Raw genomic sequence first — 144,179 nt, forward strand, 5'->3', positions numbered from 1 at the left:
AGCTGTCAAAAGCTAATGAGGAGGAATAAGAGGAATGGAGACAGGAAAGTACAAACAGGGGTAATACAAGATAGATGGAAATACAGAGTTAGTAATTATAATTGTGAAGTGAATGGGATGAACTTTCACATAAACCAGAAGCAAATAGTAGACTGGATTTAAAGAGTGGATTAAATCTGACTCCTACAATATGTTGTTGACAAGAAACACATTTAAAGTATATATATATATATACATATATATATATATATACATATATATATATATGCACATATAAGATAAATGTAAAAAGATGAAGCAGCATATATTATGCCACAGCTGAAGTAAAAAAAAAAACATTAACAACAAGGATGGCAATTTTAATCTTAGAAAAAGCAAAAGCAAAAATCGACCAAATTAAAAGGAATTATGAAAGAAACTACATCTTCCTAAAAAGTACCATAGGAGATGAAGTAAAGGCAATATTAAACATATATACACCTAACTGTATGGCATACAAATTCTTAAAGGAGAAACAAAAGGAGTTAGAGAAAGAAAAAGATGACAAAAGTACATTAGTGGGACACCTTGATCTCCCTCTCTCAGAATTGTATAAATCTAGCCATAAAATAAACAGAAAGGAAGTTAAGGAGATAAATGAAATTTTAGAAAAATTAGATTTAATAGACCTCTGGAGAAAATTGAATGCGGATTAAAGAAATATACCTTCTTCTCTGTATTAGGACATCAGAAACCTCACAATCAACTCCAGAAAGGCAAAAATATTAGATGCATAATTTTCAGATAATGATGCAATAAAAATTACACATAATAAAGGGGCATTGAAAAGATAAGCTAAAAATTAATTGCAACCCAAATAACCTAATATTAAAGATTAAGTAGATAAAGTAACAAATCAACAATTTCATCTAAGACAATGACAATGATGAGACATGATACCTTAACTTGTGGGATTCAATGAAAGCAATCAGGAAGAAAAATTTTATGTCTTTAAATGCTTACATGAATAAATTAGAGAAAGAGGAGATCAAAAAATTGGGCATAGTACTAAAAATGCAAGAAAAAGAACAATTGAAAAATCCTCAATTAAATGCCAAATTAGAAATTCTGAAAATCTAAGGATCAATTAATAAGACTGAAAGCAAGAAAACTGTTGAACTGGTAATAAAGATAAGAGTTGGTTCTATGAAGAACCGAAAAAAATAAGTAAAGTTTTGGTTAATCTGATCTAAAAAAGAAAACCACATAACCATTATCAAAAATGAAAAGGGTGACATCTCTACCAATAAGAAGTTAATTAAAATAATAAGTCAGGGCTATCATTTCCAACTATATGTCAATAAACTTGACAATTTAAGTGAAATAGATAAATATTTGCAAAAATATGTTATCCAGATTTCCAGAAGAAGAAATAAAATACCTAAGTAATCCAATTTCAGAAAAAAGGAATTGAAGAAGACATCAAAGAACTACCTAAGAAAAATTTTCAGGGCCAGATGGATTTACAAATGAATTCTATCAAACATTTAAAGAAGAATTATTGTATATAAACTATTTGAAAAAAATAAGGAAGGTGAAGACTCCTGCCAAATTCCTTTTATGACACTAACATGGTGCTGATACCTAAACCAGGAAAAAACAAAATAGCAAAAGAAAATCATAGATCAATCTCTCTAATTAATATGGATGCAAATTTTAAATATTTTTATTAGTTTTTACAACAGGAGAAGTATATTGGTAGTTTTTACCAATCATTTTTTTCAGGTCTTTCTTTTTGACATTTTTCTTGCTCCTTCTCTTCCCTCTCCCTTCCCCCTGACAGAAAGCAATATGATATAGGTTCTATATTTATAACCATGCTAAACAATTATCACAATAATGATACACTATAAGGTAGGATTTATACTAGATATGCAAAATGGTTCAATTATAGAAAAATCATTAACATTATTGACCATATATCATTAAGAAAATTGACAGAAGGGGCGGCTAGGTGGCGCAGTGGATAGAGCACCAGTCCTGGAGTCAGGAGTACCTGAGTTCAAATCCGGTCTCAGACACTTAATAATTACCTAGCTGCGTGGACTTGGGCAGGCCACTTAGCCCCATTTGCCTTGCAAAAACCTAAAAAAAATTGACAGAAATTATATGATTATTTCAATAAATGCTGAAAAGTCTTTGACAAAATACAGCACCCATTCATATTAAAACACTAGAGAATATGAATAAATGTAGTTTTCATTAAAAAGATGAATAGTATCTAAAACCATCAACAAACATTGTATGTAGTGTGGATAAACTAGAGACATTCTCATTAAGATCAGGGGTCAAACTAGAATGCCCATTGTCAATATTGTCATTAAATATTGTATCAGAAATTTTAGCTTTAGCAGTAAGAAAATAAAAAGAAACTGAAGGAATTAGAATAGGCAACAAGAAAACAAAATTCTCACTCAGGGAAATATTTTAAAACAATTGTCAGAAAATTTAGAGGTCACAAAGGAAACCAATATCATGGAAATGAAGATATGCTTTTCCTGATCTAAGCTTTCCTGAAATCTGTTCATAAATTTCTTGAGGACTTATTGACTCTAGGTTAAGAGTCTAGGTTGTACTTTGGGGTTGAGGGACCTCCATTTTTCTATCAATGATTATTTGAATATTTATAACATCATTCACAGGCAAAACAAAATTATCAATTTAAAAATTATGCTACTATATTTGGTCAAATATTTAATTAATTCACCACTAAAAACTTCCTACAGTTATTGACTTTTAAGTCCTGCCTGTAGTTCCCATGGTAGTGCCAGATTAAATGATTTCAGGTGCCTTATGTAGCCTGTGGGCTGGACGTTCCCCACTGGACGTTCCCCACCCCTGATCTACTTGAATAGTATTTTTCGGTTATTTTAAACTGATCCCATGGTGAGCAGCTAGAGAAAATAATAGAGAGATTAAAATCTTATATATAGTCTATGAACTAAAGTTGATGAATAATTGAAAATTGCCTCTAGTGTTACATTTTATATGGTTTCAGTATAAGAAAAATTTTAATAATGACAATAATTCAATAAATAGGCAGAATCAAGATTGTAAAAAATAAACTGGGAACCAAATTTCTCAATATTCCCCTTCTAGAAACTTTAAAATAACATCTCAAATCAAATTAAGAATGACTGGGCCAAGAAAAATCAGGGAGAAACATTTTTCCAGTCAAAGATAATTTAGGAATTATACAGGGGAGGTGTATAAGACTGAGGTGGATACAGACCTAAAGTATGGCAAAAGCATCAGTGATGGGGCATGGAGAAAACCATGATAGTAGTAGCAGTAGCAGAATCAGGAGTTCTCAATCCAGAGGTGATAAGGGGATCAAACAACTAATAAAAAAAAAAAAGATTACCTGAGGCCCTTTGCTGGCACTGGATACAGCCAATATTGGCAACTTAATTGTTCCCAGGCATTTCTGGATCACAGTTCTGGGAAAGAGAGGAGCTCCTATGATCAGTTAGAAGGGAGCTGGGTCTCTGGGTATAGCTCCATGGCTAAGAATATCCTTAATACTTGTGGCTATAGGAAATCAATGACCCTTCCTAAGAAAAGATCAGAATACCATACAGAAGAGAATATCTTTTCTAGGAAAGTATCAGCTCTCAGAACTAGCTCTGAAAACAATAGTACAAAAAAGCTGAAACTTACCAAAGTGATTCCCTCCCATAAGTAAGTACAGCTCAACTTTAACATAAAGTACAAAGTTAGAAATAGGCTACAAAAAATGAGCAAACAATAAATAAAGAACTTGACCATAAAAAAGTTACTGTGGTGGCAGGGAAGACCAATATATAAACTTAGAAAATGTAAAATGCGAAAACAAATAAAATGAAAGCATCAGATAAAAATGTTAATTGGACCCAAGGCTAGGAAGAATTCCTGGAAGAGTTAAAGAAAGAATTAATAATGATAAAAGAAAATTGGGAAAATGAAGAAGGAAAATTATGCAAGAAAATTATGAAAAGAGAGTCAATAGTTTGGTAAAAGAGGCACAAAATATTAAAGAAAATAATACCATAAAAACAGAATTGACCCAATGCCAACAGAAACACAAAAATCCACTAAAGAAAAGAATTCCATTAAAAGAAAAATAGGCTATATGAAAAAGGAAAGACACACAAATTCACTTAATAGCCTTAAAAAAACAGAATTGACCAAATGGAAAAAAGAGGAACAAATTTTCATTGAAATAATAATTCTTTAAGAATGAAAATTGGATGTGGCAAGCAATCATTCTAAGAGAGTTCAAGAAACAATAAAATAAAGTCAAAAGAATGAAAAAAGATAAAAATGTGGAATATCAACTGATCTGAAAAAATAAATTGAGAGATAATTTAAGAATTATTGGACTACTTAAAAGCCATGTAGAAAGAAATCTAGATATTATATTCCAAGAAATTATCAAGGAAATTTATCTTAATATCTTAGATTTAGAAGGTAAAACAGAAATTGAAAAAATGTACTGATCACCTCCTGAAAGAGTTACAAAATAAAAACTCTCAAGAATATTACAGCTAAGTACCAGAGCTCCCAGATTGAGAAAATATTGCGAGAAGTGAGAGAAAAACATTAAAAGATCATGGAGAACCAGTCAGGATCATACACACAAATAAACAACTTCCATTTTAAAAGAGAAGAAGGCTTTAGTCTTCTGGAAGGCAAATGAGGTAGGATTGCAGACAAGAAGATTGCAAACCTACTCAGCAAATGTGAATCAAATAATTTATAATGGGATATGGATATTTAATGAAATAGAGAACTTCCAAGCATTCTTCATAAAATGTGAATAGAAATTTTGACATTCAAACAGAAGACTCAAGAGATAAAAAATTACCATAAAAAAAGTAGTCATAAGAAACTCAATGGAGTTAAACTTTTACAATTCTATATGGGAAGATGATACATGTACCTCCAAGAATTTTATCATTATTAAGGCAATTAGAAAATGTCTACATAGAAAAATTGGATATGGAGGTGAATTTTATTGGGATAAACTCCAAAAATATAGCAATGAAAAATAGGAATGAACTGGAAAAAGGGGAAAGGGAGAGATATGATGGATCAAGTTATCTCCCATAGAAACAGTATTCAAAGGAAGAGTCTTAATAATAAAGAATGAAATAAGGAAATGGCAGGCAATGCTTAAACCCTACTCTCATTGGAATTGTTTCAAAGAGAGAAGAAATAGATATATAGCTTTATAGATATATGCACACATATATGTAGGTATGTATATGCATATGCATATATATATATATATATATATACTCATTTGGATATAAAAATCAATCATACTCAATAGGGAAATAAAGGGGAAGGGGATAAAAGAATTTAGGGAAATGATAAGGGAGAGGAAAGATTGGGGGAGTAGTGATAATAAGCAAGAAAGGTTTTTGAGGAGTGATAAGATAAAAAGACAAACACACACATACACAGGAAGAAGAAACAAAAGGAAAGGGGTGGAGCGAAATGCACAGTTGGTGATCATAACTGTGAATGTAGATGAGTTGAACTAATCCAGAGAATGGAAGTAGATAGCAGAATGGATAGAAATCAGAATTCAACAATAACTGTTTACTAGAGACAAACTTGGGACAGAAGATACATACAGATTTTAAATGAAAGGCTGGACAGAGTGTATTAAGTTTAAGCTGAAGTAAAGAGGACAAGGGTGAACATCATGATCTAACACAAAGAAAAACAGATCAAAAGATACCATCAATAATGAAGTAATACAAAAGGAAAAAATGTGACAACGTTCTGTGCTAAATGCCTCATTTCTCAAATATATAGGGAACTGAGTTGAATTTATAAAAAAAATAAGGGTAATTCTCAATAAATAATCTAATATTTGAACAGAAAGTTTTTAGAGGAAGAAAACGAAGCTATTTTTGATGATTGAAAAAAATGCTGTAAATCACTATTGATTAGAGAAAAGCAAATGAAAACAACTCTGAAGTACCACCTCACACCTAACAGAACTAACAAATACTGGATGGGAAGAAGAAAATTAGATCTATCTGTGAAACCTTGGAGAAGTTGTGAACCGGTCCAACCATCCTGGAGAACAATCAGAAACTATGCCTGAAATGCTATAAAATTCTTTACATCCTTTTATCCAACAATATCATCATTAAATATGTAAACCAAACAGATCAAAGAAAAAAGCAAAAGAAAAAGACCTATCTATATGAACACAATACTTATAGCAGCTTTTTTTTTTTACTGGAAAATAATTAGAAATTGATGGAATGCTCATCAGTTAGGGAATGACCAACAAATTGTGTTATATGATTGTGATATACTATTATACCATGAGATATGACAATGGGTAAAGTTTCAGAAGAAAAAAAAAATGATTAGTCCTATATGAACTGATCCACAGTGAAGTGAGAAGACCAAGAAGATAATTGGGCACAGTAAAAGCAATGTCATAATGATGATCAACTAAGAAAGAGTTGACAGCTCTGATCCAATACAATAATCCAAGATAATTACAAAGGATTAATGATGAAAAAAAATTAGGACAACTAATTAAACTGAGAACAATTTACATTATTTTGAAAATGTTTTACTTGCATGATTTTCCATGTATAAGTCATATCATTTTTGCTTACCTTCTCAGTGGATGGAGGAGGAGTGTGAGGCAGATAGTCTGGAACTCAACATCTAAAAAGAAAAGAATGTTAGAAATAAATATTATTTATTTGAGTAAAATTATTGACAATAATTAATATTTATATAACTCCCTAAGTTGCAAAACATTTTCCAATAAATTTTCTCATTTTTGCCTTCAAGAACCATATAACTTAAGTGCTACAGATATTATTATTCCCATTTACAAATAAGAAAACTAAGGCTGAAAAAGTTTATGTCACTTACCCAAGCACACATACACAGAAACACAAACTTTTTGGTGTGGAATTCAACCCTAAGACTTTCTTTCTTTCATCCATATACACTTTCAGAAATTGAGAATTTGCCCTTATTAATTCTCCTAAATTTCCTTCTTCAAACCATACTCATAAAGAGGCAAATCATAATTAACATTAGCTCAGACACAGAAAATTTAATTTTTTTATTCATGAAAGACACAACTTCTCAATAGGGCATCAGAAATCAAATCAGGAATTAGAGAAATGAAAATATTCCTATTGTTATTGCCTCAGCACCTAATAAGAACCAGGTCTCATATTTATGGCACCTCTTTTTTTCCCAGAGAGTTGGCAGCAGTGTTGTTAGTCTAAAGACAGAGCTGAGATTAGTTGACTGAGTCTTCAAAGTTAAGTGCAAAAACAGATTCCTAGATATAGTACAGAAGAACCATGAAATTTATAATGGTAAATTATGTCACCATTTCTGTTTTCCAGTGTTCTCATTTGAAAGATATTATTGGTGAATTGTAAAATATGATCCCTGTCTTTTCCTGTTTCATGGGAATATATTGAAGGGAATTTATGATATGATTCTAAAGGTATCCAAGTTCATTTTTATTCTATCAAGTGGCAAAGTGGACTGGCACTTTGTCAATAACTATCACCATGTAGAGTATAACTCCCTTATATGACTTCATGAATCACTCTTCTTTCTCTTAGCTTCAGTTACTCTCAGGGCTCTTTCCCCTTTGCCCACAAATAAGCTACCATATCTTCAAGCTCCAAAACAATAACAAGAACAATACCAATAGCATCAAACCTTCCCTTCACCCTGATATCTCCAAATGGATATTGATTTCTGTTTCTCCAGAAAAAGAAGTTCTTTTTCCAGTCCAACTCCTACAGTTATCATCCAGGGAGATGAGTCTCATGGAAAAGAGCCAATAATACCTTCTAACTACAATTTACAAGACAGGAAAATTGGCCAAGCTGAAACAGCAGGGTATTTTGAGGGTATGTGGGAGATGGTTCTTATAAATTGAACTACCAAAACCCTTAAACTCATTTCCCTTTGGGTCTTGACATACAAGGCCCACGAACATAAGAACTTGGAGAATAACAGTGCCCTCCAATCCATCATATTTGCTACCAATGCATCCCTTATAGTCATCATTGAGTAGAGAAACTATTGCAGAGAACAGGTCCAACTTCCTCATAAGTGTTGAGCAATTGTCACCAATAGGTAAGCATTAGATCCCATAGAGTGGAAATGCCTACCAGAACATTGTAAATCTTCCAATCTAGTCTTCATAGACATTATAGAGGGATGAGAGAAGGTGAGTAGGTGAGACAGCTTAGGGGAAGGAAAAGGGCAATCTTAGACAAGAATTAGCTTGTGCAGGGCAAGAAAAATTTCTAAAACTACCATGAGCATCATCTTCTCTCAGACCCTAATAAAAATAGCACACAACCCTAAACTAAGATCTTTTTAAATGGCTTGCTTTAAACTCAGTGTCATTAACCACAATCCTGGGAAGAAGCTCTAATGAAGATATAACTTGCTTATTATGCTACAATTACATATATTGATTACTTAGAAAAGAAAGTTCTTGTCATCAATAGTTTTCAAATTGATAAATGGTTTCACAAGTAGAAATTACATTCAAGAAGAAATCTTAATCTACAACTGAATCCAAAGAACAATGAGACCTTTCAGTTTGGCTTGTAACTGAGAACTTACATATGTATTATCTCCCCATTAGAATGTGAACTTCTTGAGAGAGGGACTGCCTTATATATGTATCCCCAGTGCTTAGCACAAGGCTTTGCACCTAAGATGCAATTAATAAGTGCATTATTTATTCATTCACTCACTGCTGACCTTCTCAAAATATTAATCTACACTTGCTACTTGATCTTCATTACTATCTATTCTCTTCAATCCCTCCCATTATGCTCCTTGCCTGTATCATAATATTGAAAACATTTATTAAAAGTTAATATGACATTTCAATTCCAAGTTCACTATCCAATTATTCAGACTCTTCATGGTTAATATTTTTGCTTAATTTGCCACAGTTGAGACTATTCTCTCCTTTCTTAAAATTCATGACACTTCTGGTTTCACTTTCCTACTTTGTCAAAAAAGCCTTTTTCAACAACTGATCCATTTCCTTCTCCCAGTTCAAAAGTGTAAGCATACACCAAAGTACCATCCTTGGTCCTCTACTTAATTCCCACTATTTTCATGTTTAAAAGCTAGGATATTATACAAAAAAAAGGTCAATTGACTCGGAATAAGCTAATCTGGGAATTAACTTTGGTTCTAATAATTACTAGTTTTATGATCATGACTTACAATCTCTGAATCCCAGCTACCTCATAAGCAAAAATATTTAGATTGTATGTTGAAATACTTAATTATAGAAAGTACTTATAAAACCTAAAAACAAAAGTATGGCAAATTTGAATTATTTTTATTATTTATTATTTCTATATAGATGTATCCCACATCTATATCTCAACCAGCAGCAGTTTCCTCTATTCTCTATTCCTAATTTCTAATTGCCTGTTAGAAATCTCCACTTGGATATGTTTTTAACAATTAAAAAATTCAAAATGTGCAAAAGTAAACTTCGCACCTAAATCCACACTCATAATTATTGTACAGTACAATTTACTTGAAGGTGATTCAGTACTATCAACTGAAAAGTGCTAACCTCAGTAAGAGTTCTTAGCCTACTATTGTCTCTGGAAACAAATATACTTCCAGTCAATAAGACTTGAAACAAAAGTCATTTTCATCTCTTTCTTGCTCCTCACAACACCTCCTAAACAATCAGCTCTCAAGTCCTGTTAATTCTTCCACTGCAATATATATGAGATATGCCCCTTCAATTATATCCAAGCACTCATCCACATTGGTCTGGATTATTAGTCTGCTTTCTGGCCTTCTTGCCTCCATTTTCATATCACAGTCAAGTAATCTTCTTAACATTTGGGACTGACCACATCATTCACTTGTTCAAAGACAAATTAGTTATTATTCATTTTAAATTATATAAAACAAGGGTGTAGGGTATGTTTAAGTAAGATGAGTAACTCTTGTGTTAAGGTTACTGAGCCTTTTCAGGGCTACCTGATGTAGCCTACCTGATGTCACCTTCCTGATATCTACCTGAGCCACCTAACTCTTACCTGTGGCTCCAAGGAGCTGAGGCATGCACAGTGGCTTCACCCCAATAAACTATCTCAGCAGGTGTGCTAAATCAGATTGAAGGTAACCAAGGGAGTCTAAAACTCATCAAACTCAAGATGAGTTGGTGGGGGGGTTCATATCCCAAGCATGGGAAGACTTCCATTGGTGGAATGGGTGAATGAGAACACTATTCCAATGGCCATGAAGGCAACTGAAGCAGATGTTGTGGAGCCCTTAGAGTTTGGTTAGTTAGACATTGTAGATGCCAAGATTATCCACTGCATCTAGAGTTATTAACAGTTGTCTTGACTGTCTTGCCACTGGATCATGATGACATTGGAAGAGAGTTTTATTATATATTTAATAAATGCAAATATTAAAATAATTAATTTAATAAAATTAAATTCAATTTATGCAAAAATCAAAAGACATGATATCTTAAATAATGAAGGACAAGAACCAACCAATATAAAACACAAAAATCATGTACCACCATAATTTTTCACCAAGCTACTTTTCCATATTTATGTCAACCTTTCAAACAATTTCTACTCCAGTCAAATTGGATTACTTTTTGTTCAGTGAGGGAGTTCTGCCTCTATGCTTTTTTTCTATGTCGTTTTTATACAGGAATTCAATGCCTCCCAACATCTTTGCTCAAATTCTTTTCATTCAATTTTCAGTCTAGGTGCTCTTATAAAAGAAAAAGAAATCATATCTTCCTCTTTGAAGTCCTCAGACCACTATGAATTCTTTAATTGTCTAATGTACTTGTTGAAGTTAGTAAAAATTTCATCACTGCAGGGCAGCTAGGTGGCTCAGTGGACAGAGCACCGGCCCTGGAGTCAGGAGTTTCTGAGTTCAAATCCGACCTCAGACATTTAATAATTACCTAGCTGTGTGGCCTTGGGCAAGCCACTTAACCCATTATATTGCAAAAAAAACCCTAAAAAAAGTTTTACTTCTGACTAGCAATCAAATGGTGGCATAATTGAGGATAATTAGTCATTGTATTGAGAGCTGAAAGTAGCATTACTGCTTACCTCCTCTAATCATCTCAGTTTACTCAAATTCATGTCATTTTTTTCCAGTCACACAGTGATAATATTTATTCAGGCCCTCATTATCTCTTGCCTGTTCTATTTAATAATAAACTAATAATAAGCTAATAATTGGTCATATAGTATTCACCAAAATGATAGCAATAAAGGGTAGATCTGACTCTAATCATGAAGCTCCTGTGACTTCATGTGGATTAGAATAAAACAAAAACAATTCTTTATCTTTTCTAATCTGCCTTTAAACTATTTTTAAAGACCAATCAAATAGAATCTTAGTTCTTCTCCAAACTCATTGCTAGGATTTACTTCTTTAGTCAGTTGTGCTCCTGAAGGAAGATGGTGAAGGCTGGAGTCAATGAATTTAATCTCATTGGATGCCTAATTAAGGACTGCATTCAACTCAGACAGAGTAGACATTGTGACCATCATTGATCTCAACTACATGATTTACGTGCTTCAATATGATACCATCCATGACAAGTTCAAGGACACAGTCAAGGGTGAGAATGAAAAGCTGGTGATCAATGGAAAAGTCATTACCATCTTCCAGGAGTGGTTTCCCACCAATATCAAAAAAGAAGATGCTAGAGCTAAGTATGTTGTAGAATTCACTGGTATCTTTATCACCATGCACAAGGCTGGTGCTCACTTGAAGGGTGGATTCAAGTAGGTCATTATCACTGTCCATTTTGCTGATGCCCCAATGCTCATATTGAGAATGAATCATGAGAAACGTGATAATTCTCTTAAGATTTTTAGTAATACTTCTTGAACTACTGACTACTTGGCCCTCTTGGTCAAGGTCATTCAAGACAACTCTGGCATTGTGGAAGGACTAGTGGGTGCAAACTATTATTGCTGCCCAGAAGGAAGTAAATGGTCACTCTGAAAAGCTGTAACATGATGGGCATGATGCAAAACACCATCCCTGCTTTCCCTGGAGTTACTAAGGCTATAGGCAAGATTATATCTAAGCTAAATTGAAAACTCATAGGCAAGGCTTTTCACGTTCCTACTCCCTATGTAATCTGTTGCGGATTTGACCTGCTGTCTAGAGAAACCTGCCAAATATGATGATATCAAGAAAGTGATAGAATGAGTATCAGAAGGACCCCTGAAGGACATCTTGGGCTACACAGAGGACCAGTTTGTATCCTGTGACTTTAACAGTGACACCCACTCTTCTACCTTGGATGCTGACCCTGGACTTGCCCTTGCACTTTGCCAAGTTCATTTCCTGGTATGACAACAAGTATGATTATAGCATTTGTAGAGTCAACCTCATAGTCTACATGGCCTCCAAGGAATAAAGTGGGAAGCCATGGGTGAATCATCATCCCCATCCATAAAAGGAGTTCCATCATCAGGGATCTCCTATCTCTAATGTGTTTCTCTTCTGAGGATCATTCCCTAGTAGACTTGGCTTCATTCACAATCTTGTCCCTAAGCACCTCTGCGTAGGAGGGGGAAGTCTAGAGTCCTTTCTAGTGTACTATCAATAAAGTTATTATATTCAGTGAAAAAAAAAAGACTAATCAAGTATTACTCCTCTCAAGTAATCATTCTAGCCCAACTAGCCTGTTAGTTCTTTTTTGTATAGGCATTTCTTCTCAACTCTGTGCCTTTGCAGAATCTGTTATGTATGCCTGGAATTTTTGTCTTCCTCCCTCCTGTCCTTTAGAACTTCTACTTACTTTCAAGACTCAGCTTAATGCCACCTACTAAAGGAAGAATTTCCAGATTCCTAACCATTAATTTTCTCTTTCCATCCCAAGAATCTGCTGTCTATTTATTTTCTTTCTTTCTTTCTTTCTTTCTTTCTTTCTTTCTTTCTTTCTTTCTTTCTTTCTTTCTTTCTTTCTTCTTTCTGTCTCTCTCTCTCTTTCTCTCCCTCTTTTATCTATCTATCTATCTTCTAAAATGTTTAAATGAGTACATATCGCCTCATCCTTTCTTTTTTTTTAGGTTTTTTTTTTGCAAGACAAAAGGGGTTAAGTGTCTTGCCCAAGGCCACACAGCTAGGTAATTATTATTTTTTTAGGGGTTTTTTTTGCAAGGCAAACGGGGTTAAGTGGCTTGCCCGAGGCCACACAGCTAGGTAATTATTAAGTGTCTAAGACCTGATTTGAACCCAGGTACTCCTGACTCCAAGGCGGGTGCTTTATCCACTACTCCACCTAGCTGCCCCACAGCTAGGTAATTATTAAGTATCTGAGGCCAAATTTGAACTCAGATGGTCCTGACTCCAGGGCCAGTGCTCTATCCACTGCACAACCTAGCCACCCCATGACATCCTTTCTCGGTAACACTTTAACTACTTTTTGATAAGTATTTTTATACCTTATGATTTTATCTCATTGAACATTGTTAGTGTTTAAGAGATATTTATTGGAAGGCTGGGAAATAATCTTTATAGCAAAAAAAAAATCTCTAATAAAGGCCTCATTTCTCAAATATATATAGAGAGAACTTTGGAGTCAAATTTATAAAAATTCAAGTCATTCCTTAACTGATAAATGGTCAAAGGATATGAACTGACAGTTTTCAGATGAAGAAATTAAAACTAGCTATAAACATATGAAAAACTGCTACAAATCACTTTTGTTTAGAGAAAAACAAATTAAAATATCTCTGAGATACCACCTCACATCGATCTGATTGACTATGACAAAAAAAAGGAAAATAATGAATGTTGGAAAGAATGTGGGAAACTGGAATAATAATGCATAGTTGATGGAGTTGTGAACTGATCCAAACACTGGAGAAAAATTTGGAACTATGCCCAAAGGACAAGCAAATTGTGTATATCCTTTGATCCACCAATATCACTGCTATTTGTATTCCAAAGAGATCATAAAAAAGGAAAAAGAACCTTCATGTGCATTGTGTATTTATTGCAGCCCTTTCAAGATATTAGATATTAGAAATTTAGGGGATACTCATCAATTAGGGAATGACAGAACAATTAATGGAATCCTTTTGTGCAATATGAAATGAACAGGCAGATTTCAAAAAAATCTGGAAAGACTTGTATTAATTGATGCAAAGTGAAATGAGCAAAATCAGGAAAATAATGTATACAGTATCAGCAACACTGTGTAATGATTAACTATGAATGACCTAGCTCTTTTTAGCAATACAATGATCCAGGAACTATAAAAAAACTCATGAAGAAAAATTCTATCCATATCCAGATAAAGAACTGATGGACTTTGAATGCAGAGTCCAGAATGCATATTTTCTTCAAATTCTTTATTCTTTCATGGGGCATTTTTCCCCACTTTTATCTGTTTCTTCTTCCACAACTTAGACCAATATGGAAATATGTGTGACATGATACTACATCTATAAATGATACCAAATGACCAATGATTTTCAGAAAGAGGAGAAGGGAGGTAGTGGGGGAGAAAAGTGTGGAATTCAAAAATCTTATAAAAATTAATGCCAAAATGTTCATGATGTGTAACTGAGGAAAAACAAAGTTCTATTAAAATATAGCAGTTTGCCAGATATAATTTTTAAATAGAAGAGATTTTAAGTATTATCTAGTCAAATGCCTTAATTTTATAGATACAGTATTTGAAATCCAGAGAGAATAAGTAGCTGGGAATAAAGTAATGAGTGGGAGAACTATGACTTACAGCCTACCCTCTTAGTTACCAAACCAGGGCCCTTTCTGCTACATATTATGTCCAAATCAAAATTTATTTAATAACCTATCTCTTCTAGAGTTGTGCTATTAAGGGCAATTTTTTAACACTGCTTACATTTCATCATCCACATAAGTATAGACATTTGACTGATAAACTTAAGTAAATTTCAATTCTAAAATAATGATCTTTCCCCACTCTTCCACAAAGACTTTTAGCTCTTATTTTTATACTATCTTTTCCTCTAGTTCAACATTTCAAAGATCATGAAGAACATGATGGTGTATAAGGAAGAACCATAAAATTGAAAGATAGAATATATAGGTTCAGGTCTTTTTTGTCTGATACTAATTAATTACATAACCAGTTATCTCAACAGTAAAATGGAGAAAATAATATTTGTACTATTCATCTCGCAATAAAAACATTGTGAAACCTAAATTTCATATAAATAGGTGATTAAGGAAAATAATTATTTACTGAATTAGATTCACTTATTTTTCTCATAGGACTTTTTTGTGAAACAAAATTTCAGACCCTTAAGTTGCTATGCTTTTATCAGATAAAAAGATAATTCATATCATATGGATCATATGGAAGTGGTTCCCATAAGTAAAAAGTTGTCCAGACTCTGGGCCCATAAAGCACCTTAATAGAATCTACTGGTGTGATTTTTTTTAGTTCAAATATCACCAAAAAGGAATATACTCTTATTTCATAGCACTTCTCTCCTATTTTCTGGTGGGAACATATTGACTATTCTGGAACTTGCCTGAATTTGCCAAAATTGTTCTTCCTTGAATGGTACTCTTTATTTTATGACTCTAGATAACATTGCTATCATAACCTGTATATGATATAAAACAAGGATAGAGGTGACTGTATATTTATTAATTTGCTATATCTGAAACATGCCCCTCGGTAATCTCAGAAAGAGATTTAATTCTTGTTTGAGATTTACAACTGCCTACGGATATCTTTGTTTCTTCATTAAGGTCTAGTGATTTGAAACGTATCTTTCTTTTCCCTCGATCTGACTTAAGTAAAAGAATCTTATTTCACAACACTATGAACTTATAAGACCAAATATACTGACTGGATCTTTGACCAAATGAAACAAAGCACTATTTTATTAAATGTTCACATGTAATCATCTCACTGAGATAGAATATTGAATAATTACAAAGAAATAACATAGAATGTAGGTATTAAGAAATGCATTATGTCCATGAATGGGATCAGAGTCCCATTCTAGAGTGATTATTTAATAAGCTAATAGAGCTAATAGGACTCCATCATTTCTCCCTTTTTTATTAATAGATATTTATTGACAAGATCAATTAGGGAAATTTACAGGTATTGCCCCAAAGTACAAGCAATATATAAAGTATCTAAGAAGTATTTATTCTATAATAAATGTCATATCATATTTTTGATGATTTGATAACTATGCATGTTTATAATTAACTGTTTTACCAGACCACTGTTGAATAAAGGTTAAATTGAATCAAAACTTTTTCCTTTTTTTCTTTTCTTAAGCTAATAAATGAAAAACTGAAGTAACTGAATGTTTAGTTAGGATTATGGATTGAATAATTTGTTAAAAGTATCTGGGTTGTAATCTTATCTTTTATAATTTTTTGGATATCATTAGGCAATTTACCATGTACCTTAGTTTCCTCAGTTGAAAAATATTCAGCTTGAACCAGTTGACTTACTTAGGAACTCTACATAAAATAATGTTCTATGATTATAAGATGTGACAGCTAAATGACCCAGTGGATAGAATTCTGAACATGGAATCAAGAAAGACCTAATTATTTTAAAATTTTAATTCTGCCTCAGAAACTTACCAGCTGAGTGACCCTAGGCAAGTCATTGAACATTTCTTATCTCATTTTCATCTGCAAAGTCTCTTCCACACAGTATGGTTGTTAAAGTTAAATGAGATTATTATAAATTTAGCCCTTTTCAAACCTTTCAAAATAGTTATGATATTATCAATTAGATGACAGAGTAGTGATTTAGTCTCATTCCCACAACTCCTCAAACCTCTTTAAAAACAAAATTATGTGCCAAATATAGAAACTCTTCAGTTGTTTCCTAAGTCTAGAATATCTGGAATCCAAATGAAAGTCAAAAATGTGAAATGAAACCTACCCTGAATTAATGCATATTCCTCTCCCACTTCTCACATTACTAACAACAAAATTGCACTTCCCACACCAAGAACTCTCAAAACAAGAGCTTGAAATAAAATCAACTCCCCTCCCCCCTTTACTCTTTACATTGCCTTGGTGATTTGACTCCACTCTGTTGAAATTTTTTCAGGTCACAATAGACAACCAATGGTGTAGTTGCACTTTTGAAGAATAAACTTCTTGAAATTATGACAGTCACAGTAGTAATATAGAAAAAGAAATTATTGGGAACATGACAGTGAGCATCATAGAATGTAATAGTGTGTGCTGCAAAAAATTACTACAGGAGAGGAGAAGGACAGTAGGCAGGGGCAGGACATATTTTAATTTGAAATAGAACTTAATACTATAGCATACCCCTCATTTCAGACCCTCAGCAACCCAAACTATATTCATTAAATGCTGTAACACTAGTGTAGCAATGCTCTCAAATGCCAGTGTGAGGCCAAATAATTTAAGAATAGAGAGCAGGAAAGGATAATGGAACAAACAGTCCATGTGTAAAGAGAGCTATGTGGCACTCTGCTAAGATAATGGAAAGGATTCGACATTCTTAGGGTCAGTTCTGTTCATCCAAAATTCATGAGGAACAGAGACCTAGACTTGTGAATCATAAACTGCACAGTTTCTAAGAAGACTGAGATAGTTTGAGATCCAGTCCCTAAGGAAAACAACACCAGAAGGGAGGGTGTCAGTAAGGAACAGTAAACAAAGAGAGAAAAAGGATTGAAATTATAAAAGATCTACAAAGAAGAAAACTTAGACACTGACCACAAGCAGATATTTATGTCAATAAGGAAGATATTAGTGACAGAAGGAAATCTGGTCTCCAGATTTTGTAAAGGAGTTCAGACATCTGAAACAAAGGAAAACAAAGAAAAAAGATCCAGTAGTTGATGATACAGAGGATACTGTGGAATGTGAAAATGTGGAACCACAGCATATATTACTAAGAGGTTCAAAGGAGAAATGAGAATTAGAAGAGCAGAGTTTATGACCCATAAAACAAAAATAATGGCAGAATAGAAAACTTGCAATCTGTAGTGGTATGTCTAACAAAAGTAAAAAGGGGAAATATATTAGGACTGCAATACACCAAAATAAGAAGAAAAAAAAGGAAAATCTGAGGAAGAGAAGCCAAAAAAAACCCCTCAAACTCTATATCTCTAAAAGAAAATATGATCACTATTCAAGCTAAATGATAATAATGATAATAATAATCTTGAAGAGAAGTTGAATAGAAAATATATAAAGGTCATAGACCTCCCAGAAGAATATGACAAGACAAAAATGTGTATTATGAAGAAATATAAGAGAACTTCCTAGAATATCTCAATACAGAAAATGATATGCCAGTTGAAATAGACTGACTCTAGAAAAATAGTAAGACCATCTACACCAAGACAGAAAGTGATTGAATTTAAGAATTCAATTCAAACTCAAAGATAATGAAATGCATATAACAGAGGAATATGCTTCACCCATAAATAAAGACATCAGGGAATAAAATCATGTGTTTTGAAAGGAGTTCAGAATGCAGCTCAGGATGACCTACCCTGCAAATCTGAGCTTAACTATAAATGAAGAATGATGGATATTCAATAATAAAGAGGCATTTGAAACATTCTTGGAAGGAAAATCAGAACTGGAGAGATTCTTTGGTTCTTGAACACCACAGACAACAAGAGCCCAGGATAAATGCGGTAGCCAAGGACAGCAACAGCCATAGAGACAGGAGAGAGAAAGTAAGAGATTTATTTCTAAAATTTCTTTCTAAATAGTAATAGATTTCTACACTGGGAGGCAGGAAAAGAGGGAAGGAGGAAAAGTGGATGTCTGGTAAAATTAATAGTGTAGAGATCTGCCCAGAACATTAAGGAAAGAACATGGTGACATCTGCCTGCAGCTGAAAAAAATATTTTTAATTATTTGTTTTTGCAGCACTACATTACAAAGTGAGAGGGTATATGAAAGAGAAGATGGGAATAGGAGGGTAGGGTGAATGAGGGTGCTAAATGTTAATGGATGATGGCAGAAACTGTTATTCTCACCAGGTCTATTAATGTTTAAAGGGTGACTGTTGACCATGCAATGGTTTTATTTAAAGTGATGCAGTGATTGCTGACAATTTTATGCACTGCAACAGACAGAGAAACAAAAGACTTTTTAATAGGGAAACTCTTCCATTATAGTTCTCAAATTCTATCATGTAGGCAGGCACTTCCTTTAATTAGGGCACTGTACAAAACCTCAGAAGGGGAAGCTTTTCCCTGTCATCCTACTGTTGTGGATGAGTTAGGGGTCACCAAATAAAGGATGAGAGACCTTAAACAGTGAATGAATTCATGCACATCCCTGGGATTTAAAACTGTTCAAGGTTTATTATAGAAGGTTATAAAGTGCACAGATTAAAATCTTTTCTCCTCCTAGAAAAACAGCAAGCACTTTGAGGACAGAAGTGAATAACAAAAGACTAGGCAAGGTTTCTTTTGGGAGACAGAGAGAGAAAGAGAAAAAGAGAGAGCTAGGGAGAGCTGACTGGGCCAGGGGGAGTGACAGCCATGTTTTTATAGTCATCCCTTTTTTCTGGGTACCAAAGGTATGGAAACTGAGGGCAAAAGGGAAATCCCTCCCCCCTTACATGACTGAAACCAGATAAAAGGTTGGAAGCTGAGGGTTGGGAATGAGGAGATGGTACAAATTTTACATTTAACAATGGAACAATAGAAGTCAATTTACATCCCAGGATGAAATATTTTTTATAAAAATTATTTTACAAAATTTTACAAAATTAAACAGTATAAAGGATTACAAAATTTGTTTCTAATTATAAATTTCCTATATTCACAATTCCCTGCACCACAACAAAGTAAATATATTCTTCAGTTTAAAATAAAATACTAGGGCAGTTTGAGGTAAACAATAGAGATAAATCTTCCTTAAGAATAATTTTTTGTTTAAATCTAATTTAATTTTATTATTAGGTTTGAGTTATAACTCTTTCATCTCCCCTCTACCACTGAGAAAGCAAAAAACCCATACTTGTTGCAAATATACTTACATACACTTATATATAAGAATATACATATATACATATGCATACATGGTCAAGGAAACCAATTTCCTGAATTGCCCATGTGTGTATTTTATACGTGTGTAAATATTATATATATATATATATGTATATGTATATACATATATATATATACAGATATTATATAATAAACATATACAGGCAAGTGTTTGCTATGAGGGTGAATCCAAGAACTTTTATTGTGCTTGGGTAAATGCAAGACAGTGTCTGTGATGAGAGGATGGTGAGATGTGCAAGTCTTCAATAGAAAGTGACCATTGCTTTTGCTGCGTGCAACTCCATTCTTCCCAAGGATTCCTTGCCCTGTCTGGTAATCTGAGCCTATTCTGTCATTAAAGTCACTCAGAATTATGAACTTGTCCCCATTTGATACATTAATAATAAAGTCTCCAGGTTTTCATAAAATTTCATCAGTCATAGTAGGAGTATAGTTATTGGTGACAATGGCATGGCATTTTTCTGGAAGTGACAATCTCACTGTCATGAGCCTGTTGTTCACTCCTTTTGGTAGACATTCAAGAATGTTGACTAGATTAGTTTTGTTGCAAAACCTGCCCCAGCTTCACGGAGCACCCCTTCCCTGCGGCCACTCCAGAGAAAAGTATTTCCAGCTCTGACTTCAGTCAGCTGGTCTTTCCAGGGACAAAGAGGGTGACACATGCATTGCCAGAGCTAGCTTAGTACTTGGAGGCTCCAAAATAAAAGAGAGATTAGACTAGCTACCAAATTGAAGGTCTATAGAGCCATTGCACTGACCTCATTACTATATACCTGTGAAACCTGGACAGTCTACCAGCACCATGTCAGAAAACTGAATTGCTTCCATTTAAATTGTTTTAGGAAAGTTATGAAGATCACCTAGCAGGAGAAGATACCAGACACTGAGGTCCTTTCTCGAGGTAAACTGCCTAGTATTCCAACATTACTACAGAGAGTGCAACTACGATGGGCTGAACATATTGTTCAAATGCCAGAAATGCTTGCCCAAAAGACTATTTTATGGAGAACTCATCTAGGGAAAGTGTTCATATTGGAGTCAGAAGAAGCGATATCAGAAACCCTGAAGGTCTCTCTCTCTCTCTTTTTTTTTTAGATTTTTCAAGGCAATGGGGTTAAGTGGCTTGCCCAAGGCCACACAGCTAGGTAATTATTAAGTGTCTGAGGTCAGATTTGAACCCGGGTACTCCTGACTCCAAGGCTGGTGCTCTATCCACTGCACCACCTAGCCACCCCTTGAAGGTCTCTCTTAAGAACTTTGGAATTGATTGTGCAATGTGGAATACACTTTCACAGGACCATCCAGCATGGCATGCCCTCACCAGAGAGGATGCTGCACTCTATGAGAAAGGTAGAATTGAATTAGCTCAAAGGAAGTTTAACATACATAAGTTTAGAATACCCACCCCCAGTGTTCACATGCATTATATGTGCCCTACCTGTGATAGAGTATTCCAAGCTCATATTGGGCTGATCAGCCACAGCTGGATATGCTATAATTTGTCACAAACATGCTGATGTCATTTTGATCTTCAATAACGAAGGACATGAATTGATTGACATGGCATGTGTATGTGTATCTATATAAATACATATGCTCTCTTTCAATTTGCCATTTGAGTGCATTACTTCCCTATCTACAGGTGGATTTCATGTTGTAACAGGAGCCTAGTATGTATTACTCACACCTTTTTTTTGCGGGTCATATGCAGGAGGTAGGTAACATGAAGGCAGGACAATAAGGTCTATTTTAACAGAAGCATCATTTGCTCGTCTCTCAAGTCATATGCCTTTCATCATTACCAGTAGTATTTTCTGAGCAACAAAGTCTAGTAGAATTGGAATTGGAATCAGCAAAAATATAAATTAAAATTCCAGTCCCAGAATTTATTAGCTGGATTATCTATAAGTAAGTCATTTAAGTAATCTTTGTGAGTCCCCTTTTTCCTATCACTAAAACTGAAATTGAAGCTTCTTTCACTATCTCACAGAGTGATTGTGATGAATGTTTTGTAAAACAGTATTGTAGAAAGAAGAGCAAATATTTCTTCATAAAAATTCTATGATGAAGATGATGACAATATTAATGTACCTATTTCACATACTCAGAGATGTTAAAGGACTTGTTTATAGTAAAAACAATTAGCAACGATCCAAATTTTAACTATAAATCTGTTTCTTTTCATTGAATTCAATCAACCCATAAATATTTTTCAGCTGTCTCCCACATGCTATTTGATCCTGATGCTTCACCGTAGTATGAAATGATTACAGTAACTGGGTACTCAAAAACTGTTATAGCAAAAAAAATGATCAATTTCTGCCCAGCTAAGGAGACATCAAGGGTTGACCTGCTCTAACATTGAATTGTTTGAAGTTTGAACATATCTCAGAAGTTCATCCTTGGCACATTGGCCTATTGATGATTTTTTTTTCTGTCACAAAAACTGAAAGAGAACAGTTTCCTAAGCAAATAATTTGTATTATTTGTATTGCTCCATGAAATTGCAGATCCTTGTGGTGGTTAAACCATATCATTTAAGCAATTAATAATCATTTAATAAGTACCCAACTGGTTCCAGGATATGTACTATCACTGGGGAAACAAAGAAAAAAAGTCTTCATACTATACACTGTACTAAATTTTACATACTTTCTTTCTCTTTACTTACTATAACCAACCTCCTTCCAGCATTCAGGTCTCCAATCCCAACCTAAATCAGATGATCATAAATTTAGAACTGAAAGGGCATTTAGAAGCTAATTCAATTTCTTCATGTTATAAGTAAGGAAATTGAAGACTAGATGGGTTAAAGGACTTTCTCAGAACTATAACTTCACTGGTCTAATTGCAATTCTCTTTTCTTTTCATTACTTCCAAATAGTTTTCCCAATAGCATTTTTTTTTAATTTCTTACTTTGGTGATTCCTACATGCTATACAAGTCTTTCCAGGAACTTCCAATTAATCAAACTACTAAACACAAACTCTATTTTCATTTTCACAACTATATTGTCCTTGTCCTAATTTTTCTTCACTTATTTCATAATATTAAGAAGCACTTTACAATTAATAAATAGGTTTTTCCCCTACAATAATGCAGTGAAGCAGCTAGAGTGATGTTATATCATTGTGGGTTTCTTTCAGTTGATGAAACTATCACTCAAAAAGAGAGAGGTTAAATGATTTGTCCAAATTCAGATGCTCAGTTAATGATAACTCTGGAAGCTCAATTTTGGTTTTTGATTCTTTTCATTATGCCATACTTCCTCTCCACAGAGCACTTGACTCACAATCTTGGGAAGAAGGAAAGGCAAATTTGATATCTCCATTTTATGGATGAAGAAACTCACAGCTATGATGTGACTTTTCCCAAAGTTGTATATTACAACTGAGCTCAGAACTCAAATCTCCTATTTTTAAAATCAGAATTCTATTCTTTTGAGTATTTAGGTGATGCAGTGGTTAGAGTCCTGGACCTGAAGTCTGGGAGACTTATCTGAGTTTAAATGTGGCCTCAGACACTTATTATCTGTATGACCCTGAGCAAATTACCCAGCCCTGTTTGCCTCAGTTCCTGATCTGTAAGATGAGCTGGAGAAAGAAATCACAAGCCATTCTAGTATCTTTGCCAAGAAAATCCCAAATGGACTTTCTTTCCAGCACGAGGAGTTAGACACAAATGAATAACAACAATGAGAGATTCTTTTATATGATGCCAAGAAAATTATACATCCTATGAAATATTGGGGGAAATGGGAAAATGAAATGTACTTAGTGAAAACTTCTTTGTTACAAAATGGTCAGGGGAAGAAGGAAAATAGCAGGATCCCATGGAGAAGAAATTTTACAGAGGCATTCTAGACCAGATGGAACATTTATTACCACTTAGGATTAACTGGCTAGCAATCTTGGAGCAGTCAGCACTAATTAGAAGGGCTGTATGAAATTGCCACTGTTGATGGGAGATGCTGCATTTTGCTACTTGACTTTACAAAAAGCTTAAAATCCTTCAAAGCAGTGGCGACTGAATGCCATATATCCAGACTGCCGCCAGTTCTTTCCTTCTTCCTCTCTGCTATCATTCCAGATACTTATCAATTCCTTCTCACATTAATTTTAATATTTCATTGATCTCTTGAAAGAGAGTAGTGGTTTTTTTTGTTTGTGCACATTGTTTTGAATTGATTTGCCATGACAATTTTCATTTACTTAGGATTTTGTTGAGAAGACAGTTACTTCTTGTAAAGATAGATTTTGGGGGAATATCTGAGATGTAACCCTCTCCCTTGAACTAACTCTCAGCAATGTGTGCCTGGCAGTTCTTCTGAAATTGAAAAATTCTCTAATGGAGATAGTTTTCATGGTCCAGTGTAAAGTGGAACCATTCTTACTATTTAAAGAGTCACATAAGCAGGTACAACTGCAAATAATTTCTCTTTCCTCTAGGAAAAAAGAATTTGGTTATACATATAATATACATATAATTAAATTAAATATTTATTAAGTACTTATTATAGATGGAAGGTTATGAGAGTTGTCTTCAAAACTTTCAAGTTTAGATAAGTTATAATGTCTTCTTCCTTAGTACTTATAGTTTATCAAGATCATAAGAAAAAACAGATCTCTATGATATAGAATATTATATATAAGAGCATGGGGAAACTCCAATATAAAAACACTATGGGAGATTCCTGGTTTACTTAAAAGGCTTGTTTGCAAGGAATCCACAAGGGAGACTACCTATTGCCATTATTTCATTCCCAATAATATTGTGATTTCTTTATGGAGGGCAGAAACTGAATTCAACTCACTTCACTCTACTTTTACAGCCCTAGCTCCTTTCAATATTATGGGGCAAGATGCTTCTAGGCTAAGCTCACCACTTCTCAATTTACTATGAAACTTCTAACTCAAGGTTTAATAGATTCCATCTCCCTCAGCTTCCTCTCCCCTCTGACTGAAGGACTGGGAGACAGAGTTCCAAACACTTCCTTTTTAGAGGGCAAAAATTGGACTCTGTTCAGTTTACTTTGCCTGGTTCAGTTAACTCTGCCTGGTTTGAAATCCATAGAACCAGATGCTCAAGTTGAGTAACTCCTGGTGTCCTGTTCTACACACCACCCCCATCTTGCCTCCTTTAGTATGCTATCTCTCTCTTTTGATTTTAAGCTCCCTGAAGACAGGGATGATCTTTCATTTATTAATTATAACACCAGCACTTAGCATAGTCCCTAGAATAAATGCTATTGCATTGGATTCAATTGGAAGAAAAATCTGCTAGGGAATCAGATGTGGCATACACTTGGGGATTTGGTTTTCAGTTTTGAAAAGTGTTTTTTGCAGGTCTCATTACTTATCATAGACACTTTAAATTGGAGTCTTCACAAACAACATGCAAAAGTCTATGTGTTTTAATGATTAGAAAATATCAAGAAATCTTACCCCAGTCAGATTATCAGACCTTTCCCATTCTTAAATACCATTTACTGTGTGTCATCGTGATAAGATATAGTAATATCCAGCAGTTTGAAAATAGTGACAATAACAGTTCTGAAGGAATACTGATACTGAAAGCCTAGTCTCTTGATTAATGAGAATACCCATATACTAGACAGACATAGTGCTATTAGTGAAATGAAGAAAGACAAAATAAATACAATACAAATACAATGCAAAAACAATGGTCCTCAAGGATGATACATTCTAATAGAGGTTACAAATTCAGATATTCACAGAACAGATAGAAAATAATCTAAGAGATCAGTCTCTCTCAGCTTGATGAACTGGAAAAGGAACCCGACAGAAAATAGGACTTGAGTTAAATCTTGAAAAAAAGCCATGAAAACCAAGAATCAGGGAGTTAGAAGTAGAAATGGAACATTCTAGACATGGGGGACAGCAAATATAAATGATTGGAAATGGAAGAGAGGTTATGGGATTTGATGAACTACAAGTTAGTATCATTGTATCATAGTGTGTATAGTAAAGTGTAAAAAGATTATAAAGGTAGAAAGGAGACAATTTATCAAAAGTTTTAAGTGTCAGAGAGTTTGTATTTGATTCTAAAGATAATATGAGTTCACTGAAACTCAAATGATAAAAAGAGATGCAATACAATTGTGATACTTGAAGTTTAGAAAAATCACTTTGGTAACTGAATAGAAGATGAACTGGAGTAGGGAGGAATTGGAAGTAAAGAACAATTAGAAGATCAATTGAACATTATAATTGTAGGTTTTAATCAGGAAATTATTTTGAATCATTTTATTAAAACTCTTTCTAAAGTGTTTTAGTTCATTTTCCTGACTAGTCCACTGATTTGCAGGCAGCATTTTCATAATTACATCTAACCTAGAAACATGAAATCTTAGTAAATTCCTTTGAAATAGTTCATTTTAACTACCTATATGGGATCAAAGTGAATTAAAAACCTCCTATTACCCATATTATATAGTAAGACAATTTAGTTATTCTGTAAGGGTATGTCTCGTGCAGATAGATGCCTGCTGGACAAAACCCTGAGAAATAGGAAATTATGTTAGGCTTTCAATTATACTAAAATATTTAGTGCTGTAATTGTCATCCTTTTAAACAAATATTCCCTAATGATATTTTGTGGCTTTGAATCTCAGAATTAAAATTGCAGGGTACATTAAAAAAAAGACTGCAGTGTATGACCAACAATAGCTTGTGTTAGAGAAAACTAAATATTTCTTAAGTGCCTATTGCAGTAATTATAGTGCATTAGAAGGTGGAGATACAGAGACTAAAAAAAGAAAAAGAATTCCCTGTCCTCAAGAAGTTTATATTTTCTTAGAGAGGAAAGAAACAGGACAATCTGTGGATTAATTAAGGGAAAAGACCCTAATGAGAAGAAATGATTGTAACAGTGGACCAAGAAAGGTTCCAAGAGGAGCTGATCTTTGAATTGAAACTTATAGAGAAGTGTAGATTCTAATATATTGCACCTGAGACAGTGCCTCCAAAGCATAATGGGAAGGTCCATGGTAGGCAGCATACTGTAATAGAAAAAAGGCACATTCTGGATAGAGTAAAGGCAATATCTTAGTCCCTCTTATCATGTAAGGCTATTTTTCTTTAAAGGTGTTGAGGTCAATACTTTTAGGGATTAAATATTCAGGATGTTGACATCACTTCCTTCTTGGCTATATATAACATTACTAAGAGCTCCAATTGTTCTCTGATGCTTGGTTGGTAGAGCATGTTGAACAACTCAGGTGGGGGCACTTCTTTCAATTAAATTAACAAGTGATGTCTTCAATCTCTATCCTTGCTAAATATTCGTTTTCTGCTGTAACTAAATAAATGTTTCTGCTAATTGTTAAGTGATCAATAGCCTTATTTTATTCCAATATTGAACTTAGACTACTAGGGGACTAATTGGAGACAAGCAAGCATAGAACACAAGTATTCGAGTCCCAGATCAATCATTCACTAGTCATTTAACTGAGTAATGGGAGATGGAACACAAAGATCTGGAAGCAGCTAACAGGTCGATTTGGCTGGAGTATAATTCTTTTAAAGGGAGCAATGTCAAATAAATCTAAAATGGTAAACTGGAGACAGATTGTGAAGGCCTATAAATGCCAAGCTGAGGTATTTGCATTTTATTCTGTAGGCAATAGAAAATAATTTATGATATTTGAAAGGGGAAGAGGAAGCTTTTGGAAGATTAATTTGGCAGAAGTGGAGGATGCATGGAGACAGGAGAGACTGGAACCAAGGCAACCCATTAGAAGGCTATTGCAAAAGTCCAGAAGGGAGGTTATGAGAAATAGCAAATGGGTATATAAGGGAGAGAGGGGATGAATATGAAAATTATTTTGGGGAGTGAATTGAAAAGACTTGGCAAGTGATTTTTTTATGTGGAAGGAGAAAAAGGAAAGGAAGTTATTATGGGTGAGAGTGTAGAGAGAAGAGATATTCTGGGAAAGAGTCTTAGGTAGCAGAACAGGATATCAATGGTTATCTGTGAAAGGTAGAATTTTGTTTGGAAATGGAAGAAGAAAGGTAGGATCATAGCTTGAGGGTCTTACAGAGTTTAAAAAGATGAGAAAAGACCAAGGTATATTTATAGACAATAAGGAAAGAAACTAGATAAAGAGAATATAGAGATGAAAATGAGAGAGGAGTGATGAATTAAGGAAGTTCATGGAAGCAAGTCAGTAGTGGAAAGGGGCAAGAGTACAAGTAAAGATATTATCTTTGGCTTGATGAAAGACTGTGTCCTCCTCAGACACTGGATTTTGAGATTTAGAACAGAGATATAAAGGGAGTCCATGGATAAAACACCAGCCCTTGAGGCAGGAGGACCTGAGTTCAAATCTGATCTCAGACACTTGACTTTGACTAGCTATGTTACTCTGGGCAAACCATTTAACCCTAATCACCTCATATCCATCTCCAGTCAGTCCTGATACAATCTGGCCACTGGACACAGATAGTTGCAAAGGAGAAAGGGAGACTGGCAACTTAGCACAGCACTGCCTTACTCAAACCTAATCCACTTGTTTTTCATGGCATCAGCTCCCTGATATCATGTTCTTCTTTAAGAATGAAAGACCACAACAACTTTGAGCAGCTTTCATCTCATTAAAATTGGAGTTGAATTCATTCCTCTGTTGATTAAGAAGAGAAGATGTGATTCTGGGAGTATGACAGACAATCTGGAAAGACTAAAAGAATTAACTTGCAAAAGGGTGGGCTTGGTTGAGATTAGGTAACAAATTTGTAATAGATAAAGGAGATCTGTGAGTATCTTCCTCCAAATGGTTTTTATGTTGTACAGATTTGTAGCAGGACCACCCAAGGTGGTCAGGTTCAAAGGTACAATGAATCAAAGGAAGATATGATAGAAACTAGTGTGTGGCTGAACCTGTTAAACTGACAAACTGAACTTTTCTAAAACTGAGAAGGGAAGAAAATAATAAAACAAATATTATAAAGTCCATAGGAGATGGACTAGTGGGACAGGGAAGGTTGATGGACTAAATATTACAGAGATTCAATAATAGGTTAAGGTAGAATAAAACAGCCAAAGTTGGAATGACAGAAAGACTGTCACCAAGAAGAGAAATTTCATAATTCAGTATCACAAAGACACTTTAGATTTGGATGATACTATTGTCCAAGGTATTCCAGTGGGGGTGGGGGGTGGGGGTGGGGGGCTAAAATTGGCAATATTTATAGGTTATGAATGCTGAAAAAGCTGAAAGACCCAAGAAACTGAAAGACTTAAAGACCAGGGTATTTTTTCTGGCAAATAAACATTTAGATTAAATACCCAAGTATAAAAACAAAATTTTGGATGAAGAGAAATGAATTAATACATGAATGGAAGGAAGAATGAAAAAAAAGATATGTATTAAGCACTTACTATGTACAAGTTTCTGTGCTAACTTTAAAGATCAAAATACAAAAATAGCCCCTGATCTCAAAAAGTACCCATTCTAAAAAAAGTCATAACAATCTAAATAGAGGAGTAGTCAAAAAAAGGGTGATTAATCTAAAAACTAATAGTGAGTATGCTCTTAGAGACATTGATTTATAGTTATTTCCAGTTACTAGCAATATTTTTTTGATTATTATTCTTAGAGTTGGAAGAAAAAAGACAAGGGGAGGAAGGAGGACTTGGACCATGATGAAAAGATATAGCTGGAGAGAAGAAAGTTAGATATGGAATTATCTACATATGGTGAATTCTCAGCAATCAGAGGCTCATGGCATGGGGTTGGAAGGGAAGTGAGGATGTTAAGCAGGAGTGCTAAGTCCCAGACAGCGCCAGATTGTAAATCATGGTAAGATGTCCAGAAAGCATCCTCCTGGAGAATCTGTACCAGAATACTGACTTTCAGCCTGGTATTAAACTCCTTGAGAAACTGGAAAGATTGATCTAAAGATCAGTAAATGGTGATAATGTTATGAATGGGGTGATGCAGATAGATTAAATAAAATTAAATAAATAAGATTTAATAAATTAAATCTTTTGAAGGGAATCAGGTTTCCATAAGGTCAGGATGGAAATTGTATGAAAGAAAAAGAATGAGGATTCCAGGGAGTACAATGGAAAGAGAGAGCAGAAGATACAGGGACCAGAGATGGTAAGTATGGTGAATAGAGTTTGAGAGAAATAGATGAATTTAACAGAGTACTTTTAGAAAGCTTGTTAGATATTATATTGTACCAGTAAGTAGCAGTTGTTTGGGAGATTCTATCCTGGAATGAGTCAAATATTGAGAAGATTATAACTATCATTAAATGTTCTTTGACAATGGAGAATTTTGTATACTTTGGGATCTTTCCAGATTATACTTGAATATTGGTAAGCACCAGAGCTGAAATAAACTGGAATGAATATACATTTGTACTTAGAAATGGGGAGAAAGAAAAGGTTAAGTAGAAAAGAGAACTGGATTCCAAATGTCTGCTTTATGCTCAAAATTAACTCAGTTAATTAACTCACCAAAACAAAACAAAGTATTTTCCTAGGGATGAAATCATTCTAGAACAGATAATAATTATTATAGTCACAGTGATAACAACAAGTGATATTTTTAGTGTCTACTATGTGCTAAGAAAGCACTTTACAAATATTGTCTTATTTTATCCTCACAGCAATTATGTGAGTTTGGTACTATTACTAACCTGATTTTATGGGTGAGGAAACTGAGGTAAGAAGAATTTAAATGACTTGCTCAGATAACTAATAGATGTTTGAGACTAGCCCAACATTATCAAATGCTTCGCCAGGACCCCAAACTTGAAAACCAACTTTGATGCACATTAGGCACAAGACAAAAAATACAGGAACCTCCATGAGGAAACTCCACGACTTTTTCCCATTCTTCAACAGTTATTACTTAGCTTTTTGATTACTCTGTCTTCATTACTTCCACTTACTCACTTCAGTTATCTTATGCTGTTTCCTAGGATACACTGACAAAAGAGAGTTGTACCCTCTGGCAATAATTTTAAAACTAAAGGCCTAACACACTTCACTGTATGGTATTTCCCAGAACTCTTGTTATTTTAATAATTCAGTTTCACTAGAGAATACTATCTGTTGCTGGAAGCATTTTAAGTGTTTTTTTTCTTCCCAAGAGATTAAGTTACTTATTTCTTCTTGTTTGCAATCTCACAATAAGAGAGTTCTCACTGGGCTGGGATAACAAAATAATGTTGCTGACATAATGATCAATTTCCCAGACTCTGCCAAGCAGTTTTGTCTCTTAGAGGAGAGATAGTGTGACTAGGGCACTTGTTGCTTGCATTATGCAAAAGTAATAGAAATATATTGGTGCCAAGTGATGAATATTTTTATTCAATATCCATCGATGAACTGATAATCTTTCTAACTTCCTATCAAAACACCATGCCACTTGAACTGAAGATACACACAGAAATGCACACACACAAATTTATATATTGTTGTTTAGTCATTTTCACTCATGGCAGACTCTTTGACAGCTTTTGAGGGTTTTCCTAGCATGGATACAGGAGTGGTTTGCCATCTCCTTTTTCAGTTCATTTCATGGATAAAACAAACTGAGACAAATAGGATTAATTGAATTGACAAGAGTCACACAGCTAGTAATTTCTGAGTTCACTTTCAGGTCTTTCTGATTCTAGAACTGGCACTGCACCACCTGTACTTAACATACATACATATTTTCATATATAACATCTTATATATGTGTATACATAAACACACACACATACAAACATATGTATTTTGGCATTAGTTCCATATCATGTCACAAGAAAATACCATATTTATCTTTTCTGATATAATACTTCTTACTACTCAACAATCATCCTCTGCTGAGACCAGAATGAGGAATAAGTATCACTGATGTAGGACAAATAATTTGGAAATCAGCAAGCCCATTATCTCTTGAAAACCCTACCTTGATCACCTGACTACATTAAATCAAGTAAGACAGAAGAGTAGGCAACTTAGACCAATAAGGAACCTTAAAGAATATCTAGTTCAAACTTATGCTATACATGAGGAAATAGGTCCAAATTAAAAGACTTGTCCAGGAGTGTACAAGTAATAAGTAGCAATGTCAGAATTAAAATTCAGTTCTCTCTATTATGCTGTGTTTCTATCTGCTTTATTCTATGTTCATTTCCAATAAAAATATTTTAGAAATATTTATTCAAAAAGAAAAATTAATTAATAAAAATTATGCTGATTGACTAATCCAAAGACTGATTTAAGAAACCAAGGCAAAAAGTTTGTACTAAATTAGTAGTTTTCTTTCTTTTTAAAAATTATATTTATATTTGTACAAATGATGTTTTTTCTTTCTTTTTTAAGTTATATTTTTGTACAAATTATGTTTTTTATACATTATTAAAATATTCTTGTTTAAGAGTAAACATAATACCACCCCCCCAAAAAATATAGGCCCTCATGAACAATAAAGTAAAGAGAAAAATAAAAATAAAGAAAATTTTAAATGTGCTTCAGTCTGTGTTCCAACACCACCAGCTGTATCATGGGTGGATCACATTCTTTACAAGTCCATAACAAAAGTTACTTCCATATTTTTACACCATTGTCATTGCTGAGTGCAACTCCCTCCATTCATACTTCCCTGCTACCATATACTATATTTTCTCTCTCCTTTCACTCTGTCCTTCTTCTTACATGTAGAGTGGCACAGCAGACTGATCACCAGACCTGGGGCCAAGAGGCCCTGAGCCCACATACCACCCCTAAGGCCCAGCAACCACGCAGCCCTATGATCCCAAACAGGCCATCCAATCCTAGCCCCTTGCAAGAAGTTAAAAAAAAATGTGTTATATCTTACCACTCTCCCCCATGATCCACCCTCTCCTCCATATTCACATCCTCCCCCTTCTCCCTGTCCCCCTTCTCTCCTTCTTACTCTAAATGTCTATACCCATTGAGTATATATGCTGTTTCCTCTCCGAGCCACCTCTGATGAGAGCAAAGGTTCCTTCATTCTCCCTCGCCTTCACCCTTTCCATATCATTGAAATAGCTCATTGCAATAAAATGTCTTATTATATGAAACATCTTAGCCTATTCCACTTCTCCTTTCTCTTACTCCCATTACATTTCAATTTTAGCCATTGACACTATTTTTACAATATATTATATCTTCAAATTCAGTTCTCTTCTGTGCTTTATCTATAAAAGCTCCTTCTACCTGCTCTATTAAATGAGAAGTTTTATATGAGTATTATCAGTATCATTTTTCTATTCAGGAATACATTCAGTTCATTATCATCAAGCCCCTCATATTTTCCTCTTCTCCTCCAATCTCTATGCTTCACCCGAGTCCTGTATTGGAAAATCAAACTTTCTGTTCAGCTCTGGTTGTTTCAACAGGAACAATTGAAATTCCCCTGGTTCATTGAAAGTCTGTTTTTTCCCCTGGAAGATGATGTAAGTTTTGCTGGGTAGTTGATTCTTGGTTGCATTCCAAGCTCTTTTGCCTTCTGGAATATTAGATTCCAAGTCCTATGAGCCCTTAATGAAGTAGCTGCTAAGTCTTGTGTGATCCTGACTGCAACTCTACGATATTTGAATTGTGTCCTTCTGGTTGCTTGCAATATTTTCTCTTTGATGTGGGAGTTCTGGAACTTGGCTATAATATTCCTGGGTTGGTTTTCTTTGGATCTCTTTCCAAAGATCTCCATCTTGGAGATCAGTGGATTCTCTCAATTTCTATTTTGCCCTCAGCTTCTAGGATATCTGGGCAGTTTTCCTGTAGGAATACTTTAAAATTGAGGTCAAGGCTCTTTTCCTGATCATGATTTTCAGGTATCCCAATAATTTTTAAATTATCTTTCCAGAATCTGTTTTCCAGATCAGTTGTTTTTTTCAATGAGATGTTTCACATTTTCTTCTAATTTTTCATTCTTTTGGTGTTGAAGTATTGTGTCTTGACTTCTCATAAAGTCAACAGCCTCCTTTAGCTCCATTCTACATCTGTTGTTTTTTGGTGGTTGTTGTTGTTGTTTTTGGTTTTTGCAAGGGAATGGGGTTAAGTGGATTGCCCAAGTCCACACAGCTAGGTTATTATTAAGTGTCTGAGTCTGGATTTGAACTCAGGTACTCCTGTCTCCAGGGCTGGTGCTCTGTCCACTGTGCCACCTAGTTGCCCCCTCCATTCTACATCTGAAGGATTTGTTTTCCTCAGAGAACTTTCTTATCTCTTTTTCCATCTGGCCAATTCTGTTTTTTAAAACATTCTTCTCCTCAATAATTTTTTGAACTGTTTTATCTATTTGACCTATGCTGGTTTTTAACATGTTATTTTCTTCAGCATTTTTTGGATCCCTTGACCAAACTGCTGACTTCTTTTCCATGTTTTTTTCCTGCATCTCTATCATTTCTTTTCCCAATTTTTCTTCTATCTCCCTTACTTGATTTTCAAAATATTTTTTGAGCTCTGTCACAGCCTGAGCCCAATTTCCATTTTTCTTGTAATCTTTAGATGTGGAAGCTTGTGCTTCCTTATCTTCAGATTGAGTATTTTGATCCTTCTTGGGATCATAGACAATGTATTTCTCAATGGTGTTCCTCTTTTTTTCCTCTGTTTGCTCATTTCCCCAGCTGTGCCTGGTTTTGGCGTGCTTCCTGAGCTTTTGAGTATTATTGGGACATGCCCCTCCCCACAAGGCTCTCTTTTGTGTGAAGTTTTGTCTTCCCTGCTGCTCTGTGAATGAACACAAGCACACCCCTCTGCCATTGGGCTGAGATGGGGGGGGCCCCCTGCTGTTCTATGGAGGGGTCTAGGTCTAGACTGTGATCAGGATCTTAATGTGGTTAGAGCCCCAGAGTCCTGTTCCAGGTACAGAGGACAGACCTCAGAAGTCTCTCTCCACTCCGCTACCTTTGGTAGGCTAAGCACTCATGGCTCAGTTGCCTGGGGGCTTCTGCTGCTTACTGACTCTGCCTGCTTCCCTTTCCTGGATCTGGACTGCTTCAGCCACCACTGCTCCTTGAGTGCCCTGAGGGATGGATTCATGGCTTGCTCTGGCAGAGTATCCCCACATACACACCACTGATCTTCAAAGTTGTGCCCGATGCTCCCCGGGGTGTAGATCAGGAAACTGTCCCCCACTGCCAGGAGCCATGGCTCTCAAGCACCCTGGGGCTGCCACCAGGAGGCTGAAGTTCCTTCTCTCTGGAGGGCAGATCCTCTAACCCCATGGAGCAGAGCCTTTCCACTATTTTCCAGGTTACCTTGGGCTGAAGAATTGCCTCACTGAATTTTTCTGTGGGTTCTGTGTCTCAAAACTTTAGTTAGAGACGTTATTTTATGAGTTTTGAAATATTTTAGAGAGAGCACCTAAGTGAAGCTCTTCTCCTGTAGCCATCTTGGCTCTGCCCCCCTAAATTAGTAGTTTTCAAAGTGTGATACAGGGAAACCTGGGGATTTCTCAGACTGGGGGGGATCTGCAATGTCAAAAACTACTCCCATAATAACACTATGTGTTGATATTACTTCCAGTAACCAAAATGGCAGAGTAAGCAGGCAGTCATTACAACCCTCCTATATTCACCTCCATACAGCCATAGCTAGGGAACTGGCAGGCTCCAGCTACAAGAATCAAACATGCATTGGCACAACCCTGGGGAAATAAGCATCCTCCAGCTACCAGAGCATGATATTCCTTGCTGTAGCTGCAGGGAGACACAGAATCCCCCCACTGGGCCTCAAAATATGTCAGACACCACCATTATTTCCCTAGCTCAAAAATGGATAAGTTTTCAGATTCTCAAGGCTTCCAGAAGCCCTTTTCCACTACCCAACCCATCTCCTCAGTGCTTCATCAGACACCAGGATCCCCAGTGAGCCCTAGGGACACAGCAGCACAGCACCAGGTTATCAGTCAGGACCTAAAGAAGGACTGAAACTAGAAGCCTAAGACAGTGCTCCCTCTATCTGGGGGAATAGAGCTTTTATTTAAAAGAACAAAAGGCAAAAATGAAGAAAATATGATAAGAAAGAAGAACAAGACAAACTCAGAAGAGGATAATAATGTCAGAATACTGAAGGGCAAAACCTCAAAGAAAAATGGAAAGTGATGTCATTCATGGAAAAGCTCAAAAAGGAGTTTAAAAAAATTTATGAGGGACTTCTGGTCAAGATGGAGAGAAGGCCAAGATGGCAGCATGAACCTAACATGCTCTCAGAGCTTTCCCTCATCAAATATAAATGAAGCCTCTATTTTACCAGAAAGCTATAGATCCCACCAAGAAAAAAAGAAGATTCAAAGAAGTTTTCAATGACAAAATCATGGAAGATCTTCAATGAAGGTCTTTCTCTTTGGAGGAAAAGGGGAAGTAAAGCCAAGTGAGGCAGGAGAGCAGGAAAGTCAGTATGAGGCTTTAAGCCACAGTGCAGTCCAGATCCTGAAGCTTGACAACAGCATAGATCCAGGCATCTAGATAGCAAACTATTTGGGAGGGTCTGAACTCCAAACAAAGTCTGAACCCTGGGAATACTGAAGTAAAAAACAGGACTAGGTTGGGAACAAACTACTGTATAGGGAGAACCTGGACATAAAGGAGGAAATAAACCTCTGCAAAGAGATTGCATAGGCAACATCTTGACCAACAACAAGTCAGGGATCAGACCCCAGCCCCAGCATAAAAATTTTGAATCTATACTCCCTATCCTCCAGGAGTGGAGTAGAGTTAAAACAACAAAGATGAGCAAATAAGCTAAAAGTACACCTACTATAGAAAACTACTTTGCAGCTAAAGGTGATAATAATGCCATGTCGAAAGAAGAAATCAGTGAAAAATTACTCACAGGGGAATTCTCAAAAGAGTCTATGAAGTAGACTCACATACAAAAGCTCATAGAAGAGCTTAAAAAAGAATGTAAAAACCAAAGAAGAGAGGAAGAAGAAAAATGGAAAAAAGAAATGAGAGTCATGCAAGAAAATTATGAAAAATTGACCAAAGAAATAAACTCCATTAAAAGTAAAAATAATCACTTGGAAAAGGAAATAAAACCTATAAATTTTAATTGAACAAATAGAAACCAATGAATCTATGAGACTACAGGATTCCATCAAACAAAATAAAAAAGGCTTAAAAATTGAAGAAAATGTAAAGTACCTTTTAAGAAAAACAAATGACCCTAGAAAATAGAACCAGAAGAGATAATTTACAAAAAAACTGGACTACTGGAAAGCCTAGATCAAAAGAAAAAGAACTTGGAAAACATCATACAGGAAAAAATAGTAAGTAAGTTGATATGGAGGAACTAAAGGTCAAGAATATGAAGGAAATTAATGAAAAAGAAATGCAAAGGAAGGCGACCTAGCCATACCAGATCTAAAGTTTATTATAAAGCATCAGTCATCAAAACTTTCTGGTACTGGCTAAGAAACAGAGTGGTGGATCACTGGAATAGTTTATATACAAATGAGGTAGTAGGAAATGACTAGCGTAAACAACTGTTTGATAAACCCAAAGATTCCAGTTTCTGGGATAAGAACTCCTTCTTCAATAAAAACTGCAGGGAAAACTGGAAGGTAGTATGATAGAAATTAGGACTAGACCAAAATCTCATAGACAATACCAACATAAGGTCAAAACAGGTACAGGATTTAAACGAAAAAATAACATCATAAGCCAATTAGAAGAACAAGAAATACTTTACTTGTCATATCTATGGACAAGGGAGCAATTTATGATCAAATAATGGATAGAGAACATTAAAAAAACAAACTGGATAATTTTGATTGCATTAATTTTTGCACAAACAAAACCACTACAACCAAAATTAAAAGGAATGTGGTAACATAGAAATTTTTTAAAAAATATTTAATTATTCATTTTTTTTCCAACTAATGCAAAAGTAGTTTTCAACAATCCTTTTTGGTAAAGTTTTGAGTTTTACATTTTTTTCTCTCTCCCTTCCTTCCTTCTTCCCCCTCCCTCTGACAGAAAACAATCGAATATAGGCTTTACATGGATATCTGTGCTAAACAAAGATCCATATTAATTGTTGTGAAAGAAAAATCAGATCCAAATGGAAGGGGGGAAAAACAATGAAAAGAAAAAAAACAACACAATTTCTTTAAAAATTGAAATGAGCAAGTTTTGATCTGCACAGTTTCTTTTCTGCATATGGATTACAATTCTTCTAGAATTGTCTTTGTTTATTGTACTACTGAAATAAACAGGTCCATCATAGTTGATCATCACTCAAAGTTGCTGTTGGTGTGAATAATGTTCTTCTGCTTCTGCTCATTTCACTCAGCATCAGTTCATGCAAGTCTTTCCAATCTTTTCTGAAATCCTATCCCTAATGATTTCTTATAGAATAGTATATTTGTACAGGCATTCCCCAATTCATGGCTATCCCCTCATTTTCTAATTCTTTGCCACTATGTAAAGAGTTGCTGTGAAGATGGCAAAGTAGAAATTGAAAAATCCATTGATCACCTTAGGAAAGAGATCCCAAAATAAAAATTCCAAGGAACATTATATCCAAATTTCAAGACCATCAGATCAAGGGAAAAATACCACAAATGACCAGAGAGTAACAATTCAAATTTTGGGAAGCCACAATCAGTTTCACACAGGACTTGGTGGCTGCATTATTAAAGGACTGTTGGTCAAAAACTTGATATTCTAGAAGGCAAAAAAGCCTAGTACAATAACCAAGAATCTCTTACCCCCAAAAAATTAAGCATAATAAGTAAAGGGGGGAAGTTTAAAGAAATTGAAAGATGTCAAGTGTTCATAAAGAGAAGAAGATTTCTAAACCAAAAACTAAGACCCAAGAGAAGCATAGACATGTTAAAACAGAAAAGAAAACAGAAGGGATTCAATAGAGTTAAACTCTTTATACTCTTACTTGGGAAAATGATACTTGTAATTATAAAAAAAAATTATCATTAATGATATAACCAGAAAGAATATACATAGATAGGGCACAGGTATAAGGTGAATTTGAAGGAATGGTATAAAAATTTAAGGAAAAAGAAAGAGGCATTCAATATACAATACATACTATATACATACATACATATATACACACATATATGTAAGGAATAAGAGGTGTGAAGAGATAAGGAAGAGATGGAATGGGATAAATTATTTCACATGGAGATGTGAAAAAGAAGAAATTAAAATAAGCATCAGGAAATATTTTTCCCCAAATTTATATACCAATAAATCTGACAATCTGAGCAAAATCAATGAATATTTATGATTAAATAAATTACCAAGACTCACATCTCAGGAAATAGAATAATTAAATAACCTCATCTTAGAAAAAGAAACTGAACAAGCATAAATTCCTTAGGAAAAATCCCTAGGATCAAATGGGTTCACGAGTGGATTCTAGCAAACATTTAAAGAACAATTAATTTTAATTCATCATAAACTATTTGGAAAAAATAAGCAAAGAAGAAATTCTTGCAAACTCATTTTATGACAAAAATATGGGTGCTGATACCAAAACCAGGAAGAGCTAATACAAAGAAAGAAAATTTTAGACCAATTTCCCTAAAGCATATGAATGCAAAAATTTTGAACAAAATACTAATACAGCAATTAGAGCAATATAAAACAAGGATTGTTCATTATGATGAGTAAAATTTATACCAAGAATGCAGGGTTGGTTCAATATTATAAAAACTAGAAACATAATTGCCCATATAGCAAAATCAATAGAAACCATATGATTATTTCAATAAATTTTGTAAAAGTTTTTAACAAAAATCAGCACCCTTTCATTATAAAAACACTAAAAAGCATAAGAATAAAGGAAGCATTCCTTTAAATGATAAGCAAACATTGTCTGTAATAGGAATAAGCTAAAAACCTTCTCAATAAGACTGGGGGGAAGCAAGGATGTCCATCATTACCATTATTATTCAGTACAATATTAGGAATGTTACCTATAGCTATAAAGTGAAAAAAATTGAAGAAATTGGAATAGGCAATGAGGAAATAAAACCATCAATCTTTGCATGTAATATGATATACTTAATATATACTTAGTAAACTTAGAGAACATTGTTCTCAAATAAATATTTACTTGAAATAATAACTTTAGCAAAATTTCAAGATAAAAGATAAACCCATAAAAATCATCAACATTGTTTCATATGATAAATATAGTACCAGTAGGAAGAGATAGAAAGAAAAATTACATTTAAAATACCTGCAAACAATATAAAATACTTGGGAATTTGCCTGCCGAAATAAAACTAGGGACTATATGAAGACAATTTCACTTTCCATACAAATAAAGTCAGATCTAAACACTTGGAAAAATATCAGTTCTTCATGGGTAGGCTAATCAAGTATAATAAAAATGACAATTCTACCTAGCTTAATTTACTTATTGAGTGCCATGCCAATAAAACTACCAAAAGTTATTTTATAAAGTTAGAAAAAATAACAAAATTCATCTGGAAAACTGAAAGATCAAGAATATCAAGGGAAATAATGAAAAAAAAAAATACAAAGGAAAGTAGCCTAGCAAAGGTAGATATCAAATTCCATTATACTGCAATTATCACTGAAACTATCTGGTACTGGCTAAGAAGTAGTGGATAGAGAACAGTGAACAGTCAAGTCACATTAGTAAATGACCATACTAACTGAAATGTTTGACAAACCCAAAGACACCAGCTTTTGAGATAAGAATTCACCAAAATTGCTGAGGAAAAACTGGTCAAAATGGGTACATGATATAAACATAGAGAGTGACTCCAGAAGCAAATTAGAAAAATAGGAATAGTCTATATGTCAGATCTATGAGGAAGGGAAGATTTCATGATCAAACAAGATAGTATTATCAAATATAAAATAGATAATTTTTACTATATTAAATTAAAAAACTTTTATGCAAAAAAAACCCAATGAGACCGAGATTAGAAGCAAATCAAAAAAGCTGGTAAACAATTTTACCACAATTATGTCTGATAAAGGCCACATTTCTCAAATATATAGGGAACAGATCAAATTTATAAGAATGTAAATCATTCCTAAATTGATAAATCATTAAAAGATATGAACTATCAGTTTTCAGATGAAGAATCAAAGTTATCTATAAGCATATGAAGAAATGTTCTGAATCACTTTTGTCTAGAAAAATACAAATGAAAACAACTCCGAGAGACTTCCTCGCACCTATCAAATTGGATAATATGACAATAAAGAAAAATGATAGGGAGGATGTAGCAAAACTGTGATCCTAATGCATTGTTGGTAGAGCTGTGCACTGATCCAACCATTCTAGAGAGTAATTTGGAACTGTGCCCCAAAGTCAACTAAACTGCATACCCTTTTATCCAGCAATATCACTACTAGGTTTGTATACCAAAGAGATCATAGAAAAGGGGAAAGGGCCTACATGTGCAAAAAATATTTATTGCAATCCTTTTCATAGTGGCAAAGTATTAGAAATTAAGGAGATGCCCATCAAATGGGCAATGACTGAACAAGCTGCGGTATGTAAATGTATTGGAATATTATTGTGCATTAAGAAATGATTAATAGGTAGATTTCAGAAAATCTGGAAAGACTTGTACAAACTGATACAATGTTAAATGAGCAGAAATAGGAAAACAATGTACATAAGTCTCAACAACATTGTATGATGATCAACTGTTAATGACTCAACTTTTCTCAGCAACATAATGAACCAAAACAAGTACAAGGAAAATTCTATCCAAAACCAGAGGGCTTTTGAATGTGCATGGAAGTATATATTTTTTTCAATTATTTTATCCTTTATTATGGCTATTTTTTTCCTTTTGATCTATTTCTTCTTCCACAACTATCCCTAATATGGAAACATGTATTATATGCTAGTACATATATAAACTATATCAAACCATTTCAAGAGAAGGTAGAGGAGGGAAGGAGAATAATTTGGAATTCAAACTCTTGTAAAAATGAGTTTTAAAAATTTCCAATATATTATTGGGGGAAAATAAAAAAAATCTATCAAATTAAAAAAATAATATTATGATGCTATTTGCCTTTTTTCAGTCTCATTCTCTTACAATTGTACTTTGCTTTCCAGAGGCTATTTGACTTGTGAATTAAAGATTGAACTTCAATGATAAAGACTGAATTAATATCCCTATCTGTAGAATTGTACTTTTGCCACATAAATGAACACATCTACAAACATATCTGGACTTGCTATATTACTTAAAATCATCTACCATCAGTATTAACCAATCATCAATAATATTATTTTGTCATGCAAGTACTCAGCAAGGAGCACAAGTAGTATTGCAATTTCTAAGTGTTAAATAACTTCTTTTAATCTCATAGTTTATCCATAGTTAACATTTCACTGATAGTGCAAAAGCAATAAATAGTAAGTAAAGGCTCTGTTCAGAGTCAGTGTATTCTTTATTGTCACACATTGGTAGGAAACATAATCAACAAATATTTTTAAGTGTCTTCTATGTGCCAGGCAATGTTCCAAGGTCAGTTTCATTAATGAAGAATAAACCAAACAACATTAAATCATAATTTGAATACATATTTTTAAAATTTTGGTTAATAAATTTGTATAAAGTACTTCTTATCTATATTGAAGTTCATTAGTCTTGAGGAAAGCACTTCTGACATTGTTTCAGGCATGCCCAAGGTAACCTAGCATCTTTTTCAATAGTAAACCATTTATACTTGAAAGGATAACTAAGAAAGTATTGTTTTGGAAAGGTGGAAATTTGGCAGACAGATTTTCAGAAAGAAATTCAGTGACCCTGACACTTCAAGAAAGTGTTGCCAATGACAAAATCTGATCTTAAAATAAAACTTTGAATTTTGAAAAATATATATGCCACCATGAACTTAACAGCTTCCCAAATGCTTAAATATTTTTTCTGAAAAAAAGATCAGTAGTAACATTAAAGTGATTTTTATATATTATATAATGAAATGTGTAACTATTTGATAGGACTCTATACTTCATTGTTTGATGTTACAAAGTCACAGAAAGATAAAAGATTCACTTAAATTGCAAGATAGACTAATGGTATTAATGACCTGGTTCACAAAAAAGAAACTTAGGCACGTGGTGGACCAACAGAGGTTGATGTTCAAACTTTACATTCAAATGTGTTACCAAGGCATCTTGTCTCCCCTGCCAAAATGATCTTTTAGCAAGACCCATTCTCTTCTAAGAAAGAGAAACTCTGAATAAGGGTATTGAGTATAGTGCTCAGTTCTTAATAGTCCACAAAACAGTAATGCTCTTATATTTCAAAAGTGTTTTTCTCATAATGACATGGTTTTAAAAGAATAATATGAATATATTGCATTTTGATGTGCATAGTGATTCTTCCTGAGTCTTAAAAAAAATAAACAAACTTAAAAAAACCCAAAGAAACAAAATTTCAAGCTCCAAGACTTCCACATTACAGTTTTGGGAAGAAAAAGCTTAGTAAAAGACAGAGTTCTGTAAATCCTTTTCAATTTGAAAGACTGGTTTCATCAGAGAAATGATTCAGTTAAGAGTTTTTAGGAAAAAAATATTTGGCTTTAAGCAGAAAGATTGCCTAGTAACTGTTCATTGATATGGTTCATATTTTATTTTCAATGAAATAAACAAGAGTTTAAAGAATTTTGGTGATATTTGAAAAAAAAAGATTTTTTTCACAATTATCTGAAAAGGCTATTAAAATGCTCCTTTTCATCAATTTATTTTAGGCTGGATTTTCTTCATATACTCCAACCAAAAAATGTATCATAATAGATTACATGAAGAAGAGGTTATGATGATCCAGATACTGAAAAGTTTTAGAAATATGTAAACAATGCATTCTTCTCACCATTTTATTTTATTTTGAAAAGTGGAGTTTTTTATTAAAATGTTATTTATGCTAATATATAATGGATTTATTGATATTTATCATTTTAATTTCCAATATAACAAATACCAATAATGATAACACATACAAACAAATCATCTTTGTGATGCCATTAATTTTGAAGAGTGTAAAGATGCAACCCTCAAGGAGTTTGCATTGCACTGTGAGTATTGGTGGACAGAATTTGTACATAGTTAAATACAGGCAAAATGAAGTATATTGTGTAAAGGAGTATTCATAACAATGGGTAGAGGGAGAGTCAGAAATAATTTTATATAGAAACAAGTGATACCTAAATTGAGCTATGCTTTGAAGGAACAAATATCAAACAAGCAATCAACAAGCTTATATAATTTCAATATCAGGCATTTTTCTATGGTCTAAGAAATAATTGTAAAGACCAAAACAATTATTTCTCTCAAAGATCGTTCTTAAAAAATCAATTTGTTTTTGTAAAATTTTATTTATGGCAATGGGGTTGACTTGCCCAAGGTCACACAGCTAGGCAATTATTAAGTGTCTGATGTCAGATTTGAACTCAGATCCTCCTAACTCCAGGACCATGCTCTATCCACTGTGCCATCAAAGATCATTCTTAAGACACCTGTGACAATAACGAGAACACTTAAATCTAATTATCCCCTGGATAAACTGTGATCATCATCCTTGGTCATTTCTTTGTTAATGTTGATGATCATCATAACACCTTATTCTCTCATTTTGTCAAGTTATTCAACTTTTATGATCTCTATTTTTAGTCAGTCAGTCAGTCACTCTGTGATGATCTCACGTTTATCTCACTTTGACCCTCAACAACCCAGAATTGATTCATCTTCAAAGCTTTCAACTCAGAAATGCTTTTCTCTGATAGCAATTTTTCATCTTTCTAAATGCTTCTACTTCTGAACTTATTCTTAGTCCTTGTCATTTTCATACAGTCTGATTTGACTTCATAAACTTCCTTCATAGCCTTAATCTTTTTTTTAATCTCTTCATGCATTCATTTAAAAGGCATTTTTAAGTTCCTTCTATATGCTAGGTACTACGCTTGACACAGGGAATAACAAAGATACAAAGATAAAGATGAAACATAAGATATAACCAAGAATAAACAACCCAGAAAAATTGAATATACTCTTTCAGGGGAAAAGATGGACATTCAATGAAATTGAGAACTTTCAAACCTTCCAGACCAGAATTAAAAAAGAAAATTTTTTTCTTCAAATATGAGACCCAAGTGAAGCACAAAAGGGTAAAAAGAAAAGGCAAATTATAAGGGACTTGATGATGTTGAACTGTTTATATCCCTGCAAGGGGAGATGATGGTGATAACTCATATGAACCTTCTCATTTTTTAGGGAAGTTAGAAGGAGCATATATACATACATATCTATATCTATATCTATATCTATATCTATATCTATATCTATATCTATATCTATATCTATATCTATATCTATATCTATATCTATATCTATATCTATATCTATATCTATATCCATATCTATATCTATATCTATATCTATATCTATATCTATATCTAATCTATCTATATATATATATACACAAAACACAAGTGGGAGTTGAATGTGAAGGGATGATATATTAAAGATATGGAGGTAAGGGGTGAGAGAGGAATTACTGGAAAAAAGGGGGAAAGGGAGATAGAATGAGGTTATTTAACATAAAAAAAGACAAGAAAGTGTGTGGAGGGGAAGTTTGAGGGGAGTGAGTGAACCATACTCTCATCAAAATTGGCTCAAAGAGGGAACACACTCAATTGGGTACAGAAATCTATCTTATCCTAGAGGAAAGTAGGAGGGGAAGGGTATGAAAGACAGGTGGGGAGGAGGGGTAGGTGATAGAAGGGGGTGCATATTGTGGGAGGGAGAAGTCAGATGCCAAACACTTTTGAGGAGGGACAGGATGAAAGATGAAAGAGAAGCATATTTTTTATTTTATTTTTCATGAGGTTTTTTTTTTTGGTGGGGGCTATATTTACTTTTTACAACATGACTATTATGGAAATGTTTTGCATGACTACACATTTTTAACCCATATCAAATAGCTGACTTTCTCAGTGAGGGTAAACATGGTGGGAAGAAGGGAGAGGATTCAGAGCTCAAAGTTTTAAAAATGATGCTAAAACTTATTTTTACATGTAACCTGGGGAAAATAAAATAAAATTTTTGAAAAATCTTCCTAGATTTCTTTGAGTTTATCCTTTTCATCATTTCTTTTGGAACAACAATATTCAATTGCATTCATAATTTCATCAACTAATCTCCAATTGATGAAAACCAGTGCAGTTTCCAATCCTTGGGCACTAAAAAATAATTTATATGAATATTTTGTATATTGGGTCTCCCTCATTTTTGGATGTCTATGATATATAGATTTATTTTATTAACATTACAACAAAACTTGTAGACATTTAAGTAATATTAGGGGCAGAATTTCTAATTGCGTTTAAGAATGAATGGACCAATTCAGAGTTCTTCAAATATCACTTCAAGAAAATTTGTCATACATGCTTTTTTTTGTTAACTTTTCCATTTTGATGAATGTGAGAAAGTACTTCAGAATTGCTTTAATTAACATTTATCAATTTTTTTGTGACTTGGAACTTTTTTTAATGTGACTATAAACCTAGATTTCTCCATTTGGCAACTGCCTATTCTATCCATTGACTATCAATTTGGGAAATGTCTTGGTCCTAAAATTTGAATCGGTTCTTTAAGTTTAAATTTTCAATCAAATTTTTATAAATAAGATCTTTATCAAAAAAACTTATTACAAAGATTTTTTTCCAGTTTCCTCTTTCCTTTCTAAATTTATCTTCATGGATTTTCATTGTAAAATCATTTTGTAAAATTTTTATTTATTTGAAACTCTTCACTTTATCTTTGGTGGTCCATTACATTTCTAACTTGATCAATACTCTTCCTCTATACATGGACCTGAAAGTTAATTTTCTTTCTTTCTTCTCTATTTTATTTATAACATAATCTCAAACATCTTAATCAAATATCCATTTAAAGTTTATTATGAAGTATGGTATGAAGTTTTATTCTAAACTTAATTTCTTTGGAACTATTTTCTGATTTCCCCATTAGTTTTTGTCAAATATTGAGTCCTGACCCAAATGCTGAGGTTTTTTTTTTAAACTTTATCCAGCTACAGACTAATAGATTTGTTTTGGCATGCTATATAACTTGTCAACTTCCATTTTTTTATTTTTTACTTCTTCCCCCAGCTACATGTAAAAAACAAATTTCATCATTTAATTCCAAAACATTGAGTTCTATAGTCTCTCCCTTCCTCCCAACCCACTCCCCTCATTGAGAAAGCAATTTATTTTGTTTAGGTTAAAAATGTGCAGCCATGAAAAACGTTACTATAGCAATCATGTTGTAAAAGTAAACATATACCCACCTCCAAAAAAAAGAGAAATGTTAAGAAAAATAAAGTGAAAAAGTAAGCTTCAGTCTCCATTTAAACAAAGTTTCTGGGCTAGATAGCATTGTTATTTTTTTAAGATTTTTCAAGGCAATGGGGTTAAGTGACTTGCCCAAGGCTACACCACTAGGTAATTATTAAGTGTCTGAGGTCGGATTTGAACCCAGATACTCCTGACTCCAAGGCCGGTGCTCTATCCACTGTGCCACCTAGCCGCCCCTGTAAATGGCATTCTTTATCAAAAGTCCTTCAGAGTTCTCTTGGGTCACAGCATTGCTGGGAAAAGGTTGCTCATTCACAAAAGATCATCCTGCAACATTGCTGTTACTTTGTATAAGGTATGTTTCTCATTGCACCAACTTGTGTAAAATTTCCTATAACAGAACAGGACTTAATCTCAATCACATATCACCATTTGTTTAGCCATTCACAACCCCTTGGCTTCTCCTCAATCTCAAACTCCCTGCCAGCAGAAGAAAGCAGCTATAAATATCTCTATACATATATATTCTTTTCCCCATATTTCATCTCTTCTTGAATATATACCTAACAGTGTTGCTGCTAGCCCTTTTGGCATAGTTCCGAATTGCTCTATGGAATTGTTAAATCATTTCACTGCTCATCCAACAAGCACATTAATGTCTCAATTTCCCTACATACCTTCCAACATTAGCCATTTTCTCCTCTGTCCTATTAGCCAATCCAAAAGGTATAAGGTAGTACCTCAGAACTGTTTCAATTCACATTTCCCCAATCAATAGTGAGGCAGGACATTTTTAAAAAAATATTTTAATAGATTTCCTTGATAAGCCCATCTGAAAATTGTTAATCTCTCTTGATCATCCATCAATTGGTAGTGATTTTTAATTTTTTATAAATATGACTCACTTTTCTCCATTTGAGAAATGCAGTCCTTATCAGAAAAACTTGTTCCAGTCATCATAGCTAGCTTTATTTCCTTCCAATCTATTCCCCAACCCCCATTTATTCTATTCTCTTTCTTTTTACCCTATTCCTCCTCAAGAGTGTGCTGCATCTGACTATTCTCTCCTATGATCATCCCTCCCTTCTATCACCTACATCACTCCTCCCTTCCCTTTTCTCCCATTCTTTTCCTCTCCTATTTTCCTCTAGGTTAAAAAAGATGTCTATACCCAATTGAGTATGTATGCTATTTCCTCTTTGAGCCAATTGATAAGAGTAAGGCTCCCTCACACCTCCTCACCTTCCCCCTCTTCCACTCCACTGCAAAAGCTTTTTCTTGTCTCTTTTATGTAAAATAACTTTTCCCATTCTACCTCTCCTTTCCCTTTCTCCCAGTACATGCCTTTCTCCCCCATTAACTCCATTTTTAAAAATATATTATACAGTAAAATTCAACTTCTCTGTGCCTGGTTTATATATGCTTCTTCTAACTGTCCTAATAAATGAGAAGGGTCATATCAGATAACAGTATCCTCTTCTCATGCAGGCATAAAAGCAGTTCAACATTATTGAGTACCTCATGGTTTGCCCTTCCCATCTACCCTCTCTGTCTTTATCTGAGCCCTATCCTTGAAGATCAAACTTTCTGTTCAGTTCTGGTCATTACATCAGGAAAGTTTGAAAGTCTCCTATTTCATTGAATGTTTAGTTAGAAATGTATTTAGTTTTTCTGGGTAATTCATTCTTGGCTGTAATCTAAGGTTTTTTGCCTTCTGGAATATCATATTCCAAGCCCTACAATCCCTAATGTAGAAGTTGCTAAGTCTTTTGTTATTCTGACTGTATTTCCACAATATTTGAATAGTTTCTTTCTGATTGCTTTCAATACTTTCTCCTTGACTTGAAAGCTCTAAAACTTAGCGAAAATATTCCTGGCAGTTTTCATTTTGGGATGTCTTTCAGTAGGTGATTGGTAGATTCCTTTAATTTCTATTTTACCCTCTGCTTTTAGAATATCAGGGCAGTTATATTGGAGAATTTCTTGAAAGATAATGTCTAGTTTTGGGTTTTCATATCTTTCAGATAATTCAATAATTTTTAATTATTTCCTCTGGTTCTATTTTCCATGTCAGTTGTTTTTCTAATGAGATATTTCATATTGTCTTCTAGTTTTTTCATTCTTTTGTTTGTGTTTTATTATTTCTTGATTTCTCACAAAGTCAACAGCTTCCCTTAGCTTCATTCTACATTTTAAGAAATTATTTTCTTCAGTGAGTTTTTGTATCTCCTTTTCTATTTGGCCAAATCTGCTTTTTAAGGCATTCTTTTCCTCATTGACCTTTTGGACTGCCTTTTCCATTTGATCCAAACTGGTTTTTAAGATGTTATTTCCTTCAGCATTTTTTGTCTTCTTCCCTAAGCTACTGATTTGAATTTCATGATTTTCCCTCATAATTCTCATTTCTTTCCTCAATTTTTCCTCTACCTCCCTTATTTGATTTTCAAATTTTTTTTGAGCTCTTCCATACCCTGAGTCCAATTCATATTTTTCTTAGAGACTTTGGATGTAGAAGCTTTGACTTTGTTCCCTTCTGATTGTTTAATTTGATCCTTCAGAGGATCTTGTTCCATTCTGATTGTTTAATTTGATCCTCCAGAGGATCAAAGTAATTATCTATGGTAATATTTTTTTCTTCTGTTGCTTGTTCATTTTCCTAGTGTATGACTTGAATTTCACCCTTTGTTAACATAGGGCTCTGCTTCCAGGATGGGGACCCACCCCCACAAGATTCTGAGAGTTTTGCAGCTATTTTCAGAGATATTCCTCCAAGGACCTGTAAGTTCTCAATGCCTCCAACGTCTTCTGAGAAGCTATGACAGCTCTCCACACCTGTGCTCTGGACTGTGGATGACCACAAGCACTTTTCTCTGCCCTGGAATCATGAGGAGATTCCCTACTCTTTTTTTCTGAACTCATAACACTTTATTTTTCTTGATATTCTATTTTTCCAAACACATTACAAAAGTTTTTCAGCATTCATATGCAAATTTTTATTTTTAAGTTACAAAATTTCCTTACACCCTTCCTTCCCACACCCATCCCCTCAATGGTGAACAATTAGGTTAATACATACACATTTGTGTTAAAATGTTCACAGATTATTCATTTTTGGTATGAGGAATTAGGATTAAGGGAAAGAAACACATGGGATATTTTTTAAAAAGTGAATATGTTCATCAGACTCCACAGGGTTTTTTTTGTTTTGTTTTGCTTTTCTTCATCTGGATGGGGATAGCATTGTCCAAAGGCAATCTAATAGGGTTGTTCTAGCTCTCTGAATTTCTAAGAGGAGCTGTATCCATCAAGTTGATCATCTCACAATGTTATTGTTATTGTGCAGAATGTTCTCTTGGTTCTGCTCCCTTCATTCAGCTTCAGATTCTCTAATTCATTCCATGCTTCTCTAGAGTCAGACCATTAATAGTTTCTTATAGAACAATGGTAGTCCATAATATTCATATACCATAAATTGTTCAACCATTCCCTAATTAATGGGCATCCCCTCAATTTCCAATTCTTTGCCACTACAAAAAAGAACTGCTATGAATATTTTGGAACATGTGGAGTTTTTCCCAATTTTTATGATTTCTTATGGATATAGTCCTAGAATTGGAATTGCTGGGTGAGAAGGAATGAATAGTTTTAATGCTCTTTGAGCATAGTTTCATATTGCTCACCAGAATGATTGGATCAGTTCAAAACTCCACCAGCAATACTTTATTGTCCCAATCCTCCCATAATCTCTCCAACATTGATCATTTTTCCTTTCTGTCATCTTAGCCAATCTGATAGGTGTGAGGTGATATCTCAGAGTTGTTTTAATTTGCAGTTCTCTAATCTATAATGATTTGGTGCATTTTTCATATAACTTTAATTTCTTCATTTTAAAACTGTCTATTCATATCCTTTGGCCATTTATCAATTGGGTAATAACTTAAAACCTTATTAATTTGATGCTGTTCTCCATATATCTTTATCAGAACTCCTAGTTGTGAAGATTGTTTCTCAGCTTTCTGCTTTCCCATTAATTTTGGTAGCATTGATTCCATTATTACAAAAAAAATTAACTTAATATAGCCCAAATCATTCATTTTCCAATTTATAATGTACTTTATTTCTTGTTTGATCATACATTTATCCTCTTTCCATAGATCTAATAGAGTATTTCTTGGTCTATTAATTTATCTACAGTGTTGCACTTTATGTCTAAATCTTATATATCCATTTGGACCTTATTTTGGTACAGGTCGTGAGATGTGAATCTATGCCTAGGTTTTGCCATACTATTTTCCAGTTTTCCCAACAATTTTCGTCAAATAGTGACTTCTTATCCCAGAAGCTAATGCCTTTGGGTTTGTCAAACAGTTGACTATTGTAGTCATTCACGACTGTTTCTTTTGAACCTATCCTAATCTACTGATCCATTGCTCTATTTCTTAACCAGTACTAGGCAGTTTTGATGACTGCTACTTTATAATAAAGATTTAGATCTGGTAGAGATAGGCCACCTTCTTTTACATTTTTTTTATCAGTTCCCTTGCTATTCTTGATATTTTGTTACTCCAGATGTATTTTGTTACTATTTTGTCCCAGCCCAGTAAAATAATTATTTGGTAATTTGATTGGTATGACACTGAATAAGTAATTTAATTTGCGTACAATTGTTATTTTTATTATATTGGCTTGATCTAACCATGAGCAACTGACATTTTACCAATTATTTAGATAGGACTTTATTTGGGTGAGAAGTGTTTGTAATTTTGCACATATACTTTCTGGGTTTGTCTTGGGAGGTAGATTCCCAAGTATTTAATGTTGTCTACATTACTTTAAAAGGAATTTCTCTTTCTATCTCTTGCTCTTGGGGTTTGCTATTCATATAGACAAATTCCGTTGTGTTTCTGCTCCTTTTCCTGAAACTGGGACCCCAGACTTTGACCTGGATCTGAATATGAGTGAAGCAACAGAATCTTAATCCTGTGGGATAGCAAAGAGACATGGGCAATCTCCCTGTTCCCTTAATGTCTGTGGACTGAGCAAACTGGAAGTAGCTGACCTGTGGCTCTGGGGTGAGGTCTGTACTGTAGTCTGCTTTGGACTTGGTTTTACTCTCACAGTGCTTTCCTTCTGACCTTGCAAGTTGTCCTTGGTAATCCCTGGTCTAAGAGGTCTGGAAATTGCCAGGGTTGCTGGACCCAGGCACTCAGAAGTCTGTTCCTGGATGACTAGAGTAGGTTTGCTCTAGCATAGCCAAGTCTGCAATGACAGACCTTTCAAACCCCATTGCAACAGACTTGGATTTGAAAATTGTTTCACTTGATCTTTCCACTCTAGAATTTGACTAGAATCATTATTCAAATGTATTTGGAGTGTTTGGGGAAGAGCTTACCAGAGCACCTGCTTTAACTCCACCATCTTGGCTCCACCTCTTTCCAACCTCAATTTCTTAAATAGTTAACAAATCATTTTTGAGAACTACCATTTGAAGTATAGTTTGAGATTTTTTATTGCTAGACCCTCCTTTCCCACTTTTTCCATTATTTACCTTAAGATGCTTTATAAACTGTTCCTCCTGATGAATTTTGTTATTATTACTTTTATAGCTTTCTAAAATACTCTTTTGGAGTTTGATTGCTCTAGCACTGAGTAAGCAGATGTAGGCAGTATTGAAATTTGCATTATATTATCTAGGCCTTATCATGTGCAATTAATATTCTTCCAGTTCATTAGGTCTGTCTTTATTTGTAAAGAATATTTCTTGTTGTATTCATACAAATTTTGCATATGATTCTGTAGGTAAGCTCTCAAATGTCTTTACAGATTCTATGGTTATTTTATGGAATTTCTCTTCTTGTGTCTTCCTGCTAGGCTTTTTAAAAAATATACAAAAATGATACTGAATTGTGTGATTTCATTTTATATTTTGCAATTTTTCTGAAGTAAATAATTGTTTTAATTAGTTTCAGTTGACTCTCTAGGACCTTACAAATAGACCATCATATTATCTACAAACAGGGAAAATTTGCTTATGTTCCTTTATTCTACTCCTTTTTTCTCATTTTTCTACTATAGTTATAATTTCTAGCACTATATATATATATATTGTAACAATGGACACCATTGCTTTAACTCTGATTTTGAGATAATTGTCTCTATTCTATCCCCAATGAATCCTTACCTGTAATTCTGGCTTATGTTAGAGAGAGCTATTGCTTACATATTTTTAATTTACATATTTATTCCAGTTTTGTGAATGTATAAGTATAATCAAAATAGAAGCTGTATAAGATCAAAAGTTTTTCTCATCTACTGACATAATTATAATTTTTATTAATATGTTTATTATATTTGTAATTTTCCTAAAGCTGAGTCCCTGAATTCCTGACATAAATATAACTTATGTGATTGATCTTTTAAGTTCTAAAACTCCTTTGCTAATATTATATTTAAATCTTTGCATCAATGCTCAAAAGGGATATTGATCTCTAGTTTTCTTTATTCTGCTTACGCTCTTCTTTCTTTGTTTTTGACTTAGGCTGAATTAATACAAGTGTTGTGTTCAGATCAAAAGAAAGTATGGTCCTACTTTGTTCCTCCCTGGTGAGATGACAGCAAAATATCTAGAATATTATATTCAGTTCTATGTATTCACATTACCAGCAAGCACAAGATCATACAAAGAAAGGTCACCAAGATGATGAAGGCATTCAAAATGGCACATGAAGGTATTCATTCTGATATTTCAGTCCAGCCCTTGACCCTTTCCCATAATTCTTCCATAGCCATATACCAGTTGGGGTATCTCCAAAAGCCCAGTCCTAGGTCCCCTACTCCTTTTTCTCCATGTTCTCACAATTTCAAATCTCATTCAAATAAGCATTTATTAAACATCTACTTTGTGTGCTAAGTGCTTTATAAATGTTATTTCATTTGAATCTTAAGATCATATTACCTCTTGATAAATTAATTCTAGATCTGTTTATCAAATCCAGATCTCTCTCCCGTGTTCCTAGCCTACATTAGTAATTCCCTATTGGGCATTTCAAAATGGAAATATCATCTTAAATTCAACATTTCAAACTCTCTAAAGCAGAACTTCCCCCCAAAATTCACTCCGCTTTTACATTTTCCTATTCTTATCCTGGATACCAGGTAGGTAAATAATTTCACAATCTTAGTGTCATACTTAATTACTTTCTCTCTGTTAATTTTGTCTGTATATGTCTTTATTTATTTGTTTGTTTGTTTGTGTTTGGCAAGGTAGTGTGCCCACAGTAACACAGCTAGGTAATTTTTAAGTGTCTGAGGTCAAATTTGAACTCAGGTCACCCTGACTTCAGGACTGGTGCTCTATCCATTGCTACACTCACTGTCCCTCTATTTTTAATCTCTGTTTCTATCTCTGTCACTATCAGTTTCTCTCTCTCTCTCTCCAAATAAGTTATCAAATCTTGAAATTTGGCATCTCTCTTATGTACTCTCATTTCTCTACCTACACAGTCACCACCCTAATTCCAGTCCTTATTTTTTCTCACATGTATTATTCAATTAGTCTCCTACTTCAATTCTGTCTCAAGTCTCTTCTCACAATCAATACTTCATATCCTCACCAAGGTAATTTTCCTGAAATATAGATATGACCATGTTCCACTTTACTCAATTAATTGAGAGTTCTGATATGCTTTGAGAACCTAACATGTGAGTGTAAGTTGGAGAGTTACATGAATATTATTCAAAATATTATATATTTATTTTCCTCTCATATAATAACTTTGGTAAATGGCTTGCTAAACAAAATATTCTTCAGGTTTTTTAAATTTTTAAATAAATATTTAAATTTATTGATTATATACAATAGTAGTTTCTACCAATCATTTTTTTGGGTTTTTTTTTTTGTTTTTTTAGTTTTTGCTAGGCAATGGGGTTAAGTGGCTTGCCCAAGGCCACAAGGCTAGGTAATTACTAAGTGTCTGAGGCCGGATTTGAACTCAGTTCCTCCTGACTCCAGGGCCGGTGCTCTGTCCACTGCGCCACCTAGCTGCCCCTACCAATCATTTTTTGCAAGGTTATGAATTGTGAATTTTTCTCCCCTCTCTCCCTTTCCTCCCTCCCCCCAAGGGGGGCAGTCTGATAGTCTTTACATTGTTTCCATGATATGCATAGATTAATAATGAATGTGTTGAAAGAAAAATATATATCCTTAAAGGAGAAAGAAAATATTAGGGAAAGCAAAATTTTGCTATACTTAATACAATTTTTTAAAAATTGAAGATAATAATCTTTGGTCTTCGTTCAAAGTCCACAGTACTTTCTCCGGATACTGATGGCATTCTCCATCACAGATCCCCCAAAATTGTCCTTCATTATTGCACTGATGAAGTGAGCAAATCCATCAAGGTTGATCATCATTGCATGTTGTTCTTCTGATTCTTCTCATGTCACTCAGCATCAATTCATGCAAGTCTTTCCAAGCTTCTCTGAAACCCCATCCCTCATGATTTCTAATAGAACAATTTGTTTAGCCATTTCCCAATCGATAGATCTCCCCTTGATTTCCAATTCTTTGCCACTACAAACAGAACTGCTATGAATATTTTTTACATTTGAGATTTTTTTACCATTAGATATGATCTCTTCAGGATATAGACCCAGTAGTGATATTGTTGGATCAAAGGGTATGCACATTTTTTATTGAATTTTGGGTATAACTCCAAATTTCTCTCCAAAAATGTGGGATCAGTTCACCAATTATGTATTAGTATCTCAGATTTCCCACATCCCTTCCAACACTGATCATTATCCTTATTGGTAATATTGGTCAATTTGAGAGGTCTGAGGTGGTACCTCAGATAGATTCTTTAATTTGCATTTCACTAATCAGTAATGATTTAGAGCAATTTTAAAGGACTAAAAATAGCTTTGATTTCCTTGTCTGAAAATTGCCTTTACATTTCCTTTGACCGTTTCTCAGTTGGGGAATGGTTTCGTTTTTTTAATAAATCTGACTCACTTCTCTATATATTTTAGAAAAGAGTCCTTTGTCAGAAAGACTAGTTGTAAAAATTGTTCCTACATTTTTCTACATTTCTTTTACTCTTGGTTATGTTAGTTTTATTTGTGCAAAAACTTTTTAATTTAATGTAAGCAAATTTTAAATGTAATTTATTTTTTATAATGTTCTCTATTTCTTCCTTGATTATAAACTGCTCCCCATTCCATAGATTTGACAGGTTCTCATACTTTGCTTATAATATTGTCTTTTATGTCTAAATCCTGCACCCATTTTGATCTTGTCCTGGTGTTAGGTGTGAGATGTTAGTCTAATCCTAGTATCTGTCATACTATCTTTCAGGTTTCCCAGTTTTTATTGAAGAATGAATTCTTATCCCAGAAGCTGGACTCTGGGTTTATGAAACAGCAGATTGCTATAATCATTTCCTGCTGTCTTTTTTGTACCTAATCTGTTCCACTGATCCACCACTCTATTTCTTAGCTGGTACCAGAGAGTTCTGATGACTGATGCTTTATAATATAATTTGAGATCTGGTAAGGTTAAGCTATCTTATTTTGCAATTCTTTTCATTAAATTCCTAGATATTCTTGACTTTTTTGTTTCTCCATATGAATTTAGTCACAATTTTTTTTCTAGTAGACTAAAGTAATTTTTTGGAACCTTGATTGTGTGACAATAAATAAGTAGTTTAATTTAGGTGGAATTGTCATTTTTATTTTATTAGTTTGGCCTATCCATGAGCAGTTGAGATTTTCCCAGTTTTTTAGATCTGATTTTATTTGTGTGAAAAGTGTTTTTATAGTTGTTTTCATAGAGTTTCTGAGTCTGCCTTAGCAGGTAGACTCTCAAGTATTTTATGGTGTCTGAAATTATTTTAAATGGGACTTCTCTTTCTAACTGTTGCTGCTGTGTCAACTTTGCTAAAGTTGATAATTGTTTCTAGTAGTGTTTAGATGATTTATTAGAGTTCTCTAGATATAACATCATATCATCTGCAATTCTAATTCCTTCAATTTCTTTTTCTTCTCTTATTGCATAAGCTAATATTTATACTGAATAGCAATGATGATGAAAGGTGTCCTTATTTTCACCCCTGAACTTATTGGGAGTACTTCCAGCTTATCCCCATTGTATATAATGCTTGTTCATAGTTTCAGATAGATACTGCTTATCATCCTAAGGAACAATACATTTATTCCTACATTCTCTAGTGTTTTTAGTAGGAATAGGTGATGTATTTTGTCAAAGGCTCTTTCAGCATCTATTGAGATAATCATATGATTTCTGTTAGGTTTGTTATTGATATGCCTATTATGCTAACAGTTTTCCTAATATTGAATCAACCCTGCATTCCTGGAAGAAATCCTGCTTGGTTATAGTCTATTATCCTAGTGATATTGCTGCAATCACTTTGCTAATATTTTATTTTTTTTCAAGTATAACAATTTATTTAACCATTTCCCAACCAATGAGTATCTATGTTACTTCCACTTTTTTATTTAATATTTATTCTCATTTTGTACAAATAATTTTTTCATACATTAATAAAATATTCTTGTTTAGGAGTAAACAAAATACCCCCTCCCCCAAAAAATATAGACTCGCTTGAGCAATAAAGTAAAGTGGAGAGAAAAAAATTAAAATTAAAAAAATAATAGTAATAATTGTAGGTATGTCCAGGTGGCACAATGGACAGAGCATCAGCCCTGGAGCCATGACCACCTGAGCCCACATCCAGCCCCGTACACCCACCAATCACCCAGCCATGTGACATGCAAGCCACCTGAACCATACTGCCCTTCAAAAAACAAAAAAAGAAAAAAAAAAAGACCAAAAATAAAATAAAATAGTAATAATAGTAGGGGTGGCTGGGTGGCGGACAGAGCACTGGCCCTTGAGCCAGGAGCACCTGGGTCCAAATCTGGCCTCAGACACCCAACGATCACCCTGCTATGCGGCCCCAGGCAGGCCACCCCACCCCATTTGCCCTGCCCCCCCCAAAAATAACAATAATAATAATAATAATAGTAATAATAATAATAAATGTGCTTGAGTCTTTGTTCCAACACCAACAACTCTGTCACTGGTGGATCACATTCTTTATGATAAGTCCATCACAAAAGTTACTTCCATATTTTTCCACTGTTGCCATTGCTGATTACAACTCCCTCCTTTCGTATTTCTCCACTACCATGTACTATATTTTCTCTCTCCTTTCACTCTGACTCTGCTGTAGGGTAGCTGAGTGTCGCAGAAGACAGATCCTCAGCTCTGGGGCCAAGAGGCCCCGAGCCCCCATACCACCCCTTAGGCCCAGCATCCACCTGACCCTATGATCCAGACAGGCCTTCCAATCCCAGCCCCTTGCAAGAAGTAAAAAAGAAAGTGTGTTATATCTGACCACTCTCCCCCATGGTCCATCCTCTCCTTCATCACTCACATCACCACCCCCCTTTCCCTGTCCCCCCCCTCCTTCTTACTCCAGATGCCTATACCCCATTGAGTATATATGCTGTTTCCTCTCCTAGCCACCTCTGATGAGAGTGAAGAGTCCCTCATTCCCCCTTGCCTTCCCCCTTCCATATCATTGTAATAGTTCATTGTAATAAAGAAAATTCTTATTATATGAAATATCTTGGCCTATTCCCCCTCTCCTTTTACTTTCTCCCATTACATTTCCCTTTTTCTATTGACTCCATTTTTACACCATATTTTATCTTCAAATTCAGCTTTCTCCTGTTCTTCAACTATAAAAGCTTCCTCTACCTGCTCTATTAACTGAGAAGGTTCATATGAGTATTATCAGTATCATTTTTCTATGCAGGAATATATGCAGTTCATCATCAAGTCCCTCATATTTTCCCCTTCTCCTTCAATCTCCATGCTTCACCTGAGTCCTGTATCTGAAGATCAAACCTTCTGTTCAGTTCTGGCCATTCCAACAGGAACATTTGAAATTCCCCTGGTTCATTGAAAGTCCATCTTTTTCCCTGGAAGAGGACATCCAGCCTTGCTAGGTAGTTGATTCTTGGCTGCATTCTAAGCTCTTTTGCTTTCTGGTATATTATATTCCAAGCCCTATGAGCTTCCAATGTAGTTGCTGCTATTTCCTGTGTGATCCTGACTGCAGCTCCATGATATTTGAACTGTGTCCTTCTGGCTGCTTGTAATATTTTCTCTTTGACTTGGGAGTTTTGGAACTTGGATAAAATATTCCTAGGGGTTGGTTTTTTGGGATCTCTTTCTCAGGGGGATCAGTGGATTTTCTCCATTTCTATTTTGCCCTCTGCTTCTAGAATATCAGGGCGATTTTCCTGTAGTAATTTTTTGAAAATGATGTCAAGGCTCTTTTCCTGATCATGACTTTCAGGTATTCCAATAATTTTTAAATTATCTTTTCTAAGTCTGTTTTCCATATCAGTTCTTTTTTCAATGAGATGTTTCACATTTTCTTCTAATTTTTCATTTTTTTTTGGTTTTGAAGTATTGAGTCCTGATTTCTAATAAATTCATCAATCTCCCTGAGTTCTATTCTTTGTCTGAAGGATTTGCTCTCCTCAAAGTTTTCTTATCTCTTTTTCCATCTGGCCAATTTTGCTTTGTAAAGAATTCTTCTCAGTAACTTTTTGAACTGTTTTATCCATTTGACCTAAGCTAGCTTTTAGCATGCTATTTTCTTCAGCATTTTTCTGGATTTCCTTGACTAGGCTTCTGACTTCATTGTCATGTTTTTCCTGCATCTCTTTCATTTCTTTTCCCAGTTTTTCTTCTAACTCCCTCATTTGATTTTCAAAGTCTTTTTGGAGCTCTGTCATAGCCTGAGCCCAATTTCTGTTTTTCTTGGAGTCTTTAGATGCAGGAGCTTGTGCTTCCTCATCTTCAGACTGAGTATATTGATCCTTCTTGGGATCATAGATAATATATTTCTCAATGGTGTTCCTCTTTTTTCTCTGCTTACTCATTTTCCCAGCCTAAACCTGTTTTTGGTGTGCTTCCTGAGCTTTTGGGACACTCCCACAAGTGTCTCAGTGTGTGAGGCTCTGTCCTCCCTCCTGGTCTGTGAATGACCATATGCACCCCCCTCTGCTATGGGGCTGAGGTGGAGGAGGCCCCTGCTGTTCTATGGGGGGGCCTAGACTGCGATCAGCATCTGAATGTGTTCAGAGCCCCAGAGTCCTGTTCCAGGGACAGAGGACAGAGTTCTGCATTCTCTCTTCACTCCCCTCCATAGGTTCAATGGGCTCATGCCCTGGGGGCTCCTGTTTACTGGCTCTGCTTGCTTCTGTTTCCTGGAACTAGGGTTGGCTGGGCTGGCCAAGCTGTTAGCTATGTGCCCTGAGGGCTGGGCTCCACGTGCTCGCTGTGGCAGAGGTCTCCATGCTGTTCCCCCAAGTTGTGTCAGGTGCTCCTGGGGCGTAGTTCAAGAAACTGCCCCGCTGCTGTGGGCTGCGGCTCCCAGCACCCTGGGACTGCCTCCTGGAGGCTGAAGTTCTTTGCTCTGGCAGACCACCCCTCTGGTGGCCCGCCCCTCTAACCCTGGGGAGCAGAGCCTTTCTGCTATTTTGCAGGTTACCTTGAGTAGGAGAACTGCCTCATTGGGTCCCTCTGTGAGTTCTGTCTCTCGAAAATTTAGTTAGAGTCCTTAGCTTATAAGTTTTATGTGAGAGTTCCTAAGACATGATCAATTCTTGTTGCCATCTTGCCTCTGCACCCTCTTTGCTAATATTTTATTTAAGATTTTTGCATCCATATTCATTATGGAAATTGGTCTATAATTTTCTTTCTCTGTTCTGACTCTTCCTGTTTTAGGTATCACACCATATTGGTCCTATAGATGGAATTACACAGAGTTCTGTCTTCATTTCTCTTTCTAAAAAGTTTATATAGAATTGGAACCAATTATTCCCTGAATGTTTAATAGAATTCACTTGTGAATCCATATGGCCCTGGAGATTTTTTCCTTAGGGAGTTCATTAATGGTTTGTTGTTCTTTTTCTGAGATAGAGTTATTTAGGCATTTTGTTTCCTCTTCAATTTACCTGGGCAATTTATATTTTTTTAAATATTAATTCATTTCACTTGAATTATCAAATTTCTTGGCATATAGTTGGGCAAAATAGTTTTGAATTATGACTTTAATTTTTCCTCATTGGTGGTGAGTTCACTCTTTTTTCATTTTTGATATTAGTAATTTGGCTTTCTTCTTTCTTTCTAAATAAAATTAACCAAAGGTTAATCCATTTTATTGTTTTTTAAAAAACCCAACTTGACTTTATTAGCTCATTAATTTTCTTACTTTTGATTATATTAATTTTTTCTTTAATTTTTAGAATTTCTAATTTGGTATTTGATTGGGGATTTTTAATTTGTTCTTTCTCTAACATTTTTGGTTGCGTGCTTAGTTCATTGATTTCCTCTTTCTCTATTTTATTCATGTAAGCATTTAGAGATATAAAATATCTCCTAACAATTACTTTGACTGTGTCCCATAAGTTTTTGGTATGTTGTCTTATTATTATTATTATTATTGTCTTGGATGAAATCATTAATTCTTTCTAAGATTTGTTGATTGATTCACTCATTTATAAAAGAAGGTGATTTAGGTCTATCTCTCCATGGTCCATTATTGCATATGATTTTCATGGCATTATGGTCTGAAAAGGAAGTATTCAACATTTCTGCCTTTCTATATTTGACTATGACGTTTTTATGCCCTAGGATATGTTCATTTTTTGTGCAGGTATCATGTACTGCAGAAAAAAAAAGGATACATTTCTTTCTGTCCATTTTCAGTTTTTTCCCAAAGGTCTATCATGTCTAAGTTTTCAAAATTCTATTTACCTCTTTAACTTCCCTTTTGTTTATTTTATAATTAGATTTATCTAATTCTTACAGAGGGAGACTGAGGTCTCCTCCCAGTATAGTTTTGCTCTCTATGTCTTCCTGTAACTCATTCAGCTTCTTCTCTAAGAATCTGCATGCTATAACACCTGTTGCATACATATTTAGTCTTGACATTGCTTCATTGTCTATGGTATCTTTTAGAAGGGTGTAGTTTCCTTCCTTATCTCTTTTAATGAAATCTATTTTTGTAGTACTTTTTCTGAGATAAGGATAGCTACCCCTGCCTTTTTCACTACAGTTGAACCATAATATATATTCTGCTTCAGCCTTTTACCTTTTCTCTGCATGTATTTCTCTGCTTCAAATTCATTTCTTGTAAACAGCATATTGTAGGATTCTGGTTTTTAATCCACTCTGCTATCTGCTTACATTTTATGGGAAAATTCATCTCATTTATATTCAAAATTATAATCACTCTTTATTGTCCTCCATGCTATCTTCCCTTCAAGTATATTCTTTTTCACCTTATCCCTATTCCCCAGGATTTTGCTTCTGAATACCACCTCCATCAGTGTATTTCCCCCCTTCTATCCAACCCCCTAACCTTTTTTCCCCCTTTCTCTTTGCCCTTTATTCCTTCTCTTCATTCTGCCAGTTTCTCTTTTTCTCCCCATCTACCTTTCTCATCTTAATACTGGAAAGGCAAAATATATTTCTAAGCTCAACTGAGTGTGTGTGTGTGTGTGTGTGTGTGTGTGTGTGTGTGTGTGTGTGTGTTAATCCCTCTTTGAGCCAAATCTGATGAGAGTAAGATTCAGCCAATTCTCACCACCTCCCTTATTCCCTGCTACTGCAATAGGTCTTTTGCACCTCTTTATGTGATATAATTTATCCCATTCAATCTCCTCCTTCCACCCATCTCTTTATTGTCCCCTCTTTATAAGGAGATATTTTTGAATCATTTCATCAATAAAGGACAAATCATGAATGTCCATTACTTCTGATTAAGTAGATTCCCTCTTATAGAGGTACTACTCTCAACAGTTGTGAAAATCCTTATGGTGAGGTATATAGTATATGATATATGGTGAGGTTCAGTATTATTGGATAACAGTTTTTTTTTCTTTTCCCCTTTTCCCCTTTTTACCTCTTCATGCATGTCTTGAGTCTCCTGTTTGAAGAAGAAATTTTCTGTTTAGCTCTGGTTCTTTCATCAAGAAAAATTGAAAGTCTCCCATTTTGTTAAACATCCATCTTTTTCTCTGGAACAGAAGGCTCAGTTTTGCTGGATAGTGAATTCTTGACTGCATTCCAAGCTCCCTTACTCTCTGGAATATCATATTCTAGACCCTTTAATCCATTAATTCTTCTTCAGTAAGGGATTGTGCAATCCTTACTGTGGCTCCCTGGTATTTGAATTTCTTTTCGGCTGCTTGCAGGATTTTCTTGTTGATCTGATACTTGTGAAGTTTGGCCACAATGTTCCTTGGTGCCCTCATTTTGAGATCCCTTTCAGGAGGGGATTGATCTATTCTTTCAATCACTATTTTGCCCTCTGGTTCCAGGATATCAGGTAATTCTCTTTCACTTTATCCTGAAATATGGAGTTCAGGCTTTTTTCTCTTCAAGGTTTTCAGGAAATGCTATGATTCTTAAATTGTCTCCTCTTGATCTATTTCCCAGGTCAGTTGTTTTACCAATGAGTTATTTAATATTTTCTTCTATTTTCAATTTTTTTTGGTTATGTTTAACAGAGTCTTGGTGTTTCATAAAGTCATTAGTTCCCACAGATTCCAATCTGTTTTTAGAGAAGAGTTTTTCTTCATTTACTTTTGCAACTCTTTTTTCCAATGGGTCAATTTTATTTTAGAAGGAATGTTGCCTTTTTCCATTTTCCCAGTTGTGTTTTTGTTAAAATTATTATCTTTTTGCACTTGTCCAACTGTATTTTCAAAGGATTTGTTTTCTTGTTACAAGATATTAATTTTCTCTTGCACAGTGTTAATTTTCTCTTACATTCATTTTCCAAGTTTTTCCATTTGATTTTTAAACTCTTTCCTGATTTCTTCTAAGAAATCTTTCTGGGCCAGAGATCAATTCATGTTCTCCTCTGAGCTGTTATTATTATTTTCGGAGTAGAATTCAATGGATTCCACTTTTCCCTGGCCTTTCTTCATTTTGGGCCCTTTCCTAGGATCTTGCATTGGGGAAAGGACTGGTTTATGGACTTTCAGGGTTGAGATTCCAAGGGGACTTGCTCCCTAGGCTTATGAACTCCAACTGGGTGGGCCAGTAGGGGATGCCAGAAACTTTTTATGGATTGTCTGTGAAATTGATTAGTGGCCCACTCTCTATGCCTGGGGGATTGAGGAGGGGGACTTGTGTCTTCTGGGTCTGGGGCTACACAACTAATTAACTTAATCAGCAATTAACTGGGGGAGATCTGTGGCCCACACCCAGGTCTTATGGCTAACTGCAAACACTTGGGGGCTGTTCTTGTGTTTGTTCTGGAGAGAGTCACACAATGGGGGAGTGGGAGAGGAAGGACTCAGCTGGAAACATGGAGACTCACTCAAAAACTGAAAACACTGGGGCTCATGGCCTGGGTCTTCCAGATCAGCTGAGCCCACTGTTTGGATAACTGGGCCACTGTGATAGATCTCTTTCATCTGCCTACCATACACACAGCAAATACTTTCCTGGTTTTCTTAGCTCAATCCCCAACCTCATCTCGCTGCCCTGCACTGGGTCTCTGCTCTCTGCTCCCAGTTTTCCCATGCTCCCCTGTAACAGACCTTGTTGTCCTTAGTTTTTCCCTGGGTTCTATGGATCCAAAATCTGTTAACAGGCTTGGTTCACGTTAGTTCTGAGGGAACACTAGGAGAGCTTAAAATAGTGCCTGGCTTTTCTCTGCCATCTTGACAGGAGTATTTCTTTATTCTTTAATTTTTAATGAACTGGCATTTGATTACTTAATTCAACAGTAGATGAAAGAGGCAGCAGATGACAATAAAGACAGCAACATCTCTGAATTCAAAAGATGCTGGTTTAAATCCTTTCTCTGATGTTTGATCCCACTGTGACCTAGGCAAGTCAATTAACCTCCTTGATCTCTGTTTCCTCACCTTCAACATGAGAGGGATGAACTAGAGGTCCTTTGAGGTCTCTTCTAACACTAGAACCATGATCAGCAAGAAGTGTTTCTAGAAGTATAGCTTTAAAATACCACCATTATCCACTAAGAAATATAACTCTAGAGAAAGAGCAATGACTTTGGAAGTTGGACTATAGTCAGTGAGTCAGAAATCTGGTTGTTTCAACTAGTTGGAAATATAAAGTCACATCAATTTTTCCAACAGCTTTTCCAAGGGGAAAAAACAAAATGAAAAAGTTTAACAAATCAATTGTTTCTTTCCAATTTATAGAAGACTATACTCACACATTGCAAATTTGGAGGAAAACCCTTCCAAGAAAGAAGGTTGGATGTTTTAAACCTCTACTTTTGGTTTTACTTCCAAGGCAACTGCCAACTTATAAACTTTATAAGGGACTCCAAAAAGATGCTTTAATTAAAAACTGATCCGTCTCTTTTTTTATTTATATAGTTCTGAATCACACAAGATTTCATTCAAACAAGAAATCATATGAAGTGTTTATAAATCCAAACAAAAGAAGGGGCCAAGCCCTTCTCCTCACTCTATAAACAAATGCCCATTTAGTCTATGGGGACAATTTGAATAGTCACTTGAGACTTTCTACAATTTTCCCCATTTACCTCCTGGTTCCCTTCCCATTGGTCAAGCCAAACTTTTATCTTTTTTTCCTGCTTATATATTGCTTTAGTTTCTTGTAACTGACCCTGAAATATGAACAAGATTTTTTAAAAAACCAATAAGCAACTTCTACCCAAGGAAGGAGAGTGGCTCAGGGAACACATCAATACTGCTTTATATTTAGAAAGAGTCATTCACAAATTACTAGTATCAATTGAAACTCCAAACCTGTTAATAAATTCCTACAATGAGCATTGCTAAGATCCAAAAGAGAAACAAAACATATTAACTTAGGTACTTCTCAAGCCTATTTTCCTAACCAGATTTATGAGATACATTTTCATTATAAACTACTTATAATATTCTGTTATTTGAGATACAGATTTATTATTATCTTCCCTTTTCCTCTTCCTAGCCATAGCCAAGTAGTACCCTTAAATCAGCATATTAGATGATCTATTCCCATGAATTTAGATAGTGGGACTGGATTTACTAATGTTTACTCAGTTTTTATCCAGCTAAGGTTATGTTTGGGGAGAAGCCAACTGGGGATAAAATTTTCTGATGATGAGTTGGAAATTCCAAGTAACTAAAGTTCAAGAAGTTCAGACTCTCAGATTATAAAAGGATGATAGAAGGCATTTCCATTCTGGTTGTCAATTCAATAAGTTGAAGCATCTTTTCTCACAATATTTGAAATACTCTCCAACACTCTAGATCTGCAGAGAAAGCCCACCATGTATTCCTATACCTTTACATATCTACATTGCTAATAATAATGACTTATATTTACATCTTTGAACTTTTGGAAGAGCTTTCATATATGTTATTTCATTTAATTCACATGTTAACCCTGTAAGGCAGAGGGTATTATTATTCCCAGGAGACAGAGAATTGCAGAAAGGTCAAGGGTGACTAATGTCAAATGACAAGCATGAAACAAAGTTGGAACTTGAACCTTGGTCTCCTGACTTCCAGTTCACCTGAGACAGTACCACTGAGTTCCTGCCTCACTTAGAATCACTGAATTTTAGAGATAGAAGAGACCTTGTGGAATTTCTGTCATGGCAAATTAAATGTAGTATGCAGATACAGAGAAAAAAGACTTGGAAATATAAAATAACAAGGGAAGACATGGCAAAATATGATATTAAAGGATATGATGTGATGTAACATGATGTGACATAATATATTTCTATATAAAAAGCAATGAACTTTAAAACTAAGACTGCAGGAAGTCACATATAAATATTTTCACAACACAAAAAGAAGGTTCAATTCAAATTAATAAGAACCTATTGAATGCAGAATGACATAGAGGAATGTATGAGCCTTTGATTCAAGTACCACTTTTTGTATCAAATCATTAGGAGCAACTATGTTTAGTGGGATTGATCCAGACTAACATTCATCAAGGAAGAGTAAGGAGTGGTCAGACAAAAAAAAAATAACCAAATTGCAATAAACTCCTGAGCAGAGTATTTAGGAGGAGCAAGTGGCCAATATCATCAAGACAAACAAGACTGAACAAGAAGCCTTTAGATTTATCTATTGACCATTAAGAGATGGATAGTACAGTATTAGTTGAATGATGAGTTAGGAAGTCAGACTGCAAAGGGTTCAGAAGGAGAAATGAGGAAGTACAGGTACAAATTATAGATGACTTGTTAAAGAAGTTAATCACAAAATTTGCAGAGAGAAAAGAGGACAAGATGAGCCTGGAGAATTGAGAATAATCTAGTTAGTTTGACTGTAACTTAGAATATGTAAAAGGGAGAATTATGAGCAACCTGAGTAGGCTCTTGGTTTACTGTGAAGGTCTCAGTTTATTCCCATTTTTCTTCTTTTTTTTTCTTTACTAAAGAATTACCCTTCCCTCAAAAAAATCATAATTAGTGTGGGAGAGAGGATGCATAAGAAAATATGGATTCAGTCTCTATTTCCATGTTTGGGGTTTCCATTCCTAAGTGCTTGTAGTTCTGCCCAATACTGGGAACTTCTCAGACTTCCATATCATTTAACTCCAAACAGTCAGATTATCTCTGAGGTTTCTATTTTTTGTTTAGGTTTTTGAAAGTCAAATAAGGTTAAGTGGCTTGCCCAAGGCCACACAGCTAGGTAATTATTAAGTGTCTGAGGCCAAATTTGAACTCAGGTCATCCTGACTCCAGGGCTGGTGTTCTATCCACTGTGCTACCTAGGTGCCCCATTTTCTATATATTTTTAAAGTCTGTTGTTGTGTTAAACATGAACTTCTGCCATTTTTAAGTTCCAAGGTTTTAGTCAGGTACGAAGGGTATGCTTCATGTCCAGGTTTATGAGAAGTCCACACAAATGCTTCTTTCATTTAGAAAAAAGGACATGTCTGACCAGAGGGGAAGTTGCCATGGATTTAGAACCTTCCTCCATAATTGGGATTTTAAAAATCCCTTAATATTTATTTCTTAAATGTATTCAAGTTTTTAAAATATATATTCTCTTTGTCTCATTAGTATTGGTAAAGGAAAAGTGTAATGTTCCCCTTGTCTTAAAAACTATCTAGAATATTAAATGTTATAACATCTATTAAAAGCAGTTGTTTGCTTATTTTTGGAATTTGCTCCTGAAGTTGCTACCAGGCAAATACTTTAACTGATTTTTAGTAAATTTAAAGAATTATTTAAATGTTAGAAGGGAGGGAATTGAGAGTGAGAACGAGGGAGGGGAAACAGCAGATATATGGCAAGAAAACATTGGACAGAATCTTCTGGACTAATAAATATGTAGAATGAGGAGCAGTAAAGAGTAAGCCAGGAAACCAGAGGATGAGGAATTGAGCTGAGAGAATATGGGAATGATACCAATATGGAGTGACCTGAGTCAGATTGCTGGTGTTTTGTTAAGAGATATATGTTGTAGTCAAGAAACTTTTCATTTGCAGGAACCATGCAGACCCATCAGAGGGTGAAGTTGCCAGACAACTACACTGATACAATCGAGAGATATGTGATTATACTCTTCATTTAAGAACTTGTACTATTCTTAGAAATGAACCAAATCAATAGAGAAGGAAAGAAAATTCACCAGGAGTAACTTTCCCAATTGTTTTGCTAAGGTCTTAGACATGAGTCTAATCTTGGTTCATTATTCCTTAAATTTAGCTATTGTTTGGCTATTATCTTTGTTAACTTAAGTGCTTGCAAGAGAGTGTTGGACCCTTTAAGAAACATAGGAAAGATAATCTATGTAAGAACAAGTCATAAAAATTATTATTATTGAAAAGATTGAATCTGGTCCAGTGTAGCAGATTTTAATATATAGGTTATAGAATGCCCTTGATATACTCCAATGATACTACTTATCTCAAGGAGATAAAAGCAATAAGGAAACATCTCATATCAAAAATTTTAATAGTAGCGATTTTTGTAGCTGTCATTGGGACATCAATTTATATTGGGAATAGATGAATACATTGTGACATTGGGTCTAGTGTTATATTTTTTTGCATAATAAATGACAAATATAAATACTTTAGAGAAACTTAGGTTTATGAATTAATATATATATACATACATACACATATTTATAAACATAAGCAAAAAAATAATTAAATTACCACAATGTAAAAGGAAACAAAACAGATTCACAGCAGAATTATGAGTTACTTTACCTCTCTTGAAATAAGAAGATAACTTAAAACTAAGATGGCTGGAATAAATGATTCTTGAAGTCTCTTTATTTTATAAAAATGATTATGAGTTTATTGAAATGATCAATTATTATTTCAATACCTAAGGATAAAGTATGACCCATAAAACGGTACTTGGGTTTTCAGACTTAAATAATGTTTTGAATTTTTTTTTCTTTTTTAGCTGGTCTCCTTTAATATAAGAAAGGTACTTTGGGGAATGTGGGATTGACTGAGAAATTATTGTAATGCATTTAAAAGGAGCAATAAAATATTTAGTGCTTCAGAAAAGAAAAGGGAAAATATAAAGAATTTTCTATCAGACATATTCTGCTGATGATGAGAGCAATGGAGAAATGTACTGGAATAAAAAAAGTCAAGAAACTGAGAATTCGCCAAGTGTGGAGGCTAATGTTTGTGGCCCCTGCTACTGGGGAGACTAAGATTGGTATATCTCTTGAGTTCAGAAGTACTTTTTTTTTTTAGGGTTTCTTTTTTCAAGGCAAATGGGTTTAAGTAGTTTGCCCAAGGCCACACAGCGAGGTAATTATTAAGTGTCTGAGGCTGGATTTGAACTCAAGTACTTCTGACTCCAGGGCCAGTGCTCTATCCACTGCACCACCTAGCCACCCCAAGTTCAGAAGTTCTGAAGCACAGTAGGGCTAAAGATATGGGTGTTTGCATTAAGACTCCATCCTGGGAAGAGAGAGCCTCCAGGCTTACTGAGGAATGAACTGACCCAGGTAAAAACAAAACAGTTAAGCTTATGAGCTGATAAGCAAGGGAAGCTGGCCCATGAATAATCACTATATTTATCATCTGCCCGAGATAAGGAAACCCAGTATAAATTATCAGTCCTTCTTTGCCACATTATCTATTTTTAATGTTTTCATTTTTAATGTGATATGTTTAATATCACCATTATTTCTGAATGTGCCCCATCCCTCTTTTCTATTCATCAACTCACCCCTATATCAAAACGTTTTTAAAAATAAGGAAAAGATAAGTAAACTAAGTCAACAGTTAAGTAATCTAATAGTATATACACAAAAGGGAAAGTGCTATAGTCCCATATCTGTACTTTGCTACCAACCATGGTCATTATAATTTCAAAATTAAAGGTGCATTTTTAAAAAAAATATTTGGCTTTTATAAAGCAGTTTTAGCAAGAAAAAAATTACTTTTGTGTGAAAACAAGGATTTATATAATCTCATATCATAGTTTCTTTTTAATCTACCAAAATGGCTAAAAATGGTTAATTGGGAAATATTTTTTTCCTCAGAAGAGTTATTCCTAGGATTCTAAGAAAGTTTGAATTTAACCATGTAATAATGTTCTAAGGGAACATATCATTACAAAATATCAAGTTGTAATGAACAAGTGAATGCAGAGTACTGGGTGAGAGCTGTGTGACCCGAATGCAATATTAGTGACTATTTTATACTACCAAATGATGAGAACAATTCCTTTACAAAAGCATTCAGTGGAATTTTGTAATTGTTGCTTTGTTGTCTTTTTTTTTCAAATTGTTTCTCTGACAATGGATCTCCATTTTGCATCATTTCCTATACATATCCATACTCCTCTGTGTTCTTTGTATTCCCTACTGTATTCTTTGTATTCCTATAAATCAGAACCATTCCATTATATTCAGGTACTTCCAATTTGTTTAACCATTTCCCAATCAATGCAACCTTCCTATCTTGAAAACTATGCTCAAATAGAGATAATACCTTTGAACCAATAAAAATATTTCTTCTCTGTCTTCAGGTTTTTTTTAGGATGTACAATTTTTAAAATTATCATTATACTGTCAACTTGTTTAGACTAATAAGATCTCTGAGAATCTGAGGAAAGTATAGTTTGATATCAGAGGTCAGATCCCTCATAACAAGAAAGCAGGGCTTAAGAGGAAAAAAAAGTCAAAAGATTCCCTTCAAAAGGTCCAGACTTCCTAAGTTTATGCTTTGGGAATTGAGTCTATTATGGGAAATAACTGTTCCCAGTGCCTTGCAGGAAGACACTAATAATTAACTCAACCACAAGCAAATTCCTATAAGAATTTCCTCTTATGACTATGGAGTATCATAGTCCAAATAAATACAGCAAAATAAAAATCACAGAGGTATTTCACTGCCCATGAATCAATCCTTGTTCCTTGTCTATTTTTCCATTCAAATTAGTTAAAGCCTGTCTAGTATTCCTGGAAAAATAGTGACAATATCTGCAATTATGTATTATCAATATGATAATTAGGAAAATTTTCAGATATCTTGAAGTTGGAGAGAATAATAGGATGATTGAGAAAAAAAGAAAGTGCTTTAGGAATGTTATAAGTGAGAGTATAGGTTTCCCTATAACCTAATGTAGAAAGCATACTAGACATGAAGTCAGGAGATCTGAGTTGAAATCTGAGTTTTACATTAAGTAGATATGCAAACCAAACAAATCTCTTTGAGTCTCAATTTCTTTATCAGTAAAATGGAGTTGATACTAATTTGTAGAATTTTCTGTCTCACAGATTATTATGAAGAAAGTGTTTTGTAAAGTATGATAGATATGCATGTGAATTACTATTCCCATTATTATGCAATATTAGTCAAGTACATTCAATCTCTTCTTGATTCTTGATTTAATTCTTCTGAGGAAAAAGTGGATACAGGGACCAGAAGACTGATATATTTTTCGTTTTAAAAATGAGATTTTTGAAATAACTTTTCTTTTGAGAGTTTGCAAAGTTTAATCATGGTATGCAAACAATTCAATTAAGAACATTCTTATAATTTTACCATCTTTCTTGTCATCTTTATGATTGGGACTTGTGACAAAGAGGAAATATATGCCTTGTCAGTTTCTTATACCGGAAGAAATGGGTTCATTACCCCAATGTAAGTGATATTTTTTCTCTTAATTCATCATCATAACTCCAATTATTTCCTAAAGTCACCCTTCTCTACAATTATATAGTTTCTTGTCATTTTCCCTTGCCTTTGACAGTTTTAACCCAGTCTCTTGGTAAAAGACTAGAGGACATTAGGATTAGTTGCTGTCCTCTCCTCCTACACAATGTTATAACAGAAGGCACAGCAATCACTTTGTTCAAGTCAAAACCCTTCAAGTCCTGATTCTCCCTCTCTCTCTCTGAGCTTGCATTCCTTTACTTATCAAATAGAGATAATCAAGATCATAATTTTCTAAATATATAAAATATATATATTTACTCAGCCAAAAATGTTCTTATATATTATATACACATCGATATCTATAAACATTCATGTATAACACACAAACATATATATAGAGATAGATATACACACTATGCACATGACATACACATATATACATATACACTTATAGTTTATAGGTCATTTTATTTGCAACAGTATTGTGCAATGCATGGAGTAAGTTGCTACTTAAATGACAGTAAAATGGCTTACCTCCAATTACACAATTAGCACTATGCAGAGTCAGACCATACACTCAGATCTTCTGACTCTATGACTGGGGTTCCTTTTGCTCCACCTTTTGCCTCATACCTTTTCTGAGAAGATGCATATGAATATGTTTAGTAAACTGTTAAGCACAATCTTTGATGTCATACTGCAGTTCCCTTCTATTAGGGAAAATATTAGCAAGAAACTATTAGGAAGTTAGCTGGGATATGAGGCAAATATGACATGTAACATAGCTTTCAGTTGATTCACCTCTTCTTCCAAATTCTGAAAAGGACCAGAATGAGAAGGTGAAAAAAACTAACTAAAGCTTGAAAGATATTGGAAGTTCTGGAGTGGTACAAGAATCTTTTCCAATCTGCAGGACATCATGAAAGACAAATTTAAAATGGCAGAGTCAAGGTGACCAAACAGAGCTTCCTAGGGCTAGAGTATTGAGACAAACTGAAAAGTTTGCAAAAACTCTTGCAAAAAGACAACATTTTGCCAAGAGTATGAAAGCAACCAGGGACTGATGTCAAGGTTTTGAGGAGGTGAGTTTCCAAAGGAAGAAAAACATTATTATAAACAGTTTTAATTAAAAATTATTTTAATCTCATTTTTAAAAAATTATTTTCCTTTAAATTTTATATTTAATGTCAATATTATACTTAGAGGAATAAAAGTTTTCATTCTAGACCTCTAGAAATTTCAAAATGAGCTCCTTCATCTGTTAATAAATGAAAAACAAAAAGAATTCCACTGAAGAGGGCCTACTCTCTTCTCCTGTCCCCTTAAAATTTTAGGATTTATCCAACAACATTCAGACCTAATACTGTTTGTGAAACTTTTTCATTCCTTGAAAACAAGGCAGCAATACCGATGCTACTGACAGTGGACATGAGCATAGCATCAGAAATTGTAATCTAAAAGAAATATGCTAACAGGCCACTGAGTCCATACCCTATCCTCTCATTGTAGAGTTGTGGAAACTGAGGTTCAGAGGGTGTAAATGAGGAGCTCTGCATCACAAAACCAATAAATGTCCAAGGCAGAACCCAAGTCATCCTGCCTCCAAGTACAGCAATCTATCTGTGGCACCACATTCCTTCTCTAGTACTCTGTCTTCTCTGAATTTGTTACTATAACACTATTTCTTCTACCTTATAAAGCTTCACTGCTCTCATGTCATGGTGATATTATTCAAAATATGTTATAGGATAGAATAAAGTAAGGCTGCTCTCTGGTCACAATTTCTAGCAAATTGCAAAGCCAACAATCACTTTATTTTATAGATAATGATATTAATGTCCAGAGAGAATGAATGAAAGCAAGGTCACGTAGATAGGAGATGAGAGAGCTGGAATTTGAATTGAGATCTTTAAGATTTCAATTCAGTGCTTATTCCACTGTGTTCACAGAGAACAAGACTAAACTAGTCCCTGTGATTAGCTTACAGCTTCTTTGATCTTCATACTGGTAATATCAATGTGTCCTAGAGTCAAGAGGTAAACCATATACTGAGCTGGCAATTCTCCATTTTGACAGACAAGTCTAATTCTCATTCCTGAACTCCTTTAATATTTGGGAATTGCCTCCTCTTTAAGCTTTCAAAAGACAAAGTCGTGATTGCTGAAAGGACTGGGAAGCTCTACTGAATGAGTTTTTGATTTCTTATTCCGAGGTCTATCTTGGAGGAGCTGCTGTCTGAATTCCTTGGACATTCTCCAATTTCCAGGGAAATCAGACAGCGCCATCCCTAGAGACACAATTGTGGAATTTACTGAGCTTTGTCTATCACCTACTCTTTCCCCAACAAGAATAAATTGGCAGTTTGATGCGGGGGAAGGAAACAGTGAGGACGATGTCAGCAATAATGTTTGAGAAAACACACTGAGCTAAGCAAGCATGTAGCCCAACTTAATTATTTGTGGACTTGCAGTCTTCCATTTAACCTGACTGTGTTTCTGTATTTCTCATTGGTAGAATAGTGTAATCTGAGAGGGGAGAAGGAAAAGTAGTCTCCTAGTTTAACCTATGGGAGTAGGTGGGATGAAAGCTACCCCAAGTAGTTTTTGCATCACATGCTTTCTTCCCCTGTAATTAGATTCTGTCCCTGCTACTTCTCCTTCAATAAATCAGAATCAGTTAAAAACATCCCCTCTGACTAATTTCACCTCACTAACCTTTTCAGGATTTTCCTTTAGTCTAAGGTTATTTTTGGAAAACATTTGATATTAAATGTATATTGAGTGAGGACTTGTCCACATCATAGGAGAATACCACTGAAGGCTAGACAACCACTTATCTGGACTTTTGTGAAGAAAATGCCATCTAAATTAATCAAAATGATGATACTGCTAGATATTTTAAAATGGATGTCCATGAACATCATAAATTCAGCATATCCAAAATACAACTCATGTCTACCCCACCTCCAAAACCATCTCTCTCTTACACACTTTCCAATTTCTGATAAGGGAATAACAATTCCTCTAGGTAACCAGGTTCACTACTACCACTTGTGTTGCCCTAAATAATTTTCTATGTTAGTAATTGAAGGAAAAAATAAGAAGGAAAGAATACCAAAACTGAGTGGAACTGTACTTATATATATTTGAAACCTGATTAGCAGCAAGATGTTCTAATTTGAATAATTCCTTACTCTCATTGACCCCATAAATACAATCAGTTGCCAATTCTTTTTCATCTCTACCTGCATGATATCATTAATAATTATGAAGGAATGGTTACTGATCTAGAGTCAGACATTCTGGAGAATGAAATCAATTTGACCTTAGGAAGTATTGCTAGCAATCAGACCAGTATAGGTAGGTGATGGAATTACAGCTGAGTTCCTTAAAATTCTAAAAGATGAACTTTTAAAGTGCTGTACTCAATATGACAGCAAATTTGGAAAACGCAATATTGACCATTAGATTGGAAAAGATCACTTAATGTCCCAATCCTAAAGAAGGGCAATGCCAAGGAATTTTCAAATTACTGAACAATTGTACTCCTTTAACATGCTAGCAGTGTTGGCAGTTATGCTTTAAATTCTTCAAGTAGTAGCAATTTTGTACAATGAACAATTGTGAATTACTTAGCTATTTTTTTAGGTTTTTGCAAGGCAATGGGGTTAAGTGGCTTGCCCAAGGCCACACCGCTAGGTAATTATTAAGTGTCTGAGGTTGGAGTTGAACTCAGGTTGTCCTGACTCCAGGGCCGGTGTTCTATTCACTGTACCACCAAGGCTCCCCATTACTTAGCTGTTCTTTTTTTTTTCCTTTTGCAATGCAAATGGGGTTAAGTGGCTTGCCCAAGCCCACACAGCTAGGTAATTATTAAGTGTCTGAGACTGGATTTGAACCCAGGTACTCCTGACTCCACTGCCAGTGCTTTATCCACTACACCACCTAGCCACCCCTATTTAGCTATTCTTAGGAATACAATGATCCAAGACAATCCCAAAGGACTCATAATGAAAAATAACAACTGCTTCCAGAGAAAGACTGATAGGGACTAAATGTAGACTGAATTATGCTATTTTTTACTTTCTTCCTTATTTTTATATTTGGTTAGTGTATTCTATAAAATCACAAATATAAAAATAAGTTTTACATAATTGTACATGTAGAATCTATATTAGATGGTCTACTGGTTCAGGGAGGGCTAAGGAGAGGAACAAAGGGAAAGAAATTGAAACATTTTTTTAAAATGTTTAAATTGTCTACATATAATTTGTAGAAAATAAAACATTTTTCCCTTTATGTTTAATACATTTGCATATTAGTCATTTTGTGACAGAGGAATTAGAACTAAAAGGAAAGAAAAAACATGAGAAAGGAAGGATAAACACAAGAGAAGTTTTTAAAAAGTGTAATATAAAAAGCATTTTGACTGGGTTTTTTCCACTTCTGGATGTAGATGATATTTTCCATAACAGGTTTCTTAGTATTGTCCTTGATCTCCAAACTGCTGATAGGAATTCCATCCATCACAGCTGATCATCTACAATGTTGCTGTTAATGTATACATTAATGTGTTAATGTGTTCTCTTGATTCTAGTCTCTTCCCTCAATATAAGTTCATGTAATTTTTCCATGTTTCTCTAAAGTCATGATTTCTTATAGAAGAATAGTATTCTACACATTCATAACTTGTTCAGCCATTCCCCAATTTATGGACATTACCTCAATTTCCAATTGTGTGCCACCACAAAAAAGAGCTGCTATAAATATTTTTGAAAATATGATGTTTTCCCTTTTTTATAATTTCTTTTGGATTCAGACCTAGCATTGGTATTGCTGGATCAAAAAGTATGATCAATTTTATTGCTTTCTGGGCATAGTTCCAGATGGCTCTCCAGGATGACTGGATCAATTTACAACTCCAGCAATAATGCATTATTAGGGGGCGGCTAGGTGGCATAATGGATAAAGCACCAGCCTTGGAGTCAGGAGTACCTGGGTTCAAATCCGGTCTCAGACACTTAATAATTACCTAGCTGTTGTGGCCTTGGGCAAGCCACTTAACCCCATTTGCCTTGCAAAAACCTAAAAAAAACCACAATGCATTTTTAGTCCAATTTTCCCACAACCTCTCCAACTTTGATCATTTTCCTTTTTCATCATCTTGGCCAATCTGATAGGTAAAAGGTGGTATCTTACAGTTGTTTTAATTTGCTTTTCTCTAATCATTAACATTTTGGAGCATTATTTCATATTTCATATTACTATATAAAGCTTTAATTCATTCATCTAAAAAACTGCCTGTTCATATCCTTTGGTCATTTATTAAGTGAGGAATGACTTAGAATTTTATAAATCTGATTCAGTTCTCTGAGTCCTTATCAAAATCACTAGCTGTGAAAATTGTTCCCCACTTTGTATTTTCCTTCTAATCTTAGCTGCATTGGTTTTAATAGAATAAAAATATTTTTATTTGACATACTCACAAAAAAGTTCATCAGTATTGTACATCAATGTCATGATGTCATTCAGGTTCTGGAGAGTGGACGATGCTCTCAAGATATTCCAGTCACCAATGAAGTAAAACAAGGCTGTGTCCTTGCTCCCATACTTTTTAGCATGATGTTTTCAGCCATGTTATCAAATGTCTTCAATGAGGATGAACATGGCCTCAAGGTCAGTTACTGCACTGATGGAAAATTATAACTTGAACAGGCCATATGCCAAGATCAAAAACAGAGGGAGTGCTGGAGCATAATCTGCTTACAAGTGACTGTGAACTTAATGCAGCTTCTGAAACTGAGATGCAAAAAAATATGGATTGATTCTCTGCTGCTTGTGCTAATTTTGGTCTAACAATTAACAATTGTTAATTGATAGAGCACACAGGTGCTCTATCAGCCAGTACCACACCATCCATATGTAGAACCATCGATTACAGCAATTGGAGAAGTTTTGAGTACTGTGGACAAATTCACTTACCTTGGCATGTCTTTTCCAAGGAAGTATACTTTATTACTTTGGAGGTTTCGAAAGAAACTATGGGAGAGAATTGATATTAGACTGACTATCAAACTGAAGGTCTATAGAGCTGTTGTGCTGACCTCATTGCTTATATGCCTTGTGAAACCTGAACAGTCTATCAGTAACATGTCAAGAAACTGAATCGCTTCCATTTAAATTGTCTTAGGAAGATTCTGAATATCACCTGGCAGGAGAAGATCACCTAGGAGTCACTGAGATCCTTTCTCGAACTAAACTGCCTAGTATTCCAACATTACTACATAGAGTGTAACTATGATGGGCTGGACACGTTGTTAGAATGCCAGATGTACACTTGCCAAAAAAAAAAAAAAAACTATTTTATGGAGAGCTCATAGAGGGCAAGCACATACAAGGGGGGGGGGCAGAAGAAATGATACTGAGATACCCTGAAGGTCTCATTGAAGAACTTAAGAATTGATTGTACAGCATGAGAGACTCTGGCACAGGACCACCCAGCCTGGCATACCCTCGTCAGTGAGGGTGCTGCCCTCTAGGAGGAAGACAGAATTGAAGAAGCTCAAAGGAAATATGACATATATAAGTTTAGAGTACCAATCCCAGGTGATGGACTATTTGTGGGAAAATTGTGATAGAGCATTCTGAGCTCATATTGGTCTGCTCAGTCATAGTCAGACACATTGCAATTTGTCTCAAACATAGTGATGTCATTTTGGTATTCTTCAATAAAGGACAAGAACCAACCAACCAACTAATGATTTAGAATGATTTTTCATATGACTATAGATAGCTTTGATATCTTTGTCCAAGAATTGCCTTTTCATATCCTTTGACCATTTGTCAATTGGGGAATGACATTTATTTTTTAAATTTGGTTCAGTTCTCTATAAATTTTAGAAATGAGTCCTTTGTCAGAAACACTAGTTGTAAAAATTGTTTCTCAATTTATCACATTCCTTCTGATCTTGGTTACAGGGGGTTTGTTTATGCAAAAATTGTTTAATTTAATGTCATCAACCAGCCTGTTTTTTCATAATGTTCATCATCACTTCTTTGGTAATAAACTGCTCCCCTTTCCATAGATCTGACAGGTATACTATTCCTTGTTGTCCTAATTTGCTTAATTGTCTAAATCCTAAACTCATTTTGACCTTATCATGGATTGTGATTGTGAGGTGTTGATCTAATACTACTTTCTACTATACTATTTTTTGGTTTTTCCCAACAGTTTTTATTGGAAAGTTCTTATCCCAGATACTGGACTCCTTGGGTTAACCAAACAGTAGACTGTTATAGTCATTTCCTGCTGTCTCTTTTGTATCTAATCTATTCTACAGATCATCACTCCATTTCTTAGCCAGTTTTGATGAATGAAGCTTTATAATATAATCTTAGATCTGATATGGCTTGGTCAACATCTTATGCATATTTTTTCATTAATTCTCTTGATATTCTTGACATTTTGTTATTCCATATGAATTTAGTTACTATTTTTTCTAATTCACTGAAGTAATTTTTTTGGAAGTTTGATTGGTATGGCACAAAACAAGTAGTTTAATTTAGTTAGAATTGTCATTTCTATTATATTAGCTCAGTCTACCTATGAGCAATTGATATTAACCCAGTTATTTACATCTGATTTTTTTTTGTATGAAAATTATTTTATTGTTGTTTTCATAAAATTTCCGAGCCAGTCTTGGCACGTAGACTCCCAGGAATTTTATATTGCCTGAAGTTATTTCAAATGGATTTCTTGTTTTTATCTCTTGCTGCTATCTTGTTAGTAATATATAGAAGTGCTGAGGATTATGTGGTTTTATTTTATTTTTTTAATTTTAATTTTAATTTTTTTCAATATTTAACATTTATTTATTTATTTATTCTCATTTTGTACAAATAATGTTTTTTATACATTAATAAAATATTCTTCTTTAAGAGTAAACAAAATACCCCTCCCCACAAAAAATATAGACTTACTTGAGCAAGTAAAGGGGAGAGAAAAAAATTAAAATTAAAAAAAATTATAGTAACAATTGTAGGTATGGATAGGTGGCTCAATGGATGGAGCACCAGCCCTGGAGCCAGAAGCACCTGAGCCTATATCTGGCCCCATACACCCAAAATCACCCAGCCGTGTAACATGCAAGCCACCCCAACCCCACTGCTCTGCAAAAACCAAAAAGGGGGGGGAAGACCCAAAATAAAAAAAAATTGTAATAATAGTAGGGGTGTCTGGGTGGCAGACAGCATTGGCCCTTGAGCCAGGAGCACCCGGGTCCAAATGCGGCCTCAGACATCCAACAATCACCCTGCTATGCGTGCCCAGGCAGGCCACCCCGCCCCATTTGCCCTGCACCCCCCAAAATAATAATAATAATAATAATAATAATAATAATAATAATAATAATAATAAATGTACTTCTGTCTTTGTTCCAACATCAACAACTCTGTCATGGGTGGATCACATTCTTTATGATAAGTGCATCATAAAAGTTACTTCCATATTTTTCCACCATTGCCATTGCTGATCGCAACTCCCTCCTTTCATATTTCTCCGCTATCATGTACTATATTTTCTCTCTCCTTTCACTCTGACTCTGCTGTAGGGTAGCTGAGTGGCCCAGAAGACAGATCCCTGGTCCTGGGGCCAATATGCCCCGAGCCCCCCTACTACCCCTTAGGCCCAGCATACACCTGGCCCTATGGCCTGGACAGGCCATCCAATCCCAGCCCCTTGCAAAAAGTAAAAAAGAAAATATGTTATATCTGACCACTCTCCTCCATGGTCCATCCTCTCCTTCATCACTCAAATCACCACCACCCCTCTCCCTGCCCCCCCCTCTCCTTCTTACTCCAGATGCCTATATCCCATTGAGTATATAGGCTGTTTCCTCTCCTAGCCACCTCTGATGAGAGCGAAGATTCCCTCATTCCCCTTTGTCTTACACCCTTCCATATCATTGCAATAGCTCATTGAAAGTAAAGAAAAATCTTATTATTATTATATAATTATTATATTATTATATAAAATATCTTGGCCTATTCCCCCCTCTGCTTTTTCTTTCTTCCATTACATTTCCCTTTTTTCTATTAACTCCATTTTACACCATATTTTATCTTCAAATTCAGCTTTCTCCTGTGCTTCAACTATAAAAGCTCCTGTCATAGCCTGAGCCTAATTTCTGTTTTTCTTTGAGTCTTTAGATGCAGGAGCTTGTGCTTCCTCATCTTCAGACTGAGTATATTAATCCTTCTTGGGATCATAGATAATGTATTTCTCAATGGTGTTCCTCTTTTTTCTCTACTTGCTCATTTTCCCAGCCTAAGCCTGTTTTTGGTATGCTTCCTGAGCTTTTGGGACACTCCCACAAGGGTCTCAGTGTGTGAGGCTCTGTCCTCCCTCTTGGTCTGTGAATGACCATATGAGCCCCACTCTGCTATGGGGCTGAGGTGGAGGGGGCCCCTGCTGTTCTGTGGGGGGGCCTAGACTGTGATCAGGATCTGAATGTGTTCAGAGCCCCAGACTCCTGTTCCAGGGACAGAGCTCTGCAGTCTCTATCCTCTCCCCTCCCTAGGTTCAATGGGCTCATGCCCTGAGGGCTCCTGCCTACTGACTCTACCTGTTTCTGTTCCTGGATCTGTGCTGTGGTGGCCACTGGCCAGGTTGCTCCCTGTGTGCTGTGGGGACTGGGCTTCACGTGCTTGCTCTGGCAGAGGTCCCCCACTGTTCCCCCAACTTGTGCCAGGTGCTCCCCAGGGTGTAGCTCAGGAAACTCCCCCACTGCTGTGAGCCAGGGCTCCCAGCTCCCTGGGGCTGCCTCCTGGAGGCCGACATTCTCTCGCTCTGGTGGGCCGCCCCTCCAACTGCAGGGAGCAGAGCCTTTCTGCTCTTTTCCAGGTTACCTTGAGTAGGAGAACTGCCTCATTGGGTCCCTCTGTGGGTTCTGTCTCTTGAAAATTTAGTTAAAGTCCTTAGTTTCGAAGATTTATGAGGGAGCGCCTAAGACATGATCTGCTCTTGTCACCATATTGGCTCTGCCCCCAGTGGTTTTATTTTAAATCCTGCTACATTGCTTAGTTACTAATTATTTCCAGTGGTTTTTTAGACGATTTTTTACAGTTCTCCAGGTATACCATCTTATCATCTGCAAAGAGTGAGAGTTTTGTTTCTTCATTACCAATTCTAATTCCTTCAATTTCTGTTCCTTCTCTATTGTTGCTAAAGGTAACATTTCTAATGCAAAATTGAATAATAATGGTGATAATGGACATCCTTGTTTCCCTCCTGATCTTATTGGGAATGCTTCTAGCTTATCTCCATTTCATATAATGCATGTTGATGTTTCAGATGGATGCCACTTATCATTTGAAGGAATAATCCATTTATTCCTATGCTTTCTAGTGCTTTTAGTAGGAATGGCTGCTGTATTTTGTCAAAAGATTTTCAGCATTTATTGAGAAAATTTTATGATTTCTGTTAGATATGCTATTGATATAGTCAATTATCACTTCCTGCCAAGATGGCGGAGAGAAGACAGGCATAGTTCTAAAGTCTCCTGATCTCTTCCCCATCTATCACATGAAACAAACCTCTTAAAAGAAATCTGAACCAGGAAACCCAGAAAGAAAAGCCAGGAGAGGAAAATTTACCTCAGGATTTGTCTCCTGCAGCAGCCTTGGCTGAGTACCGACAGATGAGTCTGAGATCCCAGGGAAGATCAGCCAGACCAACAGCTGAATCGGAACCGGGAGTCTGAGGGCCTGAGAGCCCGACCTGCTGGATCAGCGGTGGGGCTGGATGAAGGGGGCTTGGGTCCGCGGGGTAGCAGAGGCACTGGTGTTGGTGCTGTCCCCCTGGAGCTTGGGGAAGGGGCTGCGGGGAGAGGTCTGGTGCAGGACAGCTGCTGACACCATCCCTGGGCTCCTCAGGTCTGAGAAACTCTGAGCCCATGGCTCCATTGTACTGAGGCCTCATCCCAAACAAATGCAAATTATTTCTGCCTCAGGCCCAGGTGTGTGAGCAAAAGAACCAGCTCAGCTGAGGAATCACCTCAGGCCAGGGTAAAGCCCACCATTGATTGAAGGCAAAAGAATTAAATAGCTCCAATTCCCTCCCTCAAGCAAAGGGAAAAGGCCTCCCAACCAAGGTCACAGACACCCCAGAGAGGGCAACCAGCACCTCCTACTGGCCAGCCAGAGAAACTGCACTCAGTAAAGCCTTTAGAGATCCCAAGCCCAGGTGAACCAGCCCCACCCAACTCAAGGTCTTAGCATAATGAAGGAGGGTCAGCAGAAAGGTAGATGCATAGAAAAATTCCTGAAAGGGAAAGACCCCAACCCAGAGAGACCTGGAACATCTGAGGAGAATACAATCTGGTCTCCAGCACAGAAAGACTTCCTTGAAGAAATAAGGAAGGAGTTTAAAAATCAACTGGAAAATTTGGGGGAGACAATTAATACCTTGCAACAAGAAAACAAAAACTTAGAAAGTAGAATTGGACAAACACAAAAGGACAATAAATCTCTCAGATCATCAATTGGACAATTACAAAATGAGAATAATTCTCTCAGATCCTCAAATGAGCAAATGCAAAAAGAAATTAATTATCTCAAAACCTCAATTGGTCAAATGGAAAGCTCTTTCAAAAGTAGAATTGACCAATTGGAAAAGATTAATGAAGAAAACTCCTCCCCCCAAAAAATAATGTTGTCTACAGAAACTAATGACTCCATGAGACAGCAAGAGTCAGTTAAACAAAATCAAAAAATAGAAAAAATAGAAGCAAATGTGAAATACCTCATCAACAAAACCACTGACCTCGAAAATAGATCGAGGAGGGGAAACCTGAAAATTATAGAACTTCCTGAAAACATTGAAGAGAAAAAAAAGCCTGGACTTATATTACAGGATCTAGTGATGGAAAACTGCCCTGACATCATGGAATCAGAGGGCAAAGTAGTGATTGAAAGAGTACATCGATCCCCACCAGAAAAAGATCCTAAAAGGAAAACACCAAGGAATGTTGTAGACAAACTCCAGAACTATCAGATAAAAGAGAAAATCCTGCAAGCAGCCAGAAAGAAACAATTTAAATATCAAGGAGCCACAGTAAGGATCACGCAGGACCTGGCTGCATCAACTTTAAGGGACTGAAGGGCCTGGAACGAGATATTTCGAAGAGCATGGGAGCTTGGAATTCAGCCAAGAATCTACTTTCCTGCAAAGCTGAGCCTTCTCTTCCAGGGAAAAAGATGGACATTTAACTAAATGGAAGAATTCCAAAAATTTCTGATGAAAAGACCAGAGCTAAACAGAAAATTTGGATATCAAACAGGAGGTTCAAGAGACACATGAAAAGGTAAAAAGGTGGGGGCAGTAAAAGGAAAAAAATGCAATCCAACAAGTTGAAACTGGCTATATCCCAGCATGGGGGGGGGGGCAGAGACTCTCATAAATACTGAGCAATGTAACTCTAATAGAGAGAATACACCTAGCCAGAAATGATGGACATCCATGACCTATCCATGAGACTGATATCTAATGGGATGTAACTGGCTTTAACTCCACTAGGGAGAAAGACTCTAATAACTCTCAGGAATTTGTACTCTATTCAACAGAATATACTGAACTAGAAGGGACAGACAGAATTTTCTATGACTTAGATATAATGATGTAAAAAAAAAATACACGACCTCCCTAAAAAGGGGGACAGGAAAGAGACAGGAGGAGGGAGGGGATTGAATGGGACAAATGTCATTACACTAAGAAGTACAAAAAACCTATGGTAATAGAGGGAAAGAAGGGAGTAGAGGAGAAACACCTGAATCTGCTTCTCATCAGACTTGGCTTAAAGTCAACCTAAACATACTCAGTTAACTTATAAAACATCTAACCTTTCAAGAAGTAAAAGGGGAAAAGGGGAAAAGGGGAGCGGGGACAGAGAAAGGGAAGGGGAGTGGAGGAAATAAGGGTAAATAACAAAAGGAAGGGAAGGGAACAGGGAAAGGGGAAAGAAAGGGGAGGGTGTGATATAGGAGGGCAAACACACTGAAGGGGGTGGTATTCAAAAACAAAATACTGGGGAATATGGATAAAAGGGGGGGAAGGGGGAAAATACAAACAGAGGGAAGATAGCACAGAGGGCAATAAAGAATTAGTAATCATAACCATGAATGTGAATGGGATGAACTCTCCCTTAAAATGTAAGCAAATAGCAGAGTGGATTAAAAACCAGAATCCTACAATATGCTGCTTAAAAGAAACTCATTTGAAGCAGAGAGATACATATAGAGTAAAGGTAAAAGGTTGGAGCAAAATATATTTTGCTTCAGCTGAAGTAAAAAAAGCAGGGGTAGCAATCCTTATGTCAGACAAAGCAGCAGAAAAAATAGATAGTGTTAAAAGAGATAAGGAAGGAAACTTTATCCTCCTAAAAGGTACCATAGACAATAAAGTCATTTCAATATTGAATATATATGCACCCAGTGGGACAGCACCCAAATTCTTAGAGGAGAAGCTGAAAGAATTACAGGAATACATAGACAGCAAAACTCTACTAGTAGGCGACCTCAAACTCCCACTATCAGATCTAGATAAATCAAATCATAAAACAAACAAGAAAGAAATTAGGGAGGTAAATAGATTGTTAGAAAAATTAGATGTGGTAGACTTATGGAGGAAACTGAATGGGGATAGGAAGGAATATACCTTTTTCTCTGCAGTACATGGAACTTATACAAAAATTGACCATGTACTAGGACATAAAAACCTAATGATCAATTGCAGAAAGGCAGAAATAGTGAATACATCTTTCTCAGATCACAATGCAATAAAAGTCATATGCAATACTGGGCCAAGGAGATATAGACCCAGAGCAAATTGGAAACTGAATAACCTTATCTTAAAAAATGAGTGGACCAAAAAACAAATTATAGAAAGAATTAACCATTTTATCCTAGATAATGATAATAATGAAACAACATACCAAAACCTATGGTATTCATTCAAAGCAACTCTCAGGGGATATATTATAGCTCTAAATGCTTATATGAATAAATTGGAGAAAGAAGAAATCAATGAACTAAACATGCAACTAAAAAAATTAGAGAAAGAACAAATCAAAAATCCCCAATCAAATACCAAATTAGAAATTTTAAAAATCAAAGGAGTAATTAATAAAATTGAAAGCAAAAAAAAACTATTGAATTAATAAATAAAACCAAAAGTTGGTATTATGAAAAAGCCAATAAAATTGATAAACCTGTGGTCAATTTGATTAAAAAAAAAGAAGAAAACCAAATTGCTAGTATTATAAATGAAAAAGGTGAACTCACCGCCAATGAGGAGGAAATTAAAATAATATTTTGAAATTATTTTGCCCAACTTTATGCCAATAAATTTGATAATCTAAGTGAAATGGATGAATATTTACAAAAATATAAGTTGCCCAGGTTAAATGAGGAAGAGATTAAATACCTGAACAACCCTATCTCAGAAAAAGAAATTCAAGAAGCCATTAGTGAACTCCCTAAAAAAAATATCCAGGGCCTGATGGATTCACAAGTGAATTTTACCAAACATTTAAGGAACAATTGGTTCCAATCCTATATAAACTCTTTGGAAAAATAGGGAAAGATGGAACTCTGCCTAACTCTTTCTACAAAACCAATATGGTACTGTTACCTAAACCAGGAAGAGTTAAAACAGAGAAAGAAAATTATAGACCTATTTCCCTGATGAATATAGATGCAATAATCCTAAATAAAATCTTAGCAAAACGACTACAACAAGTCATCACTAGGATAATACATTATTATCAAGTAGGATTTATTCCAGGAATGCAGGGTTGGTCCAATATTCGGAAAACTGTTAGTATACTGAATTATATCAATAACAAACCTTTCAGAAACCATATGATCATATCAATAGATGCTGAAAAAGCTTTTGACAAAATACAGCATCCATTCCTATTAAAAACACTAGAGAGTGTAGGAATAAATGGACTGTTCCTTAAAATAATTAGCAGTATCTATCTGAAACCATCAACAAGCATTATACTCAATGGGGAGAGGCTAGAGGCATTCCCAATAAGATCAGGGGTTAAACAAGGGTGCCCATTATCACCACTACTATTCAATATTGTATTAGAAATGTTAGCATCAGCAATTAGAGAAGAAAAAGAAATTAAAGGAATTAGAATTGGGAAAGAAGAGACAAAACTCTCACTATTCGCAGATGACATGATGGTCTACCTAGAGAATCCCAAGAAATCATCTAAAAATCTACTGGAAACAATTAGCAATTTTAGCAAAGTTGCAGGCTATAAATTAAACCCCCATAAATCCTCAACTTTCCTATATATGACTAGCAAGAAACAGCAGGAAGAGCTAGAAAGGGAAATCCCATTCAAAGTAACCTCAGACAGTATAAAATACTTGGGAGTCTATTTGCCAAGACAGACTCAGAATCTTTTTGAAAACAATTATAAAACACTTCTCACACAAATTAAATCACATTTAAATAACTGGGCAAATATCAACTACACATGGATACATAGAGCTAATATAATAAAAATGACAATTCTACCAAAACTAAACTATCTGTTTTAATGCCCTACCAATCAAAATTCCAAAAAATTACTTTAGTGAGCTAGAAAAAATTGTAAGTAAATTCATATGGAGAAATAAAAAGTCAAGAATTGCCAGGAACTTAATGAAAAAAAATGCAAACAAAGGTGGCTTAGCACTACCCAATCTAAAATTATATTACAAAGCATCAGTCATCAAAATTGTTTAGTATTGGCTAAGAAATAGAGTGGTGGACCAGTGGAATAGACTAGGTGTAAAAGCAGGAGAGGATTATAGTAATCTGCTGTTTGATAAACCCAAAGAGTCAGGCCACCAGGATAAAAACAACCTCTTTGATAAAAACTGCTGGGATAATTGGAAGTTAGTATGGAAGAAACTTAGATTAGACCAACACCTCACACCCTTTACCAAGATAAGATCCAAAAGGTTACAGGACATAGACATAAAAAACAATACTATAAGCAAATTAGAAGATCAAGGACTAGTCTACCTGTCAGATCTATGAAAGGGGAACAGTTTATGACTAAGGAAGAGTTGGAGAACATCACTAAAAACCAATTAGATTATTTCGATTACATTAAATTAAAAAGTTTTTGCACAGATAAAACCAATGTAATCAAGATCAAAAGAAAAGTAGTAAATTGGGAAGCAATCTTTACAACTAATGATTCTGACAAAGGACTCATTTCTACAATATACAGAGAAACAAACAAAAAGTTTAACAAAAAGCCATTCCCCAATTGACAAATGGTCAAAGCATTTGCAAAGGCAATTTACAGATGAGGAGATCAAAGCAATCCATAGCCATATGAAAAAATGCTCTAAATCATTGATTATTAGAGAAATGCAAATTAAAGCTTCACTGAGGTAACACCTCACACCTCTCAGATTGGCCAGTATGACCAGGAAGGATAATGATCATTGTTGGAAGGGATGTGGGAAATCTGGGACACTATTACATTGTTGGTGGAGCTGTGAACTCATCCAACCCTTCTGGAGAGCTATTTGGAACTATGCCCAAGGGCAACAAAAATGTGCATACCCTTTGACCCAGCAATACCACTACTGGGTCTATACCCTGAAGAGATGAGGAAAAAGGGTAAAAACATTACTTGTACAAAAATATTTATAGCATCCCTGTTTGTGGTGGCAAAGAATTGGAAATCCAGTAAATGTCCTTCAACTGGGGAATGGTTTAGCAAACTGTGGCATATGTATGTCATGTAACACTATTGTTCTATTAGAAACCTGGAGGGATTTGCATGAACTGATGCTGAGTGAGATGAGCAGAAACAGAAAAACACTGTAAACCCTAACAGAAAAATAGGAGTGAAGTTCAACCTTGAAGGACTTGCTCATTTCCTCAGGGCAACTATCAGGAACAATTTTTGGCTGTCTGCAAAGGAGAGTACCATCTGTATCCATATAAGAAGCTGTGGAGTTTGTACAAAGTGCAAGGACTATTCCCTTAAATTTGGAAAAAAAAAAACCAGATGTCTTATGGTTTGATCTGGTTACCTCTGAGAATTCTGTTCTCTTTAAGGATATGATTTCTCTCTCATCACACCCAATTTGGATCGAGGTACAACATGGAAACAATGTAAAGACTGATAGAGTGCTATCTGTGGGGTGGGGGGGAGGGGGAGGGAAGCAAGATTGGGGGAAAACTGTAAAACTCAAATAATATCTTTAATAAAAAATCAAATCTGGAAAAAAAATAAAAAGTAAAGATATAGTCAATTATGCTGACTGTTTTCCTAATATTGAACTAACTAACCCTGCATTCTTGCTATCAATCCTGCTTGGTCATACTGTATTATCTTAGTGATAACTTGCTGTAGTCATTTTGCTTATATTTTATTTAAGATTTTTGTATCTGTATCCATTATGGAAATTGGTCTACAATTTTTTCTCTCCGTTTTGACTCTTACTGATTTAGGTATCAGCACCATATTGGTGTCAAAGAAGGAATTAGGCAGAGTTTCATCTTCACCTATTTTTTTTCAAATAGTTTATATAGATTTGGAATTAAGTGTTCCTTGAATGTTTGATAGAATTCACTTGTGAATCCATCTGACCTTGGAGATTTTGTTCTTAGGGAGGTCATTGATAGCTTGTTGAATTTCTTTTTCTGAGATAGGGTGAGTTAAGTATTTAATTTCCTCTTCTTTTAACCTGGGCAATTTATATTTTTGCACTTAGATTATCAAATTTATTGGCATATGTCTGTGAAAAATGTTCTGAATTAGTACTTTAATTTCCTCTTCATTGGTGGTGAATCAACCTTTTTCATTTTTGATAGTAGAAATTTGTTTTCTTTTTTAAAATTCAAATTAACTAAAGGTTTAACCATTCTTTTAGTTTTTTTTTATAAAACCACCTCTTGATTTTATTTACTAGTTCCAAAGTTTTCTTACTTTCAGTTTTATTAATTTTACCATTAATCTGCATAATTTCTAATTTATATTTAATTGGAGATTTTTAATTTGTTCTTTCTCTAACGTTTTTTAGTTCCATGCTCAGCTCATTGGTCTTCTCTTTCTCTGTTTTATTTATGTAAGTATTTAGAGATATACTATATCCCTTAATAACTGTTTTGGTGTGTCCCATAAGTTTTAGTGTGTTGTCTCATTGTCATTGACTTCAGTGAAATCATTAATTCTTTATATGATTTGTTGTTTTATCCACTCATTCTTTAAAATGTAGTTATTTTCTTTCCAATTGGTTTTAGGTCTATTTCTCCATGGTCCTTTATTGCATGTGATTTTTATTGCATCATTGTCTGAAAAGGAATTATTCAAAATTTCTGCCTTTCTGCATTTTGAGTTTTTTATACCCTAATATATTCTTTTTATTCCCTTTCAATTTTCTCCAGAAGTCTATTATATCTAACATTTTTCTAACATTCTATTCGCCTCCTTAACTTCCTTCTAGCTTATTTTATGGTTACATTTATCTAATTCTGAGAGAGTTAAGTAGAAGTTTTCCACCAGTAGAGTTTTGTTGTCTAACACTTCTTTCTTCTTCTCTAAGAATTTGCATGCCATAACACCTAGTGCATACATATTTAGTATTGAAATAACTTAATTGTCTATGATATCTTTTAGGAGGCTATAGTGTCCTTCTTTATCTCTTTTAATGAAATCTATTTTTGCAGCTGCTTTGTCTGAGATAAGGATTGCCTCTCCCCTTGCTTTTTGCACTTCAGTTGAAGCATAATATATTCTGCTCCAGTCTTTTACCTTTACTCTTTATGTATCTCTCTGCTTCAAATTGCTTCTTGTGAGCAGCATATTGTGAGATTTTGGTTTTTAATCCATTCTGCTATCCACTTCCATTTTATGGGAGAGTTCAACCCATTCACAATCAAATTTATAATTAGTAACTCTTTATTGACCTCCATGCTATCTCCCATCTGCCTATATTATTCCCCTTTTTTCACCTTATTCCTACTTCCCAGTATTTTCCTTTTGAATACCACCCCCTTCAGTGTGTTTACTCCCTTCTATCCAACCCCTTCCCCTTTTCTTTCCCATTTCCATTTTCCTCTTCTTCCTTCTCTTCATTCTATCAGTGCACTTCACTCACCCCCTTCTCCTCTTAATACTTAAAAAGCTATATTAGTTTCTAAATTCAACTGAGTGTATGTGTGTCTGTTGCAATAGGTCCTTTACTCCTCTTCATATGATGTACTTTATCCCATTCAATCTCCCCCTTCTTCCTGTCTCTTTACTGTCCCACCTTTATAATGAGACTTTTAAAAAACTCATTCCAACAATGTAAAGAATAACAGGCTGCTTTCAGGGGAGGGGGGCAAGATTAGAGGGAAAATTATAAAATTCAAAATAAATAAATCTTTCTTTTATTTAAAAAAAATCATTCCATCAAAATCATGGCCATATCATGAATGTCTATTTTCTACCTAAGTATATTCCCTCTAATAGAGTAACAATTCTCAAGAGTTCTGAGAATCTTCCTCCCAGGTGGGGAAGTAACCTGGTTAATCATATTGGACAACATTTTTTTCTTTAACCCTGTTTATCTTTTCATGTATCTCTTGAGCCTCCTTTTGGTAGATTAAATTTTCTGTTTAACTCTGGTCTTTTCATCAGGAAAGATTGAAAGTCTCCTATTTCATTAAATGTCCATATTTTTCCCTAAAAGAGAAGCTTTGATTTTGCTGGATGGTGAATTTTTGGTTATAATCCAAGTCCCTTGCTCCCTGAAATGTCATATTCCAGGTCCTTCGATTTCTTAATGTTGATACAGACAGTTCCTCAGTAATACTGACTGTGGTTACTTGGTATTTGAATTGTTACTTTCTGACTGCTTGTAGGATTTTCTCCTTGATCTGATAGTTCTGGAGTTTTGCCATAATAGTCCTTGGTGTTTTCATTTTGGGGTCCTTTTCAGGAGGATAATAATGTATTCTTTCAAAGATTATTTCACCCTCTGGTTCCAGCATATCAGGGCAGTTCTCCTTCGCTATATCTTGAAGATTGAAGTCCATGCTATTTTTTTTCCTTCAAGGTTTTCAAGTAGTCCTATGATTCTTAGATTATCTCTCCAGGATATATTTAGAGTAGAATTTTCTTCACTTACCTTTTGCATCTCCTTTTCTAATTGGTAAAATTATATTTTTGAAGGAGTTATCTTTTTCTATTTGCCCAATTGTGTTTTTGAGAGAATTATTTTCATTTTGTACTTGCCCAATTGTATTTTCAAAAGATTTTCTTGTTGTAAGATGTTAATTTTCTGTTGCATGGTGTTAATTTTATCTTGTTTCTTTTTCCAATTTTCCCATTTGATTTCCATACCTCTTTCTAATCTCTTTTAAGAAGTCTTTTGGGTTGGAGATCAATTCACATTACCATCTGAAGATCCATCCCTTTTTGAGCTAATCTCCTTAGCTCTAAGGTAATATTCAATGGACCATTTTGCATTTACCTTTCTTCATTTTGAGTCCTTTCTCTAGGGACTGGTTTTAGTGGAGGTGCTGGTTGGCAGACCTTTGATGTTGAGATTCCTAGAGGCTTTGCCAACTGGGGTTAGGAACTCCAGGAGGTTACTCAGTGGGCTGGCCAGGAAGGAATGCCAGAAGCCTTCTCTGGATTGTTTGTGTTGCGATGTCAATGGCACACTCCCTAGATCTAGGACAGAATCTATGCTCTCCACACACAATCTTGGCTAGATCCTCAGACTAGAAAAGCCAAAGGCTTTCTCTGGGTAATAAGCATAATCAGCACTGGGGAATATTTGTGACCCACAAATGGGCCCTGGGACAAGGTGAGAAAACCTGGGCTGTTTCTGTGCTTCCTCTGGAGAAAGTCAGGCTCTCCCATAGGAAAAATGTGGTATTGAATTGAAAACATGGAATACCTTCTGTTGGAAACATGGGAACTCATGACCTGAATCTTCCAGACCAGTCAACCAGATAGATATCTGAGCAGTAGCCCTGGGGCTCTCCTGTCAGCCTGCGACACACATGTCAAAGGAATCCAGAACTGTGGTTGTCAGGTTAGTCCTGGCTTCACCTTACCACCCCTGTGCTGGGTCTCCTACTCTCTCCCTTGGGCATGCACACAGTTCTGCTCTCCTGTGATTGAACTTGCTGGGTGATGTTCCCCTCAGTTCTTCTGTGGCTCTGTCAATCCAAAATCTGTTAAGAGGTTTGGTTCATGATGGTTCTGAGGGAAAGCCAGAAGAGCTCAAAACAATGTCTGGTTTCTCTCTGCCATCTTGTCTGGAAGTCTGTTTCCTTATTTTTAACTCTATAAGAATGTCCTGTTTCAAGTGTGTCTCTTGTAAACAACACAGTATGGAATTCTGTCTTCTAATCCTTTCCCACCAACCACTTCTGTTTTACAGGCAAGATCATCCTTTTCACAATCACACTTAAAATTAATAACTATGTATTCTTCCATATCCTATTTTCTTTTCTCCATTCTCTATTTATTCTTTCCCTCCTCAAAGTCTGTTTTGCTTCTGGCCATTATCTCTCTTAATCTGTTCTCCCTTTTATTACCCCCCTTTTCCCTTATTCCCTTATTTCCTTTTCCTAGTTGGATAAGATTTCTATACCCAGCTAATCAAGGATAGATAAATAGAAGGATAGGCAGACAAGCAGCAATTCTGGTAAGAGTGAAGTTCAAGCACTGCTCACTATCCATTCCCATTTTCCCTTTCATGTCAAAGTTCATCCTTGCATTCATTTTTATATGAAACAATTTCTTCCATTCTTCCATTCTTTCACTCCTCTCTCTTCTCAGTGAATTTACCTTTCTTTTTTTTTAGATTATCCCAACATAATCAACTGAAATCCTATGTCCATCATTGATGTAGGCTACTATCCACCTCTCTAATAATGATAAAATTCTTAGGAACAACTTTATCTTCTTCCCATATAGGATTGTAAACAGCTTAATCTTACTGAGCCCTTTATGATTTCTTATTCATATTTAGCTTTTTTTGCTTCTCCTGAGTCTTGTGTCAAATGTCAGATTTTCTATTCAGCTCTGATCTTTACAGTAATAATACTTGAAAGTCCTCTATTTCATTAAATATGTATTTTTCCACTGAAGGATTATGCTCAATTTTGCTGGGTAGGTTATTTTTGGTTGTAATTCTAGCTCCTTTGCTTTCTAGAATATCATATTCTAAGCCATCTGCTTCTTTAATACCAAGTGACTTTACTACTTAGAATATTTATACTATTACTCATCTCTTACAGGTCATAATCATTCACTATAGAAGCACAAGTGTACTCAGATGTTTGTGTAATATCTCACCTAAAAATCCCTATTCCTTTTACCACAAAAACTGTCAAATGATGATTCTTCCCAGCCACTTATGCCATAGGTGGAATCATATTAACAAAAAGACCTTTACTGAGAAATGACAGTGCTCTAAGTTAAGATATTCCTTCTCCCTCTCCTCCCAAAACTGCAGTAATGATTGGAATATTCTTTCTGGCTTCTTTCCACCTCCTAAGAAGCTATAGATGTAGATTCAATCATCTAGACAAAGGAAATGAAGAGATTTGAGAGAAAGACTGGGTAGATATTGATGTTATGTTCTATATATGTTTGGTATAAAAGAGACAGACAACTAGTAAATGTCCATCCTGAGTTCAGAGATTACTCAGGAAAGAGACTAATGTTGAAAAACATTTTATCAATGAAAAGAAAAATAAAGTGAGTTGTAAAATACTTTCTTTGAACTAATAAACATTTAAAAAAAATCTTTAGCCTAATGGGAATTTCAAAAGTCCCTGCAAGGGGGAAAATATTCATTATATCTGGCCCAGACCATGCCATCCTTTCCTTGATTACTCTATAAATAAAATAATTAAATTTTAGGAATTTTCAGAATGAGTTCTGTGTGGATCTAATTACTGGGCTGGAGAAGGTCAGTGAGAGTAATAGGGATGCCATGCATAACATTCATAGCTATACTGTTTCTGGTAGCAAAAACAAATAAGAAAAAAGCCCAAACTGGAAAAACAAAGTAGTTATATGACAGCTGGGAAACAGTTGAACAAATTGACTTTTATGAATATAATGGATTACAACTGCATTTGAAAACAGTAAATATGAAGAATTCAGAGAATTCAGGAAGACTTTATATGAATAGACACATTGCATACAATGATCATATTGATGCAAAGCAAAACTGCAGAACTCAATCAATGTGATTACTAACCTTTACTCTAAGGAGCTGAAGAAGAAACATATCTTTTTCCTCTTTAAAGAGGGGATGGATTCCAGGATACAGAATAAGATATATACTATCTGATGTGATCTAGTTCCTTGTTATTTTTGTTCAGCTGTACTTTGTATAAGGAAGGGTTCTATGGTTGCGTTGGATTGGAAAATGACAACAATATTTGTCAAAGGCACTACTAAAACATTTTGAGGAAAAGAAATAGAAACCTTTTATCCTCCGAATGCAAACAGGCTAAAAAATAAAAAAAGTATTTCATCTCAGTCTGGTCTGTGTGGGGACAGATAACCAATTGAAAACACCAAATGTACTAAAAGAAACACCTCAATAATGGCCACTGAAATGCAATTAAATCAACAAAGAAGATGCTCAAGTAAAGTAAAATGAGTAAAACTTTGAAGATAATATAAATGATCTTAAAACACTGCAATTATCTTAAATGTTATAACATGAAGGAAACTGGACTTTTACCTGATGGAAACAGAAGTTCCCCAAAAGTATAGAATAGGAAGAAACTCCAAAATGGTCCAAGAGAGAAATAAATTAAAAAATAATGAAAACAGGAATAGTTCAGAAGTTGGAGAATAATATTAAAGAAATTAAATGTTAACAAATTTGAAACAGAATAATGAAATGGAAAAAATGGAAAAGAATAATACAAAAAGAAAACAGGAATGCTATATAAAACAAGGCACCTAACTTTAAGATATGATACCAAACAAAAAAAAAAAGGATTATAGGTCCACCAGGGACTCTTCTTTAAAGTCTCTAGCTTCACTGCACATCAATTTCAATCATCCATTTTTCTGTCCTTGAAGAATCCTTTCACTGGAAAGGGATTCATCTTCAAGGATCCAATGGCCACCACTTACAGAAACGCAGCAGTAGGGCGATCTGTACTAGCCATTATTTCCCCTTCTAGTTTCCAGGATCAGTCTTCTCCATTTCGCATAGGATTCCTCCAGTTATTTTACATCCAAGGAAGCAAAAGAACAAATAAACTAGTAGGATATCACGGCATTGACAATGGCTATGGTGTTTCTCTTATTTAATTCTGCAATATTCCTCTGACCTAGTCTAGGAACTTTGCCAAAAAAAAGAGAGGAAATTAGGTTGTTCTGACATAAACTACTCTAGAGAAGTTTCGGCTGACTCTTTGTGATCACTGCTTTCTTTTCTAGTTGTCTAGAAAATATCTATTTGAAAATATTATATAGAAACTTGACAGAAACCAAAGTTAACTAACTTGTCTATTATCTGCAGACTCTTCTCTTTAAAAAAAATTAGGGCATTTCCACTTCCTAAATCCTAAGAATCTATCCCATTCTCTATGATCTTTTTAAAAATCACAATTGATAATAGCAATCATATCTACGAATTTTTTTCAGTGTTCTAAAATTTAGTTCTGAATTCTCCAGCTTGGTGGCACAATGGATAAAACACTGGACTTAGAGTCAATAGGACTGGAGGTCAAATTGAGCCTCAGATACTTGCTCCTTAGTAGTTGTGTGACCTTGGGCAAGTAACTTAACCCTGATAGTCTCACATCTAGAACCATCTCCAGTCATCCTGATTCATATCTGGGTACTGGACCCAGATTACTCTGGAGGATAAAATGAGACTAATGATTTAGCACAGCATCCTCTCACTCAAATCCAATCCATGTGCTTGTCATGGCATCACCTCTGATGATTATTTCATGGTCTTCTTTGAGAACTAAAAACAAACATTGTTAATGCCAACTTCACTCTAAGTATCTCCTTATTTGTCATCCCTCTATTTTCCATGCTTATTCTGCTTTTAAAAGTCTAAGGACCATTCTCCTCACCAGAGAAAACAAATGGAAAATATTAATTAATACTCTTTTTCTCCATTTATTAGTTTTTATTGTCATTCATCCCACATATTGACTTTCTTTTTTTCTTTCAATACCCTCTTTGGCTATCCAATTTTTTTTTACAAAAACTTCATTCTTTCATTCTTAGCTTTCCTCACAAATCTAAGTTCATTCTGAGCTTGTCCTGTAAACAATATTCTTGTAGGACCGTGCCACTCTTGTGCATAAATCCACATTTTCATATCCTTCTTTCCATCACAAGAAACTATTGACTAGATCCACCACAAATTCATGTTATTTAACCTTAGTTGACTCCTTTCTGCTTTATGACAATATTTTTGTTCATCTATGAATGATTCTATCTTCTTTGAAACATTAATAGTCCATATTTTCTTCTTTCTTCTATCTTACCATCTTTCTCAATAATCATCATCTTTCACAATAGGTAATCATCTATTCAACATTACAAAGAAAATTGAAATAATTCTTCATTGAGGTTCCTTATCTAGTATACTATACACATGCAAATCTTTCTGTATCTTTACCCCATTGTCTATTTATTTTCTTAATACTCACCTTTGCTCTCATCTTCACCTCATCCCAAAACTATTGACAAAGATCTCAGTCTGTCTCTCTCTCTCTCTCTCTCTCTCTCTCTCTCTCTCTCTCTCTCTCTCACACACACACACACACACACACACACACACACACACACACACACAAACTTGATCATAGTATCAAATATTTAGACTTGGAAGTGATAGCAGAAGTCATATAATATATACCCTTTAATTTTACAGGTAATGAAATGGTGACCTGAAGCCATTTCCCCTGAATTACACATGTAATAAGGGGCTGAATGAGCCAAGTTCATAAGATTGTAAGTCTCTTCATTCCCCTTCCCCTCCTTTCTCTTCTTCTATCTTTCCATAATCATTCTCCACACATTTCATTTAACTCTTCTTTACATATTATGTTTTTGAGAAAAATCCAGTCCCCTGGATTATAATTTTATCTATCTTCTGTGAATATTTGTGCAGACTGTTCCCATGCTTAAAATGCATCCTCTCAGCTTCTTAAAATTCCTTCTGCACAGGGTCACTTTATGCAATGCCATTCAGTGATTCATAGAATTGTGGGGTTGAGAGGGACTTCCATGGCTATCTAGTTCAAATTATAATTGAAAATGAATTCCTTTTATGACATAACTGACAAATTGGCATCCACTGTTGGCTCAAACATCTCCAAGTTACTCCAAAGGTTGCCCAACACTTCCTTACCAGCTTTCCCCTGCCATTCTACTGTTATAAAGTGTCCACTTTTGGAAAGTTTTTCCCTAGAGTTGAGTGTTCACTTCTCTCCTTGAAACTTCTACCCATTGAAGTTAAGATGCTCAATTTAATCCTTTTCACTTTGTAATAGTACTTCAGATACTGGAAGACAGTTATATAACCATGAAAGCTTTTCATTCTCTAAATGAAACATCTTTAATTTCTTCAATCAATCTTCAAATAATACAAACTCTAGTTGCTTTCCTGGTAACACTCCTTTGAATGTTATCTATTTTATCATAAAATGTGGTACTCAGAACACAATATCATAGTCCAGACACTGTCCTTATTAGGACTGTATTTATGATAGTTTGGGTTGTTGCTTAGTCATTTCAGTCATATTCAACTCATTATGACCCATTTGGGGTTTTCTTGGCAGAGATACTGGAATGGTTTGCCATTTCCTCCTTCAGTTCATTTTATAGATGGAGAAACTAAGACAAGCAGGATTTACTGACTTTCCCAGGGTCACACAGTTAATAAGTGTCTGAAGACATAACTGAATGCATGAAAATGAGTCTTCCTAATTCCTGTCCACTGTGTCACATAGCTGCTCAAGATGATTGACAAATAGCAATAACACTGAATTTCATTTTGTTTAGCCTTTGGGGGCAGGGTATATATACATATGTGATCATAGATTTAAAACTGGAAGCAAGGATGCTAGGTGGCACAGTGGATAGAGCACCAGCTCTGGAGTCAGGAGTACCTGAGTTCAAATCCAGCCTCAGACATTTAATAATTACCTAGCTGTGTGGCCTTGGGCAAGCCACTTAACCCCATTTGCCTTGCAAAAAAAAACAGAACTGGAAGCACTTGAAATTTGATCATTTGATCTAGTTCATCTAGTTTAAACACTTATTTTACAAATAATGACACTGTGGTCCAGAGAGATGTATTTAAGATTCATTGAATGGCAGAGCTGAGACACAAGAGCCAATTACCCTAATTCCCAGACTGGAGCCTTAGAACTGAACCAGTCAAGAAACTGGAAAGTTAGAAAATAAAATAAAAGATAGTATAAAAGAAAAAGAGAATGAAAGAACTAGACTTTGAAGTTCATTTCAATTAGACAGCTATGTGGTACAGTATATAGAGCATTAACTCTGGAGTCAGAAATATCTAAGGTCGAATCCAGTCTCAGAAACTTTGTGACCCTAACTAACTTGCTTAACCTCTCTCTGCCCTATTTCCCCATATGTAAAATGGTGATAATAACAGCACATATCTTCCAGGGTGAGGATCAAATGAGATAATATTTGAAAAGGGCATGGCCAACCAAAGCACTATATAAAGGATAGATATTATTATCATTTAATTTTATGGCTTTTCAGATTTGATTGAAGTGAAATACCAAAATTAGAAATGCTATCCAAGTTTCTGTTGTTTTAAGAAAAGGATAAAATAGAAGGCATGTGCATGCATACACAAGAGATAGAAAGAGAGAGAGAGAGAGAGAGAGAGAGAGAGAGAGAGAGAGAGAGAGAATGAACCTTCAAATAAAAGCTTAAATCTGGATCTCTTATTCCATAACACCAATTGAGTGTGACTTATTGGAAGGGAGGAAGAAACAGAGAGTAGCAGACAGAGACAGAGAAACATAAAACAACAGAGAAAGAGACAGAGACTGAGAGTCACAGAGATAGAGACAGAGAGCTACAAATAGTATTGGTTCCTTCAAGGAATGCTGACTGACCTTTACAACCCTCCCCCACCAGGACATCAGCATTTACATTAATTTCAATGTCTTTAGACTGCATAAGTTGTAACTGATTTTTTTTAAATTTCTAAACTGAGCAGGATTTGGTCTTCTTTTTATTATAAAAATGTCTGATATAGAGAGTAAATCAAAAGGCTAAATTTAACAGATTACTTATATTGTTTTGGGAAATTACTATAATCCCTATGTGTAACAGATCATAAGACTTCTTGTGTTTAATTTTTGCCTATAGATTTAAGGGTTTTTTCAAGCTAAATTTAATTGAAATGTCACCTCAATTGATCATTTTGCCTTCTGAGAGTTGAGGCATTATTTTTGGAATGTCTGCTTGGCAAAGGTAGACTTTGTTCCATGCTATACATGTGTGCAGTTTTATTCACTTGCAGTGGGAAAGGACTGGCCAAGTCCTCATAAGATTTGTGAGACTGAAACCCGAAACACAATTGGAATGTAATCTGCACACAGTGGTTCTCATTATGCTTATTTAATGTCTCCTTGGTCAGTACTACAAACAGGTTCTAAGTCTTTGTGGGCACAGAATAACATAAAGACAGATTGAGGTCATTTATTTAGAAATCTCTGCTGAAGGAGGTAAGAGAAGGGAGGAGGAAAAAATTAGAAGAGGGAAGAAGTAGAGGAGAGAAGGCATAACTGGAAGACCTCTGGATATTCCAGGAGTGTCCAGATCCTAAGATAGTAAAAAATTATCTGCTTGTAAAAGTGACATATGAAACTGGCTTTGTTGATGGTTGACCTTTCTGTGAAATCTACTGTTAAGAAAACACTTATCAACACGCGTGTATTAGGTGGAAAACAAGATACTTTCCCTGAGGTGCAACAGCTTAGGCCTAAGTATATGATAAGACAGAAAAAGTGTTTAAATGGATTAAAAATGGAAATGCCCTCCATATCAATTTGGAAACTTTGCAGTTATATTTGGAGAATTGTATAGACAGAGTTATAGGAATTATCAGTAGCAAATGCATTTTCCATGACAGAGGCATTACTACTAGTGGAAGATATGAACTACTATAACCTATTAAATATAAAGAACCAGGCAGACTGTTCTCTTGGCCAAGATTTTTTAACCTGGGGTTTAAAGGGTCGGGTGGATAGATTTCAAGGGACCCATCATTTGGAATGGGAAAACACTGCACCTTTACTTTTAATGATTTTGAACTGAAATTTAGCATATCCCTTTAATTATGAGCATAAAAACAAACATTCTGAAAAGGAGTTCATGGAATGCCAAAGAAGCCCATAACACACACACACACACACACACACACACACACACACACACACACACAAACAGACACACGTGAACTTTCCTACCTAAATTGAAGATTAAGAATGACCTTTTAAAAATCCCTACTCATATTTGCCTTAAAATTTTATTTAACAAGAATTATAAAGTCTTTATAAATTCGGATCACTTCTCAAAGTCCATTTCATATATTTCTGCCAAGGAATCCCACAGAGCTCCATGGATCTTGTCATAGTTGGCTTTTTTTTTTTTTTGGTTTTTGTTTGTTTTTTTGGTACCCTTAAAATTCTCTGATTCTGATTATGTTAATTCTCAACATTCTGGAAATGACAGGACTATTGCTAAAACTTTGGAGAAGTGCAGAACTTTAAAATCAAAGAATTTAGTCCAGTGAGAGATCCCCCTAGTGATAATGCTGGGCTTTCTAAGGGCAGATAGCAGACTCAACACTGCCTTATGAAGGCTCAGTCACTTTGAAGTAGATGGAACCTAAAAGAGGAGTAGAAAGAAAGTAGGAGAGAAAGCACAATTGGCAAGGGGAGGATCTAAGAACTCATTTTTGACCTGAGATCTGGACAAGATGATTCTTCATCAAAGAGGTAATTGGGCTTCCCTGCCCATTCCACACTTAGCCCTACTTTCCCATAAATGCAGTCATGTGATAAAAGATTTTCATCAGAAATATATGAGTAAGGCCTGGCACAGAATCCACATATGTCCTGATGAGGAACCAAAGAACAAAAGTTCCTTCAGAAGATGAATGACACTTTACCAGATCTCAGATAGCAGTGAATACTGGGAATATGAAAACTCTTACTGATTCCTTCACCAGATGAAAGCAAGTTCTTTGAGGTCTGTAATATATCTTCTACTTTTATGCCCTTTTCCTCTAACACCAATACTACATCTAAGAGTAAACAGTAAGTCTTCAGCAACAATGAGATTTCAGGCTAGATTGTTCTAATTCATGTTAGTTTTCTAAAGTTCTACCTTTAATATCATTACCAGTGTAGGCCTCTGCTTTTCAAGTTTTTTTGTATATTTAAGGTCACTAATCTGTCAAGCAAATAATGCTTAATCCATGGACAGTTTTTTTAAAAAAATTTGTTTTAGTTTTTGAAGGTTTTTTTTTGGGGGGGAGGGAAGTGGTTAATAGTTGTCCTTTGATTTTAAAGACTACCACCAAGTTAATAGTGGCATGGCTTGCACATTATGTTTATTATAGTGAGGGATATTTGTGCAAAGACATCTTCCTCATTTGCCATTTCCAGAACTATTTCATCCCAAGGCTCAATTTGATAAGAAACAAAGTTTCTGGTAATGACCCGAATGATGCTGGAATATCTTACCCTTTGTATAGTTTCCTCTCACATAGCAATGAGGCACCTCAGAACAACTAAAGGGCCAGGCAAAGAGTTAATATGCAATATCTGGTGACAGAATAGCAACATCACAATATTCCCAACCTGCTCAAAAAATCCAAACCTGTTTAAATCAATAATATTTTCTATAGTTATGAGTGGTTATAGGGCATCTTGGCCTTAGCACGTGTTTAAGAATCTTAGTAGCTATAGATAGATATAGGTTTCAGTTATCAGGGATGGGGGCAGCTAGGTGGCATAGTGGATAGAGCACTGATCTTAGTTTCAGGAGGACCTGAGTTCAAATGTGACCTCAGACTCTTGCCACTCACTGTGTGACATTGGGCAAGTCACTTAACCCCAATTTTCTTGCATCCAGAACCATCTCCTCTCATCCAAATTCACATCTAGCCACTGGACCCAGATGGCTCTGGAGGAGAAAGTCAAGCTGGTAACTTAACACAGTACCCCTTCACCCAAATTCAATTCATGTGCTTGTCATGGCATCACTTCCCTGATGTTGTGGTCTTCCTCAAAATGAAGGACAAACATTGTTGTTGTTTATTATTATTATTATTATTATTATTATTATTATTATTATTATCATTATCATCATCATCATCATTATTATTAGAGATGGAGAGAGCTACAGAATCTCATGCTTTTCTGGTTCTCAGAATTAGCCTACAGGTGATATATAGTCAGATATATCCTAAGAGGTCATATAACATAACAGTTACCTCAGAATGAGAACTCTACTCAATTGGAATACTCAGAAATATCCTAGGGATGATTTTTTGACAGAAGTCACTATTAATTTATGGGAGTGGAGGGGATGAGGAGAAAGAATCTGCTAAATGTATAGCAAGAAAATTTGTGCTTCACAGGAAATTATTAAATCAATATGTAAAGTAAAAAATCTGTACTTATTAAATAATTTGTGATAATTTGTACTTATTAAATTTTGATGTAAAACAACCACAGAACTTGAAACACACATTGAAAATCAGGTAGAGTGACATACAAAAAATATTTAGCTGCCAAACTATAGGGTCAGAATCTATAGTCAAGTACAAAACTCAGGATGAGTTTTATTTATATTTATCCTATAATGTTCATATATGATCCCATCCAGAACTAATTATTTTTTTCCCTCATCATCTCTGTGATAGCCAGGTTCTATGTATTATGCTCTATCTTACTGCTATCTTGATCTATTCTTTGTTCTCACTGAAGAACTGAAATCATTTAATAGGTAAATCCCACTTGTTTTTTAAACTCAAGAAATCACAGGTTCCATAAAGTTTGTGGATTCTAGAAAACTGGGATTTTACACTGAGGTGGTAAAGAGGATTTAAATAATTCAGTTTAGGGTCACCATAACCCAGACAGCATCAAATATTCCATAAATGGGGTGGGACTAGATCAAAAGTTGACAATTTGGAAACACGGATTATACTCATGGATGTTCATCAATCATTAGCCAACTGTCTCTCTTCTTCCGTTAGGTCTGATAAATCATTTGGTCTGGTATGCCACAGCAAATGCAGGCATGACCCCAAATTCAATAAGTCTAAGAGCTTTATAGGGGTGAATTAACAATTTGATCAAATGTAAAAGGATAATTTTTAAGTTGATAATTTTGTATGGCCTATGAATGGTGTTATAAATATTCTAATTGCCCTTGGCAGAAAAAAATTTCCCCATCCCTACTCTAGGGGAAAGCACTGATGTCATTTAATAAATCAATCAACTCCACCTTCAGATAAATATATATATATGTATATGTATATAAATATGTATATATTTATATAACTATACATATAGTTATATAAATATATACATACATAGCACTCTAGCTATGTGAAGCAGCCAATCAATATAAATGCTCAAAAATGAGAGATAAAATGTTTTATCAGGAACATAGGACCTTAATAAAGGTTTGTTCGAGTGATTGATAGATTGAGGAATAGCAAAAAGACAAAATTGGTTAAACTAGGAAGTTTATGGAGGGGATTATAAATCATTTTCTTAAACAAGGATCTTTTGTTTTGCAAGGCAATGGGGTTGAGCAACTTACCCAAGATCACACAACTAGGTAATTATTAAGTGTCTGAGGCTGGATTTGAACTCAGGTCTTCCTGACTTCAGAGTCAGTGCTCTATCTACTGTGCCACCTAGCTGCCCTTTCATAAGATGTAAATGACTGATAAGGCAAAATGAGTTGTGTTCACTTCTAACATTCTGCATTGTTTAATGGAGAAAGGTAATTTAAGGTCAATAAACCTTCTCTTGGGTCCCCAAAACACAAACCACAACTAGCTAATTATATAGTCTATATGTAGCAGGGTCAACTCTATTCATGCCTTATTATATATACAATGGGATTTACAATCCTTAATTAATTAAACCCTTAATAATTTCTCTAACTAGATACCTGTTCATATACTAGCTCCTTAGAAGCACTTTGGTGTCTGTATTAATTTTAGTCAGCAACTCAATCAAGAAACATTCTTTTATGTGACGGATTAGGGACAGCTTTATAAAGCCTACTGATCTTCAAAGTTGGAACTCACCTATCTGAGGACTGCTATAACCAGGACTAGCCTTTGCCCCTAGAATGCTGAATAAATTAGGCTGATAATAAAAGAGCTGTTGTACAGCCAAAACAAACTTAGAAGTCTTTACTCAGTGCTACTAACTATGTTTATCAAACCTTTGCCAAAATAATCTCTTTCTCTGTGTCCCCAGGCAGACGGAAGGAATTCAGGTTCAGCAGAGATTCCGAATCAGAAGATGGTTATACAGCTGTGGCTTTGGCAGAAGCAAACACTTAGCCGAAGGGCCTGGATGGTAAGTTTGATGACTGGATAAGCAATCTTTTACCTTTGAAACCCCTGGGTCCACTAAGGCCTAGGTAAGAAGGAAAGAAAAGTCACTTCTAGCTGATGGCAACTTAACATCCATGAAAGGATTGATTGTTCTCAGGAAGTTCAGAGTATGCCAGAGCCTCAAACCACCTATCTGATTCTATAGATTGTCATTCCCACTAGAAATGTAACTGGGTTGTTAATTTTCTTAATCAGCAGTTCAATATAATAGAAAGAACATTGGACTTGGAATCAGAACCTACAAGGTTCTCCTACAGACTTCTCCTTCCTACGTGATCAAATAACCCCTCTGAGTCACATCATCTGTAAAATGGGGATAATGATACACTTTTTACCTCATAGATTTGTTATGAGGAAACCTGAAAATTCCTTGTACATATGAGTAATGTTGTGTAACTATATATCTTGGGTTCAGGTTTCATAAATGAATGTGCATAAATCATGTTATTCATAGTTGAATTAGTATAGTAATATCTCTTTTGAGAAGAACATCACAGTGGGGATCCACTCCAGGGATATACTTAATTTTCTAAAACTTCATTGCCATATTAAAAATCAAGAGCTGAGGGGTGGCTAGGTGGTGCAGTGGATAGAGCACTGGCCCTGGAGTCAGGAGTACCTGAGTTCAGATTCAGCCTCAGACACTTAATAATTACCTAGCTGTGTGGCCTTGGGCAAGCCACTTAACCCCACTGCCTTGCAAAGCCCTAAAAAAAAAAAAATTAAGAACTGAAATAGACTTTCAATATGATTCAAGCTCATACCCTCATTTTTTTTTGCAAGGCAATGGGATTAAGGGACTTGCCCAAGGACACACAGTTAGATAATTATTAGTGTCTGAGTCACATTTGAACTCAAGCTCTCCTGCCTACAGGGCTGATACTCTATCCACTGTGCCATGTAGTTATCCCCCCTCATATCCTCATTTTAAATTGAAATTGTGGTCACAGAGGTTAAGTAGTTACTTGTTCAAGATCACACTGATAACGAGCTTCAGAGCTAGAATCTTGGTTCTCTGACTCCAAAGTTAAGCACAATTAATACTATGCCTCACTGCCTCAGAAATGTAAAGTTTCCATTTAGCAGACAAGGGAGAAGGGGAAAGATAATAAGAATAGATCTGAAAATATAATTGCCCACAACCTGAAATAGCATTATAATTACATAAAATAAATTAGAGTCTTGGAGGTAGGAAAATAAGATTGATTAAGTAATTCTTAGGGAAGCTAAGGAGGAACCAGACTGCTCAGAAAGAAGGAAAAAAAAGAGAGAGAATGAGGAAAAGTTGATAGCAGAGCTGTAAAATAAATTCTGGACCATAAGAAGAAAGACCACATTATTTATTCTTATAGGCAATCCCCTAGATATTCTTTCTGAGGAACAGAGGTTTGAATACAAAAAAGAGAGAAGCATTCTCTTCTGTTCCTATCACTCTCACCTTAAAAAAAAATTAAGCCAAAGTTTCTCTCTAAATCAGTTTTTAAAAGTAGTAGTGTGTTTTCAAAGAGGAATCCCTCAAATATCTCCATCTTGCCTGGCAGTGCCTAACCTTTTTTAATGTTGAACTAAGACTTTAAAATCTCTTATAGAGATGAGAAACTAAAACAGCAAATCAAGTTTCCAAAAATATAAAGTGTAATCATTTAACCTAAATGCACGTTCCTGTATAAGCTTTTAAGTCATTTAATATCATTGGATACCTCAATTTTCTCATCTTAAAAAATAGGAGTGAGATGGGGTCTTGCTATGAACTTTGTCACTTTAGGAGACCATCCTCCTACTGGGGACAGAGAAATGGTTATGACTCCAGGAAAACAGAACTCAGAAAGGGTTGATCTTGAAGTTGTAGGTTCAAGGGTAGGATGACATGACAACATGACAACACATTGGATAGGCAATGAAGGAAAAGATAAAAAAATCAATTTTCTTCCCTCACACTTCATCCTTAAATTATGATTACAGAATATTTTCCATTACAGCATTCTACCTTTGTTGAGATTTAACATCCATAGAAAGTTGAGATTTAATATTCCTAGAAAATAATCCACTAGAAAGGGAAAAAAGTTAGAAAGGGAGTAGAATGATTTTTTAAATGGTTGGTACAAATTATATCTATTTATATATTTGTGTACATGTATTTATGTATGTATGTATGTGTATGTAAATAGAAAAGATGGAGGGAAAGAGAGACTTAGGCATCTTGCTTTTATATGAACTGAAAAAGAGAGAGCATGATCATTTGAAGTAAATAAAGGGACTTGAGATTAGGCATGGTAATGGTAGAGAAAAACTATGAAGAGCTCAGGTTGATATTAGTATATAGACTGTAAAAAGTATGCTAAGTGCTTACTTAACATATGATAGAAAATATTGATATACACACACATATATGTGAGTGCATTTAATAAAAGAAAATAAAAAGCTAACCACTAGAAACCAAAATAGAATGGATTCACTTTTCTAATAAAAATAAAAAATAAAGGAATCAATAAAATATACCCAATAATAACTCTGTATAAAACACATTTAAAACAATAGATTAAAAATAAGGAAACAGAACTAATGAAAAAATTCACAAGCATTTAAAAACTTAAAATGTACCAAGGCCTGTGCTAAATAAAGCTTCCGGGTTGCAAAGCAAACAAGAAAGACCCATTCTTCAAGTTTATATTTTAACAAGGAAACAATATAGCAATATGTCAATATACTAAAAGATACAATTAATGAATATAAATAAAATTATGTATGTATATGCACATAGGCATGTACATATGTGTTTGTGTGTCTGTGAAAAAAGCTCTTAAAAGTAAAATTAGGTGAATTATTGAAAGATATGGATCACAATATGATAATAATAATATCATTTATAATCTCCTCTCACAGGGAAGTAAATCCAATAGAAGACAAACAAGATGGAAACTATAGAGGTTAAAATATTTCTTGAAAGAAATATTGTTTGAACTTCTGGGGCAGAGCCAAGATGGCAGCATGAGGCTAGCATGCTCTTGGAGCTTTTCTCTACACAGTGTTAAATAAAGCCTCTACATAGACATTAAAGATACAGATCTCACCAAAAAAAGAAAAGATCAAAATAAGTTTTCAACTGTAGACATCATGGAGGATCTTTAGTGAAAGTCTGTCTCATCAGGAGAAAGAGGGAAGTAAGTTAGGAGAGCGGGAAAGTCAGTAGGAAGTTTTTAGCCACAGTACAGTCCAGGTCCCAGCAGCTAGGCAATAAGACAGGTTCCCACAGCTAAATAGCAAGAAAGCAGGGAAGATTACAATCTCAGATAAAGTCTGAACCCTGGGAACATTGGGAAAAGTGAAAGAACTGGGTTGGAACAAACTACTGCATGAGCAAACCTTGGACATAAGGAAGGAAACAAACCTCTGCATAGGGAATGCCTAGGCTACATAGGCAACATCTTGGTCAGAGATAAGTCAGGGACAAGATTCCCAGATCCAGCACAAAAATTTTGGGTCTATCCTCCCTTTACTCCAGGAGAAGAGATAAAACAATCTGAATGAGCAAAAAACTAAAAGAGTACTAATTATAAGAAGCTAGAGATGACAGAAATTTCACCTCAGAAGAAGAAAGCAGGGACAAAACACCTAAATGGGAACTCTCAAAAAGAGTCTATGAATTGGACTCAAATCCAAAAAACATAGAGCTTAAAAAGCAATTTTAAAACCAAAGAAGAGAAGATGAATAAGAATGGAAAATACAAAAGAGAGCCATGCAGGAAAATTATGAAAAATCAACCAAAGAAATCAAGTCCCTTAAAAGTAAAAATAACCACCTGGAAAAAGAATGTAACTCTTCAAAAAATAAAAACAACTAACTGGAAAGGGAATGCAACTCAAAAAAAAAATTAAGCAACTAGAAAAGGAAGCACAAAAGCTAACTGAAGTAAGACCCTAAAAATCAGAATTGGACAAATAGAAACTAATGAATCTATGAGACACCAAGATTGCATCAAAGAAATTCAGAAGAACGAACAATTTCAAGAAAACTTTCCTAAAAGTACCTTTTAGGAAACACTAATGACTTAGAAAATAAATCCAGGAGAGTTAATTTATTTACTGACAAGAAAACCTAGATCAAAAAAAGAACCTGAAAATTATTTTTCAGGAAATTATGAGGGAAAACTGTCTAAATATACTAGATCAAGAAGACAAAATTGTCCTTGAAAGAATACACAGAACACCTCCAGAAAGAGACCACGGTATAAAAATTTTAAGGACTATCATAGCCAAATTCCAGAATTTTCAAATTAAGGAGAAAATACTATAAGCAGTCAAAAAGAAGTAATTTAAATACAAAAGAAGCACAATCAGAATTACACAGGACTTATCTGCTTCAATATTAAAGGATCAGAGGGAGGGCAAAAGACTTTTGATTTCAACCAAGAATTAACTACCCTGCAAAATTCAGCATATTTTTTTTCAGGGAAAAAGATGCATGTTCAAGAAATAGCGTGGCTTCCAAAATGTCTGGTTAAAAAAGACCAGAACTGATCAGAGAATTCTATCCTTGAATGCAAGTCTCAAGATATGTTTAAAAAGGTAAATGGAAAGGGGGACAAAAAAACAAATGTTAGTCAAGAGTATGAAATTGTATACAATCTTCGAGGGAGGATAACACATGTAACTCTTGAGAATTGCAAAATGGATGATTTTAACTATATTATATCAAAAAGGTTTTGAACTAACAACACCACTGCTGCCAAGATTAAAATGAAAGCAGAAAGCTGAGAAATTATTTTCACAACTAGGGGTTCTGATAAAGGTCTTATTTCTAAAATATATAGTAAATTGAATAGAATTTATGTTACAAGTCCTTCCCCAACTGATAAATTGGTCAAAGGATATGAGTAGGCCATTTTCAAACAAAAAAATTAAAACTATATATAAAATCATATGAAAAAAATCATGTCTGATTGGAGAAATGCAAATTAAAATAATTGAGGTACTACCCCACACCTATAAGATTTGTTGATGTCAAAAAGCAAAAAAAAAAAAAAACCAAAACAATCAATGTTAAAGAGGTTGTGAGAGGATTCAGATATTAATGAACTATTGGTGGAATTGTGAACTAATCCAACCATTCTGTAGAGCAATATGGAAGGAACTATGCCCAAAGAGCCATAAAAACTGATCATACCATTTGACTCAGCAATACCAATACTGGACCTATGTCTAGAATAAGTCATAAAATGGGAAAAGTCCCACATGTTTCAAATATTTATAGCAGCTCTTTTTACAATGGTAAAGAATTGAAAATTGAAGAGATGCCCTTCAGTTGGGGAATGGCTGAACAAGTAATGTCACATGAGTACTATGGAGTACTATTGTTCTATAAGAAATCAAGAATGTTCAGACTCTAGAGAAATATGGAACAAATTATAGGAACTGATGCTGAGTAAAGGATGCAGAACCAACAGAAGATTGTACACATTACCAACAACATTGAGTTGATCAAACTTTGATGGATACAGTTCATCTCAGCAGTTTAGAGAGCTAGGACAACCCTGGGAGACCTGTTATAGACAATGGTATCCATATCCAGATGAAGAAAATCAAAATAAAATCTGAATTATAAAATCTGATTGAACACTATATTCACTTTTTAAAAATTTCTCTTCTGCTTTTTCTTCCTATCACATTCTTTTCCCTTAGTCCTAATTCCTTATGCAGAAAATGACTTCTCTGTAGACATGTTAAGTAAGCACAAATGAATATGTCCAATGTTCAGTAGACTGTTCACCACTGAGGGGAGAGAGGGTGAGAAGGGAGGGTGGAAGGAAATTATGTAGCATATATATATATATATATATATATATATATATATATATATGTGAATGAATGTTGAAAAACTTTCAGAGCATGTAATCAGAAAAACAAAATGAAATATCAATTGGAAAAAAAGACAAAAATCTAATTTGACCTCTAAATGATAACAAGAAAGGAAAATTATACATTTTCAAAGCATTGTCACCATAACAAATATTAATCATCTACTAGGGCATTAAGGAATAGAAAAGAAATATAAAGAGAAAAAACCCAAATGTATCATTTGTGGCTCAAAACATAAAAATAGAAATCAATAGCAATGCTACAAAAATTATTTTAAAATTAAGGATAGGGCACTCTACAAAACTTTATGAAATAAATATGGTACTAACACACAAACCCAGGACAAGTAAAATGGTGAAAGCATTTTAATGGACATAAATTAAAAACAAATAGCCATAGATAGAAGACAATACCAGATATATCCAGAAATTAATTTGCTCTGATCAATTTGAACATTAACGATTAAGAAAATATTTAATAACATTAGTAATATAAACAAAAAATACATGAATACTTCAATAGATTTAGACAAGCTTCTGCCAAATTGTAGCACTCTTTTATATTAAGAACCTTAAAAAGCATTAGCATGAAGGGGTGGGGTCTTCCTGTGATATTAAAAGTTAACATTTATTGCAATGAAGTAAATAATGGAATACAAACTGCTTAACTCAGGAATCTAACTCTTCACTATTATTTGCACTCATTCAGAAACACTCATTATCAAAATAAACAAAAGGACAGAATTGAAGCTATGCAAGTTAGCAAAAAGGAAACAAAATTATCTCTATTTTCAGATTACTGGAGATCTACCTAAAAAACAGAAAATCAGCCAAAATCAAATTTTAATCATTAATAGCTATAGTATGTTAGCAGAATACAAAAAATCCCATAAAATCCATCAGCTTTTCTCTATAGTATTAACAAAAAAGGAAGAAATGATGAAAATTCCATTCAAATTAATAAAGCAAAATTTATAAAATAACTGGAAGTTACCTTTTAAGATCTTAGCAAGATTTATGTAAAAATAACTCATAAGCCTCTTTACATATATAACTGATAGACTGGAGAAATAGCAGCTACTTATAAAATAAAGTTACTACCTTCTTGTTTGTTGCTAATTACTAATTAGGTAATTGAGGATGAAATGTCCTTGAGGGAAAAAAATTAATATCTGTTTTTCCTTGTACAAGAGATAAAAGACTAGTAGGACAGATACATATCTACACACACATACATACACACATATACACATATATACATACATATATATTACATATGTATTGTCCTTTGAGATTAATGTTTTGGATATTCTTCCTTAATTCTCTTTCTTTGTCACAAGGTAGTGTAGAATCTGAATGGAAAGGGGAAAGGAAGTAATTTTGTTTTCTGGAACAAATAATATTAGTATGTAAACAATGGTCACTAATAAAATAGACTTTATTATATTTGAGGTTCCATTTAGTCCTAAATAACTCTTTATATAATAATTTCAATTTTAAAATGAGGGAACTATGTAAAGTGAGGGAGTACTGGACATGAGGCCAAGAATTCCCAATTTCAAATCTAGCTTCAGAAACTTGCTAGTTGTCTGATCCTGGACAAGTCTCTTGAGCCCTACCTCAGTTTTCTCATCTGAAAAATAAGGATAATGTGATTTGCAAAAACTGACTGCACTATATAAATGCTAGGATTATTAGTTTGCCTTTGGTTAAATTCAGACAAATAGAAATATTTTTGTCATGAAATATTGCCATGAAATTTTGTCATGAAATGTGCGTGTCTCTATTTCTCAGATTTTTGAAATTCTTGGTTTTTTCTTTTCATGATATTCCCAACTACCTAACGAAGTAACTTAATTCTCATAGTATCAGAGGCACATACCATAAAACCTACTAGAGGGTATTAAGTCAAAAACAAAGTTTGCTAATTATGAACTTCCTTTTATTTTCTAAAATAAACATTATTCTATAGGCTTCATGAAAATCAAGACTTGGCATTTAAGATTCATTCTAATTTTCAATTTGGGTGATATATGAAGTTCACTTGGTATTCAATGTACCCTTTACAAATATCCTTACTTGTGTAAACTTGTAGGTGCAGAATTTATCACTTAAAAAGTTCATTCAAAATGAATGCTTGGTGCTAAGTAACTTGAAAGTTTTGGGAAAGTATGAATTAATAGCAATTTTAGACTGAATCCCACATGAGAAAGTACTTATTAAGTGGGAAAAATACTGGTTTTTGAGGCAAAAAGCCAAGACTCTTATCTTTATTTAAATATGATGATTCTAAGAAAGTCATTCAATCATAGAATTTCAGATCTAACCTCAGAGGCCATCTTGCACTATTCATATATGACCAAAATTTCCTCTACAATTTAAGTTTTTCATTGAAAACCTCTTGTGTGAAGGATTCCATTGACTGTTGAAGAAGTCCAGTCTACCTTGGGATGGGTCCAACTATTGGAAAGATTACCTGTAAATCACGTTGTACATTGCCTTTTTGAAATGTCCACTCTTTGCTGCCAATTCTTTCTTTCATTGATATATAACCTAAGACAGACAGACAGACAACACAGTCAGACAGATTGAGAGAGAAACACACACACACACGGGGGGGGGGATAGATAGAAGATAGATAGATAGATGATAAAAAGATAGATAGATATGTGTGTATATATGCATATGTTCCTGATTCATGTAGCATTCTTTATAAAAACAGCTGTAATTCCCCCTACCTAGTCAATTCTCCTCTAGGCAAAGTGCCCAGTTCCTTCAAATGTACATAATATAGGTATATTTTCATTGATAGGTTTGTGATACAGACCTAGTAGTATTGTTGGAGCAAAGGGTATGCATAGTTTTATATCTCTTTTAGGGTAAGTTCAAACTATTCTCCTGAATGAATGGACTAATTCACAACTCCACCAACAGTATTTTTCTATATTCCCTTCAGCATTTGTCATTTTCATTTTTGGTCATGTTATAGTCAACCTGATAAATGCAAAAAGGGATCTTAGAGTTGTTTTAATTTGCATTTCTCTAATTAGTAATAAATTTTAGAGTATTTTTCATGTGACTATGGGTAGCTTTTAGCTAGGTTGCACAGTAATTAGAGGACTGGACTTGGAATTAGGAAGACTCATCTTCATGAGTTCAAATCCAACCTCAGACATCTACCAGTTGGATGAACCTGGGCAAGACATGTAATCCTATTTGCCTCAGTTTTCTCATATGTAAAGTAAGTTAGAGCAGGAAATGGTAAATCCCTCCAGTATCTTTGCTGAGAAAATCCTAAATGAGGTCACCAAGAGTCAGACATGACTGAAAGAATTCAACAACAGCAACAAAAATGATAACTTTGACTTCTGAGAACTGCCTTTGACCAGTTATCAACTGGAGAATGGTTCTTATTTTTATAAATTTGTCTTAGTTCACTATATATTTGAAAAAAATAAGGCCTTTATCAGAAAAACTTGTAAAATTCCCCCCATTTTCTATTTTCCTGATAAGTCTGGTTACATAGGATTTGTTTGTACAAAAGTTTTAATTCACTTAACATTATCTGCTTTACTTCATGTGATAATCTCTTGTTTGGTTTCAATCCTTCTAAAAATCCATTGATCTAACAGGTAGATGTTACCATGATCTTCTAATTTACCTGTGATATCTTAATGTCCAAACCATTTATCAGTTTTGACCTTATTTTGGTATTCAGTGTGAGATGTTGGTCTGTGCTTGGTTTCTGACAAACTGCTTTCCAGTTGCCCCACTAATTTTTGTAAAATTGTGAGAACCAAAAACATGAATCTTGGGATTTATCAAATACTAGATTACTATTGTCATTTTCTAATATGTATTGTGTCCTAATCTAGTCCACTGATTTATCATTCTTTTCTTAGCCAGTTCCAGATTGTTTTCATGATTACTACTTTTTAAGATATTTTGAAATCTCACACTGCTAAGCTTCCTTCATATATTTTTTATTGATTACCTTGTCATTCTAGATCTTTTGTTCTCTTAGATGAATTTTATTTTGTTCTAGCTTAATAAAATAATTCTTTTATAGTTTGATTAGTGTGGCATTGAATACATAAATTAGGTAGAATAGTCATTTTTATTACTTTATCTGGAATGTCTTATCAGTGGAGTAGGAACTAAGTTTGTTTATGTGTAATCTATGAAAAAATAATTTAGTTAATTAATGAACACTGCAAAAGAGATCAAGAAATGAATTTCACTTACTGGGAGAAGTCCTAAGGGCCTTTCTGAGACCTAAAGATTCACTTGACAGAGGCTGCCTTTGCTTGCCCTTTACTGGAGGTTTTCATTTTCATTATTTGTTAAGCATACAATTGTTTAGGACATCTGAGATTAGAAAACAACCAAATGCACTTGAGCTAGGATCTTTTGCCTTCCTCACAAAACTTAGGACCTTCCTTTGGCTTCAATTTGGCACCCTTGTGGGATAGTTACAGCTCAAGGGTATGTGACATAGTTGATATAATACTGACCTTGAAGTTCAGGAAGATGAGTCCAAATTTGGCCTCAGATTCTTACTAGTTCTGTGATCCTAGTCAAGTTACTTAAACTGTTTTCTCACCTGAAAAGTGAGGACAATAATAGAATCTAACTCCTAAGTTTGTGAGGATAAGGTGATATAGTATTGGAAAAGCACTATACAAACTTTAAACTATGTATAAATTATAGCTTTTGTAAACATATTCTGGTTTGACACTGAAAAATAGGAACGATAAAACAGAAGGTGACATCTCCAAACAGCTATCATCAATGTACTGCCTAACTTCTCCTGCCTTAGCATGGAAGTCTTCATACCTGAGAATCCAGAGATATCCCTGGTTGTATCCTCCCTTCCTTGTTTGCCCTGCCCCTCAAGCCTGAGCTTCCCCTTTGTATGGGATAAAACCTATAAGAAATATTTCTATAGTTTTATAATGTACCAGCATATCTACTTTTTTTGTGAAACACTTTTCTATGCCCCACAACCAGAGGTAAGGATTTGTGAAGAAATATTTTTAAGTACTGCAAGTCATATTTATCTGATCCTGACAATAGGTCCCTGAAGATTGCTGCAGCATTTGGAAAAAATTTCCTAGGCCACTTTGAGTCTGAATGTAGATTTAAAATTACCAAGATTGAATTTTTTTGGGGGGTTGGATGATGCTAAGGTGATGAGAGATGTAAAAAAGTGACAGCTATAAAAGTTTTTAAAACTTGACAGAGGGTGGGGGGCAGCTAGGTGGCGCAGTAGATAGAGCACTCACTTTGGAGTCAGGAGTACTTAAGTTCAAATCCGGCCTCAGACACTTAATAATTACCTAGCTATGTGGCCTTGGGCAAGCCACTTATTCCCATTGCCTTGTAAAAGCTAAAAAAAGAAAAAAAGAATAAAGAATTGACAGAGGGGAAACAGAAAAGTTCATAAGTGAACAAAAACAGGACAGTTTTGTCACCACCAAGGTAAAAAACATATAAACTGTAGATGTTCATAGTTTCTTATGCACCCATCTGTCTTATTCTTTGTAGAATGAAATGTGTGTCAGTTATTTCCATAAAATAAAACAATTTAAACTGAATTTCTTTTCTTTTTAGTTTGTAATTTGGACTTCACTTCAATTAGAGACTTGCCCTTTAAATTCAATTTGCAAAATGTCTCTATTTGTATTTTTATTTTTATTGGTTTTAAGTATAAAAATAATCCACAGGGAAGGAGCAGGTTTGAGAAACCTGAGAAGTCAGGCCCAAGCAACAGTCCTGAGAATGATTTGTCATTTAGAGATTAAAGAATTAAAGCAAATTCTGGGTAAATTGAGAAAAGTTGAGACCTTTAGAAACTCTACAGACTACTTGAGAATAATTGAGTTACCAGAAGGTGGAAATGGCTTACAGTTCTTTTAGGATAATTCCAAATGATGAATCCTAGCTTTAAAAAGAATGTAAAGTTTCAAATTTAGCCTTTTTCATCTCCTCTAAGTCAGGATCCAAAGATGCCGGCAAACATTCATTTCAAACATCTGGCCCTGTGCTACCATTCTGTCAAATGCAAAATTCTTCCTAATAATTTATATTCCATTCTATTATTTTTTCATAGAAATGCATCATTAACCATTAGCCAGGCTCATGTCTTTAATAGTATAAATTAATCTTGGTAGTTGTTGCCTTAAGTTCTGGGGAGTTGCTGAAGACTCCTCAGAAAGCCAAGAAATCTTCTTACATCAGGATTTACTAAACTTAATCCAGATTTGTCATGGTTCACATATCAGGCAGGTATGTGAGAGGGCCAAGGATCAAACGTCCTACCAACTCCTGCAGACAACTCCATAAAGTTATAATTTGTGAGGCAACTTGGGGCACTCTGATGAATAGATGAAAAGCACAGTTTATTCTTTTGTTTGTTTTTAAAATGAAGGTCTGGCTTCTGAGCTGAGGCCCAATAGCCTGGAAGATACTACATGGATTCCAAGACACAAACAGGTCACAGAATAGCCTAAATCCTCCTAGTGAAATACTACCTAATATATATTTGAAACTCTTCAAGGATCCAGGATGTCATCCATGGAGCATTCCCTCCACTGATGCTCATCCCTCCTTTTCACTTTAGTATATGGTGTTCATGAGTGAGTGGAAAAAAAAATCATCACTAGGTGACCAACTCTCTGGGTTGAATTTAGCTTGACTGGTCCAATGAATGGCCCAGAATCTATGGCTAGCCCACATACTTGAAGCTTTTTTGGTTTGACTTCCCCTGACATAGTTTTCAATGATCCAGGAAGATCTTAGGTAGGCAAATTATAAAATATCAAATAGGGAATGAATTTGATTCAGATATCATCATAGAGAAAAAAATGTTTAATACAGCTTATTTATTCCACTAAATACTGAATTAAGTAAAAGTGCAATTCCATTTTTTTTAGGTTTTTGTAAGGCAATTGGAGTTAAGTGGCTTGCCCAAAGCCACACAGCTAGGTAATTATTGTCTGAGGCCAGATTTGAACTCAGGTACTCCTGACTCCAGGGCTGGTGCTCTATCCACTACACTACCTAGCTGACTCGGAATTCCATTTAAAAAAAATTATTCAATTTTTTTTTCAAATAACTTTTTGCTATTTTTATTTTTAAGAGAGAAAAAATGTAGACCAATGGTTTATCCAATGTCTGACAATATACACAGTATTCTACCCCCAAAGTGCTCCCACACACCTTTGCAAAGGATACACGTGGATTTATAAGTTACCATTTAACCTGACTTGACTAGACATCAAAATTGCTATTCTATGGTCAAATCTTATTAACTTAGAAGTCAGATGCTGCAGTGTATAGAAGATGGGCTATATTCAGAAATTATGTCTCTTTCTTTGTACTTTGCCTAATACTTATTGCAACTCTAAATCTTGATCATTTTTCATTTGCTTTATCCTCATCCATATTAGAGTATTGTAGTATCTTGAAAAAGATCGTGTCCTTCTCCTAATGATTCATTTGTATTATTACCTTTTTCTCTTTTTATTCAAAAGGAATAATTTATGTCTTGATTATCTGAATAAATACATAGTTATATAATATTTCAGCCTTTCTCCTTGTGCAAGCACTGCATTGCAGGATACAGTCACACCTCACACAGGTATCTCTATCAACTGTCTTTACATAGCTGTCTTAGTACTTAATATTTAACTAGTTATGTGACCTTGGGCAATTCACTTAACCCTGATTGCTTCCTCCAGGACCATTTCTAGTCGTCCTGATACATATCTGGTCTGGAGGAGAAAGTGAGGTTGGTAAATTAGCACAGTACCCCCTCATTCAAATACAATTCATGTGTTTGTCATGGCATCATCTCCCTGGATGTCATGGTCTTCTTTGAGAATGAAGGACAAAACATTGTAGCATCCCCTCTAGGTTTTAAGCTCCCTGAAAGCAGAAAGATTATTTATTTTTGATTCTTCCTAATATCTTGCATAATGTTCTACATACAGTAGATATTTAAAAATTCCATGTTGAGATGAATAAAATCATTATTTCTTAGCTGATTTTTAAGGAAAATAATCCCAATAACTATATATCATGGTATATAGTTACAACTTAAGTGTTGTTGTCATTTTAGTCATATCCAATTCTTAGACACTCCAGTTAGGGTTTTCTTGGCAAAGAAATTGAAGTGGTTTACCCTTTTCTTCCTCAGTTCTGTTTACAAATAAGAAAAATGAGGCAAATAGGGGTAAGTGGTTTGACCAGGGTCATAAAGCTAATAAGTATCTGAGAACTGATTTAAAGTCAGGAATATAAGTAAAGCAAGTGCTCTAACTTCCGTACGACCTAGGTGCCCCTATAGCTTCAGTTTTTAACCTTCATTCTCAAAGGACCAATGACAGCAGGAAAATGATGTCTTGATTTGCAAATGAATTAGATTTAACTGAGGCAGAATTAAGAAGATTATGAAACCTCACTCTCTCCTCCAATTATTAGAGACATAGGTCAAAATAATGTGATGACCCAGATTACCCCCTGACTATAGTGGGACACCTTGGCCTTTTTTAAGTTAAATTTTTTTTCTCATGTCCAGGGCAAAGTCAAAATGTTGGCAAGAAGCTAGCAAGCTCTGGGAGCTTTTCCCTTAAATGAAGCCTCTACACAGACATTAAGGCTACAGATCCCACCAAAAAAAGGTAAGACTGAAACAACTTTTCCTGAGTAGACTTTCTGAAGGAACTTTAATAAGGGTCTGTCTTTTGCAGGGAAAGAGAATGTAAAGCCCAGCTAGGGAGGAGAACAGGAAAGCCAGCAGCAGTTCTTTTAGCCATAGTGCAGCCCAGGTCCTGAGACAACAGCACAGGTCTCCACAACTAGAGAGCAAGTCAGTAGGAAGGGTCCCAAACCCAAACAAAATCTGAACACTGAGGTAAAAGACAGGGCTGAGTTGGGCAGAGCCTTGACATAGAAGGAAATCAACATCTGCATATGCAACACCTGTGCTGCATAAGCAATGTCTTGATTAGCAAAAACCCAGGGACCAGAACCGAGTCCCAGCACAAAAAGCTTGAACCTATACTCTCTATACCCCAGCAGCAGAAATAAAAAAATCAAAATGAACAAAAAAACTAAAATAGCACTAGCCAAAAATACTAGACAGATAGAGAAGATAAAAAAATGACACCTCAGAAGAAGAAAGCAGTGAAAGATTACTTACATGGAAAGTGTCATAGGAGTCCATCAATTGGACTCAAATTCAGAACATCCTAGAAAAGCTTAAAAAAGAATTTAAAAACCAAAGAAAAGGGGCAACTAGGTGGCACAGTGGATAGAGCCTCAGCCCTGGCATCAGGAGGACCTGAGTTCAAATGTGACCTCCGACACATAAGAATTGCCTAGCTGTGTGACCTTGGGCAAGTCATTTAACCCCATTGCCTAGTAAAAAAAAACAAAGAACAAAAAAAAAACAAAGAAGGGAAGATGAAGAAAAATAGAAAAAAGAAATTAGAGCCATGCAGGAAAATTATGAAAAATTAGACAAAGAAATCAACTCCTTAAAGATAAAAAATAGCCAAATAAAAAAAGAACAAGTCTTCAAAAAATAAAATTGACCAACTGGAAAAAGAATGCAGTTCATCTAAAACTCAAATTGACCAACTGGAAGAGGAATGCAACTCATCTAAAATGCAAATCAAACGACTGGAAAGAAAATGTAATTAAGCAAAATGTAATATTAACCAAATGGAAAAGGAAACACAAAAGGTGACTGAAGTAAAATAAAAATCTAAAAATTAGAATTAGACAAATAGAGACCAATACATTTTTGAGACACAAAGATCCCATCAATCAAAGTCAAAAGACTTAAAAAAAAAATCAAAGAAAATGCAAAGTACCTTTGAGGAAAACAAATGACCTGAAAAATAGATCCAGGAGAGATAATTTATGAATTATCAATGTACCAGAAAACTTAGATTAAAAAATGAGCCTGGAAAATATCTTTTTAGGAAATTATCAGGGAAAAATTGTCCACTTTTGCTAAATCAAGAAAACAAAAAGAGTCATTGAAAGAATACACAGAACTCTCCAGAAAGATCCTAGACTAAAAACTATAAACACTTTCATAGCCAAATTCCAAAATGCTCAAATAAAGGAGGAAAAAACTGCAAGCTACCAAAAAAAGAAGCAATTTAAATTCAAAGGAAGCACAATCAGAATTGCACAGGACTTATTAGTTTCTACTTTGAAGAATCAAAGGTCTCGAATACTATATTTCAGAGGGTAAAAAACCTAGGATTACAATTAAGAATTTATTGCCCTGAAAAATTCATTATATTCTTTCAGGGGGAAAAGGTGGATGTTCAGTGAACTCGAGGACTTCCAAAATTTCTTAACAAAAAAGACCAAAACTGAAAACAGAGAATTCAGTCTTCAAATACAAGACTGGAGAGGCATAAAAAAGTAAATGGAAAGGGAAAAAAAACAAAAAACAAATGGGAGTCAAGAGCATTAAACTGTATAAAACCCTGCAAGTGAAGGTAACACTTGTTACTCTTGAGAATATTATTTCTCTTAGGATAGTTAAAGAGTTGAATATAGTTGAAGAGAATGTACTTTGAGGTAATGGGTATGGGTTGGTTCTTGTCTTTCTAATGAAGACCAAAATAACATCACTCTGTTTGAGACAAATTACAGTGAGACCAACTGTGGCTGATCAGACCAATATAAGCTCAGAATGCTTTACCACATGTTATATGCAAATTGTCCAGCAAAAAGCAGGGATGCTTACTTAAACCTATGTATTCCTTTAACCTGCTTTAATTCTATCTTACTCATAGAGCTCAGCACTTTCTTTAATGAAGACTTGTTATGCTTCAAGTCCTGTGCCACTGTCTCCCATGTCTTACAATCAGTTGTAAATTTCTTAAGGGAGACCTTCAAGGTGGCCTAGTACTTAGAGTACTCTATTCTATAGAGACTCTATACTTATTAAAGTCAGAATTACTTGACTTTACTAGATCCTTAGAGGTTTGTAATATCTTAGGAGCAAGAGATGGGAACCTAATTAGAAGGATTGGACATAAAGAAATTAGAAAGTGATTTTTAGCTTAATCCATACTTTAGTTGAGGAGGGTTTAAGTTTCATGGTTGGAGAGCTAAATGGTGGAAGTGTGGGAGAGAGTGAACCAGATACCTTGATTGGGGAGGACTATAGGGTTATGGTTGGAATATGGTAGAAACTGAGGGAGAGAGTATACTTAGAGGGACTGAATTTGAAAACAACCTGAAAAGATTTTGATTAACTTGACACTTTGACAAAAATTAGAGGGAGTATTCTTGTGGAGGGAGGGAGCATGAGGGGGCTACAAATGGTTCATGAAATGATTTGACTTTGCATGATGCTTTTGCTCATGAGGAATGTGAATCCATGATGGGTACTTGTAAAGGGGGTAAAGTATAAAGTGATTATAATTTGATGTAATTCATAATTCTTGAAAAGGGTATTTCTAATGAGACAGAAGAGGGGAGAGTATTTAGTGACTATGAGGCAATGCTACTTATCAATCAATCAAGCAATCAACCCATCTTTGATTGATTGTACTTTGATAGTGCTTCTATCAGATCAGATAAAGTAATATAATTTGACTAAGAGATATAAATATAAGAAAGGGTTAAAGCAATAAAAACATGAAAAAGAATTAGTGGATAAATAACACTAGGTGAAGAGGCATAAAGAACTGTTATAGTAGGGAGAAAGAAAGGAGGGTGTGAACACAGAGTAAATCCTATTCAATAGATTTAGCCCAGAGAGGGAATAATATACATTCCCAATTGTATTTAAAATATATATCTTACCCTACAGGGCAATGGGAAGCAAGGTGGGGAGTGGGAAGGAAGAAAGGGGGCAGGGAAAGAAGAGGAAAGAAGGAACTGATAAAAGGGAAAGCAAAGTTATAAGTGAAAGTAAATGAAAAATTTAAATTTAAAACAAAAGTCAAAGGGGAAAAGGGAGCAAAATATTAGTGAGTAAGAATAAGAGGAAAGGAAAGAGAAAAGTATAAATGGGGAATAATAACATGGAAGGAAATTAGTCATCTTAACTGTAAATGTGAATGGGATAAACTCTCCCATAAAATGGAAGTTGATAGCAGAATGGATTAAATACTAGAATCCTACAATATGTTATTTACAAGAAACACATTTAAAGCATAGAGATATAAACAGGGTATATGTAAAAGGCTGGAGCAAAGCATATTATGCTTTGATGGAAGTAAAAAAAAATCAGGGGTAGGGATCCTGATCTCAGACAAACCAAAATCAAAAATAGATCTCATTAAAAGGGATAAGGAAAGAAATTACATTTTCTTAGAAGGTGCCATAGGCAATGAATTTATATCATTACTACACATATATGTACCTAGTGGTATAGTGTCCAAATTCTTGTAGTAACTGAATAAATTACAATGAGTCATAGATAGCAATATTATAACAGGGGACCTGAGTCTCCTTCTCTCAGAACTAGACAAATCTAATCACAAAATAAACAAGAAGGAAGTTAAGAAGTTGAATAAAATCTTGGAAAACTGAGATATGATAGATCTCTGGAGAAAACTGAATGGGGATAAAAAAGATTATACCTTTTTTTTCTGAAGCACATGACACATATACCAAAATTGACTATGAACTAGGGCATAAAAGCCTTACAATCAAATGCAGAAAGACAGAAATAATAAATGTATACTTCTCAGAGCATGATACAATAAAAACTACATATAATAAAGAACAATGGAAAGATAAACCAAAAAGTAATCAGAAACTAAATAACTTAATTTTAATAAATGAGTGGATCAAACAACAAACCATAGAAATAATCAATCATTTCATCTAAGAAAATGATCACAATGAGACCTGATACCAAAATTTATGGGATACAGCCAAAGCAATTTTGAGGGGAAATTTTATATATCTAAATGTTATAAGAATAAAATAGAGAAAGAAGATTTCAACTAATTGGCTATGCAACTAAAAAAGCTAGAAAAAGAAGTCAATTAAATATAAATTATGAATTCTGAAAATCAAAGTAGAGATTAATAAAGTTGAAAGCAAGAAAATCATTGACCTAATAAATAAAACTGAATTGGTTTTATGAAAAAATAAAATAGATAAAACTTTGGCTAATTTCCTTAAAAAAAGAAAAGTATCAAAAATGAAAAGGGTAAACTCACCACCAATGAAGAGGAACTGAAGAGATAATTTGGAGCTATTTTTCCCAACTGTATGTCAATAAATTTGATAACCTGAGTAAAATGGATGAATACTTACAAAAATACAAATTTCCCACATTAACAGAAGATGAAATAAAAAAACTTAAATAATCCCACTTCAGAAAAAAAATTGAAGAAACCATCAATCAACTAATTCCCTAATAAAAAGTCTCCAGGTCCCGATGGATTTACAAGTGAATTCTATCAGACATTGAAGGAGTAATTAATTCCAATTCTACATAAACTATTTTAAAAAATAGAAGAATTTTGCCAGATTTATTTCATGACACCAATAAGGTGCTGATACCTAAACCAGGAAGAATCAAAATAGACAAAAAAATTATAACTCAATCTCCCTAACTACCATTGATGCAAAAATCTTAAACAAAATTTCAACAAAGAGATTATAGCAAGTTATTACTGGAATAATACACCATGGTCAGGTAGAATTTATACCAGATAGGTCGGGTTGGTTTATTATTAGGAAAACCCTCAACATAATTGAACATATCAATATTCAAGTAAACAGAAATCATATAATTATCTTCTTAAATGCTGAAAAAGCCTTTGACAAAATACAACAGCAATTCTTATTAAAAACACTAGAGAGTATGGCAATAAACAGAGTTTCCTTAAAATAAGTATATATATATATATATATATATATATATATATATATATATATATATATATAGCAACCAACAGATTTTATTTATAATGAGGATAAACTAGCATTACCAATAAGATCGGGGGGGGTGGAACAAAGATACCCATTATCACCATTACTGTTCAATACAGTATTAGAAATATTAATTTTAAGGGAAAAAAAGAAATTTAAGGGATTAGAATTGGTCATGAGGAAGGAAAACTTACACTCTTTGAAGATGATATGATGGTATACTTAGATAACTCAAGCTACTTGAAACAATTAACAATGACAGCAAAGTAGCAGGATATAAAATAAACCCCATAATAGGTAAGGCTATAAAACCTCAGCTGGATCACTGCTCAGGATTGGTCCTCTCTCTCTAGCCCATTCAGCTCTCCCTGACTGTCTCTATCTTTGTCTCCCTCTGTCTCTGTCTCTCTCCCAGGCAACCTCATTTAGCCTTTTGTTATTCACCCTGTCCTAAAGTGCTTGTTGACCTTCAGGCCGAAAAGTTTTAACCTGTTTACTTTATAATAATTTGCAATAAAATCCTTAGTAGTTTTAAAATCCCCCCTAAAATAAAATAAAATAAATCTACATTAGTCAGCAATTCTCTATATCAATAACAAAGCCTAAGGGAAAATATAGAAAGGAAAATTCCATTTAAAGTAACTGCAGACACCATAAAATATTTGGGAATTTACTTCCCAATACAAACCCAAATTGTATGAACACAATTACAAAAAAAGTCAAAGCTTAACAATTGGAAAAATGTCAATTGCTTATGGTTATAATATAATAAAAATGATAATTCTATCCAAATCATATCACTTATTCAGTGCCATATCAATAAAACTACTAAATAACTACTTTACAGAGCTAGAAAAAAAATAGAAACAAAATTCATCTGGAGAAATGAAAGGTCAAGAATATCAAGGAAACTTAAGGAAAAATGTAAATAAAGGTATCCTTGCTCTACCAGATCTAAAATTACACTATAAATTGGCAATCATCAAAACCGCCTGATACTGGATAAGAAATAGAATAATGGACTAGGGATTAGAATAGGTTCAAAAGAAATAGTATTAAATGCCTTTAGTAATCTACTGTTTGACAAACATAGTCAATAATTTCTGGGTTAAGAACTCACTATTCAACAGAAATTGTTGAGAAAACTGGAAAAGAGTAAGAGAAAAACTAGTCATAGCCCCATATCTCATACCCTGTACCAAAATAAGATCAAAATGGGTAGAGGATTTAGATATAAAGAGCAATACCATAGACCAATTAGCAGATCAAAAAATACTTGATCTATCAGATGTATGGAAAGTGGAGAAATTTATGACCAAACAAAAAGTAGAGTACAATATAAATTGCAAAATGGATGATTTTGACTATATTAAATTAAAAATGCTGCCAAGAAAACAGAAACTGGAAAATGATCTTCACAGCTATGAGTTCTGAAGGTTTTGTTTCTAAAATATATAGTGAATTGAATCAAATTTATTTTACAAGTTGATCAAAGGATATGAACAGGAAATTTTCAAAAAAAAGAAATTAAAGATATATAATTATATGAAAAATGTTCCAAATCATTACTTATTAGAGAAATGTAAATAAAAAACAACTATAAGGTACTACCTCACACCAGTCAGATTAACTATGATGACAAAAAGGAAAAATGATCAATGTTAAAGAAGTTGTGGGAAGATTGGGACATTGATGCATTGCTGGTGGAGTTGTAAACTAATTCAACTATTATGGAGAATAATATGGAACTATACCCAAAGAGCAGTAAAACTGATCATACCCTTTGATCCAGCAATACCAATATCAATACAAATATCCAGAAGAAATCATAAAAATGGGAAAAGTCCCACATGTTCCAAAATATTCATAGTAACCCATTTTGTAGTAGTAAAAGATTGGAAATTAGAGGCTACCCAACAATTGCAGAATAGCTAAACAAGTTATGGTATTTCAATGTTATGGAGTACTACTGTTCCATAAGAAACCATGAATGGTCGAGCACCAGAGAAGCATGAAAAGAATTATAGAGACAGAAGCTGAGCGAAGCGAACAGAACAAGAAAACATTATACATATTAATAATATTGTGAGTTAATCAAACTTGATGGATGCAGTTCCTCTCAGCAGTTGAGTGAGCTAGGATAACCCTGGGAGACCTCTTATGAACAATGCTCTCCATATCCAGAAGAAGAAAAGCAAAATAAACCAAAAATAAATGAATAGAATAAAAAATAAATTACCATATCTAAATGGACACTATACTCACTTTTTAAAATTTTTTTCTTATTTTTTCCTTCCTATCTCATGATTTTCTTTTTTTCTTTAGTTATAATTCCTCAATCAGAAAATGACTACTCTGTAAATATATTAAGTATATGTACATTAATATATAGTAAATATTTTAAGCACAAATGTATATGTACATTATTCATCCAGAAGGGTAGGTGGAAGAAAATTCTATAACTTATAAATATGCATATGCATGTGAATGAATGCTGAACAATTTTCATAACATGTAATTGAAAAATAAAATAAATTATCAATTAAAAAATAAATTACAGCTTAGGTAAGCATTAATGCAAAAAATGACCTAGTTTGCTTTCTCAGAAGAATTAGTCTGCATTGGGAAGATGTCAGGGTTTCTGGCACTCAGAAATTATTGTTTACCCTGTCTGAGTCATCGAAATCCAAACAATGAACAAGTGAGGCTTAGACTGGGGACTTATTGTTGTCTTATCAGTGAGAACCAGAGTGATAAAGTTTGTTCTTCCTTCTTGAAGAAGAACATGATATCAGGAATGTGATGCCATCATAAGCATGTGAATTGGATTTGATTGAATGGGTATTGTACAAGGTAACCAGCCTCACTTTCTTCTCCAGTGGTCATATATGAATGGAGATGGACCAGGAATCAAGGCAATCAGGGTAAAGCTATGTGCCCAAGGTCACACAGTAGTAAGTGTCAAGTGTCTGAGGTCACATTTGAACTCAAGTGCTCCTGACTCCCAGGTTGGTGCTCTTTCCACTGCACCACCTAGAGAGTCAGAAATATTTGGATTTAAAGACATAGTTGAATAGCTCCATTTAAAACATAATGGTATTTATCAAAGCCTGGTTTTTCAGAGTTATGATTTCAGGAAATCATAAATAAATACTACATGAGACAAAAGAATTAATTGTTCCAGGTTTTGGGGGGAAAAAAAGATACAGTAAATAGGAAAGAAAAAAAAATCTAGCCCCCAACCCAATTATACCTTGTAAGTTATTACAACTTCAGTAATAGAAAGTTATTGTGCCTTCAATTTTTCTTCTATTATATTTTAATGTGGATGTTCTTAGCATAATTTATCTATTTTTTCAAATAATTGAAATTTTAAAATAAAGATTAACATAATGTTGGCTGACAGAAAGTTTGGTTCAAATATAATAGACTAAAAAGTTCAAGTTTGCTAATAAAAACAAGTTGCCTAGACTCTAGTCCTCCAGTGTAATTTTTGATACATGTCTGAATTAAGCAAGGTATAACAAACTATTATTTCTACAATAATTTCACAGACCTAATCCCCCCACTCATTAAGAATTGATTCAAAATTTTATTTAAAAAAATCTTTTCTCAAAGAACTATAATTCTTGGGATCTGATTAGCATAACTCAAAACTTGTTGAAATGTGCATGACTCTGCCAAAATCCTATTTTACTGTAAATACAAGTTTGTGCTTTTCTGAATTCTGGTCCAGCATTTGTCCCAAGTTTAAAATACACTATTTTATATTTCTCCTCCTGCATATAAATTGAAACAAATAATTAAACATCAATAAATTAAATCAAAAGATTTTAATGTAGAGCTTAAACCAATGAATAGAATATCCCTGCTGTTTTCTGTCTGAAACTATGGAACACAGACCACTTTGAGTCAAACAAAATGAATGGACCAAAGGGAGATGTGAGAAGATGGGGCAGGATGTCAGGAGAGTTTATGAGTCTGGAATAGAATGAGGTTTCTTTGGATGGCTCAGCTTGATTTTGTTAAAAAATTATCCTAGCTTAGAACAAATTTGCACAAAGCAAGGAAAAAAATCCATTGTTTTCTAACATACCTCTGAATTGTCAGTGGTATGCATCTATTACTGTACGCTATAAATTTTGGATATAATTAGACAGTTTTGCATGTCATTTAAAACCAGAAGCTTAAACCTGAAATAAAATAAATTCATACTTAAAGTTTCCTAAAATATCACAATTTTCCAGAGTTGTGGGTACAATAAAGTCCTAAATTAATTGAGGTTGTATCTAAGCCAGAAATTATTTGAAACATTTTGACTAAAAGCTATTTTAAATGAAAGTAATAAACTCGTGACCACAATAACAAAAAAGAGAAACAAATTTTGGTTTTCTTAAAACCATCAAATTATTACTGATATAACTCAATTCATTTTAGCTAAATGTTTTAGTGGTCAAAATTTTTTCTAAATTTCATATTAGGAAATGTTTTCTCTGAGTTCTAAGAGACTCCACAGCTATCCAGAGAGGCACTACTATTGATTGTCCTCTTTCAAAGAGCACCACACAAATGAATTATATTTAAGTGAGGGGGTGTTGTGCAAAGTCACCAGCCTTACTTTCTCCTACAGAGTCATCTGGCTTCCATGGCCAAATTTGAATCAGGACAACTAGAGATGGCCTTGGATGTAGTAGAAGACCTTGACCTTTTAAAGCTAAACTTTGGACAGTTGTGGGGTAGGGTAGTTAAAGAACTATCCTTGAATTCAGGGAGATAACCGTTTAAGTCTCAACTCTGACATAAACATGTTATATATATGAAGGGTCATTTAACCTTTCAATGTGCTAGAAAGTTTTCTACCATCCCAAGTTACAGAGAAAGTACCAATCTACAATGATGTAAGAAGTTTTCTCACCTATACCAAGTAACCAAAGTTGTTACCAAAGTAACAAGTCCAATCCTAATTCTTATCTGAACACCCAACAAAAAGAAAAATAGAATCTATTCCAGGTTGATGAAACAACAATAACTTATTGTACCTGGCAGATCTAGCTGAAGAAATGGTCACTGGACTTCTTCCTCAGTGGTCTGTCTTTATCCTGGAACTTGGAGATGAAATATCTCTTCAGAAATTGCTCTTACATATTCATTTTAGTTTCTCCTTGAGTCAGACTCATGCCACCTCTGCTAAGGACAAATACCTAACCAGACCAGTGAACATGGCTAGTTTTTTTTGGCTACAGTGACATTTTTGATCTGCCTTTTTCCAAAAGTAAATATAACATAAAGGTTTCATTATTTTAGCTTTAGAGGAAGTTTGTTTTTTCATCCTTCCCTATTTTGTAGTCATTCAGATTTCATTCATTCAACAAATTTGAACTAAATGCAATTACTCCTATATTGCCATCAGTTTATTTCCTCCTATATTATTGGATGAGGAAAGCTTTTTTTCTGAATACAAATCTGGCCTAGGAGACTTACTTTCTGTGTAAACTTGGGCAAGTGTTTGCCTCAATTCTTCTTTTGTAAAAATAATCTGGAGAGATGACAAATCTTTTCAGTATCTTTGCCAAGAAAACCCCAAATGGAGTCATGAAGAATAGACCTGACCAAAATAACTGAATTGGACAGCTAGGTGGTACAGAGTATAGAGCATTAGACCTGGGAACTAGAAGACCTAAATTCAAAGTCACCCTCAGACATTTACTAGCTATGTGACCCTACTTAAATCACCAGATTTCTGTCTAACTAAATTCCTCAAATATAAAATTGAGATAATAATAGTAGCTATCTTAAAAAGTTATGAGAATCAAATGTGGTGATATTAGTTTTTTTAAATCATATAGTATAATGACTGGCACATAGCAGGTACTTTCCTTGTATTTTATCTTTCCTTTTGTTATATACAAAATATACCAAACATATGATTTTGTAGATATTCATTCCTTTCTCTGAAAGCAATTAAATCTATAAAAGAAATTTAAGAAACATTTGCCTTCCATTACATTAATATTTTCTCCAGCTTCCATCTATTTGTATTTTGCTTCAAGCGTCTTATAGAACTTTGTAAATATAAGATAAATACTGACATTTCTTCTTTCAGGAAGTAGTAACATATTCAGTGTAATTTTAAAAGGAGGAGACTGAGTCATCTGAGTGAACTGGATCATGTAGGGCTGGCCACTCATTTGTTTGAAAAAAGTCCTGTCACTTTTGCAATACTGATTTCAAAAATTGGTAAAGCCTAAATGCATTTGATTTTCTTAATACTGTGCAATGATCTCCTACATATGGACAAGGTTAGGTTGAAACTTGAATCTCTTAAGATTATTATAATACGATAGTGAAAGTTGGCATGGGCTTATAAACTGTTCACTTTGCTGCTGTACACTCCAGTCCTTCAAATTTAAAGATCATTTTGTGTTTGTCTTAAACTAGATTTAAAAAAATATTGTAATTCAAGAGTCTTCACTGTGTCTGTAACTTACATTTTTACTTGTATTTGATCTCATATAAGAAAACATGTAAAATACTTTGGAAACCTTCAAGTTGTGAATGCTTGCTGGAATTATTCAATATAACAATTGTTTGGTTTTTAAAAAAAAAGAAGGAATGTAAGAAATTCCAAACGGAGATTATGGAATGAGGTATTTTAATGAATGCACAAAAGTAAAAATGTTTAGCGAGCTTAGCAATAATTATTGTTTTCTGCATCTGAAGGTAGTTCTATCATTTCCTGCCTCAGAAAGCTAGCCAAAAGAAAAAACAGAGGGACGACCCAGTCCTACTGACAAGCTCTTCTAAGTTCTTAGAAAGGTTTCAAATTTTGAGAACTTTGAGATGTCTCAAACTTCTTAGAAGTCCAACATGGCCATAAGAGAATGACTAGTGGATGTTGTTCATTGATATCTGTCACTTTGTACCCCAATTTGGGATTTTGATGACAAATGTCATTTCCTTCTGCAGCTTATGTCACAGAATAAGGAAACTGAGGGTAACAAGGTTAAATGACTTACACAGAATTAAGTGACTAGTAAATGTCTGAGGGCATATTTGAACTCACAAAGATGAGTCTTCCTGATTTGAAACCTAAAAATCTACTGTCAGTTAGCTGCACTAGGAAACAATGAAAAATGTGGCTTAAAACAATTTTTTTTTCTCAAGGCTCCAGTGTTTAAGATTTACTAGAACAAAAACCGTCTAGCCCTTGATCTATAAAACCCATAAAAAACTTACATTTCTCATGTTTGCAATACAACAGTTTACTTCTGACTGCCTTCTTCATATTTTGACCATCCCTCTTACTCATCTAGCAATGACTACAAAAAAGGGCAAAAACTGAACATATTGTTCAGTTCAACAAATCAATTCAGAAATATTTATTAGTTACTAACATACATGTACCATGTTGTTATAGTTATCACTATAATGTTCATCAAATAATCATACCTATATAAATTAATCTCCAATGTTAGATATGATTTTTGGAAATAAAGTTTTTTTTATCTTTCCATTCATGTTCTAATATATTTTTTCATTAAAAAATACACATACAAAAGACTCAAGCATTTGTATTTTATTGCAAAATTGAATTTCAAAAAGGCCTCAAAACTTGAAAAAATATACAATCAACTGAAAAACTGTGTAGGCCTTGTGTACTAATTCCACAAGACTCAGCCATTTAAAATAGTCTAAATAACTAATATCAGCACACAGAAACCATTAGGGTTTAGCTTGCTGCATAAGGGAAACATAACTAAATAAACCCTCTGTTACATGTTTTCAACTAAGAAGTCTTTGTATTTTTTAAGCAATTAAAATTTGTGTGACTCTGGATATTTGATAGCATCAAGCCAACAATCTCTTTACCCTTATTTTCTTAATTCTCTTCTTCAGATTTTCATTTTTTGTCACTAAAAGACTTAAAATTTCATTTTATTAGAGCACTTACTTCCATAAATGATTAACATAAAACATATGTTAACCTTTGGACCCCAAGAATTCAGAACATACTATATTCACTGAGCAGGGAAGGTACCAGAAGCATTAAAATACCACACCCATTTAAAAAAAAGTTTGAATGAGTACATTTTCCTGAAGGCATTTCATTATGACAACTTAGCTTGTAACTGGTTTTGTAAGATATCAGATTAATATAAATAAAGTCAGGTAACAATGGGATACTTGGCTGTAATACTTCCAATATCGACATATACTCCTGGTAGTAAATTAGTAAGAGGTCTAGTAGCCTCTAGGAAACCTTTATGCATTATTGGTATGGCAGGAATGCTCCTAAGTATTCAATAGCCCAATAGCACACTAAATTTACAAAATCACTGGTTTGAAAAGCTATATGGTCCAACTCATACCTGAACAGATATGCACTTTACAATTTATCTCAAAATTGGTTATCCGGTTTTGCTTGAAGGATTTTATTGAGGGAGAGCTGTATGCCTTCCAAAGCTTCCTGACATTAAATCCAACTGCCCAATGTTCCCAACTTTGGACCCTAATCCTTCTTTCACAAGACAAATAGCAAATAACCAAACACCATTTGGAAAATTCTATTTCCCCTCTCCTGGCCCAGATTACCTCATAACTATGGTGCCTTTATTGTGGAGAGATGGCTAGGGAATGTTTGACCCATAGGTGTATAAGACCTATGAAATCATTTTGTTTGATGCTGCCATAGAAACCAAAGGTACACCTCAAAATTCAATAAAATTAAACATTTTATGAGTAAATTAATTAAATGTTTGACCAAATATAGCAGATGAATGATGTTATAATTATTCAAATGGTCCTTGGCAGAAAAAGGTTTGCTATCCTGCTCAAGAGCATCAACCACAGAGTAAAAGCCTTTTCCCATATTTTTATTATTGGTGGGACAGAGTCATACAGGATGAACAGACATATATGGATTTTGATCTGAATCTCAAATATCATTACATTATCTTTCTCCAAAACAGCATCAACTATCTTCTGAACTTTCCTGTTATTGTCAAGGTCATCATCATCATCCTTCTTGTAATATATTTACTATTTTGGCAGTATCCTCAAATCTTCATCTCCCTTACTTCACATATCCGAACAGTTGCCAAATCTGGTTATTTCAACTTCTCAATCTCTCATAACTATCCGCTTCTTTTCACTCTTAAAGCCATCACCTTGAAGTAAGCTCTCATTTTGTCCTACTTGTTCTATTGAATATCTCTTATCTACTCCAATAAATCCTCCCCCAGCTGCCAAAGTTATTTTCCCCAAAGGGTAAGTCTAATCATGAAACTCTCTGACTCAATAAAAATCAAACTCCAGTGCTTTCTTTTTACTTTTAGAATCAAGTATTTCATCTTTATCTTGTTCTATTTTAAGTTCTATTGTGTGAGCTTATATTTAATATAATAGTATAATCATACAATAGTACATTGAATTTATTTAGAAATATGTAAATAAACATAGGGTATGGATGGGTATTCAAAATTTTTTGTCTCCAAGTTTAGAGATTATTTACCTAGTCATCCATTCAACTTGACTTCCAGAAAAGAATAGACTACTTCAAGTTGCAAAAAAGTTACAGATGTGAGGAACTGCCATGAAAAAACATTTCCAAAGACTCATTCTCCTCATCCCACACTCAATTTTTCCATAGTAGCATTGTAATTTCTAAAAGATATCACAGTGAAATCGGTTCTGTAAACCACTGTCTTTCCAATAAAACAGGCTATAAAATTGCTGACTTTGACAACAAAGAGCATGAGAAAACCCACATGATGTCTATCTTCTTAAAAATAAACCAAAATTAAGTGAGGTATCAGAAAGTTTATCTCTTGAAAAATTAGTCCTCCCCACTAAGTAGATAAGTATAAATTTTAGTTGCCTAATCAATATAATCTAGCTATTAGAGGCTATAACAATAAGCTAAAATTTCCCTAACAGTAGTTAGTAATCACTGAGTCAGATCTCCTGCTTACACCCAAGATTTATGGAGGAAACCTCAAGGACACATCTCAAAAAAAATGTGGTAAACCTATAAAGCAAGGGTTTGCTACTGAAAACCCTCTAAATACTACTCCATTTATAGTGCTTTTTCTCCTTAGTTTTAGCAAGCCTGTGGACCTTCAGAATCATTGTGACTAAACGACTCAGCTTAGCTGAGATATCCTGTCAAAGGTCTTAGATAAATAAATAACGAGATGAATTAATAAACGTAAGACAACTTTAATCCTCCCTCAATACCATATTAACTCAGGAAGAGGAAAAATAGTTGAAGCCAAAGAAAAGAGATTGCTGCAAAGTCAGCTTGTGTTTATTGGCTTTATAAGAACCGATTACAGAGCAATGAATACTGCCTTGAATACAGGTCACCAACAGGTCTTCCTTTCAAGAGTCATTCACACCCACCCTCTGATATATATTAGAATCTTGGAGTCTCATGATGCCCAATAGCACCACTAAAGGAAAGCACCACAAAACCCAGTTTGCTTCAATTTGAACATAAATTATAGTTCTCCTAAAGTCTTACAGACCTTATATAAGTGTAACTGTTGCTCTAGGGGTACAGAAGATTTGTCACTAGGTAATTTTTTTTTCTTTTAACCACAAAACTCCTAGAACTATAGAATCTCAGAGTTAAAGGAAAACTTAATAATATCTATCCATGGACAAGAATGTCCTCTAAAACATAGCTGAACAATTGTCATTTACTTAAAAACTTTCAATGAAGAAAAATACAGCAGTTCCCAAGATAACCCATTCTGCTTTGGGAAGACTATTTTTAAGGATTTTCTTCCTTACCTCCTATACGGTATGAAACAGCATGAAAGCATCGAGACAGACATAGTGTTAGGAAGTTCTATGTTCAAATCTTGCCTTTGACACATAATAACTCTGTGACTATGAGAAAGGCATTTAATTTTTCTTTATGATCAGACAATTCTCTAAGAATATTAATTACAAAGAGTTCTTTATATGCATCAATGAAGGGAGGTTTCCTAAAGTATAACAGGTTTATGCCCCACTTCCACCAGTAGGCAAGATTCTCTTATGTGTAGTTTTCTTTAAAATTTCCCACATACTTACTAGCTGTATGACCTTGGACAAGCCCCTTAACCCAATCACCCCCACCCCACCATAAGCTCAAATCATCTACTAAGATATATACAAGGGACATGATGTGATTTGGGGTAGTGATCAGAGTACCTACACTGAAGAAATCACATATTCTTAAAGTATCAAGGTTAGCGTGGATCAACCACTAACCCCCTTCTTTATTTCTCCACTCATAACCACAATCCTACGTGACAATGTCACCTAGGTCCTGAGCACGTGAGGACACTAGATCTGAGAAGAGGGCACAGAATCTCTTGTAAATAGAGAAGAGGATTATATGTCTCTCTAGGTTCTATTAAATGAAAGGCAGAAGAACCCTATCATCTTGATCCATATTAACACTGCATTTATTATCATTATGGCATTATCACTGAAACACCATGTCTCTGCTTTTAATCATTTACCCTAACTCTGGATAAGAGCACTATTTTATATAACAATGTTATCTTCAAAAACTACATATGATCTTCACTGATTTTTTTCTTTAAATATCCCTATACTTTTTGGAAAACACAGCTATACCTATCTATATTTTTAACTAAAAAAGATAAGCTTCCTTGGGGAAGCTTAAACCTAACACAAGTCATTGTTAGAGTTCACCTAATATTAAGCTCCTAGATTTAGTCACTAAATTGGGAAATATTACTGTTTTTATGGAGTGTGGGACTAATATTTTCCCTGTTTTACCAATATTTCATTAGATTCTATAATTCTAAAAGTAGACAATCTGATCAGTTAATCCATCTGTAAGACATCATAAAACAGCTGCCAAGATTTACCAGTGTTACCTCCTATAGAGTGGGGAAAAAGTCAGTCAGTCGATAAATATTTATAAACAATTTCCTATTTGCCAGAACCTATGCAATGCTCTAAGGTAAAAGAGAACATGCTCTGGAATCAGATCAAAATGTGCTTCTGATCCTTACTGAGTGAATTTCCTTAGTCAAGTCATTTTAATTTGCTGACACTCAATTTCATTATCTGGAAAATGAGGAGATTGGACTAGATGGACGCTGGGGAACCTTTCAGTCCTCAATGATTTCATATCTCTATCCTATTTTCTCTAATCCCACCACAAATATCCTAGTCAAAATCTTCTTCAACTCTCATCTGGATGACAAGAATTGCTCCCTAGTTGGTTTTTTTTAACCCTCGAATTCAGTTTTTCCTCTGTACATTAATTCTTTATAAAGCTTCCAGACTGAAGTGTCCAAAACACAAGTCTGACCATGTTGCTCCTTTGCTCAGGAAGTTTCCATGACTCCTCATGATTTCTAGGAAAATTTGCAAACTCCTCTGGCATTTAAAGCCCATTATAATCTGATTTAATCTCTCTTTACACACTGATTGCATAGTACAGTTCCCTATATAATTCATGTTCCAGCCAAACTGGCCAACTTGCTCTCTCCCAAATATGACATTCCATTTCCCTCCCATATGTTTTTTTTTTAAAAAGTTACCTCCCCCTACCCCATCTCTGACTCAAGTATTCTCCCTCCTTTTATCTATCTCTTGTAAATCTTGTATTCCTTCAAGATTCTCAGCTTGTGTTACCTCTTTCAAGAAAAGGTTCTTCATTTCTTAAATTGGTTCTCCTACCAAAAAAATATTTAAGCAACCCAAAGACTCATTGCATGTTTATATGTGTGTATTTTCTATTTACTTCTCCATTGATATATGATAATCTTTCTTCCATACTAAGACAATGTAAGTTCCTAGAGGAAAGAAACTATCTTCCTTTTGTATTTTTATCCTTTGTCTATCTCTAAGTCTAGCACATTGTCAGTTTTTTAAATTAATGTTTATTTATTGGTTGGAATATTAAGTTTTAGGATGTCTAGATTCCTAAATGTGGGTTCAGAGGCTATTGATTTCAATATCATCCCTGCTATTTTTTTCCTTGTTGAGTAATTTCAGTTAAATCCAACTCTTTGTGACTCTATTTGGAGTTTTCTTGGCAAATGTACTGGAGTGGTTTGCCATTTCCTTTTCCAGCTCATTTTATAGATGAGGAAACTGAGGCAAACAAAGTTAAGTGATTTGTTCAGGTGTCTGAGGTTACATTTTGAACTCATGAAAATTTCATTTTTATCTTTGAGAATATCACTTGGAGTTCAGTTTCTTCATGTGAAAATGAAGTAGTTAGTCTAAAATGACTTCCAAGTTCCCTTCAGATTGTTGATTCTAATATCCCCACTATTATAGTTCATCCTCATATTAAAATCTCCACCCAATTCCACAGACATTACCATCCTGAAAAGACCCTCTTTGCTTATTTTGGAAGTCCTTTTTCCCAGGTAACGTACATATTAGGGCAGGGAGTAAATGATACAGTTTGCACTATGTAGGACAGATGTATAGGCATTTCCTGAAAGGTGGGAGTGGAACTTTTAAGTCTGTACATTCTGAACCTACCTTGAAAGCATGTGTTTTGTTACTTTCCTAATAATGGTGCTGTGGAATTTGGGAGTTTGAAAAATACACAGAGAGAGGGCAGAAGTCTGGTGATTAGTTGGCTTATTAATGTATAAAAGAAAGAGTTTCTATCCATTTTTCATGGATAAAATATGTACTGGGATTTTTAATATTACATCCCAGACAGGATCTACCCTGGCACAGGGGTTTCATCTGCAGGCCAAGCTATAAACAGATGTCCCAAGTACGAGTGTGGGGGCTTTGAAGATTGGTGAACCTGCCAGTTTTCACTTATTTTTTCAAAGATAAAACAAACCCTATAAGCCAGTTTTACTAAATGAAACAGTGTTCAACATCTGATTGAAAATCAACAAACACATCAGGTCCAGCATTTCAAATCCAGTATCAAATAGAATTAGTTCTGTATATTCCTGAAGCTGCAGACTTGAAGTTGCTTCATCCTGAGTCTTCATCAAAGATGATTTATGTTTTTTTAGATAGAACCTCTCATGATGTTGAGTTTACTTCTGAAAAAAGGTCCGGTTAGTGTTTTCCATTTTATTGCCCTTTTTTGTTTTTACTTTACAATCTTTCCTAATATACTGTATTTTCAAGTAATGAGTAGCCCCTTGTAACAAAGAAAAGCTATTATGCAAAGCCAATTAGAATAACTTCTGAGATGATTTGCAACATCATAGGGAACCTGTAGTACAGCACATGCCTACTGATAGGAGAGTAATGTGTCTCATGAACAGTTCTCAGGGATCATTATTTGGTCATTATGATCATTAGGGTTTCACCTTGTTTTAGTATTCTTTTGGTTTGCAATTTAGTCAGTGTCAATATTATTTCACTTCTGCCCTTTATCATCCCCACTTTCTAACTTAGTTTTACAGTCTCACTGTCTATGTATTGCTTCTTCTTTACTACCTATTTACAGACTCATGTCTCCACCATGCACAGAAATTTGCACTTCATTTGTCTATGCCCACTAGCTGTCAGTTCATATCTCTCCTCCCTCAAGTGGCTAAATTCCTTGAGAAGATCATCTATAATAGATACTTCTACTTTCTTTCCTTGAAGTGTTTTCTTAATTCTTTATAGTTGAATTGTGATCTAATAATTCAACCAAAACTATTCTCTAAAAAGTGACCAAAGATCTATTATTTGCCAAATCTAATGACTTTTTAAAAAAATCCTCACCCTTCTGTATCTCTAAAATTACCCTATTCTTTTTATAAGGTAACTACAATGCTACTTTGTTCTGGTTCTCCTACCTGTCTAACAACACTTTCTCATGCTCTGCTTGTCCAGGTCATACCTGCAAAACAAAATAAAACAAAAATCAAAAATAAAAGCAAAAACCAAACAAAAAAATGGAGTGTCATTCTAGGACTCTGTTCTGGGTCCCTATTCTCCTTCTATACTATTTTACTTGATGACCTCATCAATTCTCATGACTACAATATTATCTCTATATGATGACCTACTTATCTAGCCCTAATTCATTTCTAATCACTTCTCTGTTACTATTGAAAGCACTACTATCTTCCCCGACTCCTAGGCTCTTAACACAGTTGTCATTCTCAGCTCCTCACTCTCTTCCCCAAGTCCAACACATTGCCAAGGTCTGACAATTTTACCTTCATATATATCTTCTTCTCACCTCTGACACTTCTAATACTCTGATCTGGACCTTCATCACCTAATACAAGTCATTCTCTATTCCAGTTCAACCTCTATTCCCCTTCGCCAAGTGATTTTCCTAAATCACAGGTCTATCTCTATTTTACTCTATCCCAACTTAATAAATTGCTATAACTCCTTATTTCCTATAGCAGAAGTTTTGAAATCACTACCATCCTACTCTAAGCTCCAGCAAAACTATAGAGTGAGACTGGTACCTGAAGAAAATGCAATTGGAAAATGTTTAACAAAATAAATAAAAATGCCATACAATACAATCTTAATTTTAATTCAATATGTGATCTGTAGAGATGTATTTTTGTTTGAATTTAATACCACTGACCCACAGTATCAAACATAAAATCTTCTATTTGGCATGCAAAATCTTTCATAACCATGTCCCTTCCTACTTATCCAGTCTTCATATACCTCACTTCGAAACACATACATTGTGATTTAGTGACAATGACTTTCTTTCTATTCCTTGAACAAGTCACTCCAACTCTAGACTCCAGCCATTTTCACTGGCTGTCCTTCACACCTGGATTCTCTCCCTTTTCATCTATGCTAGTAGGCATGGACAAATGAAATCCCTGGATTTCTTCAAGTTCCAATTAAAATCCTACCTTGTAAGAGAAGCCTTTCCTGATCCTCCTTCATTTTAATGACTTATCTCAGAAATTACTTCCCCTCCACCCTGGACTATGGTAATCCAAATTCAGGTCACATGTTGAATTAAAATTAACATTATATTGTATTGTATTTTTATTTATTTTATTAAACATTTTCCAATTGTATTTTTATCATGCTACCCTATGATTTTGTTGGTGTTTGAAATTGGCTAGTAGTGATTTTGAAACCTCTGCTATAGAAAACAATATATATATATATATATATATATATATATATATATATATATATATAGTTTATACATAGGTGTTTTCATGCTATTTATTCCATTAGACTATAATCTCCTTAAGAGCAAGAATTATACTTTGCCTAACTTTGGGTTTCCAGTACTCAGCACCGTTTCTGACCCATAGTAGGTTTTAAATAAGTGCTTAATGAATATTTGGACAAAAAAAATTTCTCCTGTGCCTAGATCTGAAAAGTAATATTTACCTCAAGACAGTCTAATATTTGCATCACCTTTTATATTTGTTATGGATCCATTTGGATCTTATATTGGTATATGGTATAAGATATTACAATATATATAAAATTTCTTCCAGACTTCTTTGAAGTTTTTCTTCATAATTTTTGATAGTAGCTAAGATCCTTGGATTTTTTTTCTATTTTGATACCACAATGGATCTATAAACTTTAAGTAGTCCCTCCAATAGCATAGATCAAAATCTTCATATACATTCTTATTTTGTTAATTATTGTCTATGTCTTAATCTTACCTTCTGACTATTCCATGAATAAGACACTCCATCTCCAAGTCTCAGACATTTTCTCTGGCTGTCCAGTTCTCCCTAGTGCTCTATACTTGCCTCAAGTTCCTTTATGTCCTAACTTCTACTCTATCTTCTGCAGGAAGTCTTCCCCAATCCCTATTAATTCTAGTGACTGCCTTCTGTTAATTATTTCCTATTTATCTCTTATATAGTTTGCTACGTATAATTTTGTTTGCATGTTGTCTCCACCATTAGATGGTAAGTTCTTGAGCCCAGAGACAATCTCATTTCTTTTTGCAATCCCAGAGTTTAGCACAATATCACATAGTAGGCATAATAAAGAGATACCACCCAATATCAGTCAGTCGATAAGAATTTTTAAGTACTTGCTATATTCCAGCCGCTAAACACTGAGAAAACAAAGTAAGGCAAAAATAATAGTATCTAACATTCTTGTAAGGCAGACAAAATGCAAATATTGTGTATTCAACATATATATATATATATATATATATATATATATATATATATATATATATATACCTATTACATGTACAATATGTGCCAAAGACTTTATTTCAGGTCTTTCTACATTATCTGAGTTCACATGTTGTTCATTTAATTTGCTCATGTTATCCCAAACGATTGCTACTTGACAGGTTCATACCTTTTGTGATTATACATGTCTTTTGTTCATAGAATCACAATTATGCAATCCTAGAATCTCATAATTGAAAGAGACTATGAAATCCATCAAGATTAAATCATACCTTTACAAGAATTTAACTATAACATATACAAAAACAATACTTTAATCTTCTCTTTAAAAATCATAGTCACAAGATCATTGAATCTTAGAGACTTCAGGGACCATAGTACCCAAAAGAGAGGTTCCCATTCATATCAGTTGAAATGCTTCTTCAGTCTTTGTAGGAAGATATCCAATGACAGTCACTTTACTATTACTACGGAGGTAGTCAGTTCCTCTTTTAAATAACTCTAATTGATTTGACTTTTTAAAATTATGTTTTATTTTTTCAAATAATGAAAAATTAATTTTTCTCTTCTTCTAACCCTCTCCAGCTATAGGAAAAATACTTATAACAAATATACATAGATAAACAACATAAATTTATGTTTTTTCCTTGTTCCAAAAATGTCTCATCCTGCTCCTTGAGTTCATCATCTCTGTCAGAAGGTGATTGGCACACTTCTTTACTGTTCCTGTGAAATCATTGTTGGTTGTTGAGTTGATTAGAGTTTTTAAGGTTTTCAGAGCTGTTGGATTTTTAGTGTTGCCTATATGAACTCTTGATGTTTTCTTTTACCACTGACATAATTTTTTTTTGGTCCTTCATTTTCAAAAACCAAAACATCAGGGAGGTGATGCCATGACAAGCACGTGAATTGTATTTG

The sequence above is a fragment of the Macrotis lagotis genome, chromosome X (assembly GCF_037893015.1).
Source record: "Macrotis lagotis isolate mMagLag1 chromosome X, bilby.v1.9.chrom.fasta, whole genome shotgun sequence".
Lineage (NCBI taxonomy): Eukaryota > Metazoa > Chordata > Mammalia > Peramelemorphia > Peramelidae > Macrotis > Macrotis lagotis.